At 43.2% G+C, this 143,843-nt stretch overlaps 4 protein-coding genes across 9 annotated transcripts; 2 read left to right on the top strand and 2 right to left on the bottom strand.

Moving 5' to 3' along the window:
• The first annotated feature begins 40,407 nt into the window (after positions 1-40,407).
• ABAT (4-aminobutyrate aminotransferase) lies at positions 40,408-64,203 on the top strand. Of its 4 annotated transcripts, none has more exons than XM_075718457.1 (14): positions 40,408-40,455; positions 41,249-41,278; positions 41,964-42,081; positions 49,656-49,705; positions 54,128-54,208; positions 54,723-54,815; positions 55,200-55,262; positions 56,998-57,061; positions 57,759-57,907; positions 59,489-59,587; positions 60,880-61,047; positions 61,767-61,913; positions 62,666-62,777; positions 64,082-64,203. In XM_075718457.1, exons 1-14 carry the CDS (start codon positions 40,423-40,425, stop codon positions 64,201-64,203), a joined length of 1,329 nt encoding a protein of 442 aa, XP_075574572.1. In that variant the 5' UTR covers positions 40,408-40,422. The 4 variants fall into 4 exon arrangements, with proteins under 4 accessions (XP_075574572.1, XP_075574571.1, XP_075574574.1 ...); XM_075718456.1 differs by having other exon boundaries at positions 59,450-59,587; XM_075718459.1 differs by lacking the exon at positions 54,723-54,815 and having other exon boundaries at positions 59,450-59,587.
• A 2,822-nt stretch (positions 64,204-67,025) lies between these two features.
• Positions 67,026-69,951, bottom strand: TMEM186 (transmembrane protein 186; the record flags this gene model as incomplete). The annotated part of the gene is given in 3 exon segments (XM_075718912.1): positions 67,026-68,845; positions 69,818-69,853; positions 69,856-69,951. Coding segments are annotated over 3 exon segments (864 nt in total), but the record flags the coding sequence as incomplete, so codon positions are not given.
• A 21-nt stretch (positions 69,952-69,972) lies between these two features.
• PMM2 (phosphomannomutase 2) lies at positions 69,973-77,943 on the top strand. The gene is made up of 8 exons (XM_075718464.1): positions 69,973-70,041; positions 70,494-70,605; positions 71,596-71,672; positions 72,619-72,710; positions 73,434-73,533; positions 74,569-74,644; positions 75,810-75,925; positions 77,545-77,943. The coding sequence occupies exons 1-8, from the start codon at positions 69,973-69,975 to the stop codon at positions 77,647-77,649; spliced, it is 747 nt and encodes a 248-aa protein (XP_075574579.1). The 3' UTR covers positions 77,650-77,943.
• Positions 77,944-81,199: 3,256 nt separating this feature from the next.
• On the bottom strand, positions 81,200-117,999 carry CARHSP1 (calcium regulated heat stable protein 1). Of its 3 annotated transcripts, none has more exons than XM_075718719.1 (4): positions 117,981-117,999; positions 98,286-98,478; positions 95,220-95,342; positions 81,200-81,600 (listed from the first exon to the last, which is right to left on the bottom strand). In XM_075718719.1, exons 2-4 carry the CDS (start codon positions 98,456-98,458, stop codon positions 81,438-81,440), a joined length of 459 nt encoding a protein of 152 aa, XP_075574834.1. In that variant the 5' UTR covers positions 98,459-98,478; positions 117,981-117,999; the 3' UTR covers positions 81,200-81,437. The 3 variants fall into 3 exon arrangements, with proteins under 3 accessions (XP_075574834.1, XP_075574835.1, XP_075574832.1); XM_075718720.1 differs by lacking the exon at positions 117,981-117,999 and adding an exon at positions 117,165-117,184; XM_075718717.1 differs by lacking the exon at positions 117,981-117,999 and adding an exon at positions 98,779-98,805.
• Between the last annotated feature and the right edge of the window lie 25,844 nt (positions 118,000-143,843).

Here is a 143,843-nt window from a genome sequence, read left to right as displayed (position 1 = left end):
AACAGGGTAAAGGTTCATCTTGAAAAATACTGCCTCTTTAGGCTGCCAACAGAGTGTAGTCAGATGTGTTGGTATGGCATGTTGCCTCAGAGTAAGATGTCTTCTGGCAGATGGCATACAGAGTTTCTTGTAACAATGACAGCACCCAAACGATGTAGCATAGTGTCTCCCTATATATGTGTGTGTGTGTTTACAGACTGCTCACCTAAGCCAGTCCCAGTGGTGTCTGGAGGAGGAGATGCGAAGGAACGTGCCTAGGTTCTTCAGCAAGGTGAGTGTATTCTCTAAGCTCCTGCTTCCTTTGTATGAGGGATTCTCTTTTGTAATAGGGATAGTGACAGCAAATTGTATTCTATAAAAATTCTCTTTATGTGATGGATTTTGTTCTCTCTGGTTTCTTATAACTAATAATGATTCTGAAAGAACAAGAGTCTTGTTTCATGTTTGTACTCCTAGGACTTGAGGTGATCAGGCAATGAAAATAATACACTAGCACCAACTATAAAGAAAACTAGTTCTTTGGAAAAGGAAGAAGACAGAGTTTATTGTGGGAATATATGATCCCAAAATGTCTTTCCAGTCTTTGAGTGCAGTTTGGTGCTAGCACAAGTGACTGTAACATGTAATCCCTTGGGAACTTGTCAAGTGGACCATGTCTCCATTCCTCAATAAATGCTGTTTTTCCCTTTGAATGCTGGGTGTATTTGATAGTGAATCAGGTAGTGACAAATAAGATGTTAATCAATAATTATTAAAAAGTAACATTAACTCTTGCCTCAAAGATGAGGAAAAAAAATATATAACGAGTTAGTCAAGAAAGTTAACAGCGAGTTGGACAGAAGATACCATGAGAAAAGTAGAGTTTTTAATGGCCCAACTCGATTCCTACTATGGGATATCAGTAGTAGGTTTACATTGTAGATTCATCAGAAGGGACACCAAGAAATTATCTGCTCTATTTTCCTCTTAAAGCAGAATTATACTCACCTGAGGATCTTGGTGAGTGCCTGTTTTGCTTCTTACTAAAGCCTCTCATGATAGAGATCTGGTATTTCTCCCAGTAATCTGTTCTAGTGCTTCATTATCCTTTCTGCTACAGAGGTTTTCTTAATGGCTAAACCATTGACTTTCTTGCTATTTTGGACCATTAAATCTTTCTTATTGTAATAAACTGTGACAGATGTAAGAGTTCTATCCAGGATAAGTGGAAATGAAGAGGTGTAGATGGCCCAGCCTTGAGTGATGTGTGCAGGGACAGAAGGGTCCTGTGACACTGTCTGCAAATCAGCGGTGTTTGCAGCAAAAAAGAACAACCTCAGCAGCTCAGAGCCTGCAGGGTTCCTGCCTTGCCTGTGTCCTGTTCAGCTCTCCTCCCTAGTGGCCTCCAGCTGCTTTGCCAGGATATCTGCTCCAGGATACTCCTTGGAGCCTTCAGTGGAGGTACTTGGGGGCTGAGTGGGGTCTGACAGCTCCTCTCTCTCGTGACTAAGTGTGCATCTGTTACGAATCCCAGTGCGAGAGTTCTCCTGTGAAGGCATCTGAAAGGGGAGAGGATGCCTGCGTCTTGGTCACAGGAGAGGGGAGGGAGGTGTACATTTCAGAAGCTTCCGTTGGCCTTTTGCTAGGCAGGTCTTAAGTTTTGAAGAAAACCAAGACCTTGAATGAGACGTAGAATTCTGTGAGATGAGAGTCAGGATTCAACATGTTTGCAATAGCTTCTGTTGTGGAGGAGATGCCTAATAATACCTATTATTGGGTGGGAGTTTCAAGGGTGGTTTTGTGTCTGCAAATGCCACATTGCTGTAGATGAACTAAGCAGTGACAGAAGAAGGGGTCATCATTGCTTATAGATAAACTATTGTGAAAGCTTAATACTGGTGAGCAGTCCCACTCCCACACCACAGAGAGAGTTGATTGATTGCTGATGTCTTCAGAGAGGATTGAATCCTGGCTATAAACTTATTGATGTATCAGCTCTGCTACTGCCTTAATGTCATCTGAATTCTGGAGTGTTTCAGTGGTAGGGACATGCGTGGTATTGGGTAGGGGGATTCACGTGCCATCAGTGTGCCCAGGTGGCCAAGAAGGCCAACAGCATCCTGGCCTGTATCAGGAATAGTGTGGCCAGCAGGAGCAGGGAGGTGATTGTTCCCCTGTACTCTGCACTGGTGAGGCCGCACCTGGAATACTGCGTCCAGTTTTGGGCCCCTCAGTACAAGAAAGACATTGAGGTGCTGGAGCGTGTCCAGAGAAGGGCAACAAGGCTGGTGAAGGGTCTGGAGCACAGGCCTTATGAGGAGCGGCTGAGGGAACTGGGGTTGTTTAGTCTGGAGAAGAGGAGGCTGAGGGGAGACCTTATCGCTCTCTACAACTACCTGAAAGGAGGTTGCAGTGAGGTGGGTGTTGGGCTCTTCTCCCACGTAGCTAGCGATAGGACGAGAGGAAATGGGCTCAAGCTGCACCAGGGGAGGTTTAGGTTGGAAATTAGGAAAAATTTCTTTATGGAAAGGGTGGTCAAGAATTGGAACAGGCTGCCCAGAGAGGTGGTGGAGTCACCATCCCTGGATGCATTCAAAAAACAGGTAGACGTGGCACTTGGGGACATGGTTTAGTCTAGTCTACCCTTGATTGGTTTAGTGTGGACTTGGTAGTGTAGGTTAATGGTTGCACTGGATGATCTTAAAGGTCTTTTCCAACCTAAACGATTCTATGATCTGCATGTCACTGCCACGTGCGTGGCATCTAGCTGCTTTGATCCACCACCGTCTACAAGAAAAAGGGTTTGGTTCTAGGCCAGGCTTAAATACTAGTGAAGACTTGAAACTTCAACTTGGATTTTGACATCAATACTAGGTTTAATTTGAGTTTCTAATCTGAGTTAAAAGCCCAAATGCCTTTCCCTGTTGCTGTGCTTGCTAAATTAAGTACGACCCAAGTGACTGCAGGTAAATATTAGGAATGAATGAAAGGACGGTGGGTCTTTGGGAAGCTGGAATAGTGCAGAGCCGGAGCGCTATCGCGATTAGCAAGCGGGCTGCCCTGCCCTTGTCTCGGATGCGCCATGGCCTACGGAGCTGAATGAAGCACAGCAGTCCCAGGGAAGGGCTGGCAGCTCCTTCTTCACGAGGGAGTGAGCTGCTGGTGCCAGCAACAGGGTTTTGGTTCCTCTCCCTTCTTTTCCCAGCCGGGTGCGATAGGTAGCCAACGCGGGCGATCGCGGCTGTAGCTGTGGCAGCGGATACCAGCCGGTCCGGCTGTCGCGGCGCCTTCAGCCCCTCGGCGAGGTTTCCCGAACAAACCGCCGCCGGCAGAAGCGGCCTCCCCCGTGCCTCCCGCCGCCAGGCCGCCCCTCAGCGCTGCACATGTGTCGTCCCCCCGCCCCGCCTCCCCCTCGCGCCGCAGGGACGGACCGGGCCGCCCCCGTCCCGCCAAGGCCCCGCCCCGCCGCCGGGGGCGAGCCCGAGCCGCGCCTCCCTATTGGCCGCGCGGGGCTGCGGCCGGCGGCGCCGATTGGCTGCGGCGCGCGGAGCCGGGCGGAGGGCAGAGAGCGGCGGCGGGGCCGCGCGGGCAGCGGGCGGCGGCGCCTGCCCAGCCCAGCCCGGTCCGGTCCGGTCCGGTCCGGTCCAGCCCAGCGCGGCGGCCGGAGGAGACGCAGCCCCGCACCTCCCGGTGAGCGGCGGAAACGCGCGGGGTTCGGCCGCCGGCCGTTCGGGCTGGGGGGCCTGCGTGAGCCCGCTGGCGCTCCCCTCGCGGGGAGCCGCTGCTGCCCGGCGAGCGGGACCCCCGCTGGGCTAGGAGCCCGCGGGCTGCCGGGCCGCCCCAGCCCGGCGGCGCCCCTCTCACCGCCTCCATCCCCGCAGGCGGCCGTGCCCCTCCTCGCCGGGGGTGCGGGGCGGCCCCGCGTCGCCCTGCCGCTCGGCGTGCGGTGGGGAAGGACAGCGGGCTGCCCCCGCCCGCCCGCCTCTGATGCCCTTCCCGCGGCGAGAGGCTGCCCGGCGTCCCCCCACGGCTGTCCCCACCCTCGGGGCGCCCCTGCGAGTGGGGGACGCTGGGGCTGCCCGGGGGATCCGGCCGTGGCTCCTCACCCCTCGGCCTCCGCTGGGCTGGCGCGGACGGGTGGGCTGAGCGGCAGCGGTGCCGTGTGGCGCGGGGGGGGCGGGTCGCGCTCTGGCCGCTTTCGGGGGGTGTTGGCATCCTGGGGGAGTCTTTTCGCGGTTGTCGTCGTTGTCAGGCCTGAGGGTGATTCCGGAGCGCACAAGCGCCGGGCAGGGCGCAGCCCTTTCCCATGGGTTCGGGGGAGCGTCCCGAGCAGGAGGGTTGGTCGTCACCGTGAGGTCCGCAGGGCTCCCGCCCGACGAGCAGGTGGGCCCTGCCACCGGCCTGGGAAAGGACGGGGGAGAGAAGGGAACGCGAGGGCGCAAGGCGCGTGAGGCAATAGATGCGTACCACGGGGAAAACGGGACTGGCTTTGCGTATAGCTCTCACCTTCTTAGCATGTGGCAGCTAGCCGAGTGGAAATCTTCAGTAGTGGTGTTTATGGAGGCCTACTGCTGCGCTTCCAGCTGAGCTTCACCAGTTCTTTCCAGTTTCCTGTTGTCCGGCTAATGCTTGTGATGCAAAAGCCAAGCCGCCACCTCAGGCTTTGCTCGACACCTGCCTGGCATCACTTTCCTTGCCTTCGCTTGTTTTTTAAAGTAGTGTGTGGCTATTTAGACAGAGCTTGGCCTTTGGCTATCTTGCTTTTGCCTCTGCGATTCTCCTTCTCTGTTTATAAAATATAGTGAAGGGAGTGATATGCAAAGAAACTGAACTATTGTGGGAGACTTTCAAGCAATTTTGTAATCGGTAACGCATGTTCAGCCTTATGAAAATTGGATTTTGCCCTACAGTTCAAAGGCATGGCTCATGGGTGTGGGCTCTTAAAAGAGTCTTTGCTCCTATAATTTGAGGCAATGAAATCAGTAAAGGATGAAAGCCAACTGGTATAAAAGGAGGGTACTAGTAAGGTTACCTTCTGGAAGCTTATAAATTGAATTAAGGACATTTTTTGCAGCTCTTGTTCCATTGTTTTTTGTTTTTTTTTTTTTTCTTTTTACTGTAATTGGTCTTTCGGTGTACTTCAGTAGCGAGAGTGTTGGGCAAATTGTATCTGGGGTCAGTTTGTCTTCTCTGACTGGAGTTACAAGTGCAAACTTGGAGGTCAGTGGTTCACATGCTGGATCGTAGCTCACAGTACTAATGCACAGCATATGCAAAGAAGGATAATATCTGGATGTCGTGGTGTTTCTCATCCTTAGTGTTTAAAGCACTTCACAAATGAGATAAACATCACTGGACTGACTGTATAGCTGGGGAAACTGAGATAGATACAGGGAAAGCAAGCTGTTACTGCAAGTAACCTGCTAGGTAGCCTGTTGGACTCAGGATTAATGTTCAGGTCTTCTGTGTCTGCGGTCAGCCAGTGCTCCGCCATTGCACTGTGTTGACCTCTTGGACAATCTGGAGTGCAAAAGACTGTGATGCAGACAACCCCAGATAACAGAGACCTGAGTCAGTAAGTGTACAGTGTTGTTAGGCAAGCTGACCACTTGTAAAATGCATGGGGAAAAAAATGCAATAGAACTGCTTTCGCCAAAGCCCAGCCCTTTAGTCTTCTGAGGAATAACAGGCTTAGAGGCATACTGTACAGCGAGGCATCTTGTGCATTCAGATACAAAGTAAACTGAAATAAGTGGATAAAACTGGATATTTATGCCCAGGAGGCAGTAAGCAAGCACAGCGTGGAAATAAACACCGAGCAAATCAGTAGGTGTCCTGCTGGCAGCTGTGCTGTCATTGGAAAAGGAAAATGTCCTGATCTGGATTCTTTCAGAAGCAGAGAGGAATTAGGATGCTCACAGGCCATCCATCCAAACCAGTTCTTGCTGCACCTGCCAGCACCTTAGAGGTCTCCAGGTGGTTCCATTTGGTTTATGACTTCTAGGATTGAGAGTCCATTCCAGAAACACCTTTAAAAACTTTTAGCTGCTTCAAGTACAAATTAAGATTCCCTTCCTTTCTTATCCAAATGGAAACAGCTTGTGGAAATGTCTTGGAAAAAGGGCTGTTTAGCAGTGGTACATGTATGTACTGTGTGAACAGAATAGCATTCATTGCTGTATCCCTGTTAAGATACAACAGAGTTGTATCTTAAAATCTTACTGTATTGGTTGTATACCAGAGACTTTTAATCAAATGGTGACTCTTTGAACTTGGATGAATCTCCTTTGCTCTTAGCTCTGCCTTTGTGAGAGGGAGCAGGGAGAAGAGAGGAATATACCCTAATGGGGTGATTCTCAGATTTCATGTAAAACATTTCTCCTCTTTATTGTTTTCAAAGACCATTTGATTCCTTCTTGTATGTTGCAAGTTGTCATTCTGTGTGCACCATTTTTGTTCAAGCAGGCTTTTCCAGTAGTGCTTACTCGTCTTTTACAGTTCTTTATAAGCTCTGAAGAGTTTTTCAGGCACAATATTAAGTTTGAATCAAATAGTGAGGTATCTTATCCCATTTCAAAGAGTAAGTAATAGAAAAGAGCTGTATTCCATCAGGAGAGCAGCTAGTACTGACATGTAGGAAGCTGTGAAAGTATAAGTAATGCAAAGATGACACATCAGGAGCACTGCAGCTTAGAGACCATGAATACACTACACAGATTTATCAGCGTGGGCCTATCACCTGTGGAAGGATGGATATGCTTTAAAACTTATGTACAGACTTATCTTTCAGGAGGCTGAAAACACCCTATTCTTGTTCCAGACTGATCTCCTTTCAAATTCTTTTTCTTTACGAACAGAAGACATTGCCTTAGGGGTTGGAGCTGCTACCAACTTAAAGTAGGTAACTCTACCAGCCACTGCTCTGTGGCTTGAAAGCCATACGTCTCTGTCCCCTCTTTGTTTCTGAATTCTGTGATCTGTTTTATCAGATCACAGTCCTGTTTCCTCAAATGACGGCTACGGGCCAGGAAAACAGAGAAAGTGATATTTTCTTAGCCATATGGTGTTTGTGCAAAAATAACAGTATTCTGGGGGTTTTCCAAAGCATGCGAAGTGTGTAAAACACACTAAACTGTTTGTCCTAAACTGTTTCTGTGGCTTTCGGACTCTTTTCTGATCTATGGGAGTAGGGTTCTGTACTACATCCTTGTATTAAATTGTTTGTCTTTCCTTTTGCAAAATATTTTACTGTTTATTTCCTATCTCTTAGTTAGCCAGATACTAGAAATTCCGCAGAAGAATCGGGTAGGAACCTTTGTTATGTGTTGCAGTTCTTGGTTATATGGAAGAAGAAGGTTGTCTCTCCTGCTGTCCAGTAAAGACATGTCGATTTGCAGCAGAGAGAACATTTTCAGAGAGTATGATTTTCTTTTGAAAAGAAATCCCACTTTTTTCAGCATGAAGTTTATTATGTTTGTCTGTCCTAGGTTGTGGATTTGGAGTATTTTTGTGTTTTTGTGTGTGGCGGCTTCTACAGTAAATTCTGCTGAGGAAATGAATACATGTTCTAGCTCAGGCTGGATGGTCATTTAATTATTTTACTGTACCAGCTAGCAGCTGATCTCACTAGCTGCCTTTGTGAAGGTATATTGCAGTCGCTTGTGAAGCTGTACTTCTGAAAGCTTGACACCTGCAGTGTCAAGGACACAGGTCTGCCCTAGTGATGAACTTACTTTTTCAAAAACGATAAAGCTGCGCTGCGCTGGTTGATGTGAGGAAGCACTAAAACCACTCAACTACAAGTACTGCCTTTAGTAAACTAACACTGCCAGCTTGAAGAAAAGGGACGGGCATATAAACTTAATTACTCAAACTTAAGTGATTCCCCTTTATATTGTTTACTACAGTTATTTTAGTGAATCCCTCTCAGTTTTAATGCCAGAAAAAAGCATTTGTGTAGGTGAGTGCTTATATTGTACTGCATCAAACTCTTATTCTGGCCTCTGGCTGAAACGCAGTGTACTATATAACTCTTTCTGTGGCAAGGTATAAAGCATTTTAAAGGCAATAAAGCTTAAGACTTGGTGAGTTTCCCATCTAGATTTTATCATTTCACTGAAATACAACTCAGCATTGACAGGGAGCGGAGCTCTCTAAGAAGTGTTTATCTTCTTGTGACTCTTGTGAAACTCAGTAGTTTAAAAATTAAAATCTAACCAACCAACTCTAACCAACTGAGCTAACCAGGCTGGTTAATCTAATTCTGATGGTGTTTCTGGGGGCAGTTTAGAATAATGCAGCTTGTTAAAGATTTCATGTAAAAAGTCAGTATGTCTCAAGTACACTCTGGGTGACAGGATGAAGTGCCTAACTACTGGTTTAGCTGTACAGCTGCAATTTTGAGAGTAAAACAACAACTTCTGAACCTGGCTCCTGCTTTCCTTATCTCAAACACTTAGAAATAATTCCTTATTCCGGATGGAATTTTCCTTGCCATCCCCAAGCAAAGTTCAGCTTTAATTCTACAAGTGAAAATACATTGCTTTGCAACTATTGTACCCATATATAATTCTGTTTTATGTAGGAATTTTTTAGCAGTGTCCTCAAAATGCCTGGAGTTTGAAACCTGGCATAGTTCAAATAGTTCAAATGGTGGGTTGTTTTTTTTTTTTTTTTTTTTTGATCTTGGGAATACATTCCTAGCTAGATCTGGGGCAGAAGATTGGCTGGATAGCAGCAAAGAGACAGAGTAATCACTCTTTGAGCAATTCTTACCTGGCACCTGCTAAAATACACTAGTAGAATCCAATTTAGCCTTGGCCTGTTTGGGATATGACAACATACCCTTCATACCCTTTCCCAGCCCGGCTTGGCAGGCACGGGCGGCTGCTGGGAGCCTCTGCACAAGGGCCAGGGTACTGGCAGTGCATCGCTGAGATGAGGTCTTCCCAAGCAGAAAGCTGGTCCTTAGCCGCAGGAGGAGACGGCTGTGGAAGAAGCCTGCACATGCTTCCTTTGGTTTATAGTGCATTCGTATTCTGTGCCGGCTCCCTTATGATACTTTTCGCTGAGTCAGCTGAGAGATTTGGATTCCGGTTCCCGTGTCAGTCTGCTCTCCGTTCCCCACTGGCAGTGCTGCTTTCACAGCTGCATCGGCCGTCTTTGTGGGCATGGATCGTGGCGTCAGGATCCGTGCATCTTTTCTCGTGTTTCCTTTCATCTCTTCTGCCATCTGCATGTCATGAGCACCAGATTTTCTTTCCTGAAGCCTTCTAGCCTGCCCGCAGTGTCAGCGTGACGTACTGTCTATTTCTACTGGTCTTCCCACATAGCTTTCCAGTCCTTGTGTTTACTGTGTCTCAGATCTGTTTTAAGGAGTCTTAGTCCTCCTGTCAGCTCTAAAACCAAATGCTTTTGACTAGAAGACCATTATAGCTCTATAGGAGGTATAGCAGAACATAAGCTAGCCTGTTGGACAAAAGCCCTGCTTGTGTGGAAAGGGAAGCTGGAAGGGTGGACAGGGTGAACTGAAAGAAAAAGTGAGGAGAGGTGCTGTCCTGCCAGCAGTGTTAGCTGGCATCTCAACCTGCAGTACACAGGCTACTTGTGGATCGGTTGGATGGCTAGAAAGCACTGTGATATATTTATGGGTGTGGAAGATTGTTACCAAAGAGTGTGGATTTCCAGCACAAGGTTTTCTTTCTGGTTGTTTGTTGGGGTGGTTTTTGGGGGTTTTTTTTTTGAGGGCTTTGATTTCTTTCCTCCCCTTGTAACCTTGGTTTCTCACAGAACAAAACCGTGGGTGTTGGGAGAAGATATAAATTAGTGATGATGTTTTCATGATGTCCTATTTTTGATGTTTGACTCAATTTTAAAGTATCCAGTTTCCATCTGTAAGCCGCATACCAGGCAAAGCACAGGGCAGCAAGCTCTTCATGGAAACCTGTACCCTGGTGCTAGATGATTTCATGCTAGCTTTCTTGCCTGTAATCTTGGTATTAAATCACCCCTTCCTCTTCCTCCTTCCTACCCAGCAAATGAACAGCGCTAAAGATTTTTTCACGAGAGATGTCACCTCTTGCCCTTCTAGCACTTTTCCTTTTTGAATGAAGTAATACAAGAATATAGGCTTGCAGAAGCCACGGAGGAAAATGGGAAAAAAAGTAATTTGCAGGGAAAGGAAAGAATAATATCACTCATTTGTATTTGTATAGCATCGGGCTCAATCTTGATTAAAGACTTTGAACATCACAACAGCATGCCAATTTTGGCTTCCTCTTTTAGCGAAGGATAGAGTGTGCAGAGGTTCTTGGCAGCATCCCTTGGCAGTAAACACAACTGAAATCAACTCGTATGTTTTAAATTGGTCTGGCAATAATACAAAAATGTGAATAAGTAACATAAATAATGCAAAAATGAAGTATTTTAAATAAGCTTGGTGTAACTTATTAGCAGTCGTATTTTTTGTTTGTATTGTGTTTCCTCCAAATGCGTCTGTCAGGCTTTCTTCATGTTAGGTGCCAAATAATGGGAATCAGCCATCTTGTTCTTCTCTGTCACCTCTCTTTCCTCATCTGGCGTGAATGACACATTTTTTGCCAGGTGCTTGTTTGATACTAGTGTTGCCATATACACCAAAAAAATTAGGACGCTGGTAGTAGGATGGAGGGAGTAAGTTTGTATTGAAGCATTTTTAACAGCTTGCTGTATAAATCTGATGATATAAATGATTGCCTTAGCGGGAATTAGCGATATGGCGGGTTAAAAAGCTGTTTAGACACCAAACCAAACTGCTCTGGCGTGACAGGACAGATTTCGGGCGTAAGATGCTTCCTAGCAACAGGCCAGAGCATGATGAGACCGTGCAGTGCTGCGGACAGGCTGGAGGCCATGACCTCCGAATCCCTACCGATTTCATCATTTCAGGCGAAGCACGCTGCTGAGTGTACTGACAATGGCGGTCCCCAGATGGCAGGCATGAGGGATGTGTTTTACCTCTATGGACCGTACTGCCATCCACCTCAATGTTCTCTCATCCTGGCTCCAGTATAAAGCAAACTTTGTTTTTTGCTCCACAGCTATTGCTGCAATGCAGCTTCCTGGAGAGGGAAATAGGGTTACACAATCAGAGTGTGCTGGTGGAGGTAGGAAAGCAGAGGATGAGCTTGGCTCCTTATTTGCAGTGCAGTTTTACCAGGTAATGGAGTTATGGGGGTGAAAATCTTCAGTTTGTTCCGTGGTTTGGGCAGCGGGTATTGTAAGGGGCTGGTGTAACTGCTGTAACGTGATGCTTCTGCCTTGGCTGTTGTAAAAAGCAGCTGAAGAAAAACATAAAAAGGGCTAGCTTCTGTTAATAAGAGAGGGAGTAGAGGCAAATGGAGATAATGACAAGCAGTGCTAGGTGCTGGATTCATGATCTTATGTGGCCTCTGACTGGGAGGAACTTTCGTGATCCCAGCAACTATCTCTGCATTGCAGTAACTATAGCTAACAAATCCTGTGCTTTTTTTCTTCCCATTATGAAATCCAAAATGCCAGTTCTTTTAGAAGTACCTTTTAGCAGTAGCAGGAGATCAGTGACTACTTGCTTATCAGTAATCTTTTTTTTCCTTGGCCAAGAAGGTGATTGGAAAATACCTCTTCTGGTGCAACCTGTAAGATTCCTGGTGTTAATTTATTCATAAAAATTGGACCATTACATGATCATGAATGAGTTCGAAGTTTGTTCTTTTGCTTCTCTGTAGATTGTTGTGTAGTGGGATTTTGTTCAGTCAAAGTGGTAGGACTGATGATGAACATGGATTCACGCGTAGGTGATGTTTCAACAGTGAGTCAAGTGTGGTGGCTACTTTGGTTGGAACTCTTGTTCTTCACACTGCTCAGTTGTTTCCTGTCACTGGTGTACCTTGTTTTCTTTGAGCTGAACTTGTGACTATACTGGACGCTGGGAAGGGTTTGGTGATGCCTGTTCTCCAAACTGGGAGTCTCTCCAGTGTGGATGGGAGACTGAGCCATGCAGGTGACAGGACAGCTAGATGAAAGTAGAGTTCTTCAGAAAAGAGGCTAAGGAGATGCTACTACCCTTGCAAACCTAAGGTTGGTTGGGGGTGACACCATACATCATTTCTGGATGCAACACTTGCATAAAGTGGTTGTTTTGGTTTTTTGGGGGTTTGGGTGGTTTTTTTTTTTTTTTTCAGAGAATGCACAGGGAAAATCATGTTCCAGAGTGATCTGATAAATGATGGGAAACAACTCACAAGCCGAGTTTTGTTGGTCTGAATGGAAAAGGGAGGAGAAAGGGAGTTTGTTACATCTGATCAAAATCCATATGCAGCCTTGCATAACCGATCCTCTGCTCTGGCTGGTAAGCAAGCTTTGCAGGCTTGCAGCCGTGCTCCTCTCATCTGTTATGAAACCTCAACCTCTGATTATCTCTTTCAGCTACTGTCAGTAGTCAACAGCAAAAATGAAAAAGGGGCCGCTTGAGATAATACTGACACTGTGCTTCTAAAGGCTAACAAAGCACATGATTTAGTAACTTCTGTGAAGAATTATCTGATTACTGATAAATCCTGCAGTTGCATCCATTTGGTGAAACCCTGATTTTATGAAGGAGAAGAAAAATTTGCCTTTTCTTTTTTTTTTTTTCCTTTCCCCCCCCTCTTTCTGAGCTGCTATGACTGCTCTCTTGGGTCTCTTCAGAGGGAGAGGTTAAGTATCACTGAAGGAGGATAGAGGACAGCGCTCTGAAGGGAAGTGCTTCACTGTCCCATTTTGCTAGCACTGCTTGCTTTCATGAGCTATCCTTAGAAAGATAAATATTTCCCTTAACAGGTTTTTGTTAACCTAACTAGTATCTCCTTATTCCATACTGACTGCTTAAAGGGAGCTGTGTAAAATTACACCGGCAATAGATTTACCTTGATCTCTTTTTGATACGGCAGTCGTTCCTAGTGTTTATGAGTGCCTTTGTGGAAATATGGTAGTTAGAGGCAGGCTTGCCTGACGGTGCAAAAAGGAAGGATAGCTGCTGCCCCATGCCACTGGACAGCTTACATTAAGGTGCCTTTCTCTACCCTTGTTACAGCATTTTTGTGGTATTTGACAGAAAGGCGCAATCTCCTACCTGTCTCGCCACACTAAGGCTAGTGGTATTGCCAGCTGATTTGTTGCTTAATATTCATCATTACAGCCTATATTTGCAAGATATTTCCTTGCAGCACCCATGGATGTTCCGCATGGGAGATTTGTGGAGCTGCAGGATGTCCACTGGCTCTCTTGGTTGCTGGAAGTTAATAGAGCCAGCAGAGAGCTGCTCTGAAACTGTTGGTGCAGGAGGTGAGTGTGCAGCACTGACGCCGGCTGGTGGTGGCATGGACCCTGGCTTCGGGTACTTCTCACAAGGTTTCAAAACATGCTTGGAGTGTGGGTGCAAGTAGCTATTCCAGAAAAGGTTATCTCCAAAATCCTTACAAATCAGTTATTTTCCATTTCTGCTTTTAGCTTGTCTGTAATTCCAGTCCCATGAGCCTTCTCCTTTATGAAATGGAAATGGTGGGTATCTTCTGTGATTCCAGAAGCATCTGACATAATATCCTGGGTCTGTGTTCCCACTGCCAATTTGTGCAGCTTCTCTGAGCATTGCAGTTACTCGAGGATTCCTTCAACAGTTTCTTGATTTCAGGTCCCTCTTCTCTGACCCCAGCAACTAAGCTGGACTTGCTCAACTTGTAATAGAAACTTTTATAAAGATCTTTGCAGTACTAGCAGTCTTCCCAAAACCGTCCAACACTTTTTAACTACATAAATGTGACATACAGAATCCTCACATTCATGTGATTCATAGGTTGTATGTACCAGACTGAAAAAACAGTGCTCGGTCTCTTGTGTGGGTGTCAGTGTTATGATGAGAGTAGAGGGTGCAGTATATAGATGTATCTTGATGAGACTTTACCAGTGAGTTTAGCCATTGGCACACTTAGTAAGGTCTAATTTACCTGCTCAAATTTGTGTCCAGATATTTAGTACTTGTGTGAAATGTTGTAATGCATCAGCTTCATTATTTTTGTCAAACTGGCAATATATAAGGAGTAAATAAGCACAGTTTATGCAGTAGCCATGTGTTTTGTTCTTCTCTTTTTTCCCCTAGCGGGTAACTTTCAGATTTAGATAACCTTCAGTGGTGAGTCTTCCAGCTACCAGTTTTTCTACCTTACTTTTAATTCAGCAGAGTGCTTTGGCTCATTCACACCTACAGTTTTGTGAATGGGCCCAGTGAAGTAAAAGGGACTGCTTGAGAAATATGTATCTTGCTGAATCAGATTGGCACTAGTTTCTTTGCCCATCTGGAGCCCAAAAATAATTTTCAAAACATACTAGGGAATTTAGCTACAGAGTCTATTGATTAACACTGTATGTGTATCTATGTTCCCTAAACCATTTTGAAAACTGCCCAACTGCTGTTCTTTTTAACCTCTTGCCTGAATAAACAGGCAATAATAGGATTTTTGAATAGTAGAAATTCATGGTAATTGTGCTTAATTCCTATATCCCTTTCCTTCTCCTCCTTCCAAATATGAAGTTCTCATGTTTAATGGGAATTAAAGTAGTTGGCATCTGAAGAACAGAGGGGAGTAATCCCACTCTCCCTGTGTCAGTGTAAGTTACACCTGTTGCTGATTTGTAAGTAATGCAGGTGCAGTTCAGGTGTGCCCTTGCACACATGCAACCTCTGATTTTTTTTTAAGCTGAGGTTCTGCCCACCAAAAGAAATCCCTGGATGTTAGTGGTATTGATTGTGGTGAATTCCACTCTGTTCATGAGGCATTTTACTTCCTTCAAAGAAGAAAAACTACCTCTCTACATTTAGTCTAATGTTAGTGAATGTGCTAGGGTAGGAAGCAGTCTTCTCACTAGCCACAGGTTGGAAAGGCTGCAGTGTGGTGGGTTTCCTGCAAAGCTAAGCAGTCCCAGTCTTTCCCTTTATTTTCTGGTTTGCCCTTCGTAATAATCCTCTTCATCCAAGTAAGATTCTTATCCTTCTGTCTGCAAATTATTTGCTCAGATTTTTATAACTAACTTGGTGGTCAATGTTTATATAGTCGTACTTTATGTTTTCTTCCAACTGCATTGAAACTTTTTTTTAGATATATTTTAAAGTTAACTTAGTAATTACTGTTACTGTTCACAGTACCTAAAGGTTGATTTGACACTCAGTGCTTTATTCCTTCTCTGAATGTGGCAAGCCTTTAAGAGGGGTGTTCCTTTTCCTCTTCACGCAGGTTTGGGGTCCTGAGACACTGCTTTTTAGTCCTGTGGCAACTCTGGTTTTTGGAGGACGACGACGACTTGGTACTGAATATCCTGGTGTGCCTTATCCTCTGCTTTGTGATACTAATGTGTTTTGTTCCCCTTTCTCACAAGCGTAGGTGATGTTTAGGATTTTGACATCTTGTCTCTATCCTAGAGCTGCTATTTCTGGATACTGAATTTTTCCTCAAGTATTGTAGCTCTGTGTTGTTTGAAATGCTTTGTTTTTCCTAACAAATTGTAGCAGATGCTTTTTAGAGTGTGAGGCAGGGATTAAGGAGGGCTATAGACTTGCTTCTGGAGGAATTTGCCGTCATTTGCAGTGAAATCCAGCAGCTGATAACATAGTTAAACCTTCTAATATTTTCCATAAAAACAAAATACCCTTTATACTAACCTTGTGCTTTTACTTGGTCTTGTGGACCAGCCTGACCAGCATTTGATCCCCATTTTGCCTTGTATCATCATAATATATTTCAGAAGGATGTATGTAGTATTGATATATAAAAATACATTAACAGTGGAAAGATGTGCTTTTGATTCTGCTAAAGCAGGAGATTATTTTCTAACAGTGAAAGATTGTGTAACGAGTCTTCCTTGTAAAATTGCATATTAATGCAGATTGTATTCTTATTGTGGGTGGTTGGTGATGTCCTTTCCAATGACAGGCATTCAACTAGATCTCGTTACCAATGTTCTCTTGATTAAATCAAATGGAAGTCTGTGGTTTTCTTGTGACAATCCAGAGTTTTGTGAACTGCATGTTTTTAATACATCTTAAATGAGGATTTAGCAGCTATAGTTGCTTCAACTCGGTGACAAAAAAATGACTGGGACTTCTGCATTCTTTGCCCTGCACAGGACCTAACGAGTCATTGGCATCCTCTTTGTGCATCCAGCCTGCCAGGCAGGGTAATTATGGATATGAAGGGGCTGCACCATGAGTGAAGGGGCTGAAAGCAGCCATATGTAACAGCAAGAACTTATATCCTACCTAGCAAGTGACAGTTCAGTGTTGAGCCATTTGATGCAAGGGTTAAAACAAACAAAAAAATCCACTGCAAGTAAAAGTCTGCCACTGACTTTCTCTCTGGAAGATGAGTTTCCAAGCAGTTGGACATGACATGGCTTAGCACAATGGGGCACGGTGCTGACTGGAGTTTCTAGATGATGTTGTCATATAAATTGTTAGCACCACTATAGCACTTCACAGTAAGAAGTACTCTTCATCCAAGATAATTTTGTTTAATGAGTTTAGCCTCACATCATGTAAGGTAGCACTCAGCAGAGGCACAAGAATTTCTTTGTCATACCTCAATCTCCCTAGAGTGTGCCCTTAGGAGCTGTAATCCTGATTATTCACTTAATAAGTGTCATAATAAATCACTGATACAAAGCATTGCCTTTGAATCCAATGTTTTATATGTAGTGAGTGTAAATACCTACAACTTTTCTCAGTCCTTCCCCCTCTACTTTGTGATGTGTCCCTGCGCTAACCATCTGTCTGAATAGGATTATTGCGCTTTCTGTGGTAGATTAGCTAATTAACAAGTTCAAATTAGAGTCAGCAGTTTGTTTTACTGTCTGGCAACCAGTACAGGCTGGTTTAAATGTGTCATTTACAGTCTGTGTATGTAATTAATAACAGATTTTAAATTATCAAGGTGAGGGATCAGCTTCAGTCTTTCATTTGGATCAAATCAACAGCTTGTTACTTAGGAGTAGTATGGTATCTGTCTGACAAACAACTGCAGTCTGGGCTCCTTTCTTGACAGCGGCTAGTGCCCATGTGGATCCCAGGCCACAGTCTTATGGCGAAGGAGAAGGGAATCAAAACAGTTAGCCACATCTGATTCCCTTCCTTACTGGTGCTAACGGAGTTTTCATTAGCAGTTTGTCTGGATGGTGATCAGTCGTCTACTTTGTGTAGAAGAGGTCTGGAGAGCAACGTGTGACTTTAAACCACGTACTCCTGCAATGGATATAAATCAGTTGCGTGGATGCTGGCGTTGCATCTGTTGGTGTGTAAATTATCTGTGTCAGGATAATGTTAGAATGGAGAGAGACTGCAGTGTGTTTGGTCTGCCTGCATGACTTTCTGTCCCTCGTTGTTCCTGTGTTAGCACGGTAATCCTCACAACATCCACCCCAACCAAATAAATACTGCTGCTGTTACTGCACTGAGAGAAGGTGGAAGACGAAAATGTGGTGCTGTAATAGCAAGCACAAACTGGAGTCACTAAATTGCCAGGGACCTTAGCTGCTTCCTGTAAGCATTGCATCTTCTGTCTTTGCCGCATGGTTTCGGTATCTGTCCTTCCCTCTGTCTGTCTTAGACCCTTCCTTACGCCGCACTGTGCTTGTGCTGAGCCAAGGCAGCACAAGTCTCGGGCTCGCTCTGGTTCCCCAAGGACCACGCTGCTCCCTCGTCTCCCTCCTTGCAGCACGTGGGTGCAGGCACTTCGGGTCGCAGCTGCAGGCTTCAAACCCTGCGCTTAGGAAAGCATCCTGCCGGAACGTTGCATCCCACAGCCGGAGCCTACAGGAGATAGGGCGTAAAGCAGGTCCCACAGCTAGGGTCTGGCCCCTGGCTCCCTGCTGCAGCGCAGCCCTGCCTGTTGGGGGGCGCGGAGCACCCCCTCCTCTGCTCGAGTCGTTTTAATGCCTTGGTTACTGAAGTGGGTAAGTCACCATCGCGCTTGTAATAATTACAGATTTCCTCTCTGATTTTTCACTCGTTGGTTGCCACAGCAACCGTGCAGTGGCTCGGCTGAAACGCTGTCACAGAGCTTTAAATCTGAAGCGGCTCAGCCTTTTCCTGTGCTCTGGCGCATCTTCCCTCTTGCCCCCGGCACCATGGCAACCTGGCGATGGCACCCTGCGCTCGCTCTCCTTGCGTCCACAGGCCTGAAGGGATGCTGCTGTTATTCTCTGTGCATATCCGCGTCGCTCCCGTTCCCCGTCTCGGGCAGTGCGCGGCGGGAGGCGGCGTTAGGATGCGCGCTGGCTGTCGTACTGCCCGCGCCTGTGCGCGACCTGAGGGAACTGAACTGAACCGAGGTTATTTTATGACAGTTGTGTGCCCGGGTGTCACCCTCAGGATATTTGCAAACCAGAGTAAAATGAAGGGTTTTAAGGACAAAACCTCTTCTTCAGCTTCCACAATTCTTGAAAACTAAGGGGCCATTTCACATGTTAATACAGTCTGGCTCTGCATCTCAGGAATTTGTGTTCAGAAGCTTGCGTTCTCAAAGGCATTCCGAGGCCCTCAGACTCCCGGGGGTCCGAGCTGGTGGGCTACACCCACATGCCGGAGGTACCGGAGTCACAACGGGCAGGGCCAGATGATCCCAGCTTGAGGGGAGCTGGGTATTACTCTCCGCTGGGTTTGGCTGAGCACCGGGTGTAGCTTGCCGGAGCTGGTTTCATTAACCTTCATTAACTGGGGCATTCCCTCCAGCTAAGCTGCAGGGTCAGAGCTCGGGGTTTCCTCTGGGTGATGCCCGTCCTCGCTGCCAGCAGTCGCAAGCGGCTGCTGGAGGGAGCTGACAGCAATGGCATTTCTCACGAATGCAGCCGGCAGCAGCCTACTCTGAAGTGAAGGAGAGAGCGGTGTTTTCGACCGGCGAGCTGGCTGGGGGGAGTTTTCATCCAAGTGGTGTAAGTGCCTTTGCCTTGTGCCTGCGTGCGGTCGGGGTTAGTGCAGACTCCGGCCGAGCCTTCGAGGGCTGTGCTCCCGTGCTTTCTGTGCAGAGGTGAATGCATGTCTGTATGTATGTGCAGGCGTGTGTGAGGTTAAAATGTCCCTGTCATGGATATGCATGGTTAGCTGTTCCCCGGTTTGTTTGCTGGACCCCTTGTAAAAGAAATCTCCCGCATGCGTCTGCTTTTCTGTGTTTTCAGCTGAAATGGGGGTCACCTTGAGAAACCAGAGCACTTGCTCCCATTTAAGATGTTTCCCTTGGTTTGGTTCAGGCTGCCTCCAAGTGAGCTATTTATGACTTCAGGAAGCAGAATAAATTGTGCTTTTACAGTGCATTTTATTTGATGCTATTTGTATATCTATTTTCGTGACCTCTGAGGAGGCAGTGGTAGGATGCTGAGGAATAAAATCTTACAAGGAATATGACTGAATTTCCTTGGAGGAAGCTCCACTTCAGGGTATTTTGCAATACCTTAATTTTTCAAAAACTACAGAATGCTTGTAGAGCTACTAATCTGAAAAGCGCGGCTGTGTCATAATTTAAGCTGTTTAACCCATTGAGGGCTGGACTGTCTTGGTGTGGAAAATGTGTGGAAATTAACAGGCATGGTTTGGGTATATTGTTGCCATCTGCATTTAAAATAATGAATTCCAAATATGCAGGCTTGAAGAGAGGTTCTTATGGGTAGCTCACTAGTAAAGTTCACTGAAATGTCAAAGTGCAATTTTTTTCATTTGGAACTATTAAGTAATGACAAACTAAAAAAAAATTTAAATTTTCAGCTAATGTTAGTTTAGTTGTGTTTGTTTTTTACCAACGTTTATGTACAGTTATGCCATTTATGTAGGTATTTTTAGCTGTGGATCTGAACTTGCCCAATTTCTAAGAGATTCTTTTTAGACTCCATTTTTTCTTTTCCTGAGACGAGGTATTTCTTTCACAGGGAAGGTGTAGGTGCATCTCATCCCAGCTTAGCTGTTCCAATGGTTCTTGCATCAAAAATGAGCTGTTCAAAAACCTGAATCCTAGTGTGCCATAATCGCAACAGTCCCACCTGTTCTTATTCATTGGATTATGGACCAGGAGTCTTTTTTTTCATCCAATATTTGTTGGAGAGTGGGAAAACAAAAAGATAAAAGGTGCAGAAAGATTTAAAAAAAAAAGAAAAGAAAAAAGATGTATTCATATCCAACCACCAAACCCTGCTTAGAAGACGTCTAAAGAGAAGAACCTGGAGTGTAATGGTGGAAAGTGAGTGTAATGACATTTCTGACTGTAGATGAGTTATAAAACTTGATGGAAGGTCTGAAGGTTTCTGTTCTAGCTTTGCTGCTGGTTCCGCTCTGACCTAATTGTTGGTCTCATTAGGCAGGTGGGTATTGCCATGTCATGATGAATACTGTACAGTACTTTCAAGCTATAGACATGAGGTTTTATGAGGTTTTTGTCTCGTGCATTGCATCTTGCTGGTCTCTTGCTGCGATTTTCAGAACAGACTGGCTTGAAAGCCAGCTGAATGTGGAGTGAGGTAAGGTAGTTGTGCAAAAAAGCCAGTTTATTAGGGAAGACTTATACTGGTGTGTGCAGTATTTACTGTTTTGTCAAGACTTGAAAGACAAAACCAGTCTGCCCATTTCTATTCTTCTGAACAGTAGTGGGAGTGTTTGATCCTGTTGGTGTTAATAAATAAATAAGCAAGCATGAATAACAGACACTTGAGCTTTCCTTGTAACTATGACAACTGTGTCCTTGACAACTTAAGTACAATCATGGAGTTTCCAATTACATCCTGTTTTAGACAAAGCCGTTAAGGTTATTAGAGGAATAAACAGCAAAAGCAACCGTCAGCTTGCGAAGCGTTTCCTGGCAAAACCCATTTTGGTGGTAGATACATGTTTCCATGGGCAGATAGCTGCCGCTTGTTTTGTTGTCAGCTGCGCTCTCCAAGGACAAACTCGCTGTTCATTGGTGAGAGTCACTCTTTGCGCTGATTTTTTCGGCTGCTGCCTGTGAAATTGTGCCAGATAAGTGATGAGCTTCCAAGTGCTCAGGGGTCTCTTTTCTGACGTGTGGGTTGTCCCATAGACCCAGCAGGCCTCTTCTGCCGAGTGTCTCAGTCACTGTAGTGATCCTGATACCTGGCCTTGGTGTTGTGGAGTGCTTGTAACCGCCTTTGCTTTTGAAGTATGAGGCTGTGGCCTTTGGTTGACCAAGTTGGATGAGGAGTAGCTTGTTTCTCTTTTCTGTGCTGTCTCATGAGGATGGTGGTAGGTACTGTTCTTCCTGAAGTTGAGGGTTTCAGCTCTGTTTTGTGCTGGGTTTGTATAGATGCTGGATGGAAAATCTAATGCTGGCTTTACATGAACACTAGTTGTAAATGTTCTTGCAACTACCTCTTAACAGAGCTTTTGTATTCCGGTGATGATTTGAGATAGCCTTGGTCTAGCTATCACTAGAAATTCTTGGTGTTAGTCTAACAAATTTCTCTTGCGAATGCTGTTGTAAGCTAATTCAATTTTTTTTTCAGAGCTATACCTTTGGAAAAAAAAAAAAAACCTGTTGAAGTAAAAGGACCTGTTGTATTTCATTGTGTGCACTCAGGCTTTCATAACTACATAGTCTATATTGAACTCTTAGCTCTGGTTCTGGGACCAAGTGAATTGCAGTTAAATACATCAACATGCTGGCAGGCTTCTTTATTTACTTTGTTGTTTACTACATTTAAGTGGCTAAAGCAGTAAGTCAGGATTTCTAATGTCACCCTGCGCTCTGTCAATAACTGGTTAAGTCATTCAATTTTTTCCTGCTTTGATCTATTCGATGTGGACATTCCCGGTCTCCCCAAGGGAGGGTGGGGCAGTGCTTAATGATGGCAATGCATTTTCAAACAGTGAGTGCTGTATACATTGAATCTTTTTATGTAGATACCACAATGCCATTAGGTTGCTCCGTTCTTCCTCAAATACAGACTAAGGAAGGACATTATTATGCTTAATGGATGACAGACTCGACTGTCTTCCACCTGACCCATACTTATATTTCTTTGTGAAATTGCAGGGATATTCCAGACTCTGGGATCTCCTTGAGCTGTTTTTAGAAGTAGAATACTTGAGCTACATTACTTAAGTCAGGAAAGATGCTTGTTTATGAACACTGCAAACCAGGAGACTTGCCCCCCTTTAAAAATCCAAGGCTGTTTGTTATTTTTTTAAGGCAGGCCCTTTTAACTCTCTGTTTTGTGGGCCCCAGACACAGAACACTGTCTACCAACAGTTGGTGAAAATAATAAAAACGAGTAACAAGGGATTTTCAGGAGTTTATGGGGTGTAGAATGTAGGAGGACTAGTTAAGGTTTTTCCTTCTAACTTGTCACACTGTTGCAGAGTAAGAGATGATAGGGCTTGGGCAGCGTGAGTGAGGCTGGAAAGCTTGTCCCTGTTCAGCTTAGAAGTTGCAGACCCATCCAGCTCCCGTTTTGGCAGCCTTTCTATCTTTTTTCCCTCTTTCAGAACTGCTTATCTAGCCTCTGACTTACCATATGGTAGTCACTGCTTGTGTGATGGGGTCTGTGACTCCCTCTTCTTAGTGCCCATGTTCTGGCCCCATTGCCCAAACTCTTTCCAGCTTGTCTCTGATATATTCCAGTCTGGTCCTCTTCCAGAACAGTCGTCTGATGAGCCCTGATGTGCAGGTGTGGGAGCATTATGGAGGTTAGAAAAGGAGAAAAAAGAGCTCATGGAAGATAAACAACACAAAAAACTGGACTACTAACACTTTATCATGGTTTGGGTCTTTGTAACAGTAGTTGGGCTCGCTGTCCTGTGAAGCCAAGGAAATTAACTTTTCATTCCAAAGGAAGATCAGCTTTGCAGTCTTTTTCCACTTTCAGCATGGCTACCGGAGTACTGCCAGGCTTTTCAACATTGTTCTTTTGTTTTAGTCACAAGAACCGTAGCTGACTTGGCCTCTCAATTTGCAATTTCTTCCACTGTTAAAAAACAAATGCAGAAAATGCAGCGTCAAAGCATGCTGAGCTGTGAACTGAAGAGCCTTCTTGCTGCCTTGAGAAACAGCCTCCTTGCAGACTGTCTACGCCAGCTCACCTCCAAGATGGCAGGGCAGGCTGGGCTGTGGAAAGGGTGGTTTTGCTTTGGGGCGTAATGCTGGTGCTGCCTGTGGGCTCCCGACGGAGAGGGGAAGGGTCCACCACTGTCTGCAGGATGGCAGAGCTTCAGGACCTTGGGCTGCTGCCCCTGCGCCCGCCAGCAGACCCTGCGCAGCTCACAAAGCGAACAAGCCTTGCGCTGTTTGCACATTGAGATGGATCCAAGCAAACAGGAGTAAAGGATAGTTTGAGATGTTTTAAATTTCACAACAATTAACACATAGCACGATAATACCCTCACTGCTGTGTGTCATAGAGAAGTCAAGTGAAGGAAAACAGCAAAGGAGGAATTAATTTGCCTTTACCTCCCTGCTCCCCTGCCCCCCCAAATATGTATTGTGAAGACTTGTGGAGTAATTGCAGTGTGCAGCTTGTGCTGCTGTTTCTAAACCACTTAATCGTTCTGGTTAAATGGGTTTGGAGCAGCTGAGGGACAAATGAATGTGCCCCCATGAATTTAAAACAGGCTTCTGTGTCTTTGGCATGAGTTGCAAGAAAGGTGCAAATCTGCAGTGCTGACTTCTCATCCCTGTCTTGCAGTGTCTCTGTTTCATAGAATCGTTTAGGTTGGAAAAGACCTTTAAGATCATCCAGTCCAACCATTTCACCTCTTCCCTTTGCATCTATCCCGAGGATGCTTTCAGAGGCCGGTTTTTGCAAGCTGCAGTCTGAAACGTGGATGTCATGCTGTGTTAGCTTCTCTGCTAGCAAGCGAGAATGTTATACCATCTCCTAGTTTGTATATTTTCACTCTTGTGTCTGGATCAAGCCCCCCTGAATGTTGGGGTCCCTCTCTGATTTTTTTTTTTTTATTTTTCCAGGGGTTCCCCCTAAGAAACATAATCTTGTTAGGTCACAGAAACAATGCATCTTTATATGTTCACAAATAGGCTACTGCTGCTGAATGACTGTTGTCGTCCCTAGTGACTAATTTTGCCTGTCAGAAATAATCACTCAGTGCTGAACTTTAAGAGCTTACGTTGCAAAAAAAACCCATCCAATTTCACATTGTATGCATTTAAAAAATCCACATATCCTTATGTTTCATGTGCTCAATAAACTGTACTGAGCTTCCTCTTTGAAAATAATTTTTCGTGCTGAAAGAATGTGACTGTGACTTAAACTGTATTTGCCAATGCATGTGTTTACGTAATGCAAAATTACATACAAAAATATATGCAAATGTAGCTGTTTTGTACAGTTACCGTAACGATGGGCTACGCCAGCTAGGACAGTTGCCATTAGAGGAAAAATATTTAGAGAAGACTCTTATGAATCTCTTTTCTGAGCCTCGCTTTGAGGTGTAAGGTAGCTAGCATTTAAGCACAAACCTACTCTAAACATTGTCCTTCGCATCCCCTTTACAGTCTGATATCCGAAATTGGTGGATGTATTTTGCCTAGATTTTAAAGAATCTGAAACTGTATGCAGTTGCTCCAAAGCAGCAGTGGTGGTGGAGCATGGCTTTGCTGCGGCTTTGACATGTGCACGAGAGCCAATTTATGCTGGCTTGCAAACCGTGCTGCTGCTGCTTGCAGTGCTAGAACAAGCTAGGCCTGTGGGAATTGATCAAGAGATGCGTTATGGAGGCAAAATTCAATTGGTTATGATGATAACCAAATAACATGGGCTTAGACAAATATACCAATCACATCAGCTGATCTCCTGTGAGAATTTGTGTGCGTAATGGAGATGGCAAAGAAGTTGATTTTAGTTATACTCAAATGTGATATTGCATGATTTATTCTGACTCTGGACTAGAAAATGGTAAAACTTTTTATATAACAACTGTCAAGGAAAATTAAGGCTAAGCTACTTTATTTTTAAACCTCTTGCAATAATTTTTTTTCTACGAGTATTTCAGAAAGCCAATACCATTTCCAAATATATTTTTGAGCCTTTTATGCATATTGTATTTTAACCATTAAAGGTCTTAAGATAAGCAGGAAATATAAGTAAAAGCAAAGACATAGGAGTGGATCCCCTGGGGAAGGAAGAGTAGGTACCACTGCGGGGAAACTTGGACACTGGTGGGTATGACCATGTAGTGTGACTTGAAGGTATGTTTGATTGGTATGTGAAGAGGCATCTCATCGTTGTGGGGAAGGTAGATTAGTCAGTTTGTAGCAAAACGCCCGCAGGAGGTGACTGAAGGGGACTAGAATGACAAAATGAATCTCGGTGGGTTGTTTTAGCCTTCTGTCACAGGTATGTTTGCATTGCTCCATTTGTTAGTTCTTGTAATGCTATGTTCACATTAGCTTTTAACAGGCTCCTAGAGACTTTTTAAAATGAACACTTTGCAGAGCAAACTTAAGGAGGGAATTGTAGACTGCAGAAGCAGACCAGATAAATAGCTCTAAGCAGAGGACATCGATCAAGGCGGTTAATCATTATGAGAGGTGCTGGGCTGATTCACCCTTTAACAGTTTTTTTTCCACAGTGGTAGTCCCACTGACTTAGACTCGCATTTGTTTTTTCCTAGAGGATGGTCATGAGATAAGAAGTTTATGGTATTGGGATATTTCTTTATGCATTGATTATGCAAAAGTTAGCACAACTAAAGAAAGAAGCTGAGAGTGAAAAATTAATGAAAATTAAATTAATCTTGTCTTATTATATAAGTGAAGTTACTCTTCTCTGAAAAAAACTAACTAGTTTCCTCTACACTTCTGACCCAAAACCTCACAAAGCTAATGTAGCTTCTTTCAGCTTGTGCACAAATGTTGTGCAAGTGTTTGCTCACCTTGGCAGATTTCAAAATACCTTGAATTTTAAAATTAACTGAGAGCAAACTAAGTGAAACCAAGTGCTGTGTTGATTGTCTGGGAAGGCACAGGGAATTTTCTTTGTACCTGAGTATTAATAGGTCCGTGAATTAATAGGTCCCTGTAGACAAGGAGTTTTTTCTTTTCTTTTGTCAATTTTGAAAAAGCTCAAGTGCAAAGTAAAGCGAATGATATCTTGGCTAAAGACAATACAGACATTAAATTTCTGATGTATTAGTGTTGGGTAAGAGATACTCCCTATCATGGTAGCAATAGATCATCTGCTTCCCTGCATCTAGTCAATCTGCTTCCCTGCATCTAGTCATCAACATCTGTTTGTATATTCTATTGATGTCATAGAAATTATGTAAGAATTAAGCTGTGATCTCTTTCTGCTAGAAGATCAGCTCTATTCTTGGAGCATATTTGTTAAATAGAGTTCTTCCCAGGAGGTTTACAGGTAATAGTGATACTTCACTTGGACTGTTGGCCTCAGTCCATTGCTACTAGATGGTCTACACCCACTGAGGGTGGAAGGACATCCAGTGAGGTGAAAAATGCCAGCTTGGTCTCTGTACAGGCAAAAAAAGCCTCTAGTGTCCTACATAGAACACAGGATACCACACTTCTAAGTGTAAAGTTTGAATTTAACCTGTATCCTGGATAATAATTCAATGACCCGTTTTATCTATTTATGACTTCCAGCCAGGCTTTCTGCACAGGTGATCCAGAGTGAGAAAGGAGTCATATTATCATTCATGCCACTTGACTTTATAAGGTCATCTGTATTTAACTAGCTGAGGTAGAGTCACAGAACGGTTGAGGTTGGAAGGGACCCCTGGAGGTGTTCTGGTCCAACCCTCTGCTCGAGCAGCGTCACCTAAAGGAGGCTGCTCAGGACCATGTCCAGTTGGGTTTTGAATATCGCCAAGCATGGTGGCTCCAAACCCGCTCTGGGTGACCTGTCCAGGGTTTTTCTATGTTTAGATGGAGCTTACTGTATTTCAGTTTGTGCCCATTGCCTCTTACCCAGTCACTGGGCACCACTGAGAAGACCCTGGCTCCTTCTTTACTCCTTCCTGTCAGGTACTTATTACACATTGATGGGATGCGGCCTGAGCCTTCTTCAGGCTGAACAAGCCTGGCTTTCACAGTCTCTCTTCATAGAGATGTGATTAATTGGTAGAAATTGGTTTTTTCAGGGGACTGATTTTCTTCTTGTCCTGCTGTTGTTTTGTATTAGATGAGGTTTTTCTCATAAACTTAGGTCAAATGCAAATGACAGATTGGCTTGAGAGACTGACTGGAAATTTTTAAAAATTTTTTAGAAGTTCAATGTAGTCCACATAAATAGAGGAAGTAGAGAAGAGGAGCAAGGGAAAGTAGATAATGATCTTTACCCCCTGGTCCTGCTAAAGCTGGGAGATGCAGATTTAGCCTAGAATTCATTCGCCTCAACAAGACCTAGCAATAGACTTGGGTCTCAATCCTGAGACTGCTCTGAACTTCAGCAGTAATCCATCAAAGCATGCTTTCAGTTTCTTTGGCTTAGAATTAGTGAAAGGGGAAATTGAAATGAATGGCACAGTAATAGTGGCTGCATCCATAGGGACATGAATAAGTGTTTGCTTTTCTTTTTTTCAGAGCGTCAGCCAGAAAGAAATCTCTCAAAATTGAGCCTTTTTGAGTAAAGAAAAGATAAAATGGCGTCAATGTTGCTTAGTCGACAGCTGACCTGTTGCCTGCAACAAAACTCCAGGCTGCTTGTTTTTGGTAAGTGGGTTTTTTTTATAATTTCTTGGATTGTATTTGGTAAGTGTTCACTTTATGCTGCTGGAGAAAATTCCAATGTGAACATTGTTGGGGTTTGCCTGGTGGTGTTGAATCTTTCAAAACTTGAAGAATACGATGTTCTGCATCTTAGATAATGATGCAGTTGTAGTCCAGAAGTGGCCCACAAAGGTGCTGTGGGTTTTTTGTTGTGAGGGTTGGGGGTTTTTTTGTTTTTTGGGGGTTTTTTTTGGTTTTTTTTTTTTAATTCCGCAAACAAGAACTCATTTTGTTAATAATTTGCACTGTGAATGTGATAACTGAAACAAAGCTCTTCAGCCCTTTGAACTCTGCTCTTACAGAGCTACTTTCTGATGTTATGTGGTGCAGAGATGAAACAACCATCCATCAAAATCAGCCTTTTTTGTCTTTGTGCTATGTAGCGTGACCCTGCCTGTCTTCCCTTGTGGGGAGGTTTTGTGTGACTGACATCAAGAGGTGGCCCTCACTGGGGATGTGTGTTTCTGCCTATAGTTAGCTCTAGTGTGAAATAAAAACCTACCGCACAGCATCAAGCTACTTTCTCCTGAGTGCATAACGACGAGTTCTTGCTTTGCCCCGGCTTGTAATTTAGCATGTGTATGTGTATATTAAGCCTGCAGTCTCTGTGAAATAGATATAAAAACTAAATTTCTGTTGGCTTTGTTGGACAAAGAGGTGTAGAATGTAAGATCTAGCATCCATTTCATGTGCTCTTATACTGAATACAGTATGGCTGAATGGCTGTTTCTGTGACCGAGTAAATATTAATGTTTCTTCTCTCCTCCAGCCCTTCTTCTGCAGTGCCGCTGTGCTCCTTCTGCCACTGCCAGGCAAACACAGAACCCTTCCATTTGCTCAGAAACTTCAACATGATTGATTTACTTTTAAATAATACACTTTGGGGACCCACTGACCTTTGGCTAAAGAACACAAAGTCTGGTCTTGTAACTATTGGAAAAGTATTAGGTCAGTGTTTCAGTACAGGATGCGCTTCTATTTATGGGAGTGACGCACTGATTATCTGCGCTGTGCGAGAGCGGTGATCGTTTGGTCAATAGTGGACAATGGAAAGTGCTTGCAGCAAGCAGGCCTTCGTTAGCTGTCAGTCCTTTGAGCTAATCTGTCCTCTCAGTATCACTTAATGCTCCCTGTCCCTCCCAGGGGACTTGCAGCTTCTATGCTGCTGCCCAACCACAGAGAGAAATATATTGCAGTTGTGCAAGGTACTTGAGGTCACTGGAGGGCAGATGTGCTAACTCACTTTTCCTTTCTCACCATTGCAATGGAGGGGGTGTAGATCTTCAATAAGAAAGGAAAGCAACTCCAGGCTCCATTAATCCATCTTTGCTTTCAGGAAACTTGTAAGTGGGAAAGCCTGCTAAAATATTGAAGCAAAGAATAGAGGGCCTTGGCTGCAGGTTGTATAAGAGACCTGTGGCCTTTGGGACTGAATGCTTTGTGTGTGTGTCCAGAGATTAGAAAAGATGGAGCAAGAGGAGAGCCCCTCACCAGAAGGAACTGTACCCTGGCAGTTTTTTAGCTGCAACATTCCTGGCTGACAGAACAGTCAGGAGGCTCTGACACTTAGAGCAAAAATCAGGGCTCTAGGCCATTTTTCTGGTGAGCCCCAGCTAAGGTTGCAGTGCCACGTGTCTCTGCTGGCTTTTAGGGAAATGCTGAGGGTGATGTCCAGGAGCTCTCTGCTCCAGAGTGCTCTCCTCCAAGGTATTTTTGAGCACTCAAGTTCAGAGCTTTACAGACTAAAAAAGAGACTTGTACATTACTCCCACAAAAATCCTGCAGTGCCATTTGGTCTGCTAATTTTTTTCTGTGGATACTGAAATGACAGGGTTTGCAAAGGGGGTATGGAGGTGGAGAGGAGGAAAGAATAGATTGGCTCTTGGTACAAGTCTCTACATCTGTGGGCTGTCATGTTTCAGTTTTGTGTGTTCATTAAGTGCAATAATCCTGTTCAGCTTGAATCTATGATAAATTTATTTACAGAAGGAGATTTTTTTCATCCTTGATTATTTCTGATTTTTAAAGCAAATGTGGGAGTCAGCATTGTGCTGAACCTGGGCATGAAATATACTGGTTACTGACAAAAAAGGGGCACGTGAAAAGGAAGGATGTTGGCAAGTTTGCATTCACTGCAGCAAAGACTTACATGCATGTTCACTGTTGTAAAACATGTGGGAGCAAAGATAACTAAGCTTTATATTAATCAAAATATTTCTAGGAACCTTTTGTCTAGTTGTACCTGGGGAATAGTGTTTAATTCTAATTAAGATGGATTTCAAGACCTCAGTCTTTTAAGGAACATGGGACAAGAGGTAAGCATCAAGCTGGAGGATCTTTTTTTACTTAACCATTGTTTGTAGTGTTCTCATTACTAACACAGTGCTAGCCTGTGGCAAGCTAACTAGACAGGGAAAATGAAAATCATTTAAGCTGATCAAAATGCAAAAGCTAAGCAAAACATATCAAAGTAATATGTGACTTAAATCTTTCCCAAAAATGTGAAGCCTGTAAGTATTTTGAGTCCTTATGCTTTCCTTAAAAATAAACCTTAATCAGGTATGTTTTTATTTTTCTTATATATTTGATCTACTTGATAGTTTGGCCTCTAAGATAAAGTTCACTAGAATTTGAAGAATGACAGAAGAATGACAATAGACTGAGCAGGTAGTCTAAGCTTTTTTTACAAAGACTCCTGTGTAGTGCTGTCAGTAAAGTAACAGCCAGGCAAATCTGTGAGCGGAGGCTGATGGAGAAATGACGACGTATCTCCACGTAATGTCTTACCTGAATTGATTTCTATTGCTACTGTCAGCCCAGTGTGCTGCAAGGTGATCACAACGGATAGTCTGAATCTAAATGCTTATTCTGCTTTGTGCTAGCTCTGGTTTTATCAGCTGTGCCACTGTAGTAGGAAAGCTGTTCCATTTCCATGCTTTGGAGGCAGATGAAAATGCAGTGCGTTGTTAGCTGGTAGGGTAGTACCGTAATCATGAGGACAGGCTGGGACTTCAGACATCTAGGTTGAGTTTGCTACTGATTAACCCAAGGGCTGGATTTGTCTTTGAATCTTGAACTGGAAAGCATGCCCAAAGGTCTGTCTTCTGCCTTAAGGTAACATCAGTTTGCATTAGTGCATGCCCATGCCCTTCTAGGATGCTGACCTGTTCTTAAAGGCCCCCAGAAGTGTGGCTTCTGCAGCCTCCCCAAACTGCTGCATTGCTGAACTGACTTTACCTTTAAAACTTTTTTCTAATATTTAACCTAAGTTTCAAAACAGGAAAAAAATCAAATCCTTACTATTTGTCCTGCCTTCAAAGGACCTGGAAACTGGAATGTTTATTTTTCCTTTGTAGCAGTCTTTTACATATTTGAAACCTATTACCTCCCCCAAGATCACATACTTTTTTCTCAGCTGGTCTACATACTGTTTCAGTCTCTCCTTTGTAGGTCCAGTTTTATTCCTTCAGATTATCAGCACTTTAATTGCAGTGCCCTAAATGCACTAACTTTGGTTGAGGCTGTACCTCACCTGTCTCAGTCTGTTTCCTATTTCTCTACAGAGGATAACAATGTTTTATCTCACAAGTGTGCTGCAGTAAAGGCTGAGAGATGTTCATATTAATTATTGATTTGTCCCCATCACAGTTACTGGAAAGAGGTTGGAAAGCTATGGGAAAGATTTACTTTCAGTCTCCAGTATTTTTGTCTCCAGTATTAATCCTTGCTAAGACTTTTTACTTATTTTATTCAGTTTGTACATTAGGAGCTTCCCTAGGAAATCAGAGGGAACAACCTGGATATGTATGAGGGATGTGTGGGAGAAGCAAGGACCGATTTCTTTCACTCGATTGTGCAGAACATGGGCTTGAGGTCAGCTTCAGATGATGCTCTGGGAACTGGCCGTTGATGACTCTGGAGTGCAACCTCTCCCACTGGACTGAGGGACCCTTACTTTTCTGTCTGATCAAATGTTCCCACAAAAAGCTGAGATGTATGAAAATGTTCATATAAAAACCTGTTGTTAGAAGGCTAAGTTTGGACTTCAGTTCTCAGTTCTTTGAGTGAATGTAAGGCCTTTGATGTTCTTATCTAATTTTCTTGTTCTTTCTGTGCCACAAAGGGTGGCTGTGACAATGCTGTCTTGTGTTTTCCCACCTGGGCATGCCCTATGGCTGTTCATCTGTAGAAGTGTCCTGGAGAGCTCTCATAGCTGTTACTCTGGGCTGTTGTGCTGCAAATGAGGATGTTATGACTGATTCGGATCACAAGATCTGCAAGAAAACTAGCAGTTGCATGCTCCTGTAACTCTGCTGAAAAGTTGATTTAGGATTATGCTGTGATGGGGAGGGGGAACTGTTCTTACTCTTTCTTATGAGAGCTTCCACTTCTGTACGACCTGTTTGTTGCCAGATTTTTTTCTTCATCTTTGGAGAATCCTGTTCCGATAAAACCTCCAGTGTGTATGTGGGAGTATTGAAATACAGACAGTCTCATGTGGAACAGCTTCTGATCTTACAGCGTAAGCACTCTGTAAATAGCAATCTCAGTTTTCACAATATTATGCAATAGTGATGTTGGTTTTCCAAACATCTCTAGCTAGCCTGGCCTTTTGCCATTCCATTTCAAGATCTGTTAGTAACAGATTCTACTTGCAATACCTAAAAGAGGACTTGGGGGAAATCGCAGTCCTCCTACTTTTGGCTGTCGGGGCCTCCACGCTCTAAAAATTACGTCTGGAAGGCGGTTTCATAGACACCCTGGAGTGGAAGCTGGAGGCATGCATGGGAGCTTGTCTTTCTGCACTTGCACAGGGCAGCAGTGCTATGGCACACGTAATGTGTCTCCTTAGGGACTGGGGAGCTTTCACTTTACGTTCTTTCACAGCAAAACACTTGCATTTGAGAGATCTGGTATGCCAGCATTTATTTTCACCTATCTTTTTTTTTTTCCTTGGGGTAGTTCCTCCTCTTAATTACACTGATGTTAAGTTCAGTGCCTCCACTGGAGTTTCTCCCAGGTAATCCGGTTGTTGTACACTCAGGAACTGTGATTATATGAGTGTTATTTGCAGTCAAACATATCAGAGGTTTAAGCACTTCCTTTCTAGGCCTGTGTTGAACCTAGCTCTTGTTAGCAGACATCACTACTTAGCACAGAGATCTGCTAACAGCAGTGCTCTTTGTGGCTACCAACATCACAAAAGGTTAGAAGAGTGTACTTATATTAATTATGTTGCTATAGCAATGTGGTACTGTGTAAAAATTGCTGAGTGAGACACCTGGTGAGTGATGAGGGTAGCATAGAAAAGAGAAGTTGGAAAATGAGCTTTTCTGTCTGCTAGCAAATGATGACATCCTGCTAGATTAAAAGGAAGGATGTGATAATTTGCTGATGTTACTCAAGTGTTTAGAAAGACGATGTGTGTTGCATAGAGCTTTGAGAAGTCTGCAAGAAGCAAAAAAAAGTAGACTTTATCTTATTGTACCTGCCCTCTTTAAATGGGATGGGTAGCAAATTCTCTGCAAATCATTCAGCTGATGTGCTCTCTGATAATTAGGTTCATTAATAGGACATACATTTGGTTTTTTACTTTTGCCATGATGTGAAGAGAGAGCTTTTTTTACCGGGGAGAAGAGGATGCTATTCCCACTCATATTAGCTAAATGTAATTTAAGAGCTTTCCTAGTGCTTCTTCAGAGACGGACACTCTGCTGTAGCCCATTACCTCTATAAACTTTTAAGATGAGAGCTGAGGTCGTGTTATTTGGTCCTGTTCTTAAGTTAAGCTAATATAACACAAGAAACCCTTTTTCTATTGCAGTTTGATCATAGACCTCAACAGAAAGCCAGTGGATTGACTTGGTCCATTGGCTCAAGAGCATAACTTTAATTAAACATCTAGGTACTGATTTACATACAGGTCATAGTGTAATATGAATTTAAGAATATTAACATAAAATTGTATTGTTTTTTTTAAAAAAATCTGTGAGGATGTTTAGGCCAATAATACATTTTTGTTGAGCTTCCACCTTCTCTTTTGAAGAAATTTTAAAATAAAAAAGCCACACAGCCATCAGGCTGTCTGCATGGAGGGGTTAGAGCAGTACAGATACATCAGTATCAATGCTGACAGCTTATCATGTGTATATGCTGTCAGTCCATCAGTGACAGAGTCATAACAAACATAAACACTGTGGAGATTTGTTGGAGAGTTTCAGCTCCGCCATTTGGGGAAATAGGGGTCTCACTGGGCCTTTGTGGCATTTTCTGTATTCTAGATCTTTTATTACAAAGATAATGCTGTTAGTTCACTGAAGGACAAGCCACCAGGGATTCTTAATTCTTGAAAATACCTTGCTCAGACATAATAAGAATCTCAGTTCTTACCTGTTCCATCTCTGCTGTCTTTTGGAGAGGCAAAGCGCAGTGTTCAAAACCAAGACCTCATGTGCAAACGTCTAAACTCATCAGTATCAAATTGGAGTAGCCAGAGTCACAGGGTGACTTCAGGGTTTCTGTTGCAGGGTAAGTTGATATTAAAAAGTCGAACAGGAGTAATTTGGGCTAAGTTGTAAAGTACATTGAGTACCTTCAAGACAGAAATGCCAGCTGAGCAGAGCACGCTGCAGTTACTAGGGGATGAAACACTACAGTGAGTGATCTGATTTACTTGCATCATTAGGAGAATGTCATACTGATGCTTGGGGTGGGGGAAAACAAGAGAGACAGAGCATGCACTCTGGGCTGAAATCCTCCTCAAGGCAAAACAAAGCAGGTATTGATGAGGCTGTCTGTCACACAGTGTCCAACTGCTTGGAATAACCTTTGTAGGAGAGCAGCCGCCTCCTGGAGCTGTGCTCTGCGTGCAGGGCCTCAGGCACCTGGAAGCAAGATGCAGAACCCATGCTCTGCAGTTATTTGGGGCCCAGAGGACAAAGTGTTGCAGAGTATCCAGAGCGAGGGATACCAAAAAGTTGGTGAGTCTTCATGCAGAGGGTGGCCAGACCATCTGTCACCAGGGCTCTGATGTCTGTGCCTTTTGAGAGTGGTCTGAGCTCCAAGTTTTGCCTGTACAATAAGGGCAGTCTGTGAGACTGTAATGAAACGGGCCATCTGAAGGGGTGCAGTGCTGTGGCAATACCTCTCTGTTCGTTAAACTCTGCAGCGTTGAGCTGAGTGGGTGTCCTTAGCTAGTAAAAACTGCTGTGCTTCCTTTCGTATCATTTTTACGAGCATTTGCACAGGTCCCTGTGTGCAAATGTAGCATTAGGCTTCAAAAGTCTTCAGCCATGTGGCCATAAGGCAGTTTGTTTTCTTGCTCTTAAGATGCTCTTAGATGAGGAGAACTCGTTACGTGTGAGTGCAAGTGACTTGCACAACCTGTATGTGTCAGTACAAGTCACACAGAGACTGAGCTCTTTGCAGGAGCCGGCCATTTAGACTATCATTAAAATTTCTGATCAGAATCCCAACTTAGTTGAATAAGAGTAGGGGAAGAAAACAAACAGCTGAAAGAGAGTAAGCAGGGGGACCATGGTTTTGTGTTCTTAAAATTTGGATTGTTTTGTTTGTTTTTAACCAACCTTGTGAACAAGTATGCATATCTGATGAGTGGTGAGTGAAATGGGCTATTTGGAATAAATCTGACCTTTCTAGAAATTGTGTGAGTTTGTGCCAATCATTTATGGTATACTCTCAAAGGGAGAAGAGCTTCATTAAAAAATAAAAAAGTTTGAGGATTAACTCCACTTTGGTTTTAGCTCTTGCTATCAAAGGTTTTATTAGTATGTTGAGGTTTTGGTTTTTTGAGGGTTTTGTTCTAGCCTGTATTCTTCATTCTCTACCTAAGGGGAAGGAAAAAACCACTTTTCAAAATCCTTTGATCTGGTAACACAGGGCATTTTCATTTTATTTATGGCAAGCCGTTCCTTCAAATTGAAGCGGTTGCCTGAGCTGGGAGGTGGAACGACTCTTTGGCAAGTATAAGGACCAATAAATCAGTATAGCTGCCATTATACTGGTGTTAATAAAATGAGATACTCTGTGGGCTCCTGAAAACAAGTATATAAAGCTAAATTTGTATCAGTGAATCAGCCTAGAAATGACTTGCCTGTAGAGCCTGATGACGTGTAGCATGCTTTAGGAGAGATCAAGCAAATGAAGGGAAACCTGTCACTTGTGTTGCTCATTTTTTAGATAGCTCTGGTTCGCTGACTTATTGAAAATGATTGTGGTTTGGATAAGCTGCTTCTGAAGGTGGTGTTTAAAAAAAAAAGGTCTCACAAATTGACCAACATTACTAATGTGATAAAAATTATCTTTAAAGCAACTCTTCTTCTGGGAAGACCTGTATGTTTTAGTTTCACTTGACCAATCTTTGCTGTATATGAAAACCTGTCTGGTGATAGACACAAGCTGTGCCAGCGTGAATTAGTGCAGCACTGCACAGCTAAGTACTGTTTGGTTTTGATTGCTCGTATGTGCCCTTAGCAAGTATCTATTTCAACATATCTATGCAAAAGAAGCTATGGCATAAACAGTAGCAAAAAGATGATGTTGATCTGTGAAGCAGGCTGATGGGTTTTGGTCTTTGTTTGTTACACAGCCTGGCTGATGGAAGCAATCTCCTCTTGACTTGTGGTGTAAAACATTCTCCAAATGAATTCCCTGTTGTACAGGTCTGTAAATATGTGTGTTTTCATAGGGGAGACTGTGCCCTTTGCCATATCCACAACAGAACTTACTTAAAGAAATAATTAAATTTGTGTTTAATTTAGAATCCTCATCTGTTAAAATATTTCACAGATTGTACTTTAGGGAGGTGGAAGAGAGAAATGTTATCCACGCCTCACAGGTGATGGCCAGGAAATCTTTGAATATTGGTCTCAGTTTTAGAGCCTGGTAGTCGGGCATCTTGCATGTTTGCAGGTGTGGCTTGCTTGTTAACAGAAGAGGAAATCTTTAATCGCTGTCCAAACAAGTGCATTTTTATGAGAACTCAGTTAAGAAGCCTAAGGGAGGCAGTGTGCCTGCACAAGCTGCTGCTTGGCATGGGAGGACCCTGGGAGATGGACGGAGGGGATGCGGTGGCACAGGGTCTCTGGTGGCAGAGCACCAGGCAGGGCTGGGGAGCAGGACCACGCGTTCTGGTTGTAGTTCACCTGTCTTAAATTTGCAGCTGTGTCAAACGATTCCAAGTATCCATAGCTTTCCTGTTACTGCTGACTACCAAAATGTCCTATATATTCTGCCTCTCTTGGTGCTTTCTCCTTTATCATATTAAGTAGCACCCAGAGCCTGGGGGGAGGGAGAGAAGAGGAGAAGGAGAAATGTTTGCCGTTGGTTTGCTGCGATCTCCATCGGGGAAGGAGCAGGGTACACAAAAGGGTTAGTTTGGTATCTTTTCCCCTTTTAGACTTCGTAGCGTGTCTACTAAATCTGCAGCTGTATTGGCTATGAATTGTGTAGCTTTTGATCTTTTATATGCAGTAGCTTTTTTTTTCCAGCAGAGCAGTTGTCATGCGGTCCCCGATTTACATGAACGCTAAACAGAATGACACAAAAATCAAGTGGTGTTGCTGTAACGAAACCTATTAATAGCTTTGCGGAGAGGCACTGACGCATCTCAGATAAAACACTTGGAATTAAAGCCTGAGGAGAACAGTCATCTTTGCAGACCAAGTTTTCCCAAAATGAGCAGTGAATTTAAGTGCTCAGTTAGAGGTGCTTTCAAAGGGCTGTGATTTTTGTTTTCAGATAAAGTTTCTCAAAATCAGGCTTGCTTGAGACATCTCAACTTGGGCTGACACAAACTGAGGGAAACATCTCTAATAACTGCTGGAAATTTTGGCCAAATGGCTGTATTCAAAACACTGCCAAGCAGTATCATAGTATACCTTCTATTTTCCTTGATAAATATTTGGTTTACTTGACAACTGTTGTTTCCAAGCAAAACATGGTTTTAGTATGTTTCTGAAATAAAACTCTGGCAGTGAAAGGTGGTTATGGATGGAAGCACAGAGGGGCTGGCTGGTGCTGCCTGGGAATCCCTGCGGCACTGCTGCACCCCAGTGCTGGTGCTTTTCGTGTGCATGGGTGCTGGCCTGCCTCCCGATGCATCTCCCTTTCTGGACCTCTGACGGATTGGGGCGCGTCGTGTCGTTTTAATGCTCGGCAGCACTGCCCTGACGCAGTGCAATGCTGGTGAATGGTGATGTCAAACTGCGCTGCTCCGAATCTCCGCAGGCAAGAACTGGTATCACCTGACTTCCAGTGGCGAGCGAGGCACTCTGAACTGCAGCTCAGCTTTTCGCTGATGAGAAGGGGAGCTAAGGTTTTTAATTCTGGGTTTTCCAAATTGCACCAACTTAAAATGCCTATCACAGACTGGAACAAGTCATCTTTCGGGTGTTGATCTGGTACAAGTGGGATAACCCTAAGTTAAGGTTATTAATTTGTTGATGCTATCATGTTGGGTGTATTGGGTGTGCGTGGCAAGGTTTTGGTAGCGGCGGGGGCTACAGTGGTGGCTTCTGTGAGAAGCTGCTGGAAGCTTCCCCTGTGTCTGATAGAGCCAATGCCAGCTGCCTCCAAGATGAACCCGCCGCTCGCCGAGGCCGAGCCCGAGCCCATCAGCGATGGTGGCAGCACCTCTGGGATAACATATTTAAGAAGGGGGAGTGGGTGGGGGGAACTGCGCAACAGCAGCTGCAGCTGGAGTGAGGAGTGAGAATATGCCAGGGGAACGACTCTGCAGACACCAAGGTCAGTGAAGAAGGAGAGGGAGAAGGTGTTCCAGGTGCCAGAGCAGAGATTCCCCTGCAGCCCGTGGTGCAGCCCACGGTGAGGCAGGCTGTGCCCCTGCAGCCCATGGAGGTCCATGGTGGAGCAGATCTCCACCTGCAGCCCACGGAGGACCCCACGCTGGAGCAGGTGGATGTGCCCGAAGGAGGCTGTGACCCAGGGGAAGCCCACGCTGGAGCAGGCTCCTGGCAGGACCTGTGGACCTGTGGAGAGAGAGGAGCCCACACTGCAGCAGGTTTGCTGGCAGGACTTGGGACCCCGCGGGGGACCCATGCTGGAGCAGTCTGCTCCTGAAGGACTGCGCCCCGTGGAAGGCACCCATGCTGGAGCAGTTCGTGAAGAACTGGAGCCCATGGGAGCTACAGCCCCTCTCACATTGGAGAAGTTCACGGAGGACTGTCTCCTGTGGGAGGGACCCCATGCTGGAGCAGGGGAAGAGTGTGAGGAGTCCTCCCCTGAGGAGGAAGGAGCAGCAGAGACCATGTGTGATGAACTGACTGCAACCCCCATTCCCTGTCCCCCTGCACCACTTGGGGGGGAGGAGGTAGAGAAAATTGGGAGTGAAGTTGAGCCTGGGAAGAAGGGAGGGGTGGGGGGAAGGTGTTTTAAGATTTGGTTTTTATTTCTTATTACCCTACTCTGATTTGATTGGCAATAAATTAAAGTAATTTCCCCAAGTTGAGTCTGTTTTGCTGGTGACAGTAACTAGTGAGTGATTTCTCCCTGTCCACCCATGAGCCTTTTGTTGTATTTTCTCTCCCCTGCCCAGCTGAGGAGGGGAGTGATAGAGCAGCTTTGGTGGGCACCTGGCATCCAGCCAGGGTCAACCCACCACACTGGGTAAAAGCTTGCAGTGGTGCTTCATGACAAAAATGTAATTGTTAAGAACATTAGTTTAGTTCCACACTTCACCACAGTGTACAGAGCAAGCTCTGGCTGGTCACCTTGCTAGAGCTCTTGAGTCCATATTTCTTTTGTTGCAAATGTACAATTCCCATATTATCCTGTAATCCCCCTAATGGAATATATACATATTTGGAATATATGCTTACCAGAACTGTCTCTATCATACCAACTATGCCTAAACCCTGTATTTTGAAACAGTTACTTCAGAAATGGGAGCGGAGCCTGTAACTGATGAAGCACAGGAGATTTTTGCCTTTTGGTTACATTCAGATGTCGAGTTTATTATGATTCCTCAATTACACAGGTGAATAAAGAACAGCAAGGTCAGAGGCAGGATCAGAGGAAACACTGTCACTGTTTTTGACCCAGATTTCAGAACTGCAGTGTGAGATGCTGGATTCGTGTGAGATTTTGAATTTATTTTAAACACAGCCATTTACCTTTGAGACACAAATCTTTCCCAAATGGTGTTCTTTGGGCTGTTGAGGAATATCACAATGTTTTTTTACCTGTGGACTCCCTCAGGCTCTTCAGTTATTACTGATAGTGAATGAAACCAACTCTGCATAGGAGTGGGGAATTCATGGCAAAGGCTTGCTCAAGGCGTAATGGACAGACTCAACAACAGAGATGGAAACAGATGTGCTCTTAGCCCTCCTGTCCTTTGCAGTAGAATTTGCCTCTGTTTCTCTAGGGTTGCTTTGTCATTTCACTTGAATTTTTTTTTTAAAGCCACCTCACTGGTATTAGTTTTAACACTTGTCAGATACTTAATTCGCTTCAGACAGTACAAAGTAATTGGTCTCATCTGTCAGGTAAGGTATGGATATTTATTCTGAGAGCACAGAAAATATGGTCTGTACTCAGGCTTTCATTATTTCTTACAGGACACAGATATATCAGTCAAGCTGCAGCTAAAATTGATGTGGATTTTGATTATGATGGACCTCTAATGAAGACAGAAGTTCCTGGACCGCGATCTAGAGTAAGTTCCCAAAGTATAATGGCTTGTATTTTTTTTTCTTTAGGTGTGTTTAATGTTTAACTTGCTAGAAAACAAATTTCATTCCAAACCTTAAATCTGATATGCATAAACATCATTGCCCAACAGTCTAGGCCCACTTTTATCAAGATGCCGAGAATGCAAAGCTCATGAATGAAATGCCTCTCTCTGAGAGAGAGATCTGAATCTCAACTGCCAGCTTCCCATATGAAGTAATGGAAAGCAAAAGAACATCGGTTTGATGAAACATCTCATCAGACTTGGTTACTTGTGCTCCTGCTCAAACAGAAACTTATTTGGCTTTTTATGATGTGAAATAATGCTTTAGTTTTGAAATGAAACAAGAGTTTCAATTTGCTGGACATTGTTTTACTCTGGCAGAGTCAGTATTTATATGTGTGATGGTGTGGTCTGTCTTTCTAGAACCAATGTGCCAGTATGCCTTCTGTGTGTCTCTGGCTTTTCTTATTTTCTGACTCTCTTGTTTTCTCAGTTCAGTTGATCAATACAGAAGAGGTAGGTTTCCCTTTCTGGAGATTTACAGTTAAACTGTATATGCAGCCCATGTAGCTCTGCATGCCACAGTTAATAGTTTTGACTGTCGTATTTACAAGATGCACTATGAAAGTTCACACAGCAAGTAGAGTTGCCTGGTAAGCATATAGGACTGCAAGCTTTGCATATGATTTATGTGATCATAAAAAAGAAACATACATTCTTCTTCAGTATTTGGTAATTACATTCCTGAGACTCTTCAACGTTTGTTTTTCTACAGGAATTAATGAAGCAGCTGAATGGAATTCAGGTAATTTGTCAAGTTTTCTGAGTTTGGGGAGTCTTAATACTGTGATTTCAGAACTTGTTTTAAAATCCTGTTTTCAATGTTTAATTCCATACCAAAAAACACTGACTCTGGGTTTGCATGCTGAGTATGTTATGTATGGTATATATGTGCCTTAGAATAAAATCCTTTTTACTGTGTGTTGAATACTGAAGAATTATTTTGCTAGGATCGGTGATTTTGTTTTAAACGCTGTGTACCTTTTGAGTTGTTATGAAGTGGCCAGTGAAAACATAGTTATATTTGAGCTTGAAAGTATGTCAACCTAAGTGCATATTGCCTTCCCAAGATGAGCAATTCCTCAGTCTGTGCTTCATTTCTGCAGAAAAAGTGCATACTTGCCCTTTTAACAGTCCCTCTTTTTAAAAATAGCTCTACAGTTAATTCCCATGCAATGAATATAATCATAGAATGGTTTGGGTTAGAAGGGACCTTCAGAAGTCATCTAGCCCAACCCCCCTGCAATGAGCAGGGATATCTTTAACTAGATCAGGTTTCCAGGGATGGGGCATCTACAACCTCTCTGGGCAATGTGTCTTTGTATCTTATCATTAGATATTTTTATCGGATTTTGCTGTATAACCATTAGTTGCACCTTCCTACACACTGCTACTTTTTAAAACATTAATTGTTTGTTTTTTCCTTTAAGAATGCAGAAGCTGTACACTTTTTTTGCAATTATGAAGAGAGCCGAGGGAACTACCTAGTAGATGTAGATGGCAATCGCATGCTGGATCTCTACTCTCAGATTTCATCCATCCCAATAGGTAGGAGATAGTTGTACCAAAAGTTTTTGCTTTGTCCTCAAGCTATTGTTTTCTTATCTCAGCCGCTACCAGAGAAGTTGGTTGATAAAAAAAACAAAGCTGACGTAACGTATGCCTTGTTGCAATCAGGGTACACCTCACTGCTGTGTATTTTATGTAGTAGTGTTTTTAAATAGCTGAAGAAACTACAAATTCAATACTTACAGCTCACTTGAAGTACATAGTGGTACCTGGAAGAAGCTCTAGTATTAATCTTAATTTGAATATGCAAGTTCCACAATTTAGGTTGTCTTTGCTTGGATTTCTGTACTTTGTGATTCTGCAACAATATGTTACTGTTTTAAACATTAACAAACATAACATAAACATTTAAACATTAAATTATGTACTTTAGTTAACATTTCTGTCTCAAAAGAACTAAAAAAAAAGAGTCGGCCATGTGGACTCCAGTAGGATGAAGCCAGACCAAACACTGAACTGTGGTGCTGAGTGAATGCAAAGGTGGCAGGTCAGTTGGGCTGAGGGACCAAACAATGGACTTGTCAAGTGCTTGGGAAAGTCAGTTGATTTTTTTTGTGTGTGTGTGAAGCATTCAAGAAATAAAGGAAGCAAGGCAGAGATGTAGGCCCCAACTGCAAGGAATATAGCTTTTAGTAGGTGTTCAGTTTGTTTGTTCCTTGTCCATGGTTCCTCTCATTTGCTTAAAAATACATTTCTGCAGAAGCAAAAAGAGCAGAAGTGCTGGGGTAAAAAGGTAGATGATGTCCTATGTATAGAATCAGTGATGACTCAGAATCATCCCTACAGGCCTCTTTTATTGGGAAACAGAATTTAGTGATGTTCAGGTCATTACTAAATTTTTGGCATCTAAGACCTTGTGAATGCAACGGGTTTTCAGTTATCCCAGTCTTCTTTGCAGACAGTTAATATTTTTGCTCTCGTGTAGCACCTCAATAAATGTGTAGTCATTCCAGAACTCTTCAATGTTTGTAGCTTATTTTCATCAACACCAGTTCTAGATATTTTTCATCTTCTGGAGGCTGCACTGAGATTACTTTTGTCACTGCTAATGTGGAAATAGGGGTGAGACAAGGGAGCACAATGCTTGTATACCAATACTTGTCTAACTTAAATGGGATTGGATTTTAGGTTTCTAGGAAAGGAAGTGCATTTACTGTTCAAGACCTCCCATTCTTCACACAAGAAATGCTGATTTGGAGAAACTAATGCATGATCATGTACTCGAAAGAAAGCCAGTGCGTACTCCAAAAGAGTGAAATTAAGGTTATACAGACAGTGCACTGAGACTTTCTGACCTTCTAGTGCTCGATGGTGCAAGCATACCTCTTTTAATATAGTTTTTGTGTATAAAATATTTCAGTATTAGGGGGGAAATATTTTCTTAATGGGCAGAAATTCTTAAAAAAATATATTCAGCTATTTATTAACAGCTGAACAACTTCAGTGTTTATGCATCCAAAATGCCGTATAGCTTTTTCTGACCTTTTTAGCATAATCCTAAGTTAAAGGAGTTGATGGTTAACCTTGTGGGTTTTTTTCCCCATTTGTCTCCTGTTGTCTAAACGACAGTTAACATATACTGCAGGTGGCTGTTAACATCTGTGTTATAACCAGAATCAGAGTAAGATACTGACTCTTGGACAGCCACTTCTGTTTCATTTGGCCTTTCTCATATTTTCTCTAGCTCCTCTTGACTGCCAGCCTTGTGCCAAAGGTTTGCTATTCTTTGTAGGTTCTGTGACAGCATCTCCTGTTGGGGTTTGGACATATTTGTATCACCTTTCTGGGAACCCCTCCACCATTATTTTGGCTATGATGGCAAACATGAAATGATTTATTTCTGTTAGCTCATTGTAGCTTTCTAATGATGAAAAACATGTGTAAAAGGAGGTTGACGGAATGGATGCCAGCCACAAATGTGAACTGTAGCCAACTCTTCCTAACAGTCTTGGTTGGAAAAAAGAACGAGATTTCATGATCTATTTATTCAAACGAACAGGTGAAGCTGCTTGATACATTCACTCTAACATCCTATCACATATTAAGGCATGGGACAGCGGTGAGTTTCAGGGTTTGAAAGGAGTAGAAAATTAAGTAAACAAAGTTCATGTCTTTGAAATATTTTTTTCAGGCTATTTAGCTAGTTATGTGAACTTATTTTTCTTAAATCCTGTGATTTCAAATAGGATTTTGACAGTTCTCTTTCAGCTCAATTCATTCCTTCCCAGTGATAGCTAAACTTTTATCAAAGCAAATATTCAAGAAATACAATGCAATCTGGAGTGGGAAAGCTACTTGAAATACATTCTGGATGCTGACAGGTAGAAAGGGAAATTCTCAGGAGTGCAATATGCGGTGTTCTTGTCAGCCGCCGCTGATAATATAATGTAACTTGTAAGTGAATTAATTGTTGGAGAAAAGATGTGTTATGCTGCTTTATGCTAGATGTTGAGAGACTTGCAACCTCTGCTTACAGCATAAGTGCAGCACCGGCAGCAAAATTGCAATTCCTGCTAATATTTGCTTCGGCTGTGAATCAGAGAGGAGCTGAATTTGTACTGTCTGCGTACATTCATTCCCAGACAGCTCTTCCCAAGCCATGGAAATGAGAACGTGGGTCTTAGCTTATAATGCTGAATTCAGTGAGAGTGCATGTCAAAAGCATATTAATATATTGCCTGCAAGATAGTTAATGTAACCCTTAAACATTTAAATTGAACCTGCGATCAATTCCAGTTGGTCTAAGAGATCAGTTAGTTTATTGGAACCACCTTAATAATGACTGATTTGGTTGAAATTGTCTAAAAACCTGATTGTTCATATCTGTAGCACTATTAGATGTGCTCATAATGTCATATGTGACCGTAACTGAACTGAGATCTATTAACTCTCTTGAGGTATATACACCAGTCATGGGATATAATAGCAGGGGCTTCTGCAGTTTACTTTCTCTGGTTGATTGAAACTGGTGGCGTAGATAAAAGACTCTAGCACCTATAACTGATCCTCAGCTAAGCCATCTAGTTCCTCCTTCATGTGTGGCAATGCCTTCTTGAGGATAAGCTGGGGGTTTTTTGTCCTAGAGGACATGTTCCTCAGTCACAAAGGAACTATAGTACAGTGCTTCATACAGCTTCTCACATAGTGGCTTTATTATGTGTAGCAACAAGAAGTAAATGGAAATTTAATACTTACAGGCTGACCTAAATCTAACTGAACATGCAGCATTAATTTATTTTCTTTAAGTTGTACTGAATGACAAGACTGACTATCTGAAGCTGCAGAGGTTGCTAATAATGTCCCTCTCAGTGCCAGAGTTAGGGTCTGGACTGGGACACCAAAACAAGATCACAAGGTGCTTGCTAGTCATCTGTGCTTGTCTCTCTGCAAGTAAATCCAATAAAACCTTTTATGAATCTGTCAGGCCTCCCCAAGATTTAATAATGATTTCTACGCTAGAATATATTTATCAGCAGTGGTTGAGATGTAATAAGTGCCTGTGCAGAGAGATAAGAATTAAAGTATAAAAAAACCTCTAAGTAAAGATGTTCTGAGCTGCTTCTTGCTGAAAAACAAAAATTAAAACAGTTTTTTACCACATGGTTTTTGGGAAGTTGTAGCACAACATACTTTTTTAAACCTGTATTCAATCTGACTAATAGAGTTAGAAACTCCACGAAGCCAAATGCAAGAGGGGATTCTATCGATGTGTTTACCAGCAAACAACCTGGAATAGCAAATGGAACAATCTGTTTTGCAGTGCTGGGAAGGTCTGGTTTTGTTTGGGGAGATGTAGTTTGGTATTATTGGCAGCAGCCTGCTGCTCAGTTCAAATGGATTCGTTCAGTTTTCTCCATCTCATTATTTTAGGAGCCTCCAGTTTTTTTTCCTTTTGCAGGCAGGCACATTCATGAGCCTGGAGGACATGTACCTTCCTTTCACATTGATCGAGACACACAGCAAGAGTCATGAAGCAGGTGCTCTTCTCTCAAGAGCCAGCTCTGTCACTTCCTATAGGAATGTATTTGAGAGTGGATTTGTAAAGCCACAAACCCTTGCATTGGTCATGGCAATGAAACAAGTTACTGTCTGTTTGCTGTCTCAGCCTAGAGCTTTGTGACTTTGTCTGCCATAGTTATTTAACCATTTAGTTCTTCCTGCTGGTAGTTTTATGACTATGAACCCATGTACCAGTTCAGCGTCTTTCTATACACAGACCTACTCTTTCAGAAAGAGTCAGGCTTTAAGGATTCTCTCTTATTTTGCTGGGGCCTGTTTGAGGATGCACCAGTGGAATAGGGACTGTTGGGAGGAAGACTGGGCCACTCAGCCTACAGAGAAGAGAATGGGAGAGACATCTTGTGTGGGTGGGAAAGGATAAGTTATGGGTAATAGAAGCCTTGAATTTGTATTACATAAGAGAAGATGCAAAGATGCAAAGATGCATTCTTTATGCATCTTAAGACCAGCAACAGAATTACATGCTTTTATAAGCAATGCCAGAGTTAATGGTTAAGCTTCCTAAGCAATGGTAGCTATCCATAAAAAACTTCTGTAACGTTTAGTTTGGATGTTTCTAAAACTATATATACACTCTCAAAGGTGCTCTCAGTGTCACAGCTTTCAACTGTGGCATTCCCTTTAGCCTAACAACAATTCTTCCCATGACAGCAGATGCAATGCAGATTTAGTTGTCTGTGTCCCAAATAACAACTTGTATTATCTTCATAATAATTTTAACAGATTCTTTGCAGCATGACATGCAGTTAAAGCAATCTGGATATTTCCTTGTTTTGAACTAAATATTCAAAATGGAATTTATAATAGATTTATTAATGCAGTAGCCTAATGCTCTGTTGCTCAGGATAATCAGGGCTATTGCCATTCAACTAGAATGAAGAGTTCAGAGGCATGATAAGCTTTTCTAATAAAATTAGAGCGGTCTGACTTCTTGAGCAGTAGGGAAGATGAGGTTTCCAACTGTTTCTACAAGGGAATATAAAAGATGATGTTAATCTCTGGCTTTGGCATATCATACATTAGAAATCAGGCTTAAAATGAAATTTTCTGGGCTCCTGTGGTGAAGGTGGTTTTTTTGGGGTTTGGGGTTTTTGTTTTTTTTTTTTACATCAGATGCATTGGTTTACCTGTAAGCAAGCAAGTTATCCCATAGAATGTCAGTGGGTATAAATTAAGCAACTTTGTTGTGTTAAACCTGAAGCATCCTTAGTATCTTGATGCTTCTGCGTAAAAGGTACAAATTGTTGCATCTTTTTCCAACTAAAAGTTTGTCAAAGTAAGGAAAACGGGAAGAAAAAAAAAAAACTGGCCATGAGGGAAAGTAAAAAGTTCAGAATCTCCTTCTTTAGTATGAGACAGCAATTTATCAAGCGTGGTTTTTTTATGGTGATGCACAGCTGAGGTATGTAAATCTGTGACTGAGAAGGAAAGATTTCCAGACAGATGTCTTGGAATAACTAATGGGTTGAGGTGGGTTAGAGATTTGGGTGCTTGTTAGTCCATGAGTTGTTAATTATAGTTAATGATCATGCATGAACATCTGCAGTATGCAGGGGCAGAATATGCATCTTCATGCCTACAAATAAATGTGAGTGTGTGTATATATGAGCAAAACCCTAGATAATGTGGAGGCCAGTGCATGCAGGTCTCCAGACAAGTTTGTCAGTGTCTTGCACAGAGAGAGTGTTTAGATAGCATTGTAGAGGATAGCGGTGATGAATGCCATCCAGCTGCGACAGATGTCAAGGAGCACTGTCAAGCTATTGGCAAAATTCTGCTGGAGTCCCAGGGCTTATCCGTTCTGGGTCTGCCGTAACGTGTGCTCATTGCACGCATCAGCAATGAAAAACCATTTCTGAGAACAGCCCTGTTGGGCTAGTCAGGTTACCCCGCACCATTCAGCTGTATCTGCTATCAGGGACAAAAAGCCCTTGCTGATATTTTGTTAGTACATGTCATGATTTAACCCCAGCTGGCAACTAAGCCCCACACAGCTGCTTGCTTACTCCCCCCCGCAGTGGGAAGAGGGAGAGAATCAGAAGAGTAAAAGTGAGAAAACTCGTGGCTTGAGATAAAGACAGTTTAATAGGTAAAGCAAAAGCTGCGCACACAAGCAAAGCAAAACAAGGAATCCATTCACTAATTCCCATCGGCAGGCAGGTGTTCAGCCATCTCCAGGAAAGCAGGGCTCCTGATGGAGCATAAACAGTACTTGGGAAGCCAAACGCCATCACTCTGAACGTACCCCCTTCTTCCTTCTTCCCCCAGCTTTATATGCTGAGCATGACATCACATGGTCTGGGATATCCCTTGGGTCAGTTGGGGTCAGCTGTCCCAGCCGTGTCCCCTCCCAGCTTCTTGTGCACCCCCAGCTGCTCGCTGGTGGGGTGGGGTGGGGTGGGAGGCAGGAAAGGCCTCGACTCTGTGTAAGTGCTGCTGTATCAAAAACATCTCCATATTATCAACACTGTTTACAGCACAAATCCAAAACATAGCCCCATACTAGCTACTGTGAAGAAAATTAACTCTACCCCAGCTAAAACCAGCACAGTACATTGTAATGCGCTGAAATTACAATTGCTAAATGAGCTTTCTTCGGGAAATCAGTAAATACGTGGATTTTTGCTTGTCTGTTTCTTATGGTCAGCTGCCAAAGACTGGGGATCTGCATGGAAAAGCATAAAGGGGGGACTATATGTTTCTAAGTTGATTTTACAATGAGAAAAAAATCCAATCAACCCGTTAAAAAGCACAGTGGAGGTGGAAAAAAAAGCTCTGTTATTGTGCTAGAAATAGTCAATCTGATACTCTAGGAGGGTAAAAATTGCTATGAGATTAGAAGTGTGGCACCAGCTACTGCAAATGGACGCAGCTGCATGGGGAGCTTCCCTCTGTGGCTCAGAGTGTCAGAAGCCATTTCTGAAATGCTCATCAGGTCGTCGGGGCTGAGTGAGAGCCACGGAAGTCAAGCAGATCGGAGTTCCGATGAGCGAGAGCAGTAAGCAGCCTGCTTCAAGCAGGAGAAACTGGAGGCGCTTCTATACCACAGCTAAATTGTGACTAACAGAAACAATGGTTTGTGGGCTGCGTTGGCAGAAAGAGATTTCTGCTCTTAATTGAGGGAGAGCTTCACGTGTTGTGCTGTAGAGAAACCAAATATATATGGGAAACCTAGAAAGGAGAGCGAGCAAGCATTTCATAATATCGGTCCCGCAGTACTTGGTAGAAACTATGATGTTTCAATCAGGCCTTGTTAATTTATTTTTGTGTCCAATTTTTAACTTTCAGTACTAAAATATGTTTTGCTATTGCCTGACACAAAATCTGTACCAAAGTTCCAGATAATGTATTTTGTAAAAGAAGAGAGGTTTGTCCTACTTTGAAAGGAGTTCTGTTATTAGTAGTTAAAACATACACAAGTTACATAGAAACAGTTAAGCATTAAGTTAAGGTTATTCTCTAGGTTATGCTTTATATTAATTATTGAAACCAAATAGAAATAGCTGTTTTCTTTCTTTGTTCTTTTTAACTAGGTTACAGCCATCCCTCTCTGATAAAGCTTCTACAACAGCCACAGAACTTGGTAAGTGAATTAAAACATTAAGTGCTTGAAAGAGTCTTCTCCCTCCTTGTGGCGGTCTGCCTTATTTTTTATTAAATTGATAATGAATGCTTAATGACTCAATTGAAGAGTATGGTAGGATCTGCTTTCTTTATTTCTCACTAGATGAAAAGCGATTGGTAGTGTTTAAGACGACACCAGAACCTCTGTGAAGCTTTACAAGCAGCAAACATTTGGGTAGTGCAAGCACTTGATACGTTCGCAGCCAGTTTTAGATCATAGTTCGAGCATAGTGTTTCCAGTTAATCATTTTAGCAATGTTCTTGAGTGAAGATTTTTGCACCTGAAAGTAAGCACAAGTCTGCGAGAGAGAATATAGTATTTTGAATATGAAAATGGTGCCCTAAATCTGGAATGCTTTGGGTGGTTGGTGGGTTTGGGGTTTTTTTTGGGGGGTTGGGGGTAGTGGCTGGCTCCCGTCTCCTACGTATGAAGTTGACTAAACCACTGATGTGTCCTTGAAAAATTAAAATTGTTAGACTAGAGCAACAGGATTATTTCAAACAGAGTAACTGCTTCTTAAATAAAGTATCTTCCCATTTTCCCTAACAGTATGCTGATAGTGATTGGAAATAACCTGGATTAAATTATGGAACTTGTTGAAATGAAATTGCATTCTATTTCAAGCTTCATTTTTTTCACTTCTTGGACAGAAGTTTTGGATTCCCTAATGATTTTATGCAGTTTTTTAAATTTTAATTTTTTGTGGCGCAATAGCTTATATATATAGTACATGGATAAACTGAGCTCACTTGCTTTTGACTGCACATCAATAGATCCTTGTTGGTTGTACTGACTTTAGTGATTGAGCCCCTGGTTCTGAAACCAGTAACGGGCGTCCACGCTGCCTGCAAGGGCATAGCTCAAGTGTGGGCCAGTTCCCTCTCATACCTGTATTTCCCTTCCTAAAGAGCCTGCTGGCTCTCTCCAGCAGAGTGTAAATCCCGAGCCAGCATGTTAAAGAAGTGCAGACATTTGAGTTCCCTGAGCTGATTTGCTTTATGGAGTTCTCATTCCTTCAGGGTGAGAAATTCTGCCTTCCCCAGAATTAAATATGTCAAGTTTTTTTTAAAAAAAAAAAAAATACCAGAGCTAGAAATGCTGGGAGTTATCAAAGGCAGATCCAGATATCACAGAAGCACTAGTATTTCTAAATACTTACATTAACTCTTAAAAATTGTTTCTGAGGAGGTAATATCTTCATTATAATGCAGCAGTAGACAAAGTCAGATTTAAAAAAACAAACCAAAAAAAGCCAAAAAACCCAAAACCAAGAAGAAAACAGAACCGAAAAACCTATTGTCTGGTGGCAGCTGCTAATTTGTCAGCTGGAAAAGGGAAGTTTTAGAAGTCTAGAAGCCTGCAGTAAAAGGAACTGCCTGCAAAGTCCAAAGTGAATGGTGCAACCAGGACCCTTCTCTCCCACATATGAACATCAAAGATGTTATTGGTACCCTGTCCCGATTTCTGACACCTGCACTAATTCAGTGGAGAGGGTGGCACTAAACCTATTAGTCTGTGCCTGACTATGCGCTTAGGATTTCTGGCAGCCTTTAGCCTGGGCGCAGTGTGGGCAGGATGTCAGTTTTGCAGCGCCAAGGCCAGAGAGCGGTGAAGAGCCAGAGCCTGTGCAAACCTGGCTGCAGATAGGAGTGTGTGCTGGGGTCTGACTGCAGATAAAGTGCCAGCTTTATCGTGCAAGTACTCCTTTTGAGTAATACACACTGAGATAGGGCCCTTGTTTAATGTTAATGATGGGGTCGGTGTTTTCTTGTAGGGATTTTTTGTTTGGTTTGTTTGTAATGCTCCACGTACCCTCTTTATGGCCAGCTATAAAGAACAGAATATGCATCCGTTCATTTGAGACCATAGCAGCTTGATGTTGACGTTCTGTTTTTCTCAGTACTGAGTATCTCGTTAACAACAAAAGAACAATACACTTTTCTGCTTAATGGCAAATGTTGTCAATTGGCTGTGACAGCCCATAATCAAATTCACGAGAGATTTATGGTCTTGTATCTCTAACTTTATATGAAAGTTTACTTCTAAACTGAGATAAAAAGTCAAGTAAGATTTCTCATACGTACTAAACAAAACTTTTGTGTTAATCTGTCAGTAACATCCTTGCTTAATGGTTTTTTTTAGGCTTGAGTCTGTTGAAACAAACATTGTTTTGGAAGTAACACACTTGTACAAGTTAAAGTCCTAGCTCATATTCTCTTGTAGCTTGTGTGATATTTGGTTTTCCCTAAGAATTCCGATGAAATGTTCTTACAGGTACAGTGTGACCACTCATACCTCTTGCTGTGGTCCATACATCTGAATAAATGAGTACTTGTGGAAAAAGGTTGAAAGATGCTGATAAATGTGCAAGCTTGAGTTGCACTGAAAATACGAATGTTTTGGGGGAGGCAGTCTGGGCCCTCTGGAGAACCATGAAGACTTAAGTCATCGAAGCTCAGCCTTTAATTTCAACGATGACTTGTTACAACAACAAGAAAAACAACAAACAAACAAACAAAAAGGGCAAATAATGCTGCTTTGCAGTTGGCAAATTTATTGAGCTTGTCCTTTTCTGAGCAAATTTAATTTAAAATAAAAAGTGGCACATTGTGAATCAAGTAAGATTACCTACAAAGACTAAGAGCAATGATGAATCAATTCTAATCCATAACACTTAAAGTAATTGGCATAAACATGACAAATTCATCTCCAGTAGTGGACTGTGGAGACTGAGGGGGGGTTTCCAGAGCTGCTTTTGAGAAAAACCTGTGTGGGTAGCAGGCTCAGCTTTCCCACCAGCTGCTATTCACTGACACCAAAATTACCTTTCTCAAAGGTGTGAATCCTGATGTGGCCAGTTATAGGACCACTGGGACAATTTAAGTTGCAAGGGACCTCAGGTGCTCTCTTGCCCAACCTGCTGCTCAAAGAGATCAGACTCTGAGATCAGACCGGGTTGCTCAGGGCTTCATCTGGGGTCTTGAAAACCTCCAAGGAGGGAGACTGCACAACCTCTTTGGGCAACCTGTTCTACTGCTTCCCTCTTTGCTCTTGGTGAAGAAGCTTTTCCTCATACCCAAATCAGTTCCTCTCGTGTTTTGATTTATGCCCATTGCTTCTTATCTTCCCATTGAAGAGCCTGGAGCCTGGCTCCATCTTCTCAGTAACCTCCACATAGGTATGGGAAAGCTGTGTTCCTGTGATCAATTCTGTGATTACCGAGGCTCTTGCAGCAACACAGATTCAGTTCTGCTGACAGATGGGGAAAGGGAATGGTTAGAGAAAAGAATTCTGGGAAGCAGACATGAGTTCAACCAGGTAGTCTCCTGGCAGGCTATGGAATTCCACTGTTAGGAGAGATCACATTGCATCCATGAAGATGATTTCAGCGTAGTGGCTCCTGGTCCATGTCAGACCTCAATCAGGAAATGGAAAGGAGAAAATTGGGAAGCTAGAAATCTGCTGTTGTAATGCACAATAAAGAATGTACTTGTAATTCAGGCTGCGGCACTGAGAAGGGTGACTGTGCAAACTGAAGGCCCTAGAACAGGAAGTATTTACCTGCAAATCGGCAAGCTTCATGAAAACAGTACATGGTTGAAAAGGAATTTCACCAACATGTCTGGATATATCATGGTCAATGTTCTTGAGCTTGATTAAACACATGTTGCTGAGTAGCGAGGTAATAACATGCAGGGTCACTTCTCACCGATCTTCTCACTGCGCTGCCCATTACTGTACATGCCAGGAGTCTAGAAGGGAGACAGCACACCTGTGTGCACAGGTTTTTTTTCAGGAATCTGTTTTATTGTAGTGTTGTGTTGCTGATCCTTGAATGTGTGTTGTCTTTCGCAGATGTAGCCCCTATCCATTAAGTTTATCTTTGTCTTGTCGTGTCGTGTCCCGTGTCCCACACACCCACCTCCCCCACCCCCAGTCCGTTGTATCTGGAGAATGTTTATAACCACAGCATTCTGAAATGGTCTGTCTTGAAGCTCAGTAAGGAAGAAAGTGCTGCTATCCTAATTGAATTTAGATTTAGCTACTCAAACTGAAGACAAATAATTAAGATTTTAAAGTGTATTTCCTGTGTATAAGGAAATTGAGATGGAGCAACTAAAATGGCAATATTGAAGAAGAAATGTCAGTATCAGTTAGCATGCACCTTTTCTAAGGTGTCCTGTAAGAACATATTAAGGATTAGACAGAAAAACTTTTTCTAAGACATTAATATTCCTTGGTTTTAAAACTCCTGGTGCCACGACTATAAATTTCTGGCTGGTATTTGTAACTAGAATAAAATGTAACTGCCTTGATAGCAACATTATATTTTTCATGTGATAATAAAAGCTAACAGTTTCTCTTCCTTTGTCTTTGTAGAGCACTTTTATCAACAGACCTGCCCTAGGGATTTTACCTCCAGAGAACTTTGCAGAAAGACTGAAGGAATCTTTGTTATCAGTAAGTGTGAGATAACAGTGATGAGCTACCATGTTCTGTTCATAAGGACACGGGCATATCAAGGGATGTTATGGATTTTAATAGGGAACATTACAGATTAGCTGTTTGTCCACCTGCTTTCCCACTGCAAGTAATGAGATCAAACCCTTTTCCCTGACTTGACAGCTGAATGTGAGAGGGTGGCGTGTCTGCTCTGTGCAGATACTGCCTATTTCATTCTGGCTTCAAGAACTGATGAGAAAACACATTTTCACGAACTTCTGTTCGCTGTGCTTTCATAAGAGATAGTGGAATAAGTGGCTTCTGTTTGTCTTGATTTAAATTTGAAGATCCTTGGGACTGAAACTGAGTCAAGCCCTCTCAGCTGCAGTTGAAACTGGCTTTCCTCATCGTAGGCACGGTTGGTCTCCCATTATACTGAAGCTCGTGATGTTAAGGACTGATCAGTATTATCATCACTTTGCGCTATACTTGTGCTTAATACTTTGGAGTAATTTTCTGTTTTCATTGACAGGTGGCTCCTAAAGGCCTGCCACAGGTGATCACCATGTCTTGCGGATCCTGCTCTAATGAAAACGCTTTTAAAGCAATATTTATGTGGTACAGAGTGAGTAAAATATTAAGATGGTTTTTGTAGGTTTAGATGTAGGAGTGAGTATTTATTCATTTCAGAACTGTTACTGTAAAACAAAGTAAGGCTTGGAGGTTGTCTTGTTCATGATGTTGTTTATATTCAACCTAGTATAAAATCTTTTATTAAAAACTTCATCTAAGCTTTCACTTTATATTGACAGAACTTTAGAAATTATAAAGAAAAGGAAATAAAGGAAATGCAGATTGCAGTCAGTATGTAAAAGCCACAGTCAGTGTCTTCATTGGCTTTAATTTGGAATACCAGCATTACTAATTTGTGAGTCAGCCATAAATGCATTGGTTACAACTACAGGAAAACTATCTGTTGGTTTGGGTTTGTTTTTTTTTTTTTTTTCAGAACAAGGAGAGGGGCCATAATAATGTCACAAAAGAGGAGCTGGAATCTTGCATGATTAACCAGGTAACATTTGTTCTTTGCCACACCTACAGATGTACCATTGTCTTGGGTTTATAAGGGAAGATTGGGAGGAAAAATTGGCTTTACTACCTCTGAAGTGGAATCTCAGTTTTGTAAATTTAGGAAATAGTGAAATACAACCTGCTCCCAACAAATATTGAGACCTGCTGCTTGCATTCTTTTGTATCCTTCCCAGTTGTGAATCTTGTGGAAGATCTCCCTTTTTTTCATGACATATCATTTGCTAGAGAGGGGCCCATGTGATGGATGGGCCCATGGAGATCATTAATACATGGAAAAGTTTACAAATAATAACAGACCTTCTAATTTTTTTTCAGAAGTTGTGATTTTATGGCTTAAAACTGATCAAGGGGTTGGCTAAAATTTGACTGACTAAATGTTAACAACAGGCAGGATGAGGAAATTGAGATGCAGCTGATAAACCTCTGAAGTCCTATTCACCTTCAACCAAGGTGGTCTTGCTTTTACCAGTCACAAATCTTAACATGCAACAATAGCAAAAACCAGAGTATTTAATCTCTTCTTTGAGATAAACATGTTAGAAATTAATAACCTGCTGGTTCCAGCCTGATCTTTAGCACTTCTGTAGTGATGAGCATTCAATTCATTCACAGGGGATTAGGGAGCTCATTTGGCTTTGAAAATGAGGAGGGTTCTTATAGGGGTTTTTTTTGTTTTGCTTTGTTTGTCTTTAGAATTGTTTTTTTAAGTTCTGTGATGTTGCTTACAGCATGGTCAGGCAGATGGCTGTGCCAATACAAATAAGAGAATGGCACATCATGACCTGAAGGAGCAGGAATTCTATAAGATGACCAAAGACTTGTAAAACTAATGATCACTTTTTGTTCAAGTTTAGCTATCTAAACATTAGGATTCCTCTTTGAGCTAATTGTCTGAGTTCTCTTTACAGTTGGGGGAGGGAATGGATTTGAGAGGGCAACTCCATCTCCCTTTTGGCCAGGGGATCCTCCAGAATCCAGTTACAAATATTGGAGCCTTGAACCTGTAACTGAGTGTGGGTTACAAGATGAAAGGTGTAACCAGAGTGTGTAAGTGGTGACAATCTTCTCACTTGCAGGATAAGAGAGGGGCATAAAGAAAGAGAATTTGTATTTTCAGAGAGGGCAGGGGGTTAGCCCAAGTATATCCTTTTCTTAAACTCCAGATAGTATACAGTTTGCATGTCTTTTGTCATAGTTCCTTCTCATTCCTGGTACAGCGAGTTATCGGGAATGTGCGGGGCATCCTGCATGGATGCAGCCCCAGCCTCTCCTTGCAGAGCCCCCACAGCCGCCGATGCCACACCTGGGCACGGCCATCCCATACACATGTACTCGTAGTCCGTACAAAAAGGGGCTGATGGTACTCAATGTTCAGCCTTTGTGTGAGCCCATGTGTGAAGGGATATTATGATACAGTATAAATTGCCAAGTATTCATTAGTATTGATGATGTATTTTAGGAGGTCAGGCAGTTTTTAGGGGACAACAAAGGTATTTCTTTAAATGGGTAAATATAACAATTTGTGGTGCCTGATGGTTGAAGAGGAAACGGATCAGCATGCTGTGAGAGGCAGCAGCTTGGATCCAGCCATCCCGCGGTGCTCTGGCCGTGGGTTTGCGTCTGGGTTGCGTCAGGCGCCCGCAGCCGCGCGGGCGGCGGGGCCACCTGCCCGCAGCGCCGCATGCTGACTGCCTGCCTGTCTGCTCTGCTTGCAGCCCCCCGGCTGCCCTGACTACGCCATGCTCTCCTTCATGGGCGGCTTCCACGGAAGGACCCTGGGTAAGCAAAGCACTGCCGGCAACACCTCCCTTTCCTTTCCCTCCTCTCAGCCGCTGCAATAAGCTCTCATCTCACTCTAGTTTCTGAAGAGTATTTTTTTCCTTGAACAAGTGCCAGTGGAGAAGCTGTAGGTTTATTGGAGGTTTGTCTTGGAAGCCCCACCAGTACTGAAACAGAATATTTGAGTGACAGTGGGAATTCATTTTATATTTTTTTAAATTTATTTTCAGAAGGTCTCTTACTTTCATTCTGAATCCAAGGTTTCCTGTCTATACTAGTAAAAATCTAACTCCGGGGATAAAATCACCACAATATACAAGTGAGATGTCACTCATTTTTACCATTTTATATTGGCTCAATTTCTGATCTAAACATGTTACCCAAGAGTGCTGTAATTCTGAGCTTTGTGAGCAGTTGTCTTTGGACAGGTGAAACCCATCTCATCTGAGCAGACTGACAGAGGTTCTCCTGTTCTTCTGCAACAGTGCATGTGGAAACTGATGCTTAAAAGCTAGAGTAATCCACCTAAGCTTGACTAAATCCAATTACCCGGTATTTCAGGAAATAAAGTAAAAATATAGAGCAATTAAGAGAATCCTACAGTCCGGATGTCAGGCAACTTTTCACCTCTTGGTAGTTTTTTTCCTGTGTTGTTCCTAGACAGGTATTGTTTTAATTTTTGCTTTTCTGGGTTTAGGTTGCTTAGCTACAACTCACTCTAAAGCAATTCACAAATTGGACATTCCATCACTGGACTGGCCTATTGCTCCATTTCCAAGGCTAAAGTATCCTCTGGAAGACTTTGTGAAAGAGAATCAACAGGAAGAAGCCCGTTGTTTAGAGGAGGTAAAAAATTCACTGGCAGTTTCCTGTTGTTTTTGTTTTGAAATAATGAATAGTGTTAGTAGGATTGGCTGCTTTGCACTAAAGGAATGTTTTCGGGGATTGGAATGGCGTGTGATTAAAACAGCATTCACTGTTGTTTACGGTCAGAAGTTTGTCCCTGCCTTTCAGAAGAACAGCAAGCTTACTGTGAATTAGAGGTCTACATGGATCATACCAAAGTGAAATTTCACATGCAGAAGTTCATCATATCACAGTGAATTTGTCTGCCAAATCTTGCAAGGGACATGAACAAAGACAGAGCACAGTGTGTATACTCCTCTGCAAACCTCTAACAGTATTTCAGTTTTTTCAGCTTTTCTGTGGTAGCCTTCTGGCATAAACCTCTGATCCTAGCTATGGCTGCAGGGAGTGGGCAGGGGCTCTGTGCCTTCCCTAGCCTGGGGGAAAGCAAAGGTGGGCAGAACAGAGTCTAAGGGAGGCAAACCATCTCCAGGTACCAGAACCATGGGATTCCCTGTTGGGCTCACTGGGATCCAGGGTCTGTCACTTGCAAGGGCTCACTCTTGAGAGCCGGTGGTGGGGAGCAAGGCATAGTGTGCCCTGTGACTGGAACCAAAATAGCGCACAATCTGGAGCATCATAACTGACTACAGAGGAGGGGGCTGTGGTGTGCTGAAGGGAGCACAGCAGCGCTCTGGATGGCTGTGCAGAGCTGGATTGAAGAGATGACTTATTCAAACCTGCCCAACTTCAGAGAAAATGGAAAGCACAGCAAATTGCTTCCCTGTGTTTGCCCCACAATAGCTTGAGGGGGGGAATTGTGATGCAAAAAATCAATCCACAGACTTGAAGCCGTTATTTTAAAAAACAAAATAAAAAGCCGCTTTCTTGGAAAGTCTGCAAATTGGCTTACTGGCACCCTTTGGAAAGCATTGCTTTATACAGCCTACGGAGGTTGTGGGCCCTGAAAGCCTTAAGTGGTATTTCAAGCACAAATGACACTACTAATCGCAGCAACTAGCACTACAAGGTTAATTAAAACTTCTCTGTAAGCCCCTTATCAGCAACAGGATTTCTGCACTATTTCATCTGATTAATTTTAAAGTATCTGAAGTGGGTGACTAGAAAAAGCAAATTTACCAGATTACCTTCTTTAATACATTAGCTGAGTTCTGTTTTCTGACACAAAATCTGGTTTCTTCTATATTGCTTAGGTGGAATGACAGCAATGGCATAGCAAGCTACAGTGGTTTCCACCATACTTTCAGCTGAAATTTGCTAGAGCTTTCACACCATTGTTGATAAATGTGCAACTAGTTACAATGTGTTTAGGATATCATTTAAACTTAAGCATTATTCAGGAACAAGAAGACAGTGTTAAATCCTGGAGGAACTACTTGTTAATTCCTTACCCTTCCTGACACCTTTATAGCCAGGAATTTCTAGGCAAAGTTGAAGTTCTGTTGCTGAGATTTAATCTTTCTGGGAGGAAGTGTGCAAATGTCCCAAAAGGAGAGTGTACCATAAATGTTTGATTTATAGGTGGAAGACCTGATTGTAAAGTACAGGAAAAAGAAGAAGATTGTGGCTGGAATCATTGTAGAACCAATACAGTCAGAGGGTGGGGACAATCATGCTTCCGATGACTTCTTCAGAAAGCTACGTGATATTGCCAGAAAGGTAATCAAGTATTTCACCTTTCACTCAGTGGTAGCTAAGCATGCAAATACTTGTTGGTGTCTCCACAGGCCTTCCCCCCTGCCCCAGTCACTTTAAGAGCTTCACAGGCCTCCTGAGTAGCAGTTGGGGTAGTTATGTACATGTATTCAGATACAAGCAACCCCTTGTCAGCACGGTATTTTCTCTTCCATTTGATGCACACCTAGTGGTTTCCTCAGTCCAATAAATTTTCTTCTAATGTCTAAGTGAGAGAGAAATTACTCTGATTCATTAACTATGGATTTCACAGTAGTGTTCTTTAAATGATAATGCCCATTTATTGAGGGGGTTCACACAATTTCAGAAGAGGCAAGTTTGGAAAAGGGTAATTTGTTGTTGACATCCTTGTTTTTAATTGCAAAAAAAAGCTGAAACACAAATTGAGTCCAACCGTAAGTGCTGATGTGCCAGTAAGACAACGAAAAGGACATATGTCTTGATACTTGGAAAGTGAAGTTACCTGTTTGGAAGTGATGACCCTCAATAAGACCCACTCCATGCTTTTTTCACCCTCAAAACATTTGTGTGCTTACAGAGAAGAGCACAGGTGACATTTGGAAAACTCTGTTCTGCCATGAGAAAAAGCAGCTTTTCCCATTGTTAACAGCTGCTCATGCAAGGGTGATATAATAAATACGGTGAAATGAAAAGGTTTGCCTTGTCTAAAATGAGATGCCACCAAAAGCCCTTACCAATTGTTTTTAATTACAATATCATGATATAGCTTGATCTCCCTGTCCCAAAGTTTCAACAAAATAGTCCTTTGCGTAAAAAAAAAAAAAAAAAAAAAAAAAAAAATGTTGCCATCTGAAAAGACAGCTCTTCCAGCCCCTAGCCTGACCAGATCATGCTGCTGGTATTGCATTTGTGCCACAAATGCCCGACTCGGATTGGAAGCAGACACTTCTTATTTAAAACAAAAAAAACTCCTAGAAATTATGTTCTACTTCCTCAGAGGCTTTGAAAATGCCACCCAGACTCCTCCCGGATGTTTTCAGGTAGCCTCTAGAAATGTTTAAGACTATGTAAAAAAATGTACTTTGTTTGTGAAATTTAGGTAGAAAATATGTTTCCAGTGCCTTTCTGAAAAAATAGCTGAATTTTTAATTGTGAAATCTAATGCACAGTGAGTGTCATTGGTATGGGGGGGATGTTGCATGTAGTTGGCTTGTATTTATCTGTTCACTAAGGGAGGTGTTTTTGTTTTGGAAATGCAGACTCACATTCCCTGCTCTTTATATCTATCTCCGCAGCATGGCTGTGCGTTCTTGGTGGATGAGGTGCAGACAGGAGGTGGCTGCACAGGAAAATTCTGGGCACATGAACATTGGGGCCTGGATGACCCAGCTGATGTGGTAACATTCAGTAAGAAGATGATGACAGGAGGATTTTTCCACAAAGAGGAGTTCAGGCCAAATGCTGTAAGATGTTCACTGAAACTTGGAAATCTGTGATAGTTGGCGGCCCATTCGTGAATAACTGCAATGTCCATGGAAAACACAAGCTTCCCTTCGATAACGCAGGTTCAGCTAGGTGGAGCTGCTATTTCATAGACACTTGCTTTATGCTTACACAAGGTTATCACTTCTTCACTTTTATTCCAGTTGCTGTCAGTCACAAAGGTCATAAAGGTGGTGGGAGGGAGTGGAGGACTGGGTTTAGCCTAATGAACTGACCTTCAGTACACTGACACCTTTTTCCGTAGGGCAACTTGATGTCTTCAGAGCTTGTATTGTCAGCATTATGGATTCTGTCAGCAAGATCTCTTCTTTGCATTAATGACACTTTAGATGTAATAAATGAGGGAGAAAAAGAAAAAGAAAATGAAGGGGGAGAACATAAAACTTGATTGTGAAACTTGTATAGATGATGCTGATTTCTGTGGGATCTATAGCCATGGTTCAATGAGATGTCAGAGCAGCGAGACAAGAATGCACTAAATTAGTAGCATAAAGTAGTTGCCCTTTGTTTCTGCTCAGTAGGGCAGCTATATTTTGCTCTTACAACAGGGTTGGTGAGATTAGTGCATGCTTTTTTATATACCAGATGTTTGCATTACCAGTTTGATGGCTTGCTTTTCTTTATTATAGTGATTTGCCTGTTAACATGTTCTACAACTCTCTCTCCACCCTTTCCCAAGCCCTATCGGATTTTTAATACCTGGCTTGGAGATCCATCCAAGAACCTTATGCTTGCTGAAGTTATTAAGGTTATTAAAAGAGAAGACCTTCTAAACAATGCAACCCATGCTGGGAAAGCACTGCTGACTGGGCTGCTGGATCTACAGGTAAACATCTGGAAGGTCTATAGATAAAGAGGAGAAATTTGCTGATCAGGTAGGATCTGACCTAATCCAGTTTACAAACTTGGACTGAGGAACGCCAGCTGGGGACTAGACCATGATCATAACTTGCTGGTTTAGGTCAAGGCAAGCCTGAATAACTGTGTCCCATTTCGAATTCAAGTAAACTTTCTTTTACTGACTTAAGAATGCTGATTTTTATATAGCTTAATCCAAACTAAAGGGTGACCCCCAAAATATCTGAAGGTATGAACTGCAGCTAGTTAAATTATTTTGCTAGAAGTCTCTTATCGCAAGCAGCTAGCATTTCATTGTCCCAGAAGTTCTTTTTAAAGGAAAGTGCCTTCACATTTTGTTACAATTCTGAAAGGCTGTTGAAACAAGAAAATTGTAGCTTTCCTTCCCTTGAGTAAGAGAAATTCATTCGCAGCTTCAGCTATGGAGCCCCACATGAGAAGGAAAATCAGCCAGGCATTTAAGGGCAGGCTTGCAGATGCACTTGGTGCACTGGTAGTGCAGGATATGGCTATTCAGACCATTGTCAGAAAGGCGTGAACAGGACACAAGGTTATGTGAGAAATCCAGGCTGTGCAATAGCTCCACTCCACCAGGACGGAGGAGGGAGGGAGGGAGGCAGCAGGGTTTCCGCGTGGCAGAATGCCTGGCACAGCAGAGCTTGCCACCAGCTGCCCTCTGTTGCAGCAGCTGCCACCCATACTTCCTCACCTCTCTTGCAGGCCCGTTACCCCCATCTTATCAGCAGAGTGAGAGGAAGAGGAACATTCTGTTCGTTTGACACTCCAAACGATGCAACTAGAAACAAGTTAATTACAATAGCCAGAAACAAAGGTAAGAAAGTTTGTGTGTGGATTAGCTTCAAATGACAAACAGTAGCATATGTAATGCTTTAAATTTTCCTTTTTCGTATGGTGTGTGTGTACTACAATATCAGAGGACACAGAAGTGAAATTATGAACAAAGCTGTATTTAGACTTTTCTGGAAATACCTGTATTTTCAGAGACATCAGACCAGTCCCTTGCATGGTGTGTACATTTACCTTTCTCTATAGATCTAACGTTACTGGAAGAGATCTATGTAGGGCATGAGTTTTTGTGACATCACTTTCATATTCCTCTGCAGTGACCTTAGGTGCACCTAGGCATGGCTTATACTTCTAGAAACAGATCAGGAAAATTAGGAGAAAGTTAATGTAACTGTCACTCAGGAAAACACGGGGAGAAAAACTGTGAGTTTTATGAAATACCTAATAATGAAATATAATGAGTTGCCTAAAATGGACACAGAGCTACAACTACATTCCTCTTTTACTACAGAACTCTTACCCAGCTGTAGACAAGCCCAGGTATCGGGAGGGGAACCTTGTGATCTGAAGCCTAACATTCTCTTTGAATTGAACTGTGTGGGGCCCCTGGCTTTGCTGCTACTCTTATCTCTTGAAAGAAGCAGGCATGATGTATCTAAACTATTGTGAAACCAAAATTTTAGAGTGTAAAAGACGTTGGGTTTTGTTCTTGGAAACTAAGCCAGCAGGGAGAGAAGGCAAGCAGTTTGTTTCATGGTAAACCAAGGCTGTGCTTAGAGGCAAGGTAAGCTCAGATCAATCGTACAGATTTTCGTTGCCTGCAAACATTTCTAAGAACTACTTGATTTTGGGGTAAAAAAAATACCATGCATTTAAAGTAGTGCAGGAAGAAGTTTGCTAGCACTGAGATAAATTTTAACTTTTGCAATTAAAAACTAAGTAGTTTAAAAATGAAATTACAAGGAAACCTACTGTGTCTTGTTCTGGCATTGGGGTACCTAACCAGTAGAGTATTGCAGCTTTGAAGTCTCAGATGCTGTTTGAGCTCTGTGCTGGATGGAGTCTTTCCATTGATGTTGGGATCAATCCCAACATTCCAAGTGTTTTACAGAACAGCTACAGGCACACACAGTGTTCTTCTGGGTTGCTGTGAAGGTTGAGGCCCCTTTGCACCACTGACCACATGCTGTGTCATTGTGTGGTTAGCAGTGATTTGGGGAGCTTCTGTTGGCCTTCCGCAGTGAGGTGAACCTCATTCAGAGACCTGCATTTTCTGGATATTTGACAAAGACGGAAATGACTAGAGGACCTATTCTGTTCTTGTTTTAGGTGTTGTGCTGGGAGGCTGTGGTGACAGATCGATTCGTTTTCGTCCAACGCTGATCTTCAAGGATCACCATGCGCACCTCTTTCTGAACATTTTCAGTGACATCTTAGCAAACTTCAAGTAAAAAGCTGTTCCCTCGCACTGAGCAGCCGATTATGAAATTAGTTTGCATTAATTCATGTCTTCTCTACTTACAAGTGTAAAGTCATAAACTAAGGTTTGTGTTCTGTCTGTAAACCTGTCCAAGGCAAGCTGCTCCATGCAAACTTGACCCAGGCAGAGCATTGGTACCGGTCACCAGCAGGTACATGCAGCTGTTCCACACCGTGCATTTGTAGAAGCTGTGGCCCTCCATCTTCTGGCTTGGGTCATATTAATTACAGAGTCCTCTCTACATTCATGGCCCTGGCTATTTGATTGTCTAAATATGACCTGATACAGTCTGTTTTCACCGGTAAGCCCAGCAGATTTACTCTTGCATCCAGAAGCAGCAATAAGTATGGCATAACACTTAAAGCTGCATGCCTGTCATACAGAAAGTGCCATTCTCTAATGGTAGCTGGAATAAAACAGGTGTTTCAAGGAAAGCTCTGCTTTCCACCACTGCCAAGTACAGTATTTTACAGAATAATTTCCAGCTTTATTCCCCTGAATACAGACGCCTGCCACACCAACTGGATCAGGATGCCATCAGCTACTCTATGCCCAGCCTACACATACTGCTTCAGAGGCACTAATGCACTCAGCCATGTGAGCAGCGCTGTAAGTGGAACTGAAGTACTTGTACTTGTTTTCCTTGTCCTGGATTTTAAAACTTTTGACTTCTCTTACAATCAGACTTGTACAGGGAAAACTATACCCTGAAGTATGTAATTTGACAAAGCTTAGAGAATCATGTGAAGTGTGTTATTTCCACCTCTGTCAGCAATCTAGAATGATTTGAGGTTATTTTACCATTTGCCCGTAACACACAATAGCCATTAATTTACCTGTTACAAGTTCTACATGAATACTTGAGGTATTTTGTAAAACTACAGCAGAATTGCTTGACCTGAGCCATTACCTGATGTCAGAGCCACTACAGTGAAGGCCTAGTCCTAACTGCACATTTGTAATGCAAAGTAATTCTATTTTTGTTCTAATAGTTAATTCTAAGTCATTGATACTTCAGAGATCTTCTAGAAAGCTACAGGATCAAAAAGTGTCAACAGCTTGTTAATTTGTTTCTCTTCAGAGAATTATTTTGGATATCTCTTTGCTGTGTACTTTGCTGTTTGCTTAAGGCTGACTTGAACTAGGTCTGGTGCCTTTTATTTCTTGGCTAGCAAGCATCTGGATTTTGCTTACTAAGTTTAACTTCCTGTTGCACACCAAAAGCCAGGGACCACAGTGGACTTTACAGTTACCCTGTTAGGATCTGACCACAATTTTTAAGTACATAATAAGAGACAGAGCAGTTAAAAGATTTACAGGTTTAATACAGCTACCAAATTGTGAAAGGTTTCTTACCTGCTCTGAGAAGTGTTATATCACGGTTTTCCCATTTTATCTTTGAGTGCTGGTATTGGGAAACTCAAGTACACTCACTTCTGCTAGCTGAAAAATAATGGGATTTCTGTAAACCTCTCTGCAGAAACCAGAATTCTGGTACCAGCTGGTCAGAACCTGAGCAAGTTTTTGAACAGAGGTTGTAGAAATCTGGGGGAAGGACTGGTGAATTGGTGTTCAACAAAACCTCATTGTCATTGCTGTCCTCCTAAGTGTATTGTCAGCAAGAGGAAAGTCAGAGAACTGCATCTGACAGCATTTTGGGAATTAGTTTGTTCAACATATCAGTGCAGTAGTTTTAGTAAATGTCTCTAGCAAGTCTTGTACTTTTACAGAAGCAAAGGTCCAGTAATTTGAAGTCTTACCACATCTTCAATTTTATTATGAATACTCTAGGTGTTTTTATAATTTTTACTGACACTCAGTAACTGTATAATTGTGTACAACATGTTGATGAAATCATGTTAGAGAATACATAGAAAGCACTGCAGCTGAAGCATATGAAGTTAATATTGTTTACAGCATACTGTGGACAGTGCCAAATAAATGTTTAAACAAATACTTAACTACACTTCATGGTGTAACTGTAACTGTACACAGATTCATAAAAAATGACATCTCATGTGTAATCAATATTCTTAAATAAAATATTTATAATTGAACTTCTCCGTGGCTTTTTATTTTATACCTAGTACATACCTAAAATGAATCATTAGTGCATATTAAATGTATTCTTAGGAAGATAAGCCTCCAGCAAGCATGCTGTATGCATACAGTCCACTGTATTTTACTGCCATGGTGCCAAGGAACATTTCTCTTTTCCTTTTGATACTGCTGTACCACACAGTATGAGCCAAAATTTAAAATAATGGAGCTCCCAGTAGGAAAAGTTCAGCACAAATAAATAGTAAATCAGGGTTACTCCGTGCACTTAAATGGTAATTTTACTTACCTGCATCTGCCGATCCACCAAGAGAGAGAGGTTTCAATACGTGTGAGGAAGAAACAGGGAAAAGAACACTCCAAATTTCTCTATTGGTGAGGGTCAGTTTATTTGCCATTTGTTTCAAATGAAGTAACAGCCAGAAGAGCAGTGTAAGGGGTTAACTTCCTTCTGACAATTCAAAAAGTTTTACATGTTACAAGTGCTCAAGTTTGATTCTTTCTCAGGTTTGAATCCTGCTCCTCATTCCTACTGAGGTTTTGGAAAAGGAAGAATCATTCTAATACCACAATATAAGACCACTGTCCTTCACAGACACAGGTGCCAAGGTGATAAACCCTGCAAGTTCAACAGAATACAAAGTACACTATTTGCAGTCTTAATTCAACATAGCTTTCAGGTGTCTTAAAAGGAAAAAGGAATTTTAGGTAAACCCAGACTGGGGGAGTAGGGAGTGGAAAGGGTACTTGGCACCAGAGCTTTTGATGGTAAAATATGCCCAATCAGTAAACACTTCAAGGGATACAGATGACTTGTTTCCCAGGCTATATGGTAATCTTCACAGAAGACTGCTTAATTCACATAGTCTAAGATAATTTTCGTAACATTTACTGAAGTTTTTGCCACTCAAGTGTTACAACATTGATTAAATGTCATTCATACATACAAAACAAACACAAATATATGCAAAGAAGGACAAGTAGTTCCAAATTTTCAGCTGATCATTAGGATCCAAACTGAACAAAGGATCACAGACTGTCGCTGTAATTCACAGCATCATGGTTTAGGTATGTTTTTCCTTTATTCCAATGGGAAAGCAATTTTTATGAGAGGCTCCTGAAATGCTGTCCCAGTCTTTGGCTTACCCTTATGGCTGAACCATCAGTGTGTCTTGCAACATGCACCCTTGTTTTGCCCAGTTATCTTCACATCCTGAAAGACCTTGCCAAGAGTCCCCCCACACCTAACACAGCATTATATGCCACTCTTTCCAGTTACCTCCATTTCATTAATGCATGAGCGTGTATCTGTCTGACATCCAGCATTATTCATCGTGTATATATGAGACAAGTTTTAATTTCAAGAGGCTTCCCAGTCAACCTAAAATTTGCTAAAAGAAACAATTAATTTAAAGCGAGGATGCCTCTGGCAGAGTTACTGCGTTTCACTTCAAGACTTTTTCCCATTTAAGAACAATCTAAGAGGCCAGCTGAAACAGGGTCAGCATCGGTAATCTGGCCTGCTACTGCACACGTTCCAAGTAGGACAGTTTAGACTTGGAACTGCTGGTGACAGTGCACTGTGCATATCGCTGTACCCAACACAGAAGAGACACTGCTCACACCTTAAACAAGCTGCAAAGACATTTAATCCAGTGGATTTTTCTTTACCATTTCTACTTTCTACGCTGAGTGCACTTACCAGCAGGCTTTGCACAGGAAAATGACAGAAGTATGTCAGTTTGGTAAACTAATTAAACTTTGCAGAAGAATAAGCACAATGAACATGCAACAAGAAAAATCACTTGAAATTAGCTGCTGTATCACTCAAGTTCTCCAAATATTTGAGTAAACTTTTGCCTGTCTACAATCTGGCCGAACTTAATCGTAAAATACAGAATATCTGTACTATTATACCGTTTGAACTGGAGAAGTAGCTCCCCCTTCCTATCTCCAACTTCATCCAACGTCATCACTGTCTCTATGGGACAGTAAATATCATTCCGTCTTCCCCAGAATGTCAAGTGGGCCACTTTGACAGTACGGCTGGTTTCATGTAAGAAGATTAATCCAATAATTCGTCTGAAAAAGTAGCTCATACCATACAACATTGCACCAGCAAAGAGCGCAATGCCAGTTGTATACAAGAGGATACTCTGAGAAACCTGGTCTTGCAGATAGAGGTAGTAGATGGGAGGCAGCATGACCACGGTGGTGGCAGTCTGTAACAGCTTTAGTCTGGACAGTACCCTGCAGTACTTGATCCCCGGAAACCTGTAGACCAGTTTGAACTCTTCTGGTTTCTCATCCACAGCCTTCTGTCGGACCACAGCAGCAGGGGCCGAATGGCACAGACACACAGATGGCTCTCGCTGTCTCCCAGGATTAACACCATTAACTCGCCAGTTTTGTGACTGCAAACACTCCCATGTACCAAAAAAATAGGATGGGCGAACATCTTCCTTTTTCCATGACTTTGTCCAGAGCTCATTTTGTAGACATCTCCCAAAAGACGGTGCCATGCAGACTTTAGTGCTAAGTCTCCAGAGCTTAGCCTATAAGGAAATATTCCCACAGGTCATCATTTGAGTCGTCCTTATAAATGAATCACATTTAGCTCAGCATCGGTTCCTTAGGCACCTGAAGACAGGATAAGCCTCCCCGCCCCAGCTCATTGTAACCTTGTACTTAACACTAGCGTTAGGTTAGGAAACTAGCATTCGCGCTTACACCCCTCCCTGCAGATGAAGAGGGGAAAATACTTTTGGTAACATAGCCGATACCAAAGTTAGCTTACCGAACGTAACCTTATGGCATCCCCTGCCTCTCTGGTTTTGAGCATCAAAGTGAAAACACAGGCACTACTGGTTGCTTCTAAGCAAAAAGGGTGAGAGAACCTGGGGCTGCTAGCCAGTGCAACAGTGAAATGTTAAATAACCACTTAAATAACAATGTTAGGGAAACAAAAAAGCGGACCGAGCACGATAAAGGGGAGGAGAGCATCAGTGACACTGAACGGGGGACTAGACATTAGGAACGTGCAGGATAACGGAAGATAAAAGGAAGACGGGGAATTTGGGTGCTGCCTCCGTGCTGTAACCCAGGCGCTGGCCCTGCTGCCCGCACAAGGACGCGTCGCTACGCAGGCGGCAGCGGCCGCCGCCCCGGCCCGCGGGACGCCGGCGCTCCAGACCCCGCCGCCGGCCGTGCCCCGCGGCGAGCACGGACGCTGCCTCGGCCGGCCCCCAGCCCTCCCGCCCGCGCCTCCACCCTGCCCGGCCCTCCTGCCAGCGCGGCGCTCCCGCGGCGGGCGGCCGGGCCCGCCCCGCCCCGCGGCCGGGCCCTCACCCTCACCAGGCCCCCTTCCCCGGGGCCGCTGCTCGGCCGCCTCCCGCCCCGCGGCCGGGCCCTCACCCCTCGCCCTCCCGGGGCCCCCTTCCCCGGGGCCGCACCGCTCGCGGCCCAGCCGCGCTGCCGGCGCCTCACGGGCGGCACGGCTCGCCCCGCCGCGCGCCCCCGCCCCTCACCATGGCGGCGGCTCCGCCGTCCCAGCGCGCGGCTGCGCCGCAAGGCCCCAGCGCCGCGCGAGGGCGGCGGGTGGGCGGCGCCCCCCCGCTTCCCGGCGTGCCCCGCGGCGGGGGCGCGCGGCCCCGGTTCCGCTTGGCCCGGCCGCCCGCCCGCCATGGCGCCGCCGCCGCCCGCCGCGCTCTGCCTCTTCGACGTGGACGGCACCCTCACCGCGCCGCGCCAGGCGAGCCCCGGGGGCGCCGGGAACGGGGCGCGGCCGCCGGCCCGCCCGGCTTTGCCCTGCCGGGGCGGCGTGCCCTGGCGCCGGGCGGCTGCGGGGCTGAGGCCCGGCTCTCCGCGGGCCGGGCTGCCAGCCCTCTGGGGCTCGTTCGTGCTGTCAGCCCGGGCCTTGGGCGGGGCGCGGTTCGGCTCTGAACCGGCGCCGGCTTTTATGGACGGGCTGGCGGCCCTTCGGGAACAGAACGCCTAAGCGCGTCGGGTTGTGCGTTCGTTTCCGTGGTGCTTGGCGTGCGAGCTTGCTATGCCGTCTAAAGCAGAAAAAAAGAAAAAAAAAATCCTCCCTTTCTCTTAAAGCTCTGTACGGCGTTGCTGTTTTTTAATAACTGTTGCGAAATAGGGATGCTGGTCCCATGATAAGAATACTGCCAAATCTAATTCTTTCATTTTCGGACCTAGAAAATCACAGCGGAGATGGCCGCGTTTCTGCAGAAGTTGCGTCAGAAGGTGAAAGTTGGAGTCGTGGGGGGTTCAGATTTTGAAAAGATTAAGGAGCAGCTTGGCGATGACGGTAAGGATGGCGCCTGATGCAGTCCTTTGCGCTGGATTGCAAGGAAGTGATTGCTTACGAGGAAGTTGTGAAGGTTAAATGTAGGTTGAACCCTATTCGTTCTCCTCCTTCCTTGCTGTGAACTGCTTTCCTGGTTTTGTTGTGTTACGCTCAATCTGTGAGAAGCTATTTTCAGACATGTAGAAACTGCAACGGGTGTTTGCATTTTACAGATGTCTCGGTATCTTATTAAGTTACTAATAGTGAAATCTTAACTTTGTGACGGTACCTTAGGAGGGCATTTTAACGTTGTCTTTTTAAAATGGAATTCTGTACCCTAACGTGCACCTGTGCACGCTGCTCGGATGTCTGGCTCATCCCTGAAGGATCTGATTTGGTTAACTGTGGGGTTACGATGCGGAGATGGACTCTTGCTTTAGTCTGTTGAGAGGCATTTCCTTTTCTGTATAAAAGACCATCTTTAATGGTCTTTACTTAATTGATGCCACTGATAGTGTTCTGTACTGCCCAAATAACTCAGAATTTATTTGGCTTACAAGTGGTCTCCAGTAAGCCATATCATCTTGCATTGTAGTAAGAGTCTCGCAACTCTTGGACATCTACTGCAGATTAGTAACATTGACAAAACAAACCTAAAATAGTAGTATTTGATTTGCTCTCTAGGCAGGCTGTGTGCCAGTTTTTGGTAATATTTGAGATGTTCAGTCACTTCCTTACATGTAATGCAAAGAGACACATTTGCAGGAGAGGAAGAGCCTTTAAGCAAAAATACAGGTAACTTAACTGAAAGGTTTCATGTCATTTGAAGTGTGCGTTAATCTTGGAGAGAAATGAGAGTGGTTTTGATCTTGTGCTCAATGTTATGCTGCTGAATCTTTCATGGTTTATGACCTAATGTTTGTTGTATTTTAACCTATTTAATGTGTAAGACAATTTTACGTTAAACATACAGGGGAAATGCTAAGTTACTGTCTTTTTGTTTGGTTGTAGTGGTTGAAAAATTTGACTACGTTTTTCCAGAAAATGGTCTTGTAGCCTACAAAGATGGGAAATTCTTGAGCAAGCAGGTAAATGTGAAATTTCCAGTAACGTGAAAGAGAAATTTTCTAAACAAGATTTTGCTTTGTTGCCACAGTGCAGTCTTCTATCATCACCCCTCTAACTCAGGCCAAAATTGCTGCTATTTTCATGTGTTACTTCTGTAACAGATCATTCATTTGGCACTCTGATTCATGTAATGACAATTTGCACCTTAAGCTTTGTTCTTTGGGGTATTCTCAAAACCAAAAGCTGTTGGAGTCTGGAGTGTCTGATCGAATAAGAATAGTGAAAATCCTGGAACAGCCTTTCCCTCAGCTTATCCATAGGAAATGTGGCCAAGCCCTCTGCTCCTGGAGGTCCTGTGGAATATGCTGATGTCCGTTGGGCCTTAGTGTTCAGGAAGTTTCTTGTAGATCTCTTGTAGCTGCTTTGTAGTATTAATTCAGAGTGCATGTTCTAATATGTTGGATAAGTCAGAAGGTAAATACTTTAATATAAACGTACATCTGGTTCTAGATACCCTAATCACTTTCATCGGTTCAATATAAGTAATGGAGATTAAAAATTTAAAAGAGATCCTGGTTGAAATTGCTGACTTGAGCAGCTGTTTCCAGTTTACTGCAGTAACGACCTCCATTTCTTCACACTTGGCTACAGTAGACATTAACTGCAACTTTTTGTTTCGGTCTGCTGTCTTTGGCCCATGCTGTTTCCTTCTAAAGCAAGTAGTAGTAGGGAGTACATTAAATGAGAGTTTGGTGTTATGGTTTAAAAAAACCAAACTAAACAAAAAGAAAAATGAGAGCCTTTAGTTAGTACCGTGTGGGCATCAACTGAGAGTTAGTTATTGAAGGCATGTTTCTTTGTGCTGTTAACCGTGCATGGTTGTCCAATGTCTGTATTTCCCATGTGACTTGTTTTTAGAATCTTGAATTCTGGACCCTTGGTTGAATGTTATATTTATTTTGTTAGAACATTCAGGGTCACCTGGGCGAGGACATACTTCAAGATCTTATCAACTACTGCCTGAGTTATATTGCGAAGATTAAACTGCCAAAGAAAAGGTATGTGCATACACACGTCTCAGTGTCACCATATTCTCCATGTTAGAGTGTTGAGCATCAATATGTAAAGCAGGCTGCCCAGCAAAAAATGAGTAATTTGTGTTTCAGGAACACTGGATACATTAAACAGAGCTCAATCCATGCATAAAGACAAGGTCCCAACCGGAGCACAGGATTTGAAATAGTGATGGAGCATTTTCATTTAAGAGGGAAGGAAGTTCAGTTTGGAAGTAGGAGTATTTCCTTCACATGTTTGGAATTCAGCAGCATAATGTTTTAGAAGTGTGCAGTAAGATCAGTTCTGTGTGACATGTGAGGGTGCAGCTGCTCAAGACATTAATACATACCGTATGTGAGGCTAGCTAGAAATGCTGCCAAGACTGCTCTAAATTTTGCCACTTCACCCCAAAACTGACAGACTGGCCTGTAAGGGTCTGAGAATTGGGTTGACAGGATGCTCCAGTCATACTTTGAAAACAAAATCATACTTTTAAAAGTCAGTAAGGATGATGTTGAGGTTGCCAGATTTCAATAAAAGTCCAAAAGACTCCTTGATGCTAGAGGTATTGGTTCTTACAGGTTGTTTTTTATGCATACAATGAGAGGCTGAAGGAGACATCTGATTCCCATTGTCTTCAGAATTAAATGGAAGTTCTTTGTGATATTCAGTATTTTGAGCAATTTTTCACCTGTTTTCTGTCTCGTTAATAATTTCTTTTTCAGGGGCACTTTTATTGAGTTCCGAAATGGGATGTTAAATGTGTCCCCCATTGGAAGAAGCTGCAGCCAGGAAGAACGAATTGAGTTCTATGAACTTGATAAAGTGAGTTACAACGCTTGAAAAATATTCAACTCTTCTGGAAGAGGCAGTTATGGCCAGGTTATGATTTTTAAAAAGCTTTTATACATTTGCTTTTTTTTTTTTTTTTTTTTTTTTTCATTTTAATCCTTTCCATGTGGTTTAACTAACTTCTTAGTTCAGACTTAGGAAATATACAATAGTTTTTTTGTGCAGTTGTTAACAATATTTACTTGCAGAAGGGGTGGTTTTGGCTCATGTTTCTTTTAACCCTGTACCCAGAGTAGCAACCATCCTACCTCTACTGTGTGTAGGGGTTCCTGAAAAACCCTGTCATAGGCAAAACCATACTTAGCTGGTGTGCTCCTTAGTATGCCAGCCTATATCCATTCAAATCAGTAAAACTGTTAACTTTTCTTGTCACCTCTTTAAAGCAGAATTTAAAAGCTGAGGTCAAACTATTCACCGTTTATTTTCCTTTGTACACAGCTAAATGTGTGAGGCTGAAATGAATCTGAGCCATGATATCAGAGTGCTGTTCCCTGCTACACCATAACAACTGTTTCTGACCCGATACTAAAACTGAAATCTATTTCCTCAAAAGCAGCCTTTGCCTGTGACTCAGTTAATGGACGCTGAAAGATATCTAAGCCCAAGGCATTCTGTAAATACCCTTTCTGGAGTATATGACATCTGAAGATTAGTACCAGTTTTGAGACTCTTCCTATGTCTCAGTCTCCCTATTTATAAAATTGAATTTTACTGGGAGTTGAAGCATACTTCCATAGTATTCTAAGATTGTCAGATGGAAAAGCACATATCACAGCATGCACGTGAAGTTTTGCTCTCATTTTTTTACAAGTTGGTAACAGATTGAAGTGGAAGTAGTCTCAGCATGCTTTTAGTAGTAACAAAATATAGCTATATCACAGTAGTCCTGGTACTCAGACCTTTGGATATTTTTGGGGTGGTTTTTTGGGTTATCTTTTTATTGATGAATTAACACAGTATGTAACTGATGTTTGGTTTTGTTTTGGGTTTGGTTTTTTTTTTTAACAGAAGGAACGTATAAGAGAGAAATTTGTAGCTGATTTACGAAGAGAATTTGCAGGAAAAGGCCTCACATTTTCTATAGGTATCACATTTAAAATAATTTCATTTAAAACATCATTTAATTTAAATTTCACTTAAATCATATCCTCTTACGGGTATGACATATCCTGTCTCATCTGTGTGACAGTTACCTCTCTGGGGGTGGTTGCAGGCATTGCATGCACGACTAAGCCTCTTTTTCCTCTTTGGCTTTCATTTGGTACGTTTTAATTGAAATCCATCAACAAAGAGAACTTCATTGCTTGTCATCAGTTCATTGTCTTTTAATGTCAGTTGTGTGACTGATTCTGCTCATTTTGAAACATATTACATGCTTCTGATTAGTCAGAGTTGTTTCTGCAAATCGGTTTTGATCGGAAATACTACATCAGTACTGTTCCAGTAGCCTTTGGTTCTTCAGTTCTGTAGCTGCATTGTGTAGGAGGAAGGAGGAGAAAAAATCCAAAAGCAAGTGCAAGGTTAAAGAGAAAAGTGATAATAAGGGGGAATTAATTTTCCATGCATTTTTTTTTCTTTTTTTCCCCTCTCCCCCAATATATTGCCACATTATTATTTTTCAGAATTATAAAAAAGTATGGTTGCCATTAAAGCTGTGGTATTGAAACACTAAGGCAGAAATGAACTGCCAGTATAGTTCTCCTAAAGCATGTTGTAAATACGTTTTTGACACCCACTTCAACTGGGAATCACGCTTTTATGTATCGGTAAAGTCCAAGAATTTGGAACTGGAACAGTTGTTGTCCTGTTAGGTTGTGTTAAAAAAGGCTGATTTCCTCCTTTTTCTATTCTGAAAGCTTTAGAAAGTCTTTTGCGTAAGACTTTATGGCTGTACATACACCGATGGCTGTAGTCATTTGTGTAGTTTAAAAGTAAAAAGATTAGATGTAAATTTTAAAAAAAGGTTCAGTTTGTTTGAGAGCAGTCAGTGTTTGGGAACATGGGAAGACTTTCATATTTGTTTAATGGGTAAACAATAGTCTGTAACTCACAACTGTGATAACTGATACCCTATAAAACACTTTCTGTACTTGTAAGACTTAACTAGAGGGTCTCATAACATTTCTGTGACTTCTGCAAAGCTCCCTCTACCAAAAATCTTACCCAGCTTAGTTCTTCCTCACTTAGTCTCCCCTCAGAAATGCGTTCTTGTAATAAAACAAAATTTGTGTGGTTCATGTCTATCCTAGGAGGCCAGATAAGCTTCGATGTCTTCCCAGATGGCTGGGATAAGAGGTACTGCTTAGGAATCATTGCCAATGATGGATACAAGACTATTTATTTCTTTGGAGATAAGACTATGCCAGTGAGTATATTGTTCTTGCATATACATTTCAGAGCTTCTATTTTAAACCACAAGCACTGTAGGTTCTACCTAATTGCCTTATACCTGATGAGAATTGAAGTCAGAATATAAATGTGAATGCGTGTCCATGTTTAACTGGCTGTGCATTACTTGTCAGCATAATGCTGGGAGATGGATAGCTGGGAGCAGGGATTTTTCTTCTGTTTCCTGAAGTGAACACAGTGTTCTTGACAGACTTAATACTGGAATATGTTTTTAAATTGAACTTCTGTAATTATGTTAAAAATCTAGGTGACATGGCTATATAGAACTCATTATCCTGTTTCATTACTGTAGATAGATGATGCTTGTTGGTTGATTATTAAACTTATTTATTTTCCGTTGAATTTAATACTGTTCCTTTGCTAACCACTCTGTCTACACACTGAGGAAATGAAATTACGTATAATCCCTGTCCCTTGTTATTGGGGAGAGCTAAGCAACTCTGCAGGGTAATTCAGACGCTTTTGAAAATGCTGAGCGGAGACCTGACTAGAGCTAGCGAGGGCAACGGCAAGCACAAGGACGTGGATGAAACTAAGGCTGGCTGAACATGGCCCAGGGACAGTAGCAGGCTAAGTTTTGTAAGAAAAGGCTTAGTTTTACAAGAACTTACAGTTTTGTAACTATAAGCTACAAAGAACTTTATAGTTTTATAAACTTAAAAATGCCAAGTTCTATAAGAAAAAGACAAGATTTAGATGAAAGGGGTTTTTTTTTCCCCCCCTTGACACCAGCTGCAAAAGTAATCATCACCTGTCCTTCTGGTATAGAGTTTATGGACAGTTGATTTTAAACCCTGTAGTTGGCAGTGCAGCATTTTCAGAGTTTTGAAGTAGCAGGAGTTGCTGCTGACTCACTGGAAAGCAGCGTGGCAAACAGCAAACAAAAATTAGGTACTGCTTCCTGTAGTGCACGAAGCTGTGGCTTTCAGGGATCTCTGCTCATGCAGGTGGCAGTGCCTTTTTCCCTGAGCCAGCTGTGGAAGGCTCTTTCATCACTCTCCTGTGATTAGAAGTCGGTTACAAATGTTACATCAGACCAGTAGCTAGCAAAGCCAAAATACTAGTGCAATAGTGAAGGATCAACACTCTTAATGATTTAACTAAAAGGAAAGGAAACCAGATTAGAAGGAAGAGAATAATGGAAAAAAGTTACAAATGCCATATGCTGGTATAGTGTTCTGTAACAAGCTTTACACCTTAATATTAACAAGTAAGCAATTTTAAAGAGTCAATACTGGGTTGCTATACCAAACTAAAAACACGGTTGAAGTTATAGAGAGTTTACTCTTTCATTACCAATGCTGACGTGCAGGTCAGGAAGTTCTCACACAAGCGTTTGTGGTGTTCAGCAGAAGTTTCAGCACATGTGTGCTATAAACACATTATGCAAAATCTTAAAATAGTGGTTTGCAGGTTTTTTTTAGCTTTCTGGAAGACATCTCAGACATTAATATGTTATGCCCCTTCTTTCCATAATTCCCTTTATGATGTGTCCCTTTTCCACCCCAAGACTGTGACTACATTAAGTTAAATAAAATGAAATCCTCTTGTTCTGTCTTCCTCTTCTGTTTTCAGGGAGGGAATGACTACGAAATTTTCACAGACTCCAGAACAGAAGGCCACAGCGTCACATCCCCGCAGGATACAAGAAGAATCTGTGAAGAGCTGTTTTTTAAATAAGAGACTTTTAGAATCCACACTTACCAAACGGTTCAGGCAGCCTAATAACTCAAAACATCTTCCTTCATTCTGTATTGTTTTTTGTAATTTGTCATGAATAGCAAGTGCTTTGCAGGTCATTAATGAACCTTGCTGACTGGTAGAATACAGCAGAGCTCATTTAGCACCATCCTTTCACTGTTTCCATTCAGACAAATACTTTGTTTTCTTTTTGGTTGGTTGTAGGTTTTGGGTTGGATTTTTTGTTGTCGTTTTTTTAAATCATCAGTAAACTTTCTTAGCTAATTAATTACGGGGGGGGGGGGGGGGGGGGCGGGAAATAATCTGCCTATAGTTGATTTATGGTCTCAAAATTGGCCTGCAAGGCTTTATCCCTCACTTTTATTTCAAAGCTGCTATTTAAAAGATGAATGTTTTAGAGGTTTTTTTAAACTACTACCTTGTGGTATAAAGGTACAAATTATAGGACAGTTGGGATTTTCCTGTTTAAAACTGTAAGCTAATTAAAGAGACTGTTTTTATTTCTTTCTGGGGGTGGGAAGGTAGAACTGAGCCAGAAGTCCCTGATCTCATGGTCAGAAGGTGCATCAAGTCTACCACCACTGGAAAGGCTGGACCAACTGGTGCTAAAGTTACCTCCTCAGTACAGTTGTGGTGCCAACACACAGTACAGTTCACAGTACCTACACTTTTTGCAGACTGTTTTTAAATTTAAAAAATAAATTATAAAAATTAAACCAACTTGAGCATAGTAGCAAAATGTATTTCTGTCACTAATTACATTTCTGATTTTCCTGGTAAGATTATAAGGGTAGATGAGATTTTAATACTAAGAAAAATGACCTAAACTATGCTTCTATTAAAATTCAAGTTGGCACATGATAATCAGTGTAACTGTTAATATTACTTTTCTCATCTGGCATTAGGAAAGTAATCTTGTGTATGAACAGTTTAATTTAGTAAAGAAGAATAAAATCTCATTTTATCATGAAAAATTACTATTTCAATTTGTCATTTTGGCAAATAAAATATGTAAAAGCAGACCTGTTGTATGCTTCCTGTCTGTACAAAGAAATTACAGAGTAAAAAAAGGGGAGAATACAATCTTTGTGTACAAACCAAAATCCCCAAAAGGGCTTACAAAAAAGGAGGGGGAGCTGTGATGCCCTCATGCCACAGAACTATCCTGTCTTCTAACACCCTTCTCATGTGCCTACTTCCATAGGGTAATTCAGCCTAATTTTAACAGGAGCAGACTTTGGACCAGAGCCATCTGTAGCACAGGAAGGCTCTTTAAAGATGGCCGTATTTTAAGAGCTGCTGCTTTATGTGTACACGTATGCAATGGATCTGATTATTTGGTTACTTAATGCATGCTTGCTTCCTGTATTTGCAGAAAGTCACCTATGCAAAACATCCTGTGCAGGACAGAACCCAGATTTGTTTTCAGCCTCAAATACAATCATCTGTGTGCACATACCTGCATATGTTCCAATCTTAAGAGCTTGCTAATCAGCCTTGCACAGCCATTGCCAATAGCTAAGGCTTGTATTCTGCCTCTCATGCCAACAGAGGAGAAGCAAACATTCTGTCTCTCAGGGGAGAAAAAACAGAAAGCAAAGCAACCCACAATGCCTAGTCCCTTGCTTCGATCTTACTTTCTCTAGTGCGAGTGCCCCCAAACAGGGCAGGCACAACCCTTCTTGCCTTTGGCAGCTCCTGCTTGGGTCCCATCCCCTGGAGCCTGGCTAAAGCTTTGCTGCAACAATTTTGAACACTTGCTGCTCTTCTGAAATGTTCTGGCCTTCCTGCCCCAAGGTTCAGACGAAATGACCAGGCTGTGCTATCCCTCCCTGTTACCCCCTACTACATGTTAATATAAATAATAGTAACATTAATTATTATATAATGAAAATAAATGTATTCACAGTAGTAGTATATATTATACGCTAACCTATTAAGCAATAGAAAACTTGCTAAATTACTCCCTAATCGCTCTGGTAACACCAGTCAGTTGATATTACAATGCTTTGTAAAAAAATTTTAAATATCATCACACAGGTGTGCATATGCAGGCAGCTGCATTCTCCTCTGTCTTTAATGCTAATCATCTTCAACACCAACTATGCAGAGAGCAGACTGAAGACATACGTTAAAGCATTATAATGGTCGCATTTATTGTAAAGGAAGCAGTGTGTGATATTCCAACAAGCTGGATAGTGTTAAAACCACAACTACTGAGTCTCATGGTTAATAAAAAAAACCAAACAAAACCCCGCTACAGGCTGGTCATTGTCATGCACTATAGCATAACACAGGTACAGCTGAGGTAAAACAAGCCATCACAGCAGCTCCTAACCTCCAGACATCTGTGCTCTCCCCAAGTCAGACCTCAGAACACATCATCTGCTGTGGAAGTCTTAAGACATTTCATGACAGTGAGTGCCTGTTTTTAAAACTGCAAATAGGCAATGGAAGTTAGACTGTTTCACGCAACTAAAAGAAGAGTATCATGCCATCTTTTTTTTTTTTTATTTGCAAAGTCAATAAAAATCCACTGTTAGGAACATAATAGAGAAAATGCTTCATTTGGGGGAAAAAAATGTGAAGGTAACTAGGAACAAAACTAATTTAGTTGCACTACAACTACATGAAATCTTGCAGGCAGAGGAGAGTCAGGGCAAGGGTGACCATATCACATCCTACCAAGCAAGTTTTCCAGGGAAACAGCTGCAGAATCTACTTCACAGAGACAGCTGAGCCTATTAAGTAACTCACACAGTATTTCATACACAGTCATCTGAACAGCACATAACTTAGTTTTCAGAAGTAGAGTTATTCTGCCTGCCCAGTGAAATGCCATGGCAGACATTCAGCTATAAGCAATCAAGAAGGTAATCTTCAGCTTTGTCTAAATTCAGACACAGTCAGAGGCTATGAAGTATCCACTACTCTACAGCTTTCTACCACTTGCTTTGAAGCAAGCTTTCAAAATTTTGGTGCGGGGCTTTGTTTGTTTGTTTTTTTTAAATACTGGCCTATAAAATCTGTTACTAATCAACCATCAAGGCACCTAAGTAAACAGTCCAGGCTTCACAACCGCAATATTCCACATCTATGCAGACCTGCCGTTTGCAAACCATGCACCTGAAGGGCACCCAGCCGTGGCCATTGGAGCATAAGCACCAGATGGAGATTTTCCACCCCGTGGCAGCTGCTCCGTTTGTGGACTTCCTTCCATGAGGAAAACAAATCGCAGCGATGAACACCCCTCTCTCCGTCTCAAGCCATGGCATTCAGGCACTGTTATCAGCAATAAGCGTACTCCCACTCTTACAGAAGGGCAGCTCAAGGGAACACAGTGCTCGCCCACCTTCAGGGCCTCGGAGCTGTGCCTCTGCTATGGCCGTCTGCGCTAGAAGAGCTCTCCATCAAACCTCTCCCTGATTCCCCTGGACATTTACCGGAATCAGTTCACAAGATAAAAGAAAAACCAAACCTCCCCACCCCACCCCCCCCCCGCCCCAAGCACACAAGCTGGGTCTCTTTAAAATGTTTTTTGTAAACACATTGTGATAAATTTTTTTCACTAGCATCTGAATTGCCTTTTTTTTTTTTTTTTTTTTTGAGGCCAGCTGTAGAAATGGTAATTTTGGCCTACTTCTGCTTTACTAACAATGCAGTATTTCCTCCCGCACAATACATAGAATACTCTTAGGACAGGTCCCCTGCAGCCAGTTGGTGAGCAGTGACCATGCAGGCAGCAGCCGCACTCCCTCCGGGACACCTCAGGAGCTGACGACGTGCCCCGACCAGGTCTCGTGCTTGGTTCCAGGAGCTAGATGGGTGATCACCACCTCCACTGCCTGAAGCTTCTCGTTCTTCGGCGGGATGGTGCACATCTTGTAGGTGACCTCGTCGCCTGCCACAGGAACATACTCGCCTTCGATACTGTGGAGGGGAAGCTTTAGTTAATCATAAATCACATAAACACTCTTACTCTTTTGCAGCTTATTTAAATTTTTATCATAATGATTATCTCAGGTGCTCGAGATACTTCAGTTTGTTTCATAGAGCCCACCATCCAGCATCCTCAAAAGCTTGATGTCGATTTTGGTTGTCTTGCAGCAAAACCCTATGAAAACACTGTAAACACCACCACCACCCTGAAGAAAAAAAAACAAACAAAAGCAAACACAGAAATACCCACACCCTAATATGCCTTAAAAAACAATCAGCTGAGTGCGGCCGTAGACACCATCGCTGTGAACCATGCAGCCACCTCGCACGCGCTGGCAGCACTAGAGGGCAGGGCTGACGCTGTTTGGCACTTCATCTGGGGTGTTGGTTTTTTAAACTATAGGAAGTTGATCTTTTTTTTTCCCCCTCCTCTCATGCTTCTGAAGCTTCCCACACACACACACTTTTTTTTTTTTTTTTAAAAAAAAGAAGGATTGCACCATGTCAGTCCTTCATTTTACCTTTAAGTTACTCCACCATAACCTAGTTCTGTTTACATACCTGAGGTATGTAAAAAAAGAGCCCGAGTAAGACACAGTGTGGAATACTTCTAAATTACTTGCTGTGAAAAAAACCAGTTCTGTGACCCCGACACGTTACACTGCAGAAACTCTCCTCCAGCATCCAGCACTTAGGAAGATTTCCAAGAGTCACTCGCTCCTACCTAGCCTCTACCAGCATGATGGAGTGGGAAGCTGGAGGACTCGCACTGTGCATTTGTTACTGCATGCAAGTCCTGACCTGGAAACAGTGGGAAATGGCAAAAGGCTGGTCAACTTCTGTCCAGAACTACATACTGATGAGAGAGAACTGCAAAATTCCTTGCTTCTACCACTGTGTTCAAGATGAGAACTTTTTAATAAAAAAATCCCAGCATGCACCCATGAAGACAGCCAGATATGCCTTCCAACCTGCATTGCCATAATTCTCTGACAGTAGAAAGGATGCTACTTCAGCTTTCTTTAAATATACCTACAAGATCCCATGCTAAGGTTCCCCTTCTCTGACAACCTAGGCTCTAGATTTCTCATAGTTTGAGGGCTTTTACAGTGTTTCTCAGCAGCATTTGTATTTGTAAACTGATAAACACCATTGAGTTTGTTATTTGCCTTCACTGAGAGCACACTGGGAGCATACTCATAGCACCCAGGAATTTTATCCCACAAATGTTTCTGTTATTGCAGGGACCTAAGATTAGCAGTGCCCTTTGTATCCACTCTCATCTTGTGACCCACTGTTGTTATTGGCTTTTCTATTGCAGGGAAGACTGGCAGGACTGATAGGAGGTAAATATACTGTCACTTACTGCCAGTCAACTTCACATCAGATTTTGCCTCTCCCCGCAGTTCTGCAAAACTGCTTCAGCTTCATCTCCTGCACTGCTCTCCCCCACCCTTCCCCCTTTAAGGGCTGCCTCAGCTTCTGCTCCCCTCTGACTTGTGCATCGCTGGTGTATCAGGCGGGATGTGGCTGAGCAGAAGCAGCCTGTACTCAGGGACGAGACGGGGTAAGCAGGTACGTAGAGGCGAAGCTAAAACTGACCAATAAATTATAACTTCTCCCATGGGAAAGTCAGAAAAAAAGTCATTGTTTGCTAACTGGTTGTATCAACATGATATTGAAAATGCTCCTGTATCTAAATAGGGATCTAAAACCTGCTACGAGGAGTTAAAGGCATTCCCAAAGCCTGTGGCTTGAAACACATGTCCTTCAGACTTTATTTCCCTGGGCTAAACCCCTACTCCAGAGCTGCCTGTGACTGCGAGAATCAGATCCAAGAGGGCATGTCCTAAGCTGAACTCATCAGAGCAGTGCCTGGGAAAATGGCAGTAAATTGAAGGCAGAAAAAATATTTACAGAAAAGTCAAGACAAAGCCACCTTCACCAGACCTGACAGCCCGTTCCTCCCCACTCAGGCTGATCCGACTGACCTTTATTTACTTCCAAAGTCTCCAAGCCAAGCTGTCAGCCCAGCCCTGTATCACACCGGACAGACTATGCGGAAGCTCCCACATCCAGACTCTTGCTGTGGCTGTCCTCTTCAGTTATTGCCTTCATTTATACCCCACCTCCCCCGTTTCTAACGGGTTTAAGATTTCTTCAGGTGTGAAGGCATTGTACACCCAATGCTGACTGTCCTTTCAGGAGCAGAGATTAGTTTACCTTTTTTACTGCCAAAGGAAGTTGCCACCAAATTCTCTGCAGCTTACCCTGACTTTGAAACAAAGGATTTCAAGTAAGGATGAGAAGATGCTGCTTGTACTGTCTCAGAGCCTAACAAGTGGACACAAAGCCCCAAGAAGAGACACGAGAGGGTCAAACCATGAGTGAAAATAGGAACGCCACGTAAAAAAATTACATCATCTTTCCCACTTGAGTCTCTTGAATGATCCCTTGTTGCCAAAAACATTGTTGCTATTGAGCTAAAACCACATTGCCATGAGCAGCACCTCACAATACAACCCATGCAGGATGTCAGTCCCACCTGAGGAAGGTAGCATCTTTCAGGGAAGGCAACACAGCACAGATATTTTATCTGCACAAAGGAACACAAACCTAGCAAAACACAGTAAGCAGAAACATTTCCCAGCTCAGATGCAATGAACGTAGACAATACAAGCCAAAGCAGGAAGTCTACACTGACTCAAGTACAGCTGAGCCACTGCAACAGGTCATAATGAAACATGTTTCTGCATGCGGCCTCAAGCACTGGGACCAGCTGCGGACAGTGTTTCAGGGAGCATAGGCAGAGCAGTTACATGGGGCTGGAACTAAAGCAGCATCTCCTCTTGACATTACAGCCGCAGAGTCCACAGCCCCAGGTATTGCCTTTGATTCCTGCACAGAGGATGAACACGCACAGTGAGCGGCGAGCTCAGAGTCACCACTTTGCAGGCATCAAATGAAACGGATGCCCTGCCCAGGAAGGGATCTCATGTTTGGCTGAAAGATTTTTTTTTTTAAATCAACAGGAACCTTACATGTTCTTTAAAAGCTCCTGTAAAACAGGATGAGATGCAGTCAGCGAAATAAACATTTGAAATCTGCAAAAGATATCAGTAGGTGTGGTTAATGTAGAAGGCAAGTGGATTCACACCATCTCCTGAAGAACCAAAGACATGCCAATACACAAAGGCAGTGTCTTAAGCTCATGAAAAACAGAGGTAAATTAGTTATCACTTGAATCTTCAAATTCAAGTGAAGAAGTAGTACAGCTTGAGTGCTAAAAAAGATGGGGGTTTTGTTGGGGTGAGTTTGGTTCAAAATTGAAATATGAATATATACCAGGATGGGTTCCGGTAAGAAAGGGGTTGTAGGTGTAGTGGTAACCAAAGTGGTCCTGTTTTTTCAAGAAATTAAGAACAAGTGAATCAGTACACACACAGAAGCAGTATGCCTAACGTACGACAGGCTGAAGTCAGGGAGAGGAGAAGCAAAGGGACTGACCCAGGCTGGAGGACACATTCAGCTATCGCTGAGAGCCAGCGCATCCCTCAGCACTCATTAGATGACTGGTAGGAGTACTGTCTATAGCCCCTGGCCTGCACAGGAAAGAGAAAAAAAAAAAAAAAAAAGACCACCCACAAAAAAAACCCCATTTGCTGACCCAAATTTCTTACACTTGAATTATGAGGTTAATTACTCCTGTTCCTTCTTCTAAACAGATCACATTAGCCCCAAAATCTGCACAGCCCTAAGCATTACACAGAAAGGTACACTTTTCTCCACTAGAAAGCACTTCTTACAGCACTGAGCACTATGCTGACAGCATCAGATCCTTTCTTGGTTTCTTTCCTTATCCAAACTGACACTACAAGGGACGGAAGCTTGTGATAAAACCTCATTCAACCCCAGCATGGCTTCTTCTTATCCCCTAGTTTGTCTTGTTTCTTTTCTTGCTCGTTGAGGTGACCTCACCTCATCAAGACCAGGCCTGTCCTTTGCACAGCTGTCTAAAAAGGTTGTGGCCAAACAGGTCAAATTTCATTTTCTGCTTTTGGCCTTTAAACTTTTCTCCCACAGATCAGATATTCTTTTCTTTCTTTCCTGCAGCTTTCTGATTACCAGTTACTCTTGGTGCCTACCAAATATGAGATGATTAACTCATTGCCCCCAGTGTACCTAAAAAGCGAGAGGACAAAGGTCTTAAGTTTGCAGCCCGAGTAAACCTGTTTGTGAACAGTGTTGCCAGCACAGTGTTTGTGCGCCAAATGCTGCTTCTGGGATAGATGCAGACTTACTCCAGCATTGTTATCCCTGCGTGATGCTTAGAAGCAGCAACAAACAACATCCAGATTGCGCAGTACCTCTGGTGGTGTCAAGAAAGAACAATATAATGGCACCTGAAAGGTGATGAGATGGTATGGTACAGGAGGCATTGCCCTACACAAAGCTGCGGGAAGATCCTCCATCAGGAAGCAATTGCCCTAAGTGCTGGGAGGGAAATTAACTGGAAAAGATCAGAGAAAGTAAACAAAGATCTTGGAACAGATTCAGCCTACAACAGCCACTCTATATACAATATAAGTTACCTGGATAATTTGGTAGAGGAAGTTGAACATGGACTTTTTTCATGCTATATATTGATTACCTATTTTTAGATCTGTATTTTTTCCTTTTACCCTAACTATATATTAAATCTTGATCTAGAGAAAGGTGGAGATCTTCACCGCTATTTAAGAGATTGGTATGCATGTTCTATTCAAAATTATATGTATCTATGTATCCAGGATCTTTAGGACACTTCAACAAATAGGAAATGCTTTCCTGATGTTAGTGTCAGAGTGAGACACAACAGAGTGAGTTTTAGATTATCCAGCAACTCCCATTTCTCAGCTCAGCGCCAGTCTGATACAGTGGAGCATTTTATCCTGCACTATTTTTAGGGAACTGGGAGGTTATTAGGAAATTACCTAAATTAGGAATGTTCTAGTTCTTCCTTCTCACAGCTGCTATTCATATTCCAGGGCTCTGGTTAAACCTCTTGGGAAAAAGACTAAGTCACATGGAAACATTTTTGAACAAGAGTTTTCAGTGAATTCAAAGCCTTGCTAGTCAACAAGCTGCAGCCACTTCCCATGGATCAATGGGTTGTATTACCTTGTGGGCTTCTTAAAGCTCATTTAACACCTCAACATACCTTCCAGGAAACCCATATTTTTGTTAAACCACAGGACATAACAGAGTAATGAACTATTATGAGTTACTAATCCTGAATGCCCTCACATGCAGTCCCAGATTAAGCTGACAGCTCTGGTATTCAAAGCCAGCAACCTTATCAAGCTGGCTGGCAGGCAAAGCAGAAGCAGGGCTTCCTCTCACCCACCAGTCACACGCATAACTGGGACAGACAAGTGAGAGAGGTCCAAACACTGAAGAATCCCAGCTGTTCGTATCCGAGGTCTCTGCTATGGGATTGCCCTGGTCTCTGTGCCAGAGAGGTCTTTCCAGGAGCTGTCTTGTCTAGGACAGAAGCTGCACCTCTCTCCCAGTACAGCAGATCCATCATCCTCTTGCCCAGTTCTCTACTGAGATCTCTAGTCGTGGTTTTTGAATCCACATTCAGGGATAGTTATGGCTCTATAACTACTTTTAGCAGCTAGTTCAACACCAGGCAGCAGACCACACACCACAAGGAAGAAACTGGTGATCACAAGAGGCAGAGCTTTCCAAGGATGTCTACACGGACTCAGTCAGAGGTACAGAAGATGCCTGTTCCTGCAAGCATCCAGCTTGGATCCTGTCACAATAATACCTACTGTTTGCATCTGGAAACCAAAGCCCAGGGCAGTTATGTTCTGTGCTCACTAACCACAAAACACCTCCATCCTTGGGTGGCCACAGTCATCTTCAATGCCCACTGCCTGGCTTACAGGTAGAGTGTAAGTCTTGGCTTTGACCTATCACAGTTTATATCATTTAAGTGGAGATTCTGGGCAGGTTTTGCTACAATCATGACCAAAGCAAACGCTCTCCTGCATGCACCAGTGCAACATGTGAGGTTTCTGAGCCAACCTGGGGGGTGTAGGGAACCCTTAGGAAAAGGCTATCCATGTTCTATTTGTTTCCAAACCCCTCTCAAGTAAGACCTGGTATTCTGCTGCTTCTCCTCCCCAACCCAGATAATCTACTTATTTCAGACACTTCAACAGATGCAGCAAGGCACCAGAAAGGGAGCAGTCAGGAAGGAACTATGCAGCCCAAAGCAGGTAAGTCATCAAGTGCTTTAAGTATTTTGAAGGAAATCGGAAAGCTCAGATTTGGCTTCCCAGCAGCCCCAGAGTAGTCCAGCTGCAGCCAGCAGAAACTGTTTTGCTGCTAGTTCACAGAAAAAGCAGAGAGGCCGGAAAGATTCGTTCTCTCAGCTCAGCTCTCTGTTTATAATTACCAGTTAATTTCCAACCCATATTGTTACACTCTACCAGAAGAGCAGCATCAAGAAGAGCCAGAAGAAGAGATGTGGCATTAATGCTTTGCATTAAATATAGTCATCTGGCAGAAAATCAGAGGAAAGAAAGGAGTGTGAAAAGATGATCTCTCCATGGACACGAGAAGCTCAAAGTCAGCTCCTCAGTGCAGCAGGAGAGCAGCAGGGACACAGCTGGGCTCCTCCCTGCAGGAAGATGCGGCTGATAGTACATCTCCAGCATAGCCAGAAACTGAGATACAACAGCAGAATGGGACCTTATCCCCACCTGGGAGCCCGCTGAGAGACCACTTCTGTTCAGTACTCCTGAGTTACAGGCACTATAAGCGTAGTCTCCTGAGATCACAACACAATGCACAAGCAAAGCACAGCAAACTCAGGATCTCTCCAGGGACCCAAGAGTGCTGCATGTCAACATCTCAGGGGAAGTACAGCATCAGTTCTCCAAAGCCATCATTAAGCATGGGGTCAGAAATCCAGCCTGAAGGACAGCCTGAAGGCCTCTCTGCAATGCAGCATTTTCCCCTTCAGAGCCAAGTACTAGCAAACTACAGAAAACCCGCAAGCACTGCACATGTTTTTTCTGTTCCATTAAATCAGCTGCTTTTGCAAAACAAAATCTTTAAAAAAAACCCCAAGAGTGTGGTCATTCATTTGTCACTGCTTTCTGGTGAGCTACCTCCTTGCCGTGCCCTTGCAGCTACACAGGCTTCAGGCCAAATCCCAGTCAAATGCCAAAGCCCAGAGTAAATGAGGATCCATCATGTGCCCACTCCCAAGCGCACCGGGAAAGCAGAAGAGCGGGATTCTTGCGCAGTGCTCTAAAGCACATCATCTGATCTGCTGCTACGGGCACCCACACCCCACCTCACCCCTTCGCCCATGCCCTCGGGACCCCCCTTTGGAAGGCGAGCTGATATCAACCCGTCTGTGCAGGCAGCCACCCCCAGCACAAGGCAGGGGACCTCAACAGCCAGCACTGCAGGGATTCCCCGTCTGCTCTCTGGAAACACGCCACGTCTACAGGAAGAGCAGCAAGAGTGTGAAACTGAAGCCACCAGAGCCGTTACATTTCAGTAACAACCAAACTAGCTGGTATTTGTGAGAGCAGACTTACTCCCGCTATGAAACAACAGCGGAGGAGGTTAGGGTATCAAGGAGGATACAGTTCTCAGCACTGATGCTACAATAACACCGTCAATTTGGTGACAGTGGATCATGATACAGGCAGGTGGAAATGAAAGCATTAACAGTATATGTCACTTTTAAAAGCCCTTAATTACATTTTTAATAAATTTTCACTTCAGGCAAATTAATTTGCCTTTGCTTTCAGCTTTCCAGAGATGTTACCTGGAATTACTATCTCAGCAACTCCTCCATACCCATGCTTGCCAGCTAGGATTTTACACTCGCTACTAGCAAGCATGTTTTGTTTTCTGTTCTGGAGAAGGGCGAAGTATTAAACAGAGAAAACCAAAATCTCACCATATTTAATGAGCCATAACATTTTTGTAGTAGAATTGTTTACATCAACTTGAGAAGTGTTTCCAATAAACACAAAGAAGCAGGACCCGCTGGGCATGCAATGCAGAAAGCAGCAGCGAGCCTGCGGCTGCCGCCTTTGGCCGGGTGACGGGTGCGACGGCTTTCCCGCTGCACCAGGCCACGTGTCTGCAGGCAGGAGCGGCCGCGCAGGTCAGCGTGCCTGAGCTGGGTCTGATCTGTCCATCTCCAATGCCAAGGGCATTGCAGCTGTGGTAGAGGGTTTCGGCCGCAGGTGCTTTACCGGCAGACCAAGCCAATAAGGTGCCATGAGCGCTGCCCGGAAGCTGCCACCACCTGCAGTGGCTATCAGAGCTGCTACCATGCCTCTACCTGCCACACGAGGACAGCTCAAAAGGAAATGCTACCACCTGCCAGTGTCAGCATTTCCAGGGAACTCCAGGCTGCTGTGGTTAATTGTACAGTTTTGTACATTTGTACCTAATCAGTTAAAAAGGAGAACTAGTTCCACACAGGTGTTATCAAAACCCAAACCAAATCTTCTCTGCATTCTTCAGAGCCACTCGTTAAAACAGACAAAGCCACACAGACAAAACACACCTTTAAAACCTGTATTTCAAACTGGCATTTCTTATACTGTTTATCTACCCACACCTGACAAGTCCAGCTTCACCGTAACACAGCTTTGCTGCAAGTTCCACTCATAAAACATGTCCGCATGCCCTCATTCACCTTAAATTCCAGTATCTGTGCAAGAGTTTAAAATTTTGCAGATGCTAAGTGAAGAAGCTTTTGAATGCCACATATATTTGACCTTATTTTTAGGCTAATGCACGCTTACGGAAATGGAAACGCCGTGCTAAGCGTTGTTATCTTACAAAAGGAATGGAAAGCTATGGGAAACAGACATTCCATTTTACAGAAGACATTTTCATTGAAATGTAACCTTACAGCTCCCCACAGCTTAGGGAAGAAATAACTTTAATTCCTCAAATTAAATTTTTATGTTTAAGATCATATTAATCCACAAGATAGGCAGCTGGTCCCAATACTCAAAACCTTCACTAATCATCACAACTTAGTGATGAACACAGAGGAACAGTCTATCCTGCTGAATCCAAACTGGCGTACCATTTTATCCATGTTCCTGAAATCCTAGCTTTCAGGCAGAACTGATTCAAGAGGAACAATCCTCTTTCATTTCACAAGTAGATGCCTATGCCACACTGAGACAGTGAACAGATTGATGCCTCTCTCACATTAACTGAGTAAAATAGGTAGAAAAGAATCGCGTAATAAACACAAGCAGTATCTCAAAATTCAAACCACACAAAGCAGAGTCATTGGAGTTCCCTGAGCCACAGTGATGGTTACAGAATGCTGCTGCAATAAGCAATTCCCATTAATAAAGAGCAATGTTTCTAATTCACTGTGAAATAAACTGAAATGAAAGGCAGTATTAATTCATCTTTCCAGTGCTGCCTTGCATCAGAATTAAGACAGCGATACCATCACCCTCTAGCACTAAAAGCTGTTTCTAACAATTCAAATACACTCCGAGTAATTAAAGAACAAGATGTGCTGAAACCTTCAGTACTTCAATAATAGCACTTTTTACTAACAGGTTGAGGCAGAAACATCAGCTATTTTTGAATTTAAGTTCTGAGACAGTACCTACATAAGAAACATTTAAAACAGTGGCCCAGTCCTGGTTCAATAGGAAAAAAAATCCTGTTGGCTTCAAAAGAGCAGAATTGAGCCTAGGACAGTTGCACAAAGCACATCCTTCAGTCCTACAAAATCCATCAAGCTTACCTTGCTAAAATTTTTCTGTAAGAGCAAGGAAAACAGTCTTTGTTTTATAAATAAATGATATATCATAAATGATAAGCTTAAAGAGGAAAAGCATCATTTACCTGCTGTGGAGATGGAAGGAGGAGTGAAGGGCCATATTGAAAGCAAGGGAGATATCAGTTAAATATCATAGAATCATTTAGGTTGGAAAAGCCCTTTAAGATCATCCAGTCCAACCATTAACCTACACTACCAAGTCTACTCTAAACCAATCAAGGGTAGACTAGACTAAACCATGTCCCAGAGTGCCACATCTACCCATTTTTTGAACACTTCCAGGGATGGTGACTCCACCACCTCTCTGGGCAGCCTGTTCCAATTCTTGACCACCCTTTCCATAAAGAAATTTTTCCTAATTTCCAACCTAAACCTCCCCTGGTGCAGCTTGAGCCCATTTCCTCTCGTCCTATCGCTAACTACCTGGGAGAAGAGCCCAACACCCACCTCACTACACCCTCCTTTCAGGTAGTTGTAGGGAGCGATAAGGTCTCCCCTCAGCCTCCTCTTCTCCAGGCTAAACCACCCCAGTTCCCTCAGCCGCTCCTCATGAGACCTGTGCTCCAGACCCTTCACCAGCCTTGTTGCCCTTCTCTGGACACGCTCCAGCACCTCAATGTCTTTCTTGTACTGAGGGGCCCAAAACTGGACACAGTATTCCAGGTGTGGCCTCACCAGTGCCAAGTACAGGGGGACAATCACCTCCCTGCTCCTGCTGGCCACACTATTCCTGATACAAGCCAGGATGCTGTTGGCCTTCTTGGCCACCTGGGCACACTGCTGGCTCATGTTCAGCTGGCTGTCAACCAACACCCCCAGGTCCTTTTCGGCCAGGCAGCTTTCCAGCCACTCTTCCCCAAGCCTGTAGGGTTGCATGGGATTGTTGTGACCAAAGTGCAGGACCCAGCACAGAAACAATGAGGAGACAGGTCTGTTAATTACAGGAAGAGATCGCCCAGGGAGGCAGCGGATCCCAAGCACTCGAGTTGTTAAGAGTGCATCGAGTAAAGCATCTGCCAGAAAGGCACAGGAGCCTTCCAGCAGCGGGGCGTCTAGAGGAGGTCCCCTCCAATCTTCTCATTTACAGTAAACTTAAGAGAGCTGCCCTACTGGAGAAAGACTGCAGCATACTGCAGCATACTGCAGCATTGCATAGGGAGACAGCTCCCCACCTGCACGAGTATTAGATTGAAATGAAGTAACTAAAAATGAAGAGAAGCAGCCTGGTCCAGCAGGTAGGGCACTAAGTTGAGACCTGCGAAGCTGGAGCTCAGGCTGGAGGCTGCACGTGAGCGGGCCAGAGCCCGTCACCCCCTGCCCATGCAGTGGCTCTCCCCCTCTCATCCTTTATGTGCTCCAGCTTTCCCGTGCAGGGCGGTCTGAGGGCACAGCTGGGTGAGGGTGAGAGCAAGCGGAGAACTAGACACATATCGGCAAAATAAACATGCTGAAAATACATCAAGAAGTGTGGTTGCCCCTGAACTTTTACAACCTTGGTGACTTGTTCAATAGTGTTTTTAGGATAGATCGAGTGGGTGGAAGAAAGGGGAGGGTGGCACGCCACATTGAGGGCACAATTACTCAAATATAGCTTCTTGATGGCTCACAGTCAAAGCATTTTGAAAGCATAGGGGATCAATAGGCCAACTGGCACAGCCTACGAGAGGGGACTTGTGTGAGAGGGGGCCTCTCACGCAGACCACCAAAATCACAGCAGACAAAAAATGTTTTTCATAATGTCGTAAAGGACTTCAGTATAGGAGACACAGGAGTCTTAAACAGCAAAACAGGAAAACATCACTGGAGTTTCTAAGAATTATAGCTGATTGGAGGGGGATTGAGGGTAGGAGCAGTTAAGTGTACGCAGGATCAAGTACTGGGGTTTGGGCCCAGAGAGAAAGATGTGTTGGGCCATAGGATAGGAATTGGGGAACACCCGAGAGATTAGTTCACATTTTGTATAGACAAACAAAGGGCAGCCCCAATCAAAAAGTTATCTCTAGGGTCTTAAAAGTGTTAATTTCACATAACTGAAGAAAATTTTACAGAACTAATTGGAAAAGAAAATGTAGAGGAAAAAAACAGGACTGAAAATAGGCAGTTCTTTAAAAAGAATTCATTAGAGGGCTGAGAATTCATGTTTCTGTGAGAGGGCTGTTTTAACTAAACCCTTGCTGATGAGTAACTGTATAGGTCAGACTAGATGTTCACAGTAAGTTTTTTAAATTGTGGTATAAGAAATGGTATTTTTTAATTACTCAGAAAATAAGGAGAAATTATGCATTTGTATTAGACAAAAGAAAAAGAAGATATTAAATAACATTTCCTTGGGTTGAACACATAAGTCAGACCACTCAGCCCATTTGCACCCATGAGTCCTAAAAAGCTTTGGCTTGCCAAGACCCATCATGCAGTAACATTTCACAAAACTGGAAGAAGGCCAACGTGCTGCTTCTCCAAGGACATGTGCTACAAACAAGCAGGAAAGATAGCTGGGGCAACATGAGTAACTCTGGTAAGGCTTTTGTTGACTTATCACTGGATAACCACTCCAAACAACAAATAAGGATTATACAGCTTCAACACCGTAGACAATATGTAGACTAAAAACTGGTGACAGATCTAAAAGAGGTCATTGGAGAATAAACATTGAGCAATCTTAATATACACCCTCAGAGACCAGTTTCACCCCCCATGCTGGTCAACATCTCAATCTAGAAACAAATACAAAATTGTCTATTAAACTTTGCAGATTAGCCAAGGAATAAATAACAAAGCAGTAGCAGTGCAGTCGCAGAGCGTGATCTAGGTCCCTTGACAGGCAGGGCCTATTCAAGTAAGATGTGCTGCAGTGCAACCAAATATGAAGTCATACGTCTAGGAACAAGGAATGCAAACACTGCCGTCGAGGATGCCACACTGTATCTGGGACTGCACCAAACTCTGACACTGCAAAGGATGCTGAGGTCAGAGCAGATAAGCAACTCGGCAAAAGACTAGGGATGAGAGGGCTAATGCGATTATGGGGCGTACAGAAAGAGAAACAGAGCAGGACTCTGGAGGAGATTTTATCTCCGTATATTAAAAGTATATGTACAGTGTATTGTTTTAAAATTATATTTAAATTTTACAGCACATTTAGAAAAGATACTGGAAAGACTGTTTTAGACTGGAGAAAAAGGTATCTTTGAGGGACTTGAAAAGCTTTATCTGTTTAGTTTATCAAAAGGTAGATTCAGAGGTGATGGTTCTCAGTGTGTTCAAGGCAAAAAAGTGGAGGTACTAATGAACCCTTTACCAGAGAAAGCTTTAGCTATAAACCGCTCAAAACTGAAGCTAGATAAACTCAAGGAAGTAATAAAGTATGACTTTTCTTAACAGTAAAGGTAATTAACCTTTAGTTTAATAACGGTACAAGCAGTGCAAAGTAAAAGTAGTGAATTTTCAGTGTTCTAAATCTTTAAATTAAAACTGGATACTGCATAGATGATTTGCTTCAGGTAAATGCAAGTTTCTGGGTCTGGGTAAGCTGCACAGCTTATTCTAAGAGATTGGCCAGGATCATCTTCTAGTTTCTAACTCTATGGATTTATAGTAATACAGGAAGAGAACAGCATAATTTATTGCTGCCAGTAACATCTGCGTAACTCCACTTTGCTGAGATAAGGGTGACAGATGATAAACCGTTCCTGTATCTGAAACATCAAGAGCATTCAGTAATTAAGGCAAACCAAAGCTCCAGCCTTCCCTGGCCACCCAGACAACTTACTCGGAGATATGTACGAAGATGTCGGGCCCTCCATCTGCAGGGGTAATGAAGCCATGGCCTTTGGAGCGACAGAAGCATTTACAGACGCCTTTGTAGATGGGACCCTCTGATGCTCTCACAGTTCTGCAAAAGAAAGCACAAGAAGAGCGTTCATTGCTGAGCACAGATGCAACAGCTTCCAGGTGTGTCAGCCAGAGCACACTAAGCAAATGGGCACAACGGTCCAAATATTCACTGCCAGTGAGGTTTCATTAAGCAATGGCTTAATACTCAGTTTCATATACTGCACGTGTTTTGCCTGTAGCCTTTTTAAGGGAGATACCTTTATGATGTTTGCTAGCATTATAATCCATTAGTTGCCATCTTGAATCCATCTGCTGTATCACCCTGCCAAATTTTCTTTTAGACACTATACTAAATGTAAGCATCTTCTACCTTTCGTGAGTTCAGGAGTACTAACGTGCACCTAGGTGTTGTATGCACTTTCACAAATTTAACAGTAAGTGTGTGCATGTAGTATCGAGAGAGAGAATGCAGGGCATAAAGACATGTATAAATGTGTACACATGTACGTATATAAACATACACACACCCCTTCTGCATGCACGTCTCTCATCATCCTGCCAGACCAGTGAAGTCAACATTTCACCTCTGACTCCAGCAGGCTACGAAGCCTAACTGATACGCGTAACATCAAGACTCAAGACTGATCTCCTCCTCCACTGTCATGGGACATGTATTTTCAAACGAGACAGATTTGAAGACAAACCTTTAGGATGCCTTACTGCCATCAAGAAAAACCACTTGTGTTAACTATGACCCATCCTGAAAACTGCGTGATTAAATCCTTTTTTTCTGTCAAATAATGTGACTTGAATCTCCAGGCACCCAGACTCACTCAAATACTTTCATTAATGAAGCCAACTGTTTTAGACATCTTAATAGGGTTTACACAGGTGTGTTACTAGATCAGGACCTTCTCATTCCATGACTACTCAGTAGGTTGCTTCCATGTTAGAGGAGGATTTTGGTGCAATTCTTCAAACTCATTAAATGATTTTGTTGCCATTTGATTACATGCCTCATGGCAATTTTGACATCACTTTCCCAAATGTTTAAAGTTTATAGAAGTCTAAATAAAATCACTAAAAAATGTGGTAACAGCTCTGCTCCTTAAGTCAAACAAGCACTAAAGAAATACAGTTAAGAGTGTTAAAGAAAGAAGAAATCTTCATTAAATCACTTCATTTCCAGCTCTATAAAGCTGTCGACGCACCTGATCCCACAAGTCCTTGTTACACAGAAAAGCACTCACTGCCCTAAATAAACCATTAAATTTCAACTGCATCTTTCAAGGAGATAAAGCACTGTGGGGGATAAGGCCCCACGCTTGCAATGAAGCAAAATTAAATAAACCCACTGAATAATAAGCCACTGCCTGTCACATTCATCTTTTCCGTACAACTACGGAGCCAGAGCTCACCTAGAGATCCTCTTGTTTAAAGAGGACCCTAAAAAAAATAATAAAAATTTAAAGCTATTTTGATTTTCAGGGCAAACAGATACAGCAAGACTCCTACACTAATTAACGATTAAAGAACTGTGGAAGCCAAATAACAAATTCTTTAGCTTTTTAAGGACCAGACTAGGATTAACAGCTGAGAAGAATTACAAAGAGTTCATTGTTAACACAGCACTGGGGCAAGCTAGCTTGGAATTGCTTTTCAAGGGCAATCCCAATTATCAAGTCAATTATGTTCCTTTTAGCGATCTACTTCCATTACAAAACTTAGGGCATTTGAAGGCTTATGGAACTGACAACATATAAATTTTTCTTCTGCTGCTGCTGTTCTTCTTTCCCTCATTTTGAATACAGAAGTAATAATACAAAGCATCACTGAGATTGTTGCTATTTAAATCTGCATGGCTAACTATTGAAGAAAAGAGCTGGGTAACACTGCAAGAAGCAAAAAGGAAAAAGCATGCTAACTAGATCAAGCAGCACAAAATAGGCTATCTGCTGGTTTGAGATCTTACTTCCACAGTGTTTCACTCGGCGTTGCCAGACCTCCCTTACATAGAAGTAATTGCAAGGCTGTGGCAGAAGCGCAATGGATTGACCACAGCTTCACATTAACAAAGAAGCCCACATTGCCTTCTGCAGGTTAGCACCTCACTGGGAGGCCCATCACAGGCACTGGGAATTTTTTGCAGGGGCCAAACCTCACAACATCATCCTCTGCTGCTGCGCTGCAGAGGAGTGCCCTTTGGGTGGGGGCTCCCAGGGGCCTGAGCGGCACCACAGGGCCACGGGAAAGCTCAGGGAAAGCCAGCTCTGCTGTAGGATCGCTACCTCAAATAACTACAAATAGCAACAAACCTCATCTTATTTTATGGAAAACTTCATTAAATCTTAGAGACTCAGAGACATCAGGGTTCATACCTTGAAAACCAACATATTCTTTTACAGGTCTATTTGAGCTGTCTCAAGATGGAGATATGAAAGCTGAACAGGAAAAGGAAACAAGCCCTCTGAAAAATGACAGGGTCCTGGACCATCCCTAAAATGTAACCTGGCTGATGGTAGCACAGGTGTCAGGACTGAAAGAACTAAAACCTCCAGTGAGGTCTGGTCCAGTGCTTCAAGGAGCGGTGAGAAGAGAGGTTGTGCCAAAGGAGCAGGTGGAGCTGATGAACAAACACCAACAGGAACTGGTCCCAAGAGCCACAACCCCGTATCTGAAGTGAAGTAAAGCTTCAGACAAGAAACTCTGTTTTGAAAAATCTCAGTGTATTTTCCCCTCCCTGTAAAACTCTGGTCTTAAAGAGTGGAAAAGACTTTGAACATCCTTTATGCAAACAGAGCATTGAAAAACTACAGGCAATTTGGACTAAAAGTCTAGTGGCATCAGAATTTATTGGAGAAGAGATAACAGTAAAATACCAAAGCACCTTCCAGATACAACTGTCCCCCCCAACTCCCTTCACCTTGGCAGAGCACCGATCATTCTGCCCAAAGGCAACCGCTTGGTTGCATCTATGAAATGCAGGTTCCCCAGTACTCACGCTGAAAACGTCCTGGTCCGTCGGGTGGGCAGTGGACTGGGGATGAGGTACCCTCTCATGGGTGATGGGGAGCGATCTCTTGCCCTGCGGTTTTCAGGCAGATGGAGAGAGCTGGGTGAGGGTGGAGAGGTGGGGGACTGCTGCAAGGCAGATGAAGTGGGCTCAGAAGACATTCCTGATGACTGAGAGAAACCTAGAGAGAGGAAGAAATCTAACTTAGCCCAAAATGGGAATTGTCGTAAAAGCCACAAATTCTTCAGCTGATGATTTTGTAAGAATGAGACTCACTTCCTGCAGACGTACATGCAGACACAGTTGCACCAAAAGCTCTGTGTCAGTGAGTTCATTTTTCTTAATTTAGTTGGTTTTGGTTTTTGGTTTGTTTTTTTTTTTTTTTTAAATCTCACAGCTTTTGTGAACTGTACTAGGAAGCTCCACTGAAAACAGATTACTCCACAACTAACACGTATTTGCTTACTCCTGCCTCACTCACAGGCAATGGCTCCTGAAGCAGAGCTCAGCCCCAGCACTAGGTATCTGTGTGTCTCACACGGCTCCCAGACCGCTGACAGCACAGAGGAGCCTCCTGCATCTGCACACAAACACCCGTTATAAGAAAGAAACAGTAGAAGAAATGCTGAAATAAAGGCTGCACCTCCACTGCTGGAGGCTAGTTTTGCTGTGTAATCACCAACGCCAACTTCGTTGCTGCTGCTCAGCTATTAGCACAGCTCTATTGGAGCTCGTAACACCTTCAGCTTGGCTGCAAGAAGAAAATCATACGAGTGTTCCTTAATTCACTCCAGACAGAATCAGTTAATTTTCTCTGCCAAGGACAGGAGCACAGACAAAGCTGAGAGGCAGTGGCTGGCCGTGAGGAGGTGACCCCACCAGCCTGCAGAGATCTGGCAGACCCAGAAGTCCTCTTTGGTAGGTCTGAGTTTGCCACAATTTTCCAGCAACTAGGAAGCTAATAGTCCACATTTGCATTCAGACCCCCAGCAGCCCATGTCAGATTTGCTCTTATTCACATCCTACAGCAGAGGAGGGAGAAAGTCCCTTTCTCAGCACACCAACAGCAATACACTTCTCATCACACAACAAGCAAAACTCGCAGAATCCATGGAAAGAGAAGGACTGATAAGAAACAGCAGCACTTCTATGTACACGAATGCATGCCTTACAGCGGCAGCAGTGACAGAAAAGAGAAATCAGTCAGCACTGCTCTGGTATTACTGTGCAACTGCCCATCTGCACTGGAAGGGGAATAAGCTGTACAAAAAAATCCATAACCCACCACACTCTTACTTAAGAAAATCTAAAAATATCTGGATGAGTTAGCAAAAAGTGTGGCGATCTGGGTCAAGAAAATACCATGAAGGCAAGAAAAGATGCCTTTAAGACCAATATTTTCATAGAACTGAAATCTCTCCTATGCATTGTGCATGCTCCTTTTGACACCCACACTCCCTAGCCCATGAATTATGGAGTGGATCCTTCACATGACATTTGAGAGATGCAGCCTTCTTGTCAATGACAAATTCCCATTATTTCTTCCCGAAACTAAGGACTAAAATTAAAAAGGCCTTTTAAGAATGAAGTCACCAGGGAACAAAGGCTTTTGTGTTTAATTGCTCAGGGTGCTGAGAAGGTAGACATGGATAGTCATGTTCCCTCGTGTATCAGCTTGAGCTTTCCACACTGTTCTCAAGAGCAACAACTCAGCTGAAAACAAAACCACAGCTTTACAGATGATGTTTCAAATACGGATGGCGTTTGCCACCCACAAGCTAATGCCCTACCCAGCGTCATGGAACAGCGTTCAGCTGAGACCAAGATGATAACACCAAAGGGACTGGATTTTCCAAACTTCCTCTTCCTCCAAAGAGACCTACTGTGCTGACTGGTACTGAGGAAGTCTCCTCAGATTTCAAAAGACCTCTCCTTTGGGTGCCTTGCTTTCAAGGAATGCATATTTGACATAGCAGAACTATAACTCTAGTACAGGAAAAATAAGAGCAAACAATTAAAACCTCATTCTGGTAACTCAGCACACATGGCCTGGCCTTTGCACAAGTGAAAACACAGCTTTCAGAATCACACACTTTCTCTCCTAATCTAAATATAAAGCAGCTTGTCAGGTGACAATCAAAATGCAGAGCTATTCATCCATCCACAGCAATACAGTAGAGCCAACCACAAAGTACTGCCCATGCCCTTCCTCAAACAAGTGTAGAGAGGCAGGAGAATTTTCCCTCCTTTAACACACAGATGAACCACAAAAATATTTACAAACAAAGAAGGCTAAATGGAGTTAGAAGAGTGTTAACGTACGTTATTGTTCCCATTTATGTTATTTTTGTGCCCTCTGCTCTGTAAACATAAAATAAAACAGATGTAGAACATTCAGCGCCATTCCACTGTACAAATACCCTTTTTGTTCTCTGCCCACGTCCAAAGTAGATGAATGGCCTCAGCTCTCAATTTCTGTTACACAAGTCCTAAATCGTGATCAGAACTCGGCGAGAGCCAATACACAAATGCACACAGTTGGAGGCAGCCAGGAGCAGCTACGCTCAACTTCACACCCACTGCAGCAAGTGAGTACAGCTCCGAAGAGGAGGGGATGCAAACAAGCAGCAATAGGAAGCCTGTGGCTACGCTACAGCTCAGCAGCATTCTATATTGGCATGTATGCTGTATCACTGTGTGTGCAAGTGCACTGGCACATCCGTTTGCCTCTTGGGCTTCTCCAACAATCATAAAAATCGGATGCAATGAAAAGGATCGGACACTGAATTGCCAAGTTTTACCACGTGCGCTGCATACAGTGGGATGACAGCAGCTCCTGCCTCCTGCAAACCTCCGCTCAGCTTGCTCAATGCAGGAGGAGATCACTTCATCTGAACCTTTTTGAAGACAAAGGTGGAGTTTAGCTGTTTCAGCTTGTTCTGGTGTGGCCACTGTCTTGATGTTGTTCATACAGGGATTAACCCATTTCCATTGGCAGCACTCTTGAAGGAGCAGAACCATTATCCTCACTTGCACGCACAGCTGGAGGCACTCCAAGGCTGGGCAGTGTTTACACAGGAAGCCCACAGCAAACGCTCAAACTGAAACCCCACATCCCCAGCCCTCCCAGCCTTCCTCTTCGCACAAGTTTTGCCTTCCAAATGCAGTTACTGATAGTCTTCAAAGACGCTTTTCGGATGTTATCTCGGATTCTGAACTGACCCTCTGCAAATCAAGAATCACCTTTGGGACTCAGACAGCTGCCCACCAGCCCTTCCTCAGCAGCCACGAATACATTCCCCTCTTTGTGACTAGCTGAATAAACTTTTCTTACATCTCTCACCAGCCCACCACCTCCCACCCTGTTTCCATTTAGTCTTCCTCTGTCCCCCCAGTCCAGCCACCACTTTCCAATGGAGAGGAGGACATCCCGCAAACCCCAGACAGTGCTAACAGAGCACCCCGCCTGAGCTCCCCATGAGCATCCAGCTTGCTGTGCCTTGTGAAGGCAGCCAGTACTTCGTAGCAGCAAATCACAGCTACAAAAAGCCCAGCAGCGTGAGAGTCCAGGTACGACAGAGATGAGGGGCAGTACGGACAGTATCTCTCTTCTGCAAAAATATTTGCCTTCCGTTATTTACAGAATGAATGCAACGTGACGCATGGTAGAGATTTTCAGGCTCTTTAGGAAACTCTAACCACATGCCACTTTATCCTTAAATCTGCCCATATTTCAACATGCATCGTTTATCTTTCACCAACACGATTTCTTAATTTTTTTCTTTTAGACTGTAGGTATGCACCAAACTAAAATACAAATAAAATAAATCACAGAAGCATCATGGAAGTGATAGACAAATTTAACATTTCAAAGCAAAAAATATTTTTTTTAACCACACTTTTTTCAGAACAGTTGGCCAATGTGTACACAAAGAGACCAAAAATGTCATCTGTTACAGGTGACATACAGAGCACAGAGTACAATACATGCTGGAGAAATTTCTGAAATTCTCCATAAAATACTATCCCAAAAAACTTATTGAAGTAATTAAGGTTGGGGTTATGTAAGTGCCACCATTATTTCTCTATATATCTATACATTTTTTTTCCTATTCTTCTTTAAGCCTACCCCATACCTCTAAAAATACACTAAAAATAGCAGTTTGGGGAAATTTATCCATTCTGACCAGCACAACACTACCACAGAAATCTAGTCTCACTTTTATTTAAAGGAAATGGCCTGGAAAAAAGTCAAAATGGACAGGGCGGGGTGACAGACTTGAGGAAATCCCTCCACCTATGAATAGTTTCTTTTTCACACAACAGACATTGCAACACCTCCAGCAGGCAGAGAGCTCAGCCCAGGAAGCATTGCTCTGTGTGCTTCAGTGCTCTGGCACAGAGAAAAAGCTCTTTCTAGCCTCCAGCCTGGAAATGACACTGGAGGAGCTGCTTTCGGAAGGTGCCATGATGGTCTAGAAACAGGACAGCACTGACCACACATGCCTGGAAAACCAGACCTTTCCCCAGAGATAGAGTGAGGATTCTGTACCCCAAAAGCAGCCACTTTCAGCTGGGTTTTGCTGGAAGTTAGCTCTTCCATTTCAACCTCTAAGGAGGAACATGGACATCTGAAAAATTATTTGTTTTCTGGGCTTTCCTTGGACTTAGAAACAACATCAAGAACTTTTTTAATGGCTTACTTTTAAATGTCCTGGTTTCCAAATTTATTCGACACAGCTGCATTGCTTTCCTTCTCTAAGGAAGCCGTGCAGATAAACCCCTGAGCTTTGCCTGCTCTTCTGCTGACAGCTATAAGCTCTTCTCAGCAAGAGAAAAGACACGGCTCGATGGCACACGGCGAGCACTACGGAGACTGCTCCTGCTCCTAAGTGCCCTTTCCCAACAGCATGTCCCTTGCCCTCACCTATGGAAAGAGCGAAGGCACCAGAACCCTCCGCTGGCCGCATTACCTTGCCCTGATGAAGAGGAAGAACTGGGGATGCTCGGCTCCTGAGGGTGCTCCCAGTTCTTCTAAAGCAGCCCTCAGCTCCCTGGCACCTCTCCGAGGCACCTGAGCACCAGGCAACAGTACTGTTCCCACCTGAAGTTTCTTTCCAAAGCACTTTCTGGCGCTCAGACCTCAGTGTACGCAAGGATCCCAGCGTCACAGAGCATCACGGCACTCCTCCTGCGTCATGGCGTTAAACACTTAAACACACACAATTATGAAACAGCTGGTTCAGAAAGCTTCCCCTTCCAGCTTAGTTTGCATGACTAACTTTCCACAACTAATACTGGTATTTCAATTAACACTGAAACTCTGAGGAGTTGCAACATGCATGTGACGTGTCAACTCAAAGGATTACGCTATAAACATTACGCTCCTAGAGGCTGCGGAGGAGCGCCCACATACTGTAGTGATTTGGCAGCTGATGGAGACCAGGACATTGCCCAACCGTCCCCATGTCCAGTAAAAGCCTAATTATAAGGTAAGCAAAATGCAACAAGGAAAATTCCTATTGCTTGTCTGCGCATACAAATTAATTTGGATTAAAACAGAGTTGAGTTTAAGCAGCAACAGCTATTTCTAAGCAGTCTCAGCAGCGAACACCTTTTCCCCAAACGCTGTGGCTGCCCTTCTGCTCCTCTAGCAAGCAGTGTGCAGTGTCTGACAGCAATGCTGCCCGAGCAGCACAAACCAGCCCTGCACAGCAGAGACCACAGGAAGGGATGGCAGGGGAGCTAAGACATCAGCAGCCTGTAAAGTATATTGATAAAGATGAGGACTTCTTACAGTCCAGTATCTTCCACTGTTTATGTAAGCTGCCAGATGCACTTAAAAAATGCATTTAGGTTAAGGAGCAGAGTGGATAGTTAGATTAGGTACATGCTTCAACTGGTTTATGGTTATACTGAAGGATCTATGGTGATATCCTGTGGCTCATCCTATCAAAAACACAGAGGAATCAAAATCCTCTCTTGCTGGAAATCCATCATTTGCCATGATTAATGCTGCATGAACTTTTTGCTCCCAATTGCCCAGAACAGAGTTAGCCAGGGTCCTTCACTTGTAAGCAAACACAGGAGGCTGTAACCAGCTTCCACAGGTGATAGTGCTCACTAGGATTTGCCTAAAGGGAGAGCAAGCCCAATAATATCGGGCCACCATATTCCATCCCACATCTTGTCAAAAGGTATTTCAGTGGGAGCAGAACACAGTAGCACCCAGCAGCAGGGTAACTTCCTCAGGACAATGCTGGGCAGCAGTCACCAAGTTGGGATCAGCCCAGAGCTGTCCCGAGACCAGCAGACCTCCCCTCGCACTCTCTTACAGCACAAGTGCCAGGCTTCAGCCTGCTGACAAAATCGCACTTATCTAACTCTTTCTGTTTAAAGAACAGATTAAAAAAGGTGGAAGACTGTCCCCAGTTCATGGCGAGCCTGGACAATAACTGGTCCCAGGCAAGCATCCTCCTCTGAGGGCTCTTCCCAAGCAAGGATGAAGATGATTGTTGAAGATGATGGTGATAATTAGTGCGTGCTAATCAGGTGCGAGTGTTGCCCAGTGACTTAAGTTCCTGTGCACATATATTATTGGCTAATGTCATCAAGTATTTAAATGACTGTCACCTGCAATGCTTGTTCACTTTGCTTTGGTTACCTCTAGTACAAACCAAAAAGTCCACAACAAGGCAGGGCCAGCAGGAAGAGAGAGGATTCTCATGAGCACTCGCCATGCCCATGCTATCACGGCTGCAGGCACAAGGCCATGAGAACAGTACGAGAAGGGCATGGAAACAGCAAGGGAAACGTGCTGTTGCAGTGGCTCTGGGAAACCCTGCCTTATCAGCAGGGAGCAAAGGCTGCAGCGCTGCGAGAGCCGGCCCAGGCACTGCCAAGGCTAAGGCTGGAACAGACCAAGCTGTGCTCTGCACCAGAGCTGCTGTCTGCATGGCGTTAGCCTGTCCTTTGCACCGAAACCCACTCCCACACGGTGAGCGCGGGCATCTCCAGCAGCAAGCCACCTTGTCCAGTGTACAGAGATGTAACCTTACCTGAAATGTAAGCTCACAGTAAGTCTAAAGATTGTGTGTACAGTTTCATTTCCTTGCTCATGCAAATCTGCGTGTTACAGAGCATCACGCTTGAAGTAAGTCTAGGAGACAGACCTGCACATCAGCCCTTGCATTGACTGCACCCGAGCAGGACACAGCAGCTTCTCACCAACAAAACATGGTAGGACCAGGTGGGAGCCACCGCAGTGGGGACGAGCCATTACACCCATCCTCATCCTGCTGGCGCAGCTAACGGCCCAGACCTGAGCCAGTCCAAGGCACGACTGCAGGCAGATCGTGAATCATCATTCCTGGACTAGCAAGATCACCATGCTGAGCCAGCGCAAGCCTGGGGTGTGACGCCCAGCCTCTTGCCTTGCTTTCAGTCTGCCAACTGCTTTCTGCATGAACTGCCCGTCTACAAACCCAGTGGTTTCTGTAGCAGCACAGCGACACTGTGTTGCAGCACTGCCCAGCTGCTGGCAAAATCACTGCCAGCAACACCCACGCTGCCCCAATCAGGAGCAGAAACATACACGCCAACTCCCAAAGCCCTGCTCCAAGTGCTCTTTCCCTGGAGCCAAGTACCCAGCACATCACCTCCAGTAGCAAGTGGTGGTTTCCCCATGTGTTAGTCTTCACATGTCCCATACAGGCTGTAATAAGGGGACAGGGAAGTGTGAAGGGAGACCACCAAAGGGCTTTTGCCATGAAATGGGGGAACATCAGGATGACTTTGTTCAGTCTGACAGTGGTAGCCAGGTGTGGCTGCCTAGGTCAGAGTTACATATAAGGTGAGTACTCAGCGGTGCTTACTCTCAACATCTTTCCAGCATCCTGGATGTACAGTTAAAATAAATGCCAAACTAAAGGCTGCCTAGTGGTATTTAATAACTTCCTATGAGTTTTTTCAGGCCCTTCCTGAGCTCATATGATCTTTCAGCACCCACAGTATCCTGTGGCAAAGACTCCCACAGCTTAACTGTCACATGAAAAAAAAAAAAATCTCCTTTTAGTGGACAGCAAGGCATAGCCCTTTTTACAGAGCAATTAAGAAAGGCAGTGAGATCAAAATACAGAGCATAGCAAATAAGGCAAGAAAAGGACAGGGAAGGTCATAACACGTAAGGGACCTAATGGGAAAGAAGCATTAGCTCAAAGGAGCACACAGGGAAGTGTCACCAGAAGTGACATAAATGGGATAGAGAGCAAGAGGAGCTACAAGCTTCTTTCTGGTGTTTACCCCCCCTTGCCTTTTAAATTCCTAAGTACAAGAGAAAAACCTTTTTAAAACACATCTTAGCACTTCTAAATCACTCCCCTGGTTTGTCACTTGAATGGCTGCCATTTCTCTTTCTTAGACAATGAAACCCACTAGTATCAAATATTTCTAAAGATTTAGTTTGTCAACAAGTTAGCTGGTTTTGGCCAGAAACCAGATATTATCTATTCAATGTTTTATGGTCTTCGGCACAGAAGCATTGTACTGGTCACTCCAGACTCCTGCTCCCTTCATCACGCCTCCATTATCCAAGGCTGGGAACTCTGTTCTTGGACAGCGGAGGCAACATTTAATACATTTTATCCTATTCTTGCTGAAGAGACTCAATCACAGTAAGCTTACGTATTTCCCAGATGAAGTACCCCATATGGCTGAACAGGGAACAAGCTGTCCCTTCCAGTGCTTGCTCTTGAGCTCCGCAACTCAGCGTTTCCTTCAGCGCTTTTGCAAGTCTGAAGCTCTCCCTCTGCCATTGCTTCCATGCTGGCATATCCCATGTAAATTTATTCCAGGATTTATTTCATTTTGGCAGAAAATATTTATACGAAAACATGAGAAATCTCACGTACCTTGTGTCTAAGCATCTTAGGACTCATCTACAAGGCAAATGGGCTTGTACAGTGCCATCCTATTATAAAGAATAGTTATACATATGTAAATACCTAGGCACTTCTCAAAAGTTCTCCCTTTTTCAGCCTCCTCTCGCATCACAAAACTTTAGTGACAATTATGGGCAAGTTTGTTCATGTGCAACTCTCAGCCTTTTAAGGCTACTGAAATCCCCTGAAATATTTATGTGGCTCAAGTGTTACTCAGAACAATTAGTTCACTGTGTTTTGTCCCTAATCAGCATTTTCAATAGGGGAAAACAGTTCACATTACAAAGATCTATAACCATGGAAATTTATGAGGCATACAAGTATTGGCAAAGGAAAAAATAATCCTCTGAGGATATTTCATCTGCCAGCATTACAGCAAGAGGCAGATGGCAGGGTGCAGAGTCAGAAACCACTCACAAATAACTTGATCCTCACACCAGTACTGTGAGGCACCCACAGACCCCAGACTCCTTTTTGCCAGACTTGGCTCTATTTTCTGACTATCTCAACACACAGGCCATCTCCCAGCCTCTCACTGCCTGACACCTCCTATACATATTTTAAAGCATCCTAGTCTAATAACCTGCATATATTTCAATTAGATAGATCTCTCAGAACTCAATTAAACAAAAGCTTTGTGATTGAGATGTCATTAGCAACGTGCATCAATATCAATTAATGACCAACAGATACACAGTTTACTGAAAGACTTCAGGAAACAGAAAATCCTCTGTATCTGACACAAGAGTGATTTTTGCTGAACAACAAAGAAATGCTCTTGATTTCTATTAGAGCCTCCTCCTGTCCTATCCTGTCCCACAGTTTCCTGCCTGCATCCTACTTCCCAGGCTCCAGTGGCACAACTGCTCCCTACACAAGTGGCTGTGCCCACAATAGGTTTTTCTACCACAGCAAAGTTTTAAAACTACATTCCACCTGCATGAAAGGTTAGCATCTGGCTTCATCACTCCAGCAAAGACAGCTTGATGAAACACATATTCAGCCTATGCTAATTGACAGAGCACTCGGAGGCATAGAAATGCACATTCCATTAAAATCAAGCAAAAGGGAACATTTTTACACACACACACTTAAGACAGGAGATGGGATGACAAACCTAAATTTTAATGGAGAAAGTTCATATATATATATATATGCTTATAGATCACTGGCCCATTTAACAATTGCATTTCTGTTTTCCTTCTTCCCTCCACCATATTTCTCAACCCAATTTACAGTATATCTCACCACGCTGCACTCAAGTTTGTACTTGTGACCCTGAGACCCCCCTCAATGTCCTAATTTCCTGAGCTCTAAAGTGGAGATGATAACATCCTTTGCAGCAGCATGGTGAGGACCAGCCATGTCTGTACCTTTGGATACAAAACCCTGACTGAGCCACAGAGGTTCATCAGGCTGACAATAGCCAGCCTTGGTTCCCTGCTCAAATCCAGGGTCAGTCTCGCTCCAGTCTGGATCATACCACTGGAGAGGAACGAGACCTGAAAAAAGACTTCTTGCACATCAACTTAACAGAGGGATATAATGCCCCCTCACTTTCTTCTGCTAGTGGGCACCTGTGCTGTGCCTCCTCAGCCTGCATCTCCATCGTGGCAAGGCTTCGCTACCGCTGAGCCCTTCCCAGCACCTGCCCCTCCTGCTGCAGACGTCTCTGCCCCGCAGCAGCAAGCGCAATGCAGCACACCCGCTGCCAAGGTGCCTGTCCCAAGACCAAAACGCCTCCCTACAAGAAGTTCCGTTCTGCTTTTGGCGAAAAGGAGACTGAGGCAGTGGATCTTCACGCTCTGCATTCACGAATGCTGCTCATGAGCAAGAGTCATGCTCACGCTCCACCAGGAGGCAAGTGCTTCATCAACACTATAAAATTAATGCTTAGTTCTTGACTCTCAAGCTGAAGTTGTCTTAATTTGTTTAACTAAAGTCTATAGGACAATCACCACATAAATATACATACCACAAAATCTGTTTTTTCTTACATAACCAAACTACTTGCAAAACAGACTACATAAGCAAACATACACAACCAAACCACTTGCAAGACTGAAAATGTTGCCATTTTACCTTACGTCTCGTTAGACCTCCCCTCAGCTCAGCCTTGGCAGCACAACTACCCCCACTGTGAGCTGCTCCTTTAGATAGATCTGTGTGGTCTACTGCACTGACAAACAGGTAGTCCCTATGTGGCGTAATCAAATCTGTGACTGTGCGAAGAGTAACCCAGCCAAAGCACACAGCCACACGCCACAGCCTCCAGAACTGCTTCAGGGACAGCAGCCCCTTCAATAAACACCCTGAATCCTTCGGAAACTACACGTTACGCAAATCCTCCATCACATCCCCTTGGCCTGTTTTCCAGTTTGGAAAACACTACTGACAATACACTTTAGACTTCTAGGAAAAACACTCTTTTTAGTCTCAAAAATGGCTTACAGTACCAATAGTCCAGCAAGTGTACTGTACGCAGTGCATCGTTCTTAGCCAACTAATGAGAAAATGGACCTACAGGGAGTTTGATTGCGTTCCCCAACTACCATGTGTGTACAAACTTGTCTTTCTTGCTCAGCACATCCACCCTCTGCGTTCAGAGCCAGTTAAATGGCAAAAGGAGTCGTACTGTGTTTTACTGCCTGCAAAACCGCAGCGCCAGCACAGGCACGTGCGCGAGGCTGGATTTTGTGCCTACTTACACATCAACAAAACTATTCACCACGCTGTGATTTTGAGAGCCCTGGCTCCAGTGATGTGTTGGAAGTGTACGGAACAGGACAGAACTGTCCAGAATCACAGATGCTGTCGCTATAATTTATGTTTACTGTGTTAATGCTCAAAAGCCAACAGAGACCAAAGCAAAGGAACAGGCAACATAAGCTTTTCAGGGAAGGTAAAAATCAACTGTTACAGTTGAAAAAAAGCAGATAAATCTGGAGGCATATATGCTCCTCAGGTATAAAACTAAAAATCAATATAGAAGCACATGTTTAATAGAAAATTGTACTAAGAATTGTATTACAGCAGTCACTACCCCAAAGAGCTGTATCTACTTCAACTGCAAACACAGAGGGAAAGGGATGCACAAGCAGAGCAAACACTGCACACAGCAATGGCGGTGAGTGCCTTTATGAAAGATTATTTTCATTCAATTTACCTATTTGGCCGTGTGCTAGCAGTTACTTACTATATTAAGCACACATCTAGTGTGCTAATGACCTTAAGAAGTTAACATTTTCCAGATTCGCTGACTGGGAGCTGATAGCAGCCTCCCACATGCACACAGCCACACACCAGCAGCACAACGGGGTAGCCAGACCTACTAGCTAGCGCCAGGGCTCCTGCGCCAAGCCTGCTGGAAGGAGCCAAGAAAATGGCCAAACCTACAACCGTATGTGCTGAGGGCAGGGTGCAGGCAAGCAGGGGGGCACTGACAGCCAGCTGGCAGTCTTGACAGGGACGGATGAAACCCAAAAGCAAGCTGGGCTTCTGCCTGCCACGTACACCCAGAGCACAGGTCGAGCAGCCCAGCTGGGAAGCAGCCCTGCATACACACCACAGGACGTGCCAAGGGTGGAGGCACCTCTTCGACGCACCCTCTCACCCAGGGCTCTCTGGAAGGTGTTTTCATATATCCAAGATTCGCAGCACAACACCCTACCCTGTGAGCCAGGACCCACAGCCTCTCCTGCCCAAAGCAGGCAGGAGTCACTCCTGCAGCCAGGAGGAAAGGGCTGCTGGGGTGCTCTTCCCTACAGCAGCCCCACGCACACAGCACCGGGGTGCAGTCCTTCCCACGAGCGTTTAACACAACACACAAAGGGTCTGTACAGGAGCGACACGAAGCTGAAATAGACCCGCAACCAAGAGAGATTCAAGGTCAACAAGAAAACAAAGGCAGGAAAATCTGTAACAGCTCCTTTGTTATTTTTATCTAGACCAATGTTTTGCATGAAACCTGGTGTTAAACATGTAAGAAACCTCAGGTAAGCTTGCACGTCCGCCTGCCTCGGGAGCAAGCCATAAGTCCAGAATAAGTCATGTCATGGCACTGGGAAACCAGCATGCACGTCCGGTGGGTTCACCCTGGTCTTGGTGGCCAGGAGATCCCAGGCTGCACAGCTCCACATCTGTGGGGTGCCAGAGAGAGAGTTCATCCTCAGGATCTGTGCCAGGGAAGAGGCAGCGCTGCAGCCCAGCCACGCTAAAATGTTTAAGAACAAATTCGATTAGGATCCCAGACTTCAATACCTAGGCTGGTATACAGCCTAGCGAGCGTCCAGCAAAACCACTTTTCTCCTCATGAGGCTGTGATAAATGCCAAGACAGCTCTGCATTACCTTTGTTTCTTATTTTATTCCTCTGGGAGAATTTTCAGGAGAGGTTTGCCTACATGAAAAGCCTGAGGGATGGAAGGGTGGGAAAGGTCAGCATGTGAAAAAGCGACAGTGCAGGCAGCAGTACGATGTCACCGTGACCCTGGGATGCTGCCGGCGGTGCCTGTGCAGCAGCACTGCCAGATTCAGCCTGGCCTGGCTCCAGCAGCCAGTTTCTTTCCTGAAGTCCCTGATACTGTGGGTAAAAGACACTGCAGTGCCACTCATGTCCCCAGCGAGAGAGACCTTTCTTGCCTAAGCCTGGTACTGGGAAAAAGTAAAAGTAAAATTTTAAAAAATAATATATCAGAGGAGAGTAGAGCTGCACAGATATATAGAGAGATACATTTCCTCCTCCAGAACCTGTGTTCTAAACATCGGTGAGAATAATCTTTAGGACTTTGCCAGAGTTCCTGAGATAGGGAAAAGCAGCCTTTCTGCATGGAAACAAAGTGCATGTTTATTCAGAAACTGAGACTTCTGTGAGATCACTTTTCAGACACACTTCCTGTAACACCATAAGGCAGAAAGTGACTACAAATATTCACTCTATTTACTCTCCCCGCAATGGTAAAATGAAAAACCCACCACGTGAAACACTTTGAAATACTTTAAGAGCTCCTCCTACCAGTCTCCATCACAAAGAGGCTCTATGAAAAGGCTATCACCACATTTCACAATCCCCATTGCGAGATTTTCTCCAAATACTGGAGAAAATAGACGCACAACCTACACAGCCGAGTAAATTCTGCCTTTCCTGGCTGCTGTCAGCAGAGCTCCTGGTCTGGACATGCCACTGCACAACAGGCACTGCCTTGCTGAGCTGGGTGAAAAAAATCCAAATCACTTATTTACACCTCAGTAACAGGTGTAGATTTTGTAAACAGGAAATTCTTTCACATTGCTTTTTGGCAGTTTCATTTACCCTTTAAAGTAATTGTCAAGAAGTTGCAATCATGACTGTGGTTTACTTTAATCAAGTAACTGATGTAACTGAAAACAAGCGAATGCCTTTGCCCAGCTTTCTGAACTCATATCAGGAAGAGAAAGCCACCAAACAATAATGACTGAGAAGGCAGGAGCTCATAAGACAATATAGCCCATATCGCTAGAGTGCCTTGGTCAACCCGACTGACTGCACAATGTAAACACACCAAACATTAAACAAGTACTAACACAAAAAGAAAATTCCTCCCCAATAGGACAGGTGAGATTAAATGTTTATTTCCTAGGCTCAGACTACTCTTTGTCTGGACGGTCTCTTAAACAGCAAGTGGCAAAGAATTTGATAGCTTGGGAAAAGCAGCGCTCCTGAAAAAGTTTTAAGATGCGGAGTTGTGCCTGAAGGAAAGCAGCGTGATGACCCCTGGCAGAGCTGCTACAACAGAATACGCCATCCCTCCCACCCTGGCCAAAACCAGCACTGGGAAGGCAAGATGAACGTCAAATGCTGTGCTGGCTACAAATCTCCCTGCTCCTTATCCCAACAGTCAACTATGTAAACAGCCTTTTGGAAGGAGACGCTCACCCTCCGATTCTCAGAAATATATATATTTTTTTTACTGTTAAGTCATCAACAAGATGCAATTGCAGCAGGCAGCTGTGTCTCCACGCCAACTGGCAGCCTGTCCTCCACCACAGGACACACACACCACTGCTGATGTGACATGCAGCACGCTACACGTGGCTGAGCAAGAGAGACCAGCCGCTGCAGGCTCCTGCAGCGCAGCGTGGGAGCGCTCATCGCACCGGCCGCGCTCCGCTGGGGTCTCATGGCTGCAGCACCGTCAACGCGCTTGGCTTCCCGCCCCAGTTTCGCGGCAATCCCCGGCATGTTAGCTCACAAGCTCCCACTCAAAGTGGCACCAACACATACTTTGCTTTCCTTCTCGGGATCAGCCTTAGCTCTTAATGCTCTGCCGCTTCCAAAGTCATATGCCGCTCATGAGGCATGGCAAAGGACCAGCATGGTTTAATATTCAAGAGAAACGATCAGGTCAAAGTTCTCTGTTTTCCTTCGTCCCACACAAAGCAGTCTGTGATCAGATCAGGCACAGAGCCATTGAGGTAAGGAACACAGACGTGCAACGTGGCACTCGCAGGCTTACTTGCTTTTTCCAGAAAACTGTAATAGAGCCCTTGCCTGCAACGCTGCTTTTGGTGGAAAACCAGGGATTTAACTGCAGGTTATTTTGTTTTCTCTGCACCTTTATCCCTCCACTACCTGATCACCTTTCAAAGGGAGGCTGCAGCTCAACTCCAAGTTTACCTTCCCAGACCCCATTGCTAGGTGAAATGTGTGGTCACAGAGCATCAAACAGAATTATTACCTGAACAGCCCAAATTCACATTTGCTGTCCTTGAAACACCCTAGTATTTAAACATCTGTCAAGACCTTCACCCTATCTCCACCTCCTCCCTGGAGAAATGCAGAATTCAAGGCAAATGTTAGGTTAGCCTGCAATGCCTAACACTCACACTGTGGATAATGGGTCAAAAATTTAACGTTCGTTTCCTTTAGACTACTATTCAGTTTCCAAATTGCATTAATAATGCAGCAACCTCTTAATGCGAGTGTCATTATCCCCCAAGATACTCAATCGTTATTTAAAGGGGATTTCTCAGGTTACTTTGTTATTTATCCATATTTTAAATTGGCCCAATGAAAAAAGCAGTTGTGCCACAGCCTCAAACCAATGGCAAATAACCAGCAAACCTCTGAAATCAGTCAGTAAGGTTGTAGCATTGGAGGAACCACTCAAAGGAAACCTGATTTAACTGAAGCTGGAGGGGGTTTTCCAGGCTGTTGAAGCCCTGTCCATTAGCGCGAGGTCAGGCTCCCAGGGCAGAACCCACGCCCCGTAAGCCCCACGGCCAAGCCTGAGAAGATGTGACTTGACTTGCATGGTATTTTACAGCTTCCCTGGGGGAGAGCAAACTGAAGCACCACTTTAATGTACTCCACATGCCCCCAGAATTACAGAAACAGAAGCTAAGTAAGTGTCTTTCTGCACCACGCAGTAACAAAGAAAGTGTCACTTCGGTTTGTCTCCCAGATGCACCTCACAGCTGCCACTGAGGCAGGGATGGTGCTCCGAGGTGCCACCTCATGACAGAGCGGTTGCCATCTCTGCATCTTCTGTTCCTCAATGTCTTTTTTTCTCAGCAACTAGCTGAGGGGGAAAAAGCAGTATCTTCCTCCAAAGTGATCTCACTCGTGCCTGTTTACAAAAACCAAGAGGCAGCTGTTTATTCTGAGAGAGGGGAGACTGTGCAAGAAGCAACGCTGCAATAGGGAGGGTTCAAAGCCGTGTATGCAGCACTCTGTCAGCTGCACAGACACCATTCATTGCCTCATTCAGCTCTTCCTGATAGCATAGGTTATATCACACAAGCTATATCCACACACGTCATGAAAAAGGAGCACAGGCACAAAGAAAAATCCTGGAACTGCTACCTAGCTAGCAGAGGTTGGCTCAGAGGAACAAAATTACAGAACTGAAAGAGCAGAGAGTGGTACAAGGCTATGGCTGCCTCACCCAGGATCTGAGTTACCCCCGGCAGCCCCCAGAGACCATCCGGACAGGCAGCGAGGAACGGAAACGAGCAGAGATCAGCACGGGAGGCAGAGGAAATGAAGATTAACTGATCTGTCCAGGGGCTGTCTTGGACACAAGGAAAAGACAATATTAGACCGAGAAGGAAGCAAAACAACCATCTCTACCCTGCCCTGAGAGAAAGCAGTTAGTCAGATGAATGCTTTCTATTTTTCATTTTATCTGAACTACGCTGGGGAGTGACACATCATGCAAACCCAAATCACTACTCTGCATTGCTTGTTTCCCTACACAGAGTTTCAGCTGTTTCTTTTCATTTAGTTCTCCACATCAACCTGTTGCAAAAAGCAGGATTTGAGTTTCATTTTTTTAAAACTGTTGTGCAGAAGAAAACCCCAAACATGCCATTTCATTTCTTTTTTTCCTCCGCAAAGATTGCCACCCCTCTGCTGTGCAGAGTGCTGTTCCCAGCCCTGCTGCCCGCCAGCCCCCAGGAGAAGGCGGCTCCCAGTCCCAGGGAAGGGCTGTGATTGCTGCTCCCCTCCCCTGCTCCAAGGCAGAAGTTGACGGGTTTTGCACTTCTCAAACTCCATTCCTCTCCTTAGTCTCTGTCAGAAAGCTTCCAGGTGAGGGGCAGATTAACCATCGACTCTTGCCACCAACATCCAGAATATTTATCAACACAGACCCGAACAGTTATAACCTCATTAAATTTTGCTAATGAGGATCCTCAACAGCCACCTTCCGAGTTTCAAACAGTTACTGTCAATCCCTGCTGAGTCTACCCCATGGGCAGTGATCCAAAAAATGGTTCCTGATAGAAACTTGAGACAAAAATAGGCGAAGAGGTGAAATCAGGAACAGCTTTCACCCTGAAGCCACCCTAGCCCCAACCAGCAGGCTCCAACTGCTTCTGCACCCCACAGCCCGCTCATGGTGAAATGAAAGCAGGGGGAGGATTTCTTTACTTCTGCCACTGCCAGGCTCAGCACCAAGAACAACCTTGGCCATTGCCTGCTGGTTCTATCACCTAAAAATATCTCCCCACACCACATTTCATCTAAAGAACCACATTTTACATAGCATAATACCAACACGGTCTGGCAGTTTGCTGTAAGGGAGCCTTACTAGCAGCAGATACATTCATATTCATGGCGCATTTAATTTTTCAAGTGTATATAAAGACTGGATTCGCCAAAAGTACGTCAGTACTCAAAAAGCAACAGTCATAAGAGAAGACAGAAGTCAGCATTACCTGGCCTTATCTGGCTACTTTCAAATTACTTGTATGCAAATATTTCTGTTCTTACATGCATGCAAGTAAAGAAGGGGATGATGCTAGTCAAAATATTTACAGCTATGGGCAAACCACAGTGACAGAAGCTCAGGGCAGTGGAGCGGGTAGTTCTAGTCAGGAGGTGCACAGGACATGGGGGGGACAGAGAAGCAGCACAAGCACGCAGCTGATCATGTCACACGTGGGTGTCAGGACACACACAGGGCTGCGGGATGAGCTCCAGCCTCAGCTCTGCCCCTGCAAAGGGCCGCTTGCAGGCAACATGTTTTCTCTCCTTTTACATTCCCACATAGCACGTGAAAATACACCCATTGCCAGAGAACAGTCACATCTTTCCTACCTTTTCTTTGGCACACACAATTTTTTCCAGTAAGCACACAAAGTCTTCATATATGCATATTAAAAAAAAAAAAAAAAATCCTTACTACATGTTAGTTAAGACTCTTTAGCTTTAATGAGATACTAAGCTGCATTTGTGAAAGTGCAAGCCCTCCACAGCTACATTCATGGGACTTGCTATCTTCCATTATTAATAATCAACAGAAGGAAACAAAATGTTTGCCAAACATAATATAATAATCAGACAGTGAAGGTTAAGAACAGCAGTCAAAAAAAAAACCCCCTCTCAACCTCACAAAAAACGGTGATCAGGATGGTCACACCAAGCCAGCCTTAAAATTTTCTCAGACCTTCCAAGAAATCGAATATGTCGCCACAGAAGGTTTTGCAAACATTTCTCAGAAGCAGCTCTGCAGTTCCAGCAAAAACAGCGTCAGAGAAGAACTTCAAATCCCCTCCCTAAAAAACAAATTCAGAGGCACAGATCCAAAAATTAAGCTCAGAGGCTTCTCTACAAGGGCAAGAAGCGACACGCGTATATATCCAACGTGCAAAGAGAACATGGAATAAGGGTTGTTTTCCCCAGTTTTGATGCATAGAGGTGCTGACTGTAAAAGCAAACCCTTCGTGCCACAGCAGCAGCCTCTCTAGCAAGACCCTGTAGGAAGTTTTGAAGTATCGCCCTGAACAACCAGCGCTGTTAGACCTCTTTCCTCCTAGAGGGAGAAAGCTCTTATTTATATATAGAGCATGCTTTGCCTTCCTCGTGATTTATAAAATAAGCAATTCTGAGTGTAACAACGACACATCCCCAGTTCCTAAGTGCAAAAAAAAAAAAAAAAAAAAAAAGAGCACAAAGAAGTGTTTAAAGAAAAAGGAAAGAGAAAGCAAGCTAGCCCTTGTATCTTAAGTGAAATAAAGGCACGAAGCGGCTCCCCGCCCGGCTCCCCGCCCCGGCCGAGCAGCGCTGCCCGCGCCCCGGCGCCGAGCGAAGGCACCTTCCCGCCCTCGGCAACAGACGGACACCAACGGACACCAACGGACACCAACGGACACCAACGGACACCAACGGACACCAACGGACACCAACGGACACCAACGGACGCGGCCCCAATCCCCCCGGCCCGGGAGCTGCGGGCAGGCGGCCCCGGCCGGGCGCCGCTCACCTCAGGCGGGCAGGGCAGGCAGGGCGGGCAGGGCAGGGCGGGCAGGGCAGGGCCGAGCAGGTGGCGCGGCGGCCGCGGCGGGGCCGGGCTGGCGGGCGGCGCTGGCGCGGCCGCGGCGCGCCCCGCGCTATAAGGCGGTGGGCCGGGCTGGGCCGGGCCGGGCCGGCAGCCCCGCTCCGCTCCGCCCCGCCCCGGCCCGGCCACCCCCCGGGGCGGCCCCGCCGCCCTGCCCCGGCCCGGGAGCCGCCCCCCGCGGCCAGCGGAGCGGGGGCTGCTGCGGGGCGCCGGGCTGGGCAGGCGGAGCCGCGCCTTCAGACGCGTTTCCCTGAGCGCTTCGCTTCGTTGCGTTGAATTTTATTGCCGCTCCCCACGCGATTCGCACGGCGGAGGGCAGGCGCGGCGCAGCCCTTCCCCTAACAGCCACCGGGACCGCCAGGCCGGGCCCCGAGCCCGGCTGCCCAAAACCAGAACAACACTGAGGCGGAAACGGTGTTAAGGAAGGGATGTTACGGCCAGGGAGCTCAGCGAAACCAGTCGAAGTTACAGAAGAACAATCCTGGTAAATTTTCCCGAATTTTGCAATGAGGAAGGACGAGGTACTGAGCTGTGGTGCAAGCCGATGAGAAAGCCCACGCGTGTGCTCCGTAGTAGCATCACCTGCGTGTGCTTGGCATCGCCTGCATGAACCGGAGCTGCCACAACAGAGCCTGGAGTGGAAGCTGCAGCAGGACGACTGACGGGACAGTACGGGACTGTGACGAGGACAAGCTCTCAGTCAACGGTCACAGGCTTTACTAGGAACGCAAGAATCACTGAAAGATGTTAAGGCAGAGAGAGCTGTCTTCATCCAGCATCCAGTCACCAAAGTTCTAGCAATGCTTCCATTTGTGCAGAATTTTCCTAGCTGATAACACACCACGGTATTTTAGAACATGGTTTTAAAAAGATAGCTTAGGCACTAAATTCTTTCTGGTTCTGGTACCCCCGATATCAAGACAGGCTGGGGGATGAAGGGATTGAGAGCAGCCCTGCAGAGAAGGATTTGGGGGTACTGGGGGATGAAAAGCTGGACATGAGCCAACAATGTGCGCTTGCAGCCCAGAAAGCCAACCAAATCCTGGGCTGCATCAAAAGAAGCGTGGCCAGCAGGTCGAGGGAGGGGATTCTGCCCCTCTACTCTGCTCTGGTGAGACCCCACCTGGAGCACTGCGTCCAGCTCTGGAGCCCTCAGCACAAGAAGGACATGGACCTGCTGGAGCGGGTCCAGAGGAGGGCCACAGAAATGATCCGAGGGCTGGAGCACATCTCCTGTGAGGACAGGCTGAGAGAGTTGGGGTTGTTCAGCCTGGAGAAGAGAAGGTTGTGGGGAGACCTTATTGCAGCCTTTCAGTACTTAAAGGGGTCCTATAGGAAAGATGGGGACAATCTTTTTAGCAAGGCCTGTTGTGACAGGACAAGGAGTAATGGTTTTAAACTAAAAGAGGGTAGATTTAGACTGGATATAAGGAAGAAATTTTTTACAATGAGGGCGGTGAAGCACTGGAACAGGTTGCCCAGAGAGGCAGTGGAGGCCCCATCCCTAGAAACATTCAAGGTCAGGTTGGATGGGGCTCTGAGCAACCTGATCTAGTGAAAGCTGTCCCTGCTCACTGCAGGGGGGTTGGGCTAGATGATCTCTAAAGGTCCCTTCCAACCCAAAGCATTCTATGATTCTTTTCCACTTATAGGTACCAGACAAAGCATGTCCTCATATCATTACAAAGGTAAGATTTATAGAAGATAAATTCTTTTAGCCAATCATAATCACATAAGAAACAGCAGTGTGCAAATTCTGGTAAAACTGCCACAAACAGATTTTAGCAGGGCTTTTTTTCACGAGGAAAAATAAACAGAAGGCCTATAACATGCAGTGTTTGATCTAAGACAGGGGATCTAGAAGGGGTCACGCAATATGAAGTAACCAGCTTCCTGTGTTGACCACATGGTCACCTTCCAAAGTATCTTACCTCTCTGTCCACTTCTGTTCTGCACAAGATCTTACCCCTTGGTAAGATACATAGTAATGGGACTGATGACTTCTCTTGTTTAAAGCATTAATTTATTCCTGGAAATCTTTTCTCTTTTGCTTTGTGTGGCAAAACTGACTGATTTTTTTTGAGGTGGACGAGGATGAAGGGAAAGCACTACGTAAGTAAGCACTGTTCAGAGCAATCCCCCCAGTCACATGGTCTGAGATTACAGCTGTGCTTTCCTCAAAAGTTCAGCACTTGTGAGTCATCCCTCTTCCTTTCCCCTCCCTCTCTCCCTCCTCTTCCCAAACAGAAATGCACGGCCTATGGGAGATACGTGACAACGTATGTCCACAGTCATGAGGTTGGTTTTCAATACTGGATTGTGGGCTTGGGGGACCCTCCATGTGAGTGTGTGTGTGTGTGTCCCCAGCTATCACTGTTAGGAAATGTGATTTTCCCTGCTGGTTTTTTCACCAGCTGCTGGAGACGAGAGGTTTCAGCTTCCCCCTAGACTCCAAGTTGTCTCCCTCCCGTTCTCCTTTCCCTCAGCACAATTACTAAGAACCGGTTAATAATCTTCAGCACACATGCCTACCTTGCTCGCTCCGTCGCTGGTGTGGGGTGGCCAGCAGCAGGGCAGCATCAGCTCCTTCCCAGGATGCAGGCAGGGCTGGGAACCCTCCCCAAGGCCACTGCTGTTGGGTTGGGCTAGCAAGGGGCATCTCACAGTTAGGAGGAGGGCAGGAGGTGGCCCAGAGCTGCTGGGCTCTCCTGCCTCTCTCCTTTCCTGCTGGCTGGTCCCCTGCTTACTCAGATGCAGCTCTGGGCTGATGCAGGGATTGAGCACTCCCCTCAGCAGTCCTGACAGGGAAAAACCAGAAGGATTTCTTGATAGCATAGCATCATTATACCGCTTTTCATTCATCTGAAGTATTCAAAGTGCAATTACTTACACAATTTGAGTCAAGGAAATGAGTGTGTAGGGGGGAAATGTATCAGTTAATGTGATTCATTAATAAAGGTGGGTGATGCACATCCCTGCGAAGCAGCAAGGATGAGGTGGGTTGAACAGCTCTTAAATAATTGGATGGGTGCTGGTACTCAACATAGGGTGAATACTGTCCACCTCTATTAGAAAGGCATGAATTAGTCTAGGACAGCCTCACACATCGCAAAGGCAATCCTGATTTCCAGTTCCGGCTTCTGGACTGGTTTTGGAACTATTTAATGTAAAAGATATGGTTGGCACAAGCACAAAGACTGTACGATGGACATGAATGAACTGTGCCTGGAAATTAGAAGCAGGCTTTTAATGATTAGAGCAATCAGATTGTAGCAGAGAATAATAGGAGGAAAAATACCCTTCAGTCCTTGAATATGTGGCATATTAAGTATGCTTCAGTCCAGAGTGCTCCACTGCACTTTATGTTCTCATGTCCAGTCGCAATGCCAACTGGAAATTGAGCAATGCAACACCAATGTGTCAAACCGAAAGCACACGATCCGCCTTTCACTTAAAGCTGTTTACTATACAATGGGATATATTCATTCTATTTAATGAGATCATTTTTTTTCATGCCAGGTATCTGACAAGTTATTGTGTGCTCTCGCTATCTTAATAATCTGTAATTTTGAATCACGCTTCAGATGAGTTCTCTTCAGTTTGCAAAGTGTAGGAATTGAGGGCATCTTTGCTGTTCTCAGATAAATCATGGCAGCAAGAGCAGGGAAAAAATATGGTTGTAAAGAAACAAATCCCCCTCTGTGGTTCGGGTTTAGAATTCAGTTAATGCTAGTTACAGATACAAATAACCTTGCAAATACTTTACAGAGGTTTGAGATAATGAAAACAAAGTCCCAATTTGCCATATAGTCATCAATAACACAGTGTAGTAAAAGTAGCACTAACACAACCTTCTCAACAAGAACTTAGTCAAACATCTTTCCACCTTTCCCTCAGGGGGACGATTTAGCCCCCAAACTTAGTTACCAAATCCAGAGCATTCTCAATAGCAGGGTGAGAAACAAGTTCCACAGCCTCACAGCCAAACTTGGGACACTATGTCATGGACAAGGAGTAAGTCAGCTCCAGGTTGTAATCACCTCCCATTTTGTACTCCTGGAAGGTGTACCAAAATCCTACTGAACAGGTATTGCTTAACTCTTAATTTGGCCAGTTGGCTATCTCACTTTGCTAGTGAAACAGTAGGAGCTGGCATGAGCCGGCCTTTAGCAGGCTTATTGTCTTACGTTCATTCTTCCTTTTCTTACATTAAAACAGTTCCAGGCCCTTCCTCCCATGATTTGCATGTAGGTGAAATTTAGTTGTCTTTAGTAGAAAGCAAGGGACTTCATACCAGTGGAGGAGTCATCAGTGAACAGCTTGGCAGGAGGCATAATCCATCTAGTCGCTGCAGGTCATTTCTTCTCTTGGCTAGCATGCCTTCAGGTTCCACTCCTTCTAAACAAAGGTTATGTTTCTCATGAGCCGAGGAATCTTTTAATGCATGAAATCAGACAGAAGCTACACAGCTACCGAATATTTTAGGGTCAGTCAGGTTGTCTGTCTGTTGGTCCTGAGGCAGTCACCTAATATTCAGCTCTCAAACCTGTTCTTTCAGATCGCTTGTCTTCACAGTCAAAAGGTACATTTTTTTTACTTCAGGAAAAATAATGTATACGGATTGTTCTGAAGTACAAACACAGAGAAGCTGAGCTTTTCAGCAAGATAAGCTCCAGGGAAATTGTGGTGTTTTAAGACCAATATGTCTTGTCTTCTCTGTGTTTTTACTTCACATGCAATAGGCAGCCTTACAATAACTCAAACCCCGTTCTAGTAGCAAAACAAGGCCTTAAAGAAGAACTGTTTACTCTGCCATTTGCTTTTTATTTTGTAAATACTGACTACCTGTCAGAAATAAAATATTCTCCCCTGCTTCCTCTTCAGTTAACTTCTTCTATCCCTTACTCCTGCAGTTTTATTTTTACTCTCGATCATTTTCACAAGTTGCCTCACTGGCCACTCTGCTTGCCCAGCTGCTCTGATGTGAGACTCACATCCTCAAGCCACTTCAGCCTCTGCCCTCCTTGAAAGCTTCACCTATATTTTCAGTTGATGCTCCAGCAGACTCAGCATTGCATTCACCATCAGGCTTGTTTGCTACAAACTTGCCATGAGAAGTCAAGAAGACAGCTTGATTTCCGTTCTTTGCAGGGATCCACATGTGAGCTTGTGCCAAGTTTTGCGTTATGCATGCTGGAAGGTCAGGCCAGGAACTGATAGGCAAAGGGCATTAACATTTGAAGACAAGATGCAGCATCCCAGCTGAAGTTTCCTTTCTAAGGTACAGTGTAACAAGAAGAAATTAATCTACAAGAGTGATGCAGGGCACAAAGCAATCATTAAGCACTGAACAGTGGTTATCCTTCTGAGCATAGGAACTACAGTGTGTCACTAGAGACACTAACATACTATGCCTCACTAGTATATAGCATTGAATTAGGAAACTACTTTGGAATACAAAATATAAAAGCAGCTGCTCAACAAACATATTACTATGACCTTTATACAGATTTCCAATTTTAAACTGGAACAGAGATCAAACTGACTCATATTTTACGAGTTCTGACAGATGTCATGATCAAAAGATGACTACTAGTTAACCAGTCAAACTACTAGGCCAGTCTTTGACAAATGTAGCATATATATCATGTTGCGTTATCTGTAGTTATTTAAATATATTTGTTTTACCACACACTGGATAATAATATGCATAATTCACAATGATGAATAATGATGATAATGATCACATAATTCATAATTATTACATGATCATAGTTAATTATAACCAAAAAAAAAAAAAAAAAACCCAACCCAAAATGGAAGCTATGCCCAAATGAACACATAGCAAAATCTTTATTGTGAAAAAGAGCCTAAAAGCAATCCTATCACACAAGTGGGTTGGGTTGTTTTTATGACCTGCCTCAATAGACGGCAACTGCCTGGAGGAAAACTACAAACACCAAGTGTGTAGGTAGCAGCATCACTTGAACGTATGACAGCTGCAGCTGTTAGGAACTGAAATACAAAGGCTGGCAATTTTCATAGACAGCTTATGGTAAGATGTTTCTTACTCCCTCAGTATCTGGCCGTCTTCAGAATATGCACCATTGTCCTCTTTTCCCAGCTCATCTATTCTGTTTAGATGCCAAACTGCACAGAGGTCACGTCTGTGCTTAAACTTTACGTCCTGCAAAGAGCTCTGTTCATTATCAGCTGATTCTTTGTGATAGTTGTGATTAAACTGGTATAAATATCTTTACATCCCTAGGGCTGAGACTACTATTTGTTTTGGAAAAAGACTGACTCTTACTAGCAGTATGACTTGACTGGGCAGGTAGCTTCTTCCAAAATGCTTGTAAATGAAACATCCTGCACCGCAGGAAAAAACTGTCAACAACTGGAATTGTGTTCTTGAAAAAAGGATTAGATAAAAATTCCCATGGTGCTACAACTATTAAGTGAAAGAAAACAGAGGTAGAAAAGAATACGATGGAGAGAGATGAATACAAGATTCCAATGTCCTAGCATCTAGAGGATTCTCTGTACTTCTGTATCCAGAAGTTTGTAGCAGAAACTGCATTCACTGTCCATGTAACAAGACACTACTTCCTGTGTTTGTGATGAATGTGATATATGGGTTAGAACATTTGTGTTTGTTTCATTTTGGGCACTGATCCCATTAGCATTTTCACTCCCACACCAGGGAGAGAAAAATGCGTTCTCCCAGCTACATTTCTTAATGAATGATTACTTGTTCCAACGTACAAGACACAATTAAAGGCACACTCCTTGTTTGCATCTTTGTCCTCATTTTTTCTCAAAAAACACTGGATATAAAATTTCATGTACATATTACCTCAAGTCTTCTGAAAACTAACAATGGCAAGTTAGATCTGGCGAAACAAGGGTGTTTTCACAGGCTATCAAGCCTGCCACTCTTGACAGCCTGCCAGGTTTAAATATTTAATGATCAGAGATGGCATTCATCCTCCTAATCAATTCTTTTTTTAGATACAAGTCTGAAGAGTCTCAGCAAGTGCAATCAGGCAGTGCTGGAGACCTGCAGAGGCTTCTCACACCAAACAGTAAATAGCTACACTTGCTAGGAAATGAATAGGAGAGGCAGAATTCTCTGCCCTGTTCCATTAGAGGTACACTGAAGCCATAAAGGGGGTAGATTGCCTTGAAATAAATTAGCTTTTATAAGGCCTTTTCTTTAGATCCTTCATGTTGGTGACATTTTTTTACTTAGAATTAAATAAAATGGAAACTGTTACAAAGTTGAAATAGGCAAAATTCTTTTTTGGAAGGCAGCGGACAGGTGTAAGTTCCTCACGTGCAGAAGAACATCTAAGAGATGTCTGCTTACAGACCTGACGTGTGAACCATGTAGTGGGTGCGTGCCAATGTAGGCGTGGGGTTTGGGTTTGGCTGGGGAGCAGGTTACACCATTTGTTTTAGAACCACACAGAGCATGCGTGGGCTGATGTAATATAAAAAATGTAAGTGACAGAAAGTCAGAAAAGTGTGTCTTAAGTCATCTTTTGAAAATAAGTTAGGTACTTTCAGGCAAATGCTCGTCCTTCTCTGACTGGGATTCCTAACCCTCCTTCCCTTTAGGAGCCAAATATTCATCCTATTCCTTTCTACAAAACAATAGCCAGAGAAGGGTTGGTGCTTTTCCCCTTATTTAGTACCTGAAGGGACAGGACACTCAGGCTGAACGTGGGAACCTCTAACTAAGGTGATTCCCAGGGGAGACAAGACAGTTCTTCAGTCCCTGTCTCTCAGCTGGTCTCTGTTGGCCCAAATAGACTGTACAAGCCATCTGAAGAGGGTCTCGAGTACTGGACTCTCCTCATCCAGAAGATTCCCCTCATCAATATGCAATACTGTAATTCCTTCACAACTGGAGTAATAAAAATTGGACTATTCTTAGGAAAAGGAACTGCATCAACAAAGAGCTCCAAGACTGAAGACCACACAGATCCACAAGAGACATGCATGCCAGATGTAGGCTCGAATCCATTCAGACAGAAGAATGGACTAAACCCCACTTCTCCCATATCTTTGGTGAAGTGTTGAGTTTTATGGCATCTTTTATTGCAGAGAATAGTTCCTAGGAAATTATTTTGCTCTAACTGAAGCCAATAATAAAATTTCTATTGTCTCCCAACGCGACCCGAGCAAGGCTCATAATGCATTCAACAGCTAGAGAAAAAATTTGTGAGGATAGCAATGTTAACAGATAACAGTGCTCTCTACCCTTGCATTTCTCTTATGGGCCCCATGGATATAAGTTTAACTGTGACAGTTCATTAGCACAGCTTTCCTTTGGGCCCAGAGTTTTATACTCTGCATTTGACACTTAGATCATGATGCAAATACTCATGTCTAAACAATAGAAGGGATTTATTATGTGATGACTCAAAGAGCATCAAAAATTGGTTTGAAAGAGATTCAGTGAGAATTCTGGTTTGCAGAAAGAGCGGAATGATGTAAACAAGGATAAAAAGCTCTCCTTACAGAGCAACAGGATTGATCTGACTTCTTATACCCACCCAATAAACAGTGGTGCTGTTGTTTTTTTAACTGCAGCTTGTCCTTATGAAAGAAGCTTGTTTATGCTTTCCGCAATGTTCACAGGTTCTTTTTATGGCACTTCATATTTCTCTACTGCACAACAGAATAGAGACTAGGAAAAAAATGTAGCTGTGCTTTATTTCAAAGTGCTGTACAATAAAGACTATTGTACAGTCCTTTGGGTGAAGTCCAGGATAGTGACAACTGATGTCATCATCTTGCAAGGAGATGAATAGGATGAGCTGATAAAGGTGAACATGCTTAAATATGATTGTACAGTTCTTAGAGAGTGCTTTTATAGATCAGATGCCCGATAAGGTAGATATTAGTTTATTGGGATGGAAAAATGCATGGGGACATTAGCAGTCATGTTCTTGTGTAACTGCATACTTCTCCATTTAAACTGCTGCTGCAGCCACCTCAGAGGAAATCCTTCCAATCAATGTATAAAGTGGGTCCCAATACAACAACCCATTCAAGCTTGAAAGTCAATATTTAGTTGAATGCATGGGAGTACTGCACAGGTACTGCACCCAGTGGGTACAGTTGTGCTCACTTTCTGTATTTAATATCAGCAGAAACATTCACATAAGGTACCAGAAAATGTAATCCTTTGCAAAGATTTCAATGTACTTTCTGCAAGTCTGTACAAGATAAGACCAAATGTTGGCAAAGAACTTGACAATTAGAAAACTGAATAAAAAGCGTTCATCTAATTTTGAATCTTCATCAGGAGATCAAATATTGGAAAAACTGCTCAAAAATGTTGGAGGTGGGGTTGCCAAGGACAAGCCAAAATCTTCTGTACAAATTTGAAGGAGAAAAGGTGTAAATGTTGCATTAAGTAAACAAGCAAATAAGATGTAAAATTTTCAGGCAGTGCCATCTCCAGTAGACAAACATGTATTGAGACTGCCCTGTAGTCATTACTGGGGGAAGGATCTAGGACAACTGTGAGTGTGCTATAGCTCAACCTGGAAACTCATCAGTTACTTGAACTGGTGCCTGCTAAGGTCGGTACTTACTAAGTTTCACCGTGTTAGTGTGACGTCGTTTTTGCAGAAGCTACTATAATAGCACCAATAGGCTACTAGAATATTTTGCAGATGAGTGGGCTGGTTACAGTTATTCTCAGCTCGGATTAGCCAGAAAGTCCCTTGTGATGATGTTAAACGTACCACATTCCCCAACAATGACCGTGATCTCATCATCAAGAGGAAATACTTTCCAACCCTTTTGTTTTGAACAGATAAAGCAAACAGGAAATACTCTGCTACTTTGCTCCCAGTTTTTTGCCACTCATTTCACTAGTTCCTGCCCGTGTCTATTTTGGGAGAGAACTGATTCAGAAAATTGCTTCTTTAAAAGTTCAGGTTTCACTTACACAGGCAGCTTGAGCCTTTAGCATCTCACTGGCTTCTCTCTTCTCCTACCCTCATGGTGGGGGAAAGGGCAGGAAAAAAAAAAGGAAGATTAAAACAGGAGCGTTCACAACAACTGCTTCTTTCAGTTATTGCCTTTCCTTCCTTTTAGCTAAGGGCTACTTTTCATAGCACAGAGAAATGGTTCCTGAATATTCTCTCTGTAGTGAGAGTCTGGGATCCTTTGACAGTGGGAACTGGGCATGCAGGAGCAAGCATCACAGCATTTCTTTTACTCTTTAAACTGACAATTCTATGCGTCTGATCCATTAGTTATTTGAGGAGACTTAAACCCTGTTTCTGTACTTTTGAAAAAAATCAAAGAATTCCATGCAGTCCAACAATTTCCTGTTGTTTTCAGAAAATTTGGAAGCATTAATGCAACACTAAAAAAAAAAAAAAAAAAAAAGAGGAATTCCTGTTTGTATGATAAATGTAAGGATAGAAGGATTTTGTGTTTGTGTCACACTAGTGTACGAAACAGGAAAAGAAAAGAATGGGAGCATAAGAAAGATCTTTGCAGAGAGATGGTAGTCTAAAAATGGTTGTGATTTCCGCTTATGATGAGCTTCAGAGAGCTGGAAACTGTGGTGTAGAAATGCCACGTCTTTGTTGTTTTCTCAGGTAATATTGAGGTTTTTTTATGCCAACATCATGGCAGCTGACAAGGAAAAGGCCAAGATAAAGGTCTTCTGATCAGGGAATTTTCTGTATTTAGTCTCCTTCCACCAGTCGTATTTTCTTGGCAGGGAGCGAGAGGGCAGAATCAGCGGGAAAGTATAAGAAATTCCCAGATACACTGTTTGAATTAAATGGTATTTTTACAAGGAAATCAATTGAACACTTCCTACTAGTTCATCAGGTCAGTTTCCAGGTCATCCATCTCTCTCTCATTTTACAAGCCACATAGCTGTCTTCAGGTATTTAATTCCTTTCCATTAATCTCTAAATATCTTTTGACACTCTGGAAAAGATTTCACAGGAAGTCTATAGATAGCCACTCCTGTATGATAATGTTTGAGAACAATAACCCCATAGGCATACATACTTAGTTTTATATGTATTCATGATGAAGACAGCTTTGAGAGGTGTTTTACATCCTTAAGCCTCTTGAAAACAGAGAAAATACACATGAAGCAGAAACACTTACCAGCTCTGATTTTTTCAGAACGACACTGTATTCAGTTCAATTACAGACTGAGATGATCCCAGGACTTACTCCAGTTTCACCTGAAGTAAATAGGGTGTTCTCATCAGGGGAATCAGTCACACATAAGCACCAAAGAAGAGGGCTCCTGTTCTTTCTAGGGTTTCTCTATGTATCAGAGGTGGATCCAGGTGACTACAATAATGCAGTACTCCTCTTTGTCTCTTTTTTAAATTTTCTCCTGTTAAGGACAGTAGCCTTATGTTTTTCCATTAATCCTCCACCTGCAGCCTCAAATTCCAGACTGACAGACTAGAATTTGCTGTATGAAGGATGCTTTCATTAATCATATAAATCTTTGTATGTGGTGCAATACTTAGTCCAGACACGTAAATGTTTAAGCGGGCATAAGAGAAATAAAAACTTAAGCCTGACACAGAAAGAATTGCTCACTGAAGTCATTACAGTGAGCAATGAGGTGATTTCCCCACCCTGATGTTAAATCTGCTGCAATTCCACCAATGCTTTCTTCAACAGCCTCTGGCAATACCACCTCAGTAATAGGTTTAGACAGCTTAATTTAATTATTATTATTAGTTTGTGAATGTCTCAAATTCTGCATCATGGCACAGATGCTTTACGCCAAATACAATGTTCCATTTGGTGCAGTCTATATTTTTCAATTCAGTTCATGTTTTGTTTTGAGCTGATTCAAAGTAGAATTGTTTTCAATTTTTCACTTTGGCCATGCAATTGAAAAAAACAGTCCTTCAGCCTCACCACTCTGTTGCCAGGTACCAAATTGTTCAGTGATGACTTACAGACTCAGTTATTCTTTAGACGAAATCAGCCAGTCTCAGATCCCACTCTTGTTTTAAGTTATTCACAATCTACTAATGTCAAAAAGAAAAAAAAAAACACAAACAGATATTAATTACATTTTCAAGTTCACAATGATTTACCCAGGTGCTTTTGTAAGAAAGGAAACATACTGACTAAGCTGACTTGTAAATAAAGATATTTAAACCTGACAGTGTTTAGATAGCCCAGCAACACCTGTTCTTTAAAACTAGAGATGAACGGAAACACTGCATGGTCATGGGTTGCAGCATTCACTCTCCTAATTTTCCTTAATTTGGCAAAGATATTCAGTCTGTATTGCAGCTTTTCAGACCGTTATGTGGGAGAATCCAGAAGGAAGCTCTTTCAGCTTAAATAGCAGAAGGGTTTGAGTCGGCCAGCTCATTAGCTGAGGAACAGCCATGCTGAACATACAAGATGACTCCCTCTTGTTGCATCCCAGGCCACAAACTGACAGAGTTTTTCCATCTTCTCAAACTACACATTTCTCTGCTCTTTAAGTACTATGCTGTCTCTCAAGCAGCAGATCTGGGGGCAGACAGTTGTCTGGCACAGAGAGTGAAAGAATGAGTGTGTTTTCTGTGGAGCAAAAGGAGAGTGAGAGCGAACACAGGAGTAATGTTCCCTTGACAAGGCAGCTTCACAGCTTCGATGTTTCCTCTCTCTCCTTTTCTCTTTTTAGTTAACTACATGGCTACTCTTCCCACAGAGCCTGAAAAACGCTCTTGCACTGGAGCAACCTTGGTATTACTTTTGGGCTTCTCATGTTGCTACGTAAGTCTAGTCTATACCAGTGTTCTTCAGTCTGTGGTCTGCAGCGATACTGAGGGCTATTTCTTAATTTGGGATATTGGAATATGGAATATTTGGGATACTACGGACTATTTCTTAAGGTAACACAGAAAATTAGGATATTGCCAGTTAGTGCAAATTCACTGTCCCAGGGCCAAAAGCTCAGTGATCTCCCAGGTGCAAGAACTGGGAAGCTGCCAGGCCAGGATGTCTCCATTTCTGCCAATGCTGTGCCCTATTGTCAGGCCTTTTGTAGTCAGCATCACTGTAACAGGTAAACATTTACTCTGCAACTATCACACACCATGTTCCTGCCTCCTAAAAAATTTAAAAGCTCACTAGCAGACAGTGAATTTTGTTTAAACAACACGCTTATATTGTGGCTCCGTTCTTGACTGAGAAACTGCTTGGTTTTCCCTCAAGGGCTCCACTTACAGTAAACACAATTAAGGCTAAACACATTATCTACTGTATACCATCATTAGAAAATGCCTTTTGCTTTTAGCTTTGTCTTTGGGTGTAGTCTGCTCTAGACACAAGCCATCCCTCAGTGATTAGTATGCTGCACCTTAAAACCCTTTTTAAGTTTAAGTGGTGGACAGGATTAGATACTGCAGACTCTAAATCACAGTACAATGACATTACTTAAAAAATACTCCAAAAGACTTTAAATCCTGTTCCAAATTTAAGCTGGAAAGGCTGTGCTACTACTAGCTGGCACACCAAGCTGGCTCAGAAGGGGTACAGGATGGTGGTACAGCATTCCCAACAACGTAGAAACCCATCTTTGCATGTTCCTTCTGCATCAGCCTTGTTTTTACAGTCATGGTGAGTGACTTTGTCAGGAGTACATGTAAAAGGCCTAAATCAACATTTCCTGGCTTTGTCCTGAAAGTGACTTTTGCTCTCAGAGGATGCCAGCAGGACAGGGTACTGATAAACTATCCTTCCACATTAACTGGGAAGGATATAATTTTTCACATTTGTGTGTGTGTTTGAGTACGTGCTGGTTTAGTTTCACTACTTCCTCTGCAAAAGGCATGTTGCAGAGATGGATATATGCTATGAACATACCTCCTTCCAACAGATCTCGTTACAGGCTCTCCTTGTGAGAGAATGAGAGGGAGGACCCAAATCTGAACTCTCCAACTCTGGATCGCTCGGGTGTCTCCTCCCTCACAGAACTATTTAAAGACACAGAAGTACCTTCCTAAACCGTAAAAAAGGAGATCTGACAGTAGGTGGTTTGGATCGTAAAGCTGCTCTTCATTTTCTCAGTCTCTCTGCCCTCCACACTCTGCTTTACCCTAGCAAAGCCCCACACTACGCCCCAACGCAAGAACACCCTTTAAGAGCGGAGCAGCGAGCTGACAAGATCAGGCAGGATGTGGCTGATCAGCCCATGCAAAAGCATTGATGAGGTAACACCTGGGTCTTTCTCTGCTGTCAGTCATGTAATTCGGTTTTTGTCGATTCCGCTGATTAATGCTGTTATGGCAATCCAGAGACAGGTTGCAAAGGCAGATGGGAAAGTGTCATAGCTGACAGATAGGGGAAAAAAAGTAAAAAAAAAAAGTATTATTTCTGAGCCTCTCAATGCACTGGCCTGTCTGACTACTACAGGACACTGTTAGCTGTTTTACCATAAGCCATTGAGAGCAACACTCAAACAACAGCAGAGCAAGAGAAATACTTTAATTTGCTCTGCATAAAAAACTATGTGTTCAAGATACCCAATGCTGGCACAAAGACATCTTCTCTCCAATACTGCCTCCTAACAACACTTATGCAAACCAACTAGTTTTGGTTGTGCTGACCGCGTTATCTCCATCTGCTGAGCTCAACATTTGAAGGACCTTCCGGGAAAAAAACAAGTTTACAGCACAATGCCTCTTTCTGTGGTTTATTTTTTGTCTTCTCTTTTTCCTTCTATATAAACGCACACTCTCATGCAGACAGCTAGGACAATTCCCAGTTCCTGCACTTACTGGACTAACCAGCCTGGTCAATTCTTAAGAATTCTTACACCCTTAAGGGTGTACAGTTTCTGGTCTTTGGGTGCTGGTTTTCAATCATTTTACTATCACCAAAGGGATGTTTAATGGCTTTCTCAGTAAGCCAGAACAGTTTACTGTCTAAGTGGATGACACGGTAGCCCAGCCAGCTAGGTACCAATGATGGTACACCGTGCTCGGGCAGGATACTTGGCTCTTCACGCCAAAATAGAAAGTGGATCAGTCTGGTTTTCACTTGATCATAGTGATCACAACTAGCAACCTCTCCAAGGTATGTGACTGCTTTTTCATGTCACGGTGCCTGCAGAATAAGGACTGCATTTAAAAGGGTAGAATTTCAGCAGTTAAATAGGATTGAAAACCCAAAATAGCAGAAAAATTCTTTAAACTACTCCACTGAGCACAAGTGACTTGTAAATTCAGAAGGGACATGCACCAATGTAAGGATGTGTTTTCACAGCCTGACAGGAGAGCATTAAGCAAGTTCTACAGCACAGTAAGTACCTTAACAACCATCCTACTTACAGCTGATTTCAGGATAATTCTCTCTCTGATCTCCTGTACTACTTTTGCACACCTTTAACTCTCTGCAAGTCCCTCTTGACGTAGTTCCAGATACAGACTGATAAACATTTGAACATCGCTGGCCAACAGTTTCAGGGAATTGTTTCAGGCAGAGCACTCTAACTTCCGCTACAGTGATCTATTGTGTCTTTTGTTTACATCAAGAAAAGCACTGCATATAAAGTAGATGGAATCATTTTAATTAGTAAGGACTTGATACCTCAGCTGCTGCTCAAGGCTCAACAATAAGGTTATTCAGATGTGAGAGGGCTCTGGGAGCAAGTCCAAAAATAACTTTAAAGGTACCCAAATTATAAGGAACAGGATTATGGAGGACTGTAGGTTCTGGCCCCAACTTCAGCTACAGAAAAAAAAACCCCTCATCCTGTCCCTCCACAGATCTTTGAATGGCCTATTTTGAAGCCAGCAATGGAAAGGATTCATAGCTTTTAAATGGTAGAGTTCATGTAACACATAGCGAGACAAGATACTGGATTAAAGACTATTTGTGAGTGACCATTAATAGGCAATAGCTTCTTCTTATATTTTGGATGGAGTGGATGGTACAACATCTAAGTAGATGGCTCTGGGTTTTTGTGGGGTTTTTGGAGTTTTGTTTGTTTGTTTTTGTAGTTCTGTAATTTCGGTAATTATTCTGTAAAATCACTTAGAAGCAAATATTTCAGGGTAGCAAATACAAATACATTTAAGCCTGAGGCTTCTAGAAGCGAGTAAGAGACCTGACAGATTTGTGTGTGTTTGTCAGTCACTGAATCAGAGAGATCTGGACCAATGCAGACTGCAGGTGGCAGCATCCAGTAACCCAGATGCAGGGTGAGCTGAGCCCAGATGAAAGTCAAAACCAGGTTTTGCTGGTTTTGAATCTATGTCCTGTACTGCAAGCACTTTGCTATCTGTACAATTTCAGTCTGCCTTTTCCATTTTAATATAATATTGATTCTACTAATTAATGTATCATTAATCTGTAATTTAGTTTTTGACCTTTATGACTTAGCTTTCTACATATTATCGTCACATTCTCATGTAACTGTAGTTGCATACTTTGCAGGTAACTTGCATAAATTACTCTTGACCAACGCCATCTTCATCAACACACCAGCCACACAGAAAAGCTGTTTTGTCCTTCCTGCCAAGTACAGAGGTACAGGGAATGCTGTTCTCCCTAAGTGGGACCTCTTTTCTGGCAGATTTTTGTTAGTGCTCTGGAAGCTCAATCAAGGGAAAGGGCTAAAAAAATAGACACGATCATCTACTGTAAAAAGGGAATATATGTTCTCTTATACAATGTCATTCTCTACTTACCAAGCAGTTGAAGTAATCTACCAAGAAAGTCTCAGCATAGGAATTCCAAGAATGCTGAGCATTTCCATGAGTTAACTGATTGGGATTTGTATCTATGTTAGTTGTTCAGCCATAAACGAACCACAACTAATAGCAGCTGTGCTGAGCTCTCTCCATCTTTTCTCTTTTAGATATGATGCTGTAATGTACCACTTCTTTCAAGTGAAGAAATTGAAGGAAGAACCAGGAGTTCAAGATTTAAAGTTATAGTCTTCTCTTGGGGGGGGGGGGGGGGGGATCAGTTTCAGATAATTTTGTTCACTTCCAGAAGCTGAAACCATTAGTATCATAGAATGATAGAATATCTCAAGTTGGAAGGAACCCATAAGGATCATCGATTCCAACTCCCTGCTCCTCACAGGACTACCTAAAACTAACTTATGAAACACAGGTCTAAAAAATTTTTTTAAAAAAATCCACATATGCTCATAAACTATGTAGGCTCAAAATTAACAAAATGGTGCATTTGTCAGTGCAGCGCCCCACACTGGGGCTAAGGTTAATTACTGTCCCAGTTAATCATGGGACTCAAGAGCCTCTGGGAGCCTCCCCCAGGTAGGCACCGGACCCTGCAGCACCTCCCCTACAGTTGGACTCCTCCTGGCTGCAGGGACCTAAAGCCCCTCTTCATGAGCGGTAGCAGGCAATGGGATTCTGCATAATTGTGCCTTTCACATCCTTTTCCCTTGTGGTACCAGCTAGGTGTGCACTGACCTTTTTGTGTATGGCCGGGTCCCCTGGGGAGGAAGCAACCTCTAAAATATTTTGATTGCACTCGCAACTAGTCTTTGCAACGCCTGTGCAAAATCAGCACAGTCTTTGCAAAGGAACAGATATTTTTGGCCTATTTGAACTATGTCCAATCTCCTCTCCACATTGTCCACTTCTATAATGAAAAGAAAGTAGAGTTCTAGGGACAACTGAAATACTTATTCCTCTGACTGCACCGAAGTTTGTAATTAGACAATAATTCAGTCATTGGACCACATACTCTTTCTTACATCAGAAACATCTCTGGCCTGCAAGCCAGCTCTAGTGATCAGCTTTCCAGCATCTCAGCTCTTACCATTGAAGTTAATTGCTTGGCTGTGAATAACAAACTTTCCAAAATGACCCTGAGGGCTAATGGTCCAGTCCTCTTCCTTCTGAGATAAGTATGATGATCTATAAGGTGGTTTTGTCATATGCATCACATAGATGGAAATCCTATTGTTTCCCATTGTCTAGAAAAGTCAGAAAGCCCATTAATTCCAACAGAAAATTTTACAACTCTTGGACATGTCAAACACAGCCCAACTGTATAATCACTGGTGTCAGCACCACGGTCATACCAGCAGAATGGGCTTTGTCCTCTCCGCATGAAATGTCTCAATTCTGTATTTTTTTCTAGTCTGTGAGTCTACTCCTTCGTGGTTCTGGCTCTAACAGTTGTTAAGGTGTGATAATAACCAGTAGATGCAATTTCATTCTTATAGCAGGATTTCTCTCTTGTACTGTTTCATGCTGTGGTCCATTACTCCAAAGCATGAAGAGCTCAGCAGTAATCTCACAGCTCCCAGCTGACTTCCTGGAGCCTGGCCTGCCTCGTCCAAGCCAAACTGTGTGGTGCCAGGTTGGAAGCACAAATATTACTGTTGGTAGCAGGGATGTATTAGCATGAAAGTAGAATTTGTTGTGAATGCGAGGACTTGACTTCTCAGCTAACAGGGCAGAGTCTCCCCTTGAATACCATTAACAGCCAAGCTGGTCAAAAAGAGCAAAAGTTAACAACATACTGTAAGTAACCTCTGCATCAATTTTGAAATGTTCTCACTGACTTTTTCCATGTACTGTTTCAAAAGTATGATTTTCAAATACCAAGTTAGGATTGTGGATATTTTTCAACATCCAAAATAAAAAAGAAAGGAATAAAACATTTTTCAAAAAGGTATTGCTTGCAAACCAAGGCATGTTCACTACTTTTCCTATGATTCAATGATTAACTTTGAGTTAAACTGTTAATTAAACTGTTAATTAACTGTTAAGCTTTTTCTGCCTCACATCGTCAAGAGTAAGACTGTGTGAATGCTACAACCATCTTTCTGACACCAGGCTCAGAGCTTTTAGAACTGTATATTAAAAGGAAAGAAAAAAAAAAACAAAGAAAGGAAAATTATGACTTTTGTGCTACTAACAAAACTAAGTAATGGTCCCCACTGTGGCTAGGCACATCATCCAGCTATAGCAGGCTGGGGTTTCAGATCAGATTAGTTGCAGAGCATACAGTGATTTTTCAGATTCCTGCATGGCATGTGGCTGGTTCTCTTTTCTAGATCTTATTTTAATAGGCAAATTACTATAAAAAGCCTATGTATGATATTTTGTATTGGAGATAATTTTTAATTTGGAAACCATAGCATATAAATGGTTTCTGCTTTGTTTTAAGCTATATGCCACGTGCCACTAAAATATTTACTTTGCACATTAAAGCAACACATCTCTAGTATCTTATCTGAAAAGAATAGTCACTCTTATCCTTCTTGTGTAATCAGTGTTCTAAGAAATATGTTGCATTCAGATACCAAACAGGACAGGCAAGTTCCCAGTCAATAAGATGTATGCTCAGCAATAGTAAACTGGCATTTTAATTGGGATAGGAATTTTACTTATTAAAAAAAAAAACAACTTTTTTTTTTTTTCCCCTATAAGGCACTATATTTATGGTAGACAATAGCAGGGATATTCACAGAATATCTCTTGAATTACAAAACACTTCCAGCTCCAGATACCACTGACTGCAAACAAATACCTGCTGGTGTAAACAGGAGGGGAATTGTGTGCACAAGGTCTCTGGCTTTTATAACTGGAAAGATGGTTCCGATTTTTCTCCGAGCTTTATTAGGAAAGGACCTTTATTCATTGTTAGTTTTCCAGTAGCAGAGAAGCTATATCAAAATATGGGTTATCTGTAATAAGATCTTTATTCAACTTTATTTTTGTCATGCTTTAACAAAGGTTTCCATCAACGGGGCTAGACCCTGAACACAAAACAGCAAGGAAGAGACAATCATGCTTCAAAGAACATACAAACTGTCTAAAAGGGAGCAAAGGGAGGAACATATCTCTCAGTTTCATCCACCTGCAAGTTAAGAGCACAGCATGAGCCAGCAGGCCTCAGCCCTGAAGTCAACGGAGAGATACAGAAAACTCCACTGTGCTCCATTGCACCCTCACACGTGGCATGAACAAGGCCTGGCCAAGGAGGAGAGCTGCCCTGCCCTGGCAGGGGCTCGCTGCACTGCTGTGTGCTCTGTCCTGTGTGCATCCTTGGGATGCTTTTAGTCAGGTTCCGAACCTCCCAGGGCTTTCACTGAGGCACCTTCCCCATGTTACTGCCTTATATATGGGCCTGCGTAGGGCTTGATATCCAGAAGTGCTCTGGCTCCACCAGCAGCTATGCAGGAATCCGCAGGTGAGTTTTTACAGCCTGTATCATACATGATGATCCTTCTGATCTTAACTCCATGGTTACAACATCCACAATCAGAACTAGGGCAATCAACTACACACAGGAAAAAAAAAATAAATCTTGAATCCAGCTGTCCCATCATATGAGATGATAGGAGAGAAGCCCCCAAAAAATTGTCAATGTAGCTCCTACATGCAACAAGAGGCTATCTTTTGTGACAACAGGAAAAGCAATCAGCTCTGATGGACTCATTTATAGTGATTATTAGACCCTTGTACAAACAAGGATCTGATAGCATGTCTGATAGCATAATGATATTCAGGGGATTGAGATAATTATTCAAGGGGACTGATATAATCTCTCTTTTTGCTAAGTATCACACTGCTCCTCTTAGAGCAAACGACACAGTTAAGATTGCAAAAGAAAGCCAGTGATACACATATAAACAGAAGTTTAAAATCTCTCACTTCCCCCATAGGCTGAAGAATCACAGTGCAGTTGGTGGGTGACCACAGCAAGGAGGGAGCATGTATAGCAGGAGACAAGGGGATCTATGCATCCTCTCATCTCACCTATAATAAAGGCTGAAGATGTGCGAACATGTGCATACCCTGTGCCACTTGGAACAGGTGAAACAGATCTGGCTCTCAAGTGAGTGCCGGCCTCCTGTATGCCCATAAACAGCCCTAAGAGCTTAAACAGCTTCAGGTTCTTTCATGAGCATCAACGTGACAGTATGTTAAGCATATTAAAGCTGTTCTAAATATTTAAGCACTTAAGCCACCCTACACCACAGAAAGAATTTCTTGTGCACAAGGTCTTTTGGATGCGCTTGTGGTTTCATCACCTTTTTTCCTCTACTCTTCAGGGGGAAAAAAAAAAAAGACACCCCTCCCCAGAGAAATGGCCCTTTGTCCCACACATTCATTTCCTGCTTAATGGTAGTGTCTCTGATTGCAATGTTACAGTCACTGAAAAGCAAGGAGTGAAAGATTTCAGGGCCAGTGATTACCACCTTCACAACATAAACAAGAAGAATAGACATAATTACTAAATTAACGTTTTTATATGTCAGCATAGAAGAGGGGAACTGTGGCTGAGTCTAAACTCTGTGCCCTCCAAAATACCCAGTATATGTTCAGAGAAAAAAATATTTCATAAAAAAATATACAGCCTCACAGTATCCTGCCACAAAGAAGTATTAATTTGATATGCAACCATGGCCATCCTAAAATCTGTCTTTACCCTCCCTTATCAAATGTTTCCATGAACAAAAGAAAATCCAGCCTGTGCCAAGTATCCACCTGGTTCCCCACAGAGCTGGGCAGGAGCAGGAAGGGGAGGGAGGCAATCCTGTGCAGACAGCCCCTGCAGCACACATCTTGGTAGCCATTCCTCTTCCCCAGTCTCACATGCTACGGACATTCAACTTGAAAACAGAAACATATGCACTTTTTGGTATCCATGGCTTTTTTCCCCATACACACATACATGCTCACAAACCTACTGCTGAGGTTCAGATCACAGGGGACCATCTCACAAGCATCATGTCACAGATACTTAGATACCATATATACAAATAAATAATAGAAATATAAAGGGACTATCCTTGACTTCATTTTGTTCTAGAGGTGTTACTGTTTTGACACTTTTCTCTCTTCTTTCTTCAATACAGAGTGTTTTTACTAGATCCTAAAACACCTCATGAACGAATGGTATGTTGCAGGATGAACATGCAATGACTAAACCTGATCCAGCCTCTGCCTATATTGACAGGTAAGTTCTACTATGGAAACCCTAAAAAGTTAAGAGCACATTATGTGCTTCTCTAGTGCCACCAGGGCATTTACCAGCACAGACAAGAATACCCAGAGATGTATTCTGACATATATTCTCTATATTCTGTCATGTTCTGTGGTTTCCTCTGCAGTCCCGATTCATTCACAATACATCAGTTAGCGTCTCAGAAGGCTCACTACCCTTTCCATTTTCATTCATTTTATTATTCTGTTCATCAACATCAGTACTTCATTCTTGATTTTCATCCGTGCAAAGCATGTCATGAATGAACACGAGTAAGATGTTTCCAAGAAATACTTAGAAACGTCTCTAATGTGCTAGCAGAGGGTCAGATTTTTACGGATGGATTTGTTGTTGAAGAATTTGAGGCAACTGTTGACTGAAAAAACTTAGGCTGATGTTTGTATCTCACAGGAACCATAGCTGTTAATGACTGTATCTGCAAGGAACAGAATGAGTAAAGACACACAGAGAGTGAGAGTTCATGGTGGGTTAACTGTCACTAAAAGCCAAACTCCCACCCAGCCACTTGCTCACTGTGGGGTGGAGAGAGAAAACAGGAGTAACAGGAATGAGAAAGCTCATGGGTCAAGATAAGGATGGGGGATCACTTACTGATTACCATCATGGGCAAAACAGACTCAACATGGGGAAAATTAACTTAATTTATTGCAATTAAAATAAACAAATTTTATATAATATAAAAATATAAAAATTAAACAAAATAGTGGGAAACAAAAAGACAAAGACTAAACCAACACCTTTCCTCCCCCCTCTCCCAGGCTTTGCTTCACTCCTGACCCATCTACACACCCCGAGCAGTGGAGGGGGAGTGGGGGGTTACGGTCAGTATACATATGCCCGACGCAAGTTCCTCTCTGCTGCTCCTTCCTCCTCACAATTTTCCCCTTCTCCATGGTGGTCTCCCCCAATACAATCTCATTCCTTTTACTTATCCCAAATTTCAGCCTCTTCAACACCCTCTTACTACCTGTTGTATTTATACATTATAGCTATACCTCTTGACTTTTAACCTCCTCTATGTCTTCACATTAAATCCAAATATCCTCCATCCCCTACCATCACACATGGGAGCGATCTTCTTTCTCCCTCATCAGAAGTGACCAGTGAACCCTGACAAATAAAACTTTTCCTAAGAAACGTTCTCAAAATAATATATCTCCCCAAAGCATTTCAGTTTAAATAAAGCGGCATTTTAAAACCTCTATTACAATTAAGTTGTGTAATAATATCATGATGGATCTATTACCCCCTTTACACAGAGAGAACGTAGAGGAGTGAATAACTTGCCCAATATCACACAGGAAACCTATGAAAGAGCAAAGACTTGAAATGAAGAAAAAATAGGAGCAGCCACAGTTACTGTCAGCCATCCTTTGATATTTTAGTTTAGCCTAGAGATGTGGCTCTTGTCAAGGGAGTCTGCAACTATTTTGATGGAGGTTGAATGTAAATCATAGTATGTATGTAGTGTACAAAGTGCTGAACCCGAATTCTTGCCAGTGAGGCAAATTTGAGCAAGTGCTCTGTACCTGGTTCTTCGAGTGCTTTCACTATTAACACAATCCACTAACAACAAATCATCCATTAACAACAAAAATCTCAGTTTCCAAGACTTTCCAACTTACGGTAATAAAAGGAGCATGAAAACTTTGAGTGCTCAACTGTTGACTCTCTTCTTCCTTTACGCATTGGCAGTTTCTCAGCCATACCTTAGTTCAAAAACTATTTTGCTAACTATTGTGCAATCCTGACCACTCAAGGTCAGGGGCTTCCTGCAGCTATTTCTTGGGTAAGACTTTGTTTGCCCAGTAGCCGAGCAAACAGCATGTTTTGGACCGGCAATGTGAGTCCCCCAGGCAAGCCTGACGCATCATGCTCTCTCCCTGTTGGGAGCACTGCGGATGGGCTCCTGTTGTGGAGAACAGTCTTTGCATGAAACATTTTTGCAGTGAGTTTGGATGAAGCAAGAACGATCCTTACTAAAAAGTTCATGTGGCCGCCATTATACTTGGAGATGCCAAATCTGTGGTATATGGGGGAGTTGGTTTAGGTTTTGTCTTTGTTTCTTACCATCCAAATATATATTTAATTAGCAATAAATTAAATTAATTTTCCCCAAGTTAAGTCTGTTTTGCTTGTGGTGGTAACTGGCAAGTGATCTCCCTGTCTTTACCTCATCTGAAGAACACTTCCATCTTATTTTCACCCCCCTGTCCTGTTGAAGATGAGAGTAAGAGCATCTGGGTGGGCAGCTGGAAGCTGGCCAAGGTCAACCCACCACAGAGAGAAAGCATCTATTTAACAAAAAGTCCAGTTCAGCCACAAACCTAGTTACCAAGAATATCCCAGCTATAATGTCAATGGTTACCACCCTCCACAGATATCTTTGCTGATCTAAGCACAAACACTTAATTGGTCAGAAAGTTAGTTATCATTGACTTCAATAATAAAATATCAGAGCCCCATATACAATTGTACCTATAGCTTTTCATCAGTCTCTGTGATGGTTTGTATAGAGGCACAATGGGTTAGGATATACACTTTTCTCTCCATTGTCCTCAAGCTACCCCTGTGCTGCTTCTAATTCCCTTCATATAGCTTTCAGGTTAGCACAAAGTAAAATTTCTGGGATATTAGAAAACTATCCGTGAAAACACCCTGGTGCAAGCCTGTCACACAGCATTCCTTTTACTGCAGAGCAGGTGTGAGCAGTAGGCTGGGATTGCGGGCGAACCGGGGTAATTATACACTGTCTACCAATCTGACTCGTTCGCATCTTCAACTGGATACGCTACTGAGGCATGACGGCAGGTCATGTCACTGGTCATGTGTGCTGCTTTCTTTCCTAGACACAGACGCATTGCAAAGACATGGATGAAGTGATCAACTTTTGAAGCGTTTTTGCTCCCCAGATTTGCCAGAGCTACCTAAAGGTAAGAGCATTCAAATTACTTGGGATCAATACTATGTTTGCTCCTTAGGATATAAGGAAAGGGATGTGGCAAGGACTAAAACAGACAGGGAGCTCAAGGAGTATGACAGCTGTGGCTCTCAGCTGTAAAAGTTAACGCTTTATGATTAAATCGTCAAGCTTTCAAATTCCGCAAGTGCTCTCTCATGTTCCTAAAATCTGAAGGCAAAGATTTCTCTCAGGATATTTTAACCTTCTCCTAGAACTGATAAGAGATGGAAAATAGGAAAACTAGCTTTCTGACAAAGTGAAGATGAGAACAGTAACAAGAATGGGAAGTCTAACTATTGCACCATAGGAAAGGGCTTAGCTCACACATAGAAAGCAGGTGTGTACCCTGCTTTTTCAAAGTAATGTTTATTCATAATAACTTTTTAAGAGTTGCTAAACCAGATCCAGATGCTACATGACATGTTACTTAAGCTGTTCCATTGTTTTTCAACTGAAGGACAAGTTATGGACATTATTTTTACATGGGTATAAATGAAATGCTGGCTACCCATGATTCAATGCTGTTGCTAAGGGAATGTTAATCCATAAAGAATTAAATTAAAAGATAGCAAACATCCAATTTTAAGGTAGTGATGAAGTGCTGGAAACAATTGTGTAAGGCTGACCTCAATTCCAACAGATAGAAGGGAACATGAAAGACAAAATTGTGTCAACAGAGGACAAAGGCTGAATCTAAACTCAGCATTTCCTATCTTCCGTTGTTTGCTCAAGTTTTAAGACAAGGCATAACCAAATGTGGACCATGTCACTGCAGAATGGTCACAGTGTCTCCCCGATACAGTGTTTCC

This window comes from Pelecanus crispus, chromosome 11 (genome assembly GCF_030463565.1).
Source record: "Pelecanus crispus isolate bPelCri1 chromosome 11, bPelCri1.pri, whole genome shotgun sequence".
NCBI lineage: Eukaryota > Metazoa > Chordata > Aves > Pelecaniformes > Pelecanidae > Pelecanus > Pelecanus crispus.
This window is presented reverse-complemented; position numbering and strand designations above follow the sequence as displayed.

Coding starts and splice junctions, on each gene's coding strand:
- ABAT (XM_075718456.1), top strand. CDS start 40,423: ATGAAGACAGAAGTTCCTGGACCGCGATCTAGA. Junction 42,082..49,655: donor GATTTCATCCATCCCAATAG/GTAGGAGATAGT, acceptor CTTTTTAACTAG/GTTACAGCCATCCCTCTCTG. Junction 57,908..59,449: donor AAGCCCGTTGTTTAGAGGAG/GTAAAAAATTCA, acceptor TTTGATTTATAG/GTGGAAGACCTGATTGTAAA.
- PMM2 (XM_075718464.1), top strand. CDS start 69,973: ATGGCGCCGCCGCCGCCCGCCGCGCTCTGCCTCTTCGACGTGGACGGC. Junction 71,673..72,618: donor GGAAATTCTTGAGCAAGCAG/GTAAATGTGAAA, acceptor TTATTTTGTTAG/AACATTCAGGGTCACCTGGG. Junction 73,534..74,568: donor AGTTCTATGAACTTGATAAA/GTGAGTTACAAC, acceptor TTTTTTTAACAG/AAGGAACGTATAAGAGAGAA.
- CARHSP1 (XM_075718719.1), bottom strand. CDS start 98,458: ATGTCTTCTGAGCCCACTTCATCTGCCTTGCAGCAGTCCCCCACCTCT. Junction 95,343..98,285: donor CGGACCAGGACGTTTTCAGC/GTGAGTACTGGG, acceptor TTTCTTTTGCAG/AACTGTGAGAGCATCAGAGG. Junction 81,601..95,219: donor ATCTTCGTACATATCTCCGA/GTAAGTTGTCTG, acceptor TCCCCTCCACAG/TATCGAAGGCGAGTATGTTC.